Here is a 127,069-nt window from a genome sequence, read left to right as displayed (position 1 = left end):
ACCTGTTAGGGACATCTGAGATGAAAAGGGCACACAGTTTTGTTGTTGGTTAGCTTTCCCTAAACTGCCCAGATTCTGGGACCAGCTCCACAAATCTTTTAGGGAAATAACAAGTCAGTCAGCAACAACAGGCCTGAAGTTTCTGCTATTACGTTGGAGGCCAGAAGACAGCTGTACTAAGTGGAACTATTTCTTCTCTTCTAGGCTTCTCTTTTACCCTGTAGTGGCAGCCTTGTGCCAAAATTATGTATGAGCTTAGCTTAGACTCTGAGCTCTGGCCCCTCCTCATTCAATCCTGCTGAACCAGGGGACAGGATTGCAGGAATTTATGTAAGGGGTTCACTCGAGAGCTTTGCTTCCTTTGTACCACTGTGGAGGGGAAGTTTGGGAGAACAACCAGTGGAAACACAATTTCATGGATCCACTGAGCTCGTGGCTTCCAAAATCTAGGTGGTAAGATTCCTTCTTCACCCCCACAGCCCCTCTGTACCTCACCACACCACACACACTGAATTGCCACATAAGGTGAGGCTCTTGCAAATCCCAACCTGGTGCAGTGCAGGATGTGAAGCACTACACCCAACTAATCAGAAGCATATTGTTGCACAGAAACAGCTAAGTTCCTCTTATGAGCGGAGGTGGCAGGGCACCTAGAAAGCCTGTAGTAGGAAACTGAAAAATAAGGAAAGGGAGAGGTTGCTAGAAACTCCATCCAATTCCTCCACATACCACCCTGTAAAAAGCATTCCCACTTTCTTCTTTGAGCGATTGCACATGTCCATTCCACTTTACGTGCGTGTGCCCCCCCAGTTCACCCAAGCTGGATAGTTTTTCCTCATGGGGGTAGCCATTTCAGCGCCCATGAGTTCCCCACTTGCTTAGGCTTCTAGCTGAATGCATAAAGGGGAGGGGCCTCCCTGACCTTCTCTCAGTTCCTTCTCACGACCTGGGGTAGGTAGTCGGAGTGTGGGTGCCCGCTCACACAAATTCCTGGGTGAGGTGTCCTCAAGTGATATTTGCAAGGCTGCAACCTGTTCATCGGCACATACTTGCACGAGTCATTATGCTATTTCCCAAGCAACAAGCGTCAAGGGCTGATGCTAGATTTGGACAAACTGTGTTGCAGTTCCTGTTCAGCCTCCAAAACCCTTGTCCTTACCATACTGCTTGTGACTTGCCTGAAGTGGAATGGACGTGTGCAATCACGCGAAGTCTAGCAAACTTTCTTTCTGTGGAGTCTCCTCCTCCCTGTGGGGTTAGCCTCTGGATGGTTCTTTGTCTCTCCATTCAGTTATGATCTCTATAGGCTCTCTGGGTGTTGTCTGCTGGCTTGTAAGTGTCTCCTGTTCTTTTGGGTCACTTATCCCTCTTGTGTAGTCCCCTTGTATGACCTGGGTGCCACTGCACCCCTCATGACTCCTGTCCACTCCTGGTGTCTCTAATAGCTGGAGCCTTATAGGAGTGCCTGTGTCCAGGGCCAGTAGCTCCTTGGCTGAACTTTCATCTATCTAGGAACTCTATGTGAAGCCCCCGCATAGTCCTGGATTTTTCAGACACACACCTAGCCTAGCAATGTACCTGGTGGAAGGAGGAGTTAGAGGTGTATGCAGACCTAGCCCTTCAGGAACATGACAACATGGGAAAGTAAAACTGCTATTTTACTTTATTGGGGAAGAAGCCAGAGATGTCTGCACCACTCTGAAGCTCACCACTGCCTCAAGTATCACCGCAATTCTAGGAGCCCTTGGGACTTATAGCTCCCCAAAGCAGAATGAAACTGGCATGACACAGATTTTTCACTGGATACCAGTCTGAAGTGGAGGGGATAAACCCCTATGTAACTGCCTTATGCACATTGGTAGGTACATGCAATATTTGAGGACTTGACAGACTCCCTAATTTGAGACAGGAGTGTTTGCAGAACTTGGGCTCACCACACACAAGTGGCTGCTCCAGGAAGGCACTCTCACATTAGACAGATGTTTAGACATGGGGCATGCAGTGGAAGCCTCAAGAGAGAAGGCCTAGGAGGCACAACTCCTGTACGTGCAGTGAAGCAACAGCAAAGGTGAACAAATGGCCAGGTTTCCATAAATTCATAGATTCCAAGGCCAGAAAGGGACCGTTTTGATCATCTAGTCTGACCCCCCCCATGGCCTGTGCTATACAACGTCTCAAAAATAATGGCTAGACTTCATCTTCCAGGAAAACATCCAATCTTGAGTTAAAAATTGTCAGAGATAGAGACTCCAACATGAACCTTGGTAAATTGTTTCAATGGTTAATTACTCTCACTCTTAAAAAATTAGGCCTTATTTCCAGTCTGAACGTGCTTTGCTTCAACTTCCAGCCATTGGATCATGTTATACCTTTCCCTGCTAGACTGAAGAGTCCATTATTAAATATTTGTTCCCCGTGTAGATACATCTAGACTGTAATCAAGTCACCTCTTGACCTTCTCTTTATTAAGCTAAACAGATTGAGCACTTTGCGTCTCTCACTTTAAGGATGTTTTTTAATCCTATAATCATTCTCGTGGTTCTTCTCTGTATCGTCTCCAATTTATCAATGTCCTTCTCGAATTGTTGGCATCAAAACTGAACATAGTATTAGCTACATGCTAATGTGGGTTAGGTCTGGTCACTATTTGGATGGGGGACCTCCAGGGAAAACTGAACATAGTATTCTCAAAACTGAGAACATAATGGGTAGCACATGTTCAGCTGATTATCCATCACACCCTGCATTTCAGAGTCATTGCTTCCCAGACTAGGCCTCCAGCCTGTAAGTATGGCATGCTTTCTTTGTTCCTAGATGTACATTTAGCTGTATTAAAAGCAATATTGTTTGCTTGTGGCCAGTTTACCAACCAATCCAAATTACTTTGAATCAGTGACCTGTCCTCTTCATTGCATACCACTCCCCCACTTTTTGTATCATCTGCAAATTTTATCTGTGATGATTTTTATGTTTTCTTCCAGGACACTGATTAAAAATGTTAAATAGCATAGGGCCAAGAACCAATCCCTGCGGGACCCCACTGAAAACACACTAGCTCAGTGACTATTCCCCATTTACAGTTACATTTTGAGACCTATCCGTTAGCCAGTTTTAATGCATTTAATGTGTGCCATGTTAATTTTATATCATTCTAGTTTTTTAATCAAAATGTCATGCAGTCCAAAAGTGAAATGCCTTATAGAAGTCTAAGTATATTATATCGACACTATTATCAACAAAACTTATAATCTCATAAAAAAATATCAAGGTAGTTTGACAGGATCTATCTTCCATAAACCCATGTTGATTAGCATTAGTTACATTACCTTTCTTTAGTTCATTATTGAGTCCCGTATCCGCCACTCCATTATCTTGCCCAGGATCAGTGTCAGGCTGACAGGCCTATAATTACTCTGGTCATTCTCTTTACCCTTTTTAAAAATTAGCATCACATTAGCTTTCTTCCAATCTTCTGGAACATCCCCAGTCCTCCAAGATTTACTGAAAATCAACATTAATGTCGAGTGTCGCTCCCAGCCAGCTCCATATCCATAGTGAGATGAATTTATTGTGGGACATAGCTTGAGCAGGTAAAGGCAATGTGCCCCGCATTAGGACAGCATTGCAAGGAATATGTCAAAGTTGAACCATTTTAGCCATGTGTGTAAGAGCAGTGGAAGATCTCAGAAAGATTCAGTCAGACTTGCACAAGAGGGGGATTCCACGTCAGACAGTAGTGATGACATCATGGCTCCCCTTGAGTTCAAGAGCATATCATGTTAAAACCGGACAGGAAAATAACAAGGGATAATACCAACCTCCGTGCATGCAACAATGTTAATAGGGGGAACACCCTGTGCAATTTCAGCAGGATAGCAATCTAATAATGTACAAAGAGAGCTTAATGCAGCCCATAAGAAAATGTGACCTCATGGTAACTAACCCAAAAAAATAACAGTCCCCCCAGGGAACGTGGGCCTCTAACTAATTCCACAGGTCAAGATATAATGTCCATTCCACTGTGCCCCAGGTGAGATGACAACCGATTGAAAGACAGGAATAATTTTAAGCCTGTGGGGTTTTTGTCTTGATGCTATTAGCTACATGCTAATGTGGATTAGGCCTTGTCACTATTTGGATGGGGGACCTCCAGGGAAAACCCAGTAGCTGCTGAAAATGGACTTGGTGATTCAGCACATGGCCTTGTTCCTTGTCAACTGGTACTGGAACAGCCTGGTGTTGGGGGCGCTGCTATCCTTTGGCTCATATGTCAGTTGTGGTCAAAGAGAGCAAGTCATGGCAATTACAGATCCCACAGAACTGTTCTTTACATCCGGGGATGTTAATCCCAATGTCCTTGCTACAGTCCACATTCCACCTCCCTAAAATGGCAAATTACCACTGGGGCCTGCTGACCTAAACTCTCTCAGAGTCCAGGAGGCATTGTGCCTGCTGGATGCTTCTCCCCACCCTTGCATACCACAGGGAGGGTTGAGCCCTCACTGTATAAAGTCAAGTTTGGGACAAAGTCTGCCCTGAGGGCTGGGAACAGGTTGAACAACTCTGGGTATATTGTTCCGTTCCTTCCCTGTGTGATGGGGACTTAATGGAAACTTGCCACTCCCTTTACGTAGACAGGTCTCAGGAAGACAGCAAAGAAAAATCCAGTGTTACATCAGCACAGGAGCTGATCAGGCACTTAGTGCCTATAGTCCATGCAACAAGTATGACAAGCTGGCTTATATTTATACTGGTCAATTACGTGGCATTAGGTAAGTCTTGGACTTAAACCTTCATTTGAAATTGAGCACAAAGCCTTAGAAATTGGAATGAGTAAAGGCCAGTCTCATTTCATGCTCCTGTTATCATACATTTATAAAAACAATCAGAGGGAAAGGCATCAATTTTGACATAGACAGGGGCAGCTCTTCTCCAGAAGGGGATTATGTCAGCAGTGTCAGCCCAGTTCAAAACAGGTCTGGGATAATTTTTCTTGGATCTGTTTGCATGTGTTTCTTCCTGCTGCGTTTGCTTAAATGGTTCGTTAAAATGAAACTTAGCTTGAAGTTGACACATTTTGTTATGTTCTCTGTGTGAAATTGTTTTGTTCGGATCAATGTCAGAAGTTGAATAGCGGCCATTGTGGAAAGTGTTTTTTATGGATTGATGTTCGGTAGGGAGCCTTGACTTCCATCCTGTGACTGTTTCTACTGAACATGGCTCAAACTCAAAATACAGCTACAAAGGACAGCCCCAAAAAGCTTGTGGATATCCAAACAGAGCAAAGCATTTGCATCCAGTTTCAAATAATGGATGAAAATTTCACATTAACCACTGTTGATTCATGAATGCAGATAAAACACAACCCTAGGTTCATTAGGAGGGAGATCAAGGGTTAGATTGTTCCGTTATTTACAATATTATTTTCTGTGAAGTTCTGATTTCAGCCTGTGATGGAGGGCAGTCACTTCCATGAGCGCCACCTGTCAACTGAATGCAAATCTGCACTGTTCTCCACTCCCAGTGCCCCCTGTTGGCTGTTGCCCTGGCTGGATGGGACTTCAGTGGCTCAGCCCTCCAGCTAAGGCACCTGGTTAATAGCTGAATGGGTGAACCTCTTCTGGGGTAACAAAGTTCAATATATCGTTGGCCCTCAACAGGGTCTTTGGCCCCCAATTCTAGGCGTGTTTAAACTCCAGCCCCTTTCTCTGGCTTTCAGTATGTCCCCTTCTGGGACGTAGGTCACTTTCTCCGTGGCCAGTGGGGGAACTCAGCCCACCCACCACTCCAGGGCCCAACCCAGGGACCCTAGAATAGCAGCCTTGTACTGCTTCCCTTAATAGTTGCTGCTGCTATTATCCCTGGGCTGCTTCCCACTCAGTCCCTTCACTTTCACCAGTTACCTTAGTGTTACAGTCCTTGGGTTCTCTCTGTCTAATCCCTGGTTGATCAGGGTCTGTCCCAGGTCTCCTTGCCTGGAGAGTTTCTCTGTTTTCCAGCCCTTCCTCACCGTTCGGGTTCCAGCCAGCAACTCATGTGCTCAAGTTCTGCAGCTCCTTTTAACTGAGCCTGCTGTGCTCTGAGGGGCCCTGTCCCTGCAGCCTTTCTCAGCAGGCCGGGAGGACCCACCTTCAATCCTCCTTTCTTGGGGTGGGGTGCCATAGGACCACAAGGCCTCCAGCAGGGGCCCTCAAAGGACCTGCTACACCCCATCACACAGGCTAAATAATGACTAGCATGCTTCAGGAAATATAGTTGCTATGTTTTTCTTTTTTGATCCATTGTAGCCCCATATATAAGAAATATTAACTTAATACGTGTGTACATAAATAAATACGTAAAGCAGGGAGATATCTTACCTTCGGAGAGTAAGGCTAGGATGAAGATTTTGCAGGGTTAGGAATGATTGAAATGTTGTAAATAATTATAATTATGCTTCTTTCACAGAGGGTATTTTGCAAGTGCATCCATTTGATTGCCCATTTTGCTGGTAATACAGAATGCTCTAATGCTGGGTTATTACCAGCTGAAGGCTGTTGGGTGCCTTATACGAAACTAGATGCATGCAGTCCATTTGAGAGCTCCAGGATGAGAGCCCAGCCATCCTTACCAGGAGCACTGAAAGGCCCTTCTCTGTTTCTCTGGGAACAGGTCTGACCACCAGCCAGGAGACCTGCAGTTACTGGGATGTGATGAATAACCTGAGTATTGCAGTTGCTAATCCTCGCCTGATGAGCGTGCGCCCAGTGACTAACTGGAGAGAGCCCTCCATCGTCAGAATTGATGTCACCTTACATGCCACCCTGGACTTGGTGAGGGACTCTGCCAGTGCATGGGTGAAAATTCCTGCATCTCCTTGTCTCAACTCAGGGACCACTGACACTGCACCAGTGCTATTCCCAAGAGCAGAAGCGGCCTTAATTTCTCTATGCAACAGATCCTTCTTGCTTCTTTTCACCAGCCTGTAATACAATGTGAACACTCATAACTTCTTCTCTAACATCACTCAGCCACTCCCATTTGCTGCTAGTATCTCAACTTCCTTCCAGGTCTCACTAACCTGTATCTAGCAGTCATTACCCATGCAGGAAATGTTCTGCATCTTTATTAGAGACACAATAGATATGAACTCAGTTCTTTCTCTTCCTCTAGGATGAGAAGTTACAAATCCTTACATCACTAGTGAGATTCCAAATGGTGAGGATCATGTTCTTAATTTATCATGTCACTTTATCACACTCACTAAATGTGAATCTTCCCCTAACAATCCATTTCTTTTTTCAGAGCTGGAAAAATCAGTTCCTCACTTGGAATCCCCAAAGCTTCTGTGGAATCTCTAAGATCTCTATCCCTGTGGACTCTGTATGGAAGCCTGATCTCTTTGTCTCTGAAATGTAAATTCTCAATATTAAGTTGAGGAGTGGGGTCGAAATTGTGGGATGAGGTTGTGAATGGCTGGCGAATAACATGTGTGAGTAACATGCAGTAATTTATTGGGACTTTCGTCAGCGTTTGTATGAATGAAACTACACAAAAATAAACTGCATGGCGTTGCTCTTCTCAACCAGCATTACACACTGCAACTTACCGCAGGGTATTACCTAACAGAACACAACAAATTCATCCTTTTCCCTCTTCCTTCAGTTGCTAGTTGCTATCATTTTAGGCAGAAACATCGATTATTTGATATGAGTCACAGCAGTGTGTCTAAACACCCATCATTATTACATATGCCTAGCCCACGGGCAGTGCTGTGTTAATAGTCTAGAGGCCCAATGATCTATTCCCTCCCACCTCTCTGTCTTATTGGCAAAGACCGCTGCGTTCTTCAAAGATCCAGTGTTGATATTTCCAATGCATTTTTTCCTTCTTTAGGACTGAAGATCCTCAATCCCCCACAGTTCCTTTCATGTCCCTCTCTAGTGATGGCACCATCGACCAATGGAAATCAATCAGGATAGTTAGCACCTGCAGCTTGGATATCTACAAATTTCCATTTGACACCCAGAAGTGCAATCTGACCTTTGGTCCCTATGTGCATAGAGGTACGTGGGTTGGTGCAGGATGCTGGGGGCTCCATTTAGCATCAATAATATGGGAAGGGCTGGTGAACAAAGTTTTCACCCTTGGAGACTATTTAGCAGAAATCTGACTGTCTAGAGGTCACTTATAGATCGCTCCCTGGAGATGGTGTAGACAATTCCTAAAAGGGGTGTGGACTTTGTTCAATCCCCTCCCAACCAACCCAGAGGATACCCTTCCTGGAGACACAAAAGTGCTTTGCCCAAACTGGGAATTAATGATGGGCTGATTCAATAGGTGTGGGGCTTCCACTGAGATACACGTGCAGCCTGATAAAATGTTCTGCATGAGTCAGCTTTCAGTCTCACTCAGCTCCTTATTTCCCACCTTACCATTCTACTGCTAATGGTTTAGGGACAGATGGTGTCCAATCCTTGCACGAATGTGCGTGGGGAAAAGGTGCAATGGCGCCTGTGTGAGTGCCAGGCACAACTGCATGCCACGCTGAAGAAAACATAGGGACTGCTCCTTCCTGGCACCTGCAAGGGGTGAAGGGCCCTCAAAGATGGAAGGAAGGAGCCATTCCCCTCCCCACCAACAGGCAGACACTGGGACCATTGTATTGTACTGTTCTCCTTCATGCTGGGGAACTCTGGGGTCCTAACTGGAGCCCCCCCTGGCAGTGCTGCTTCTCACTACCCAGCACAGCCCTGTCACTCTATCTGCCCTTTAATCTCACAATGCCATGCTGACTGTAAGTGAGCAGGATGGTGCCAATGCTCTTAGACTGTTTGAAGAGTGAATGCTGGGTGATCAAACCCTCCACTAATTGACTGAATGTGCCACCTTGGGCAGCTGCCCATCACGATCCCTGTGGAATATCCCTGCAGGAACGTGCAATGAGATTTTAACTCACACACCTAGGTGATCGCTGAGCACATGACTGTAATGGTTTTTCTCATTGGAAGAAGCCCTTCCAAATGCATCAAAGCAGAAATGGGTCATATTCCCTGGGAATGGATTGACCCGTATCATTCTCCTTTCTAATTTAAAACAGTTCAGGATATAGCTGTGGTGCCCAAGTCCAACTCCTCTACAGTTACACAATCTTCCCAGGAGAATTATGCAAAAAGTGAATGGATCCTCGAGAAAGTGGATGTTCTGAGCAATAACATATCTGCTGAGGAGAAAGAATGGAGTCAAGTCACATATCAGGTAGGACTGGAAACAGTACACACTGCACATGTAGCCTATAGCTAGGGAATCTGATCCCAAATTATGATATGTATTTAATAATCCAGTTAGCACAACTGTTGTCTATCCAGCATTAGCCTACTTAAAATCCATCCTGCTCCTAATCTAGCCTTTCCACTTGACTTTCTTCTTAGGGAGGGAACTCAGGGAAATCTGTGTATCACAATCACTTTGGAACACAAAGCTGTGTAAAGGAAACTACAGATTTCCTTATGTCATGTTATATTTCCTTTCTTGGCTGGCCGATGTTAGAAAACATCTTATTGCAATAGATTTTTTATAACTTGTTGGCTTGATGCAAGAATAGGACTGTTTGGCCTTAAAGCCCCACCACGGTGATACTTTATTTATAAAATTGGGTGTTTTTTCAGACTTGTCACCCAAGAAATATTTTTGCCAAATCCCTTGTCCAGCCTTGATCATCCTTCATCTTGACTGTTCCAGGTACCTAATCCCTGGCCTTCCATCTCTTGCCTCACCATCTCCAATCTCTGCCTGAAGTTTCTAGTCTCTTTCACTTCTCCAGTCACAGCAATGATCATTGGTTCCCTTCAGTTGACTGCCTGTCTTTCACTGCATCAAGTTTGAGCCACTAACTCTTTCCTTCAAGGCCTCATATTACTGTCTGACTCTGCTTTAACCTACATCTCTGCTTTCACTGCTGTGTATTCTTCCTCCATTTTTTGCTTACTTCATCACCCGTTTCTGTGCTCGGTTTTGTGCCTGCTGTGTTACTGCCCCTCACTCTGGGAATAACATTGCATCTCCTTTCTTCCCCCTTTCTCTTCTCCTTCAAACACTCCTTTATACTCATTTTGCCAAGGAATCCTTCCTAAACCAATGTCCTCCCACGATTATCTCCACAGCTTCTTGTGCTGAAATGTTCCTTTGTGGTTTGTTTTTGTCTATTAGATAGTACATTCTCCAGGGCAGGAATCCTGCTTTCTTATTTGTCTTCTAAAGCACAAGGTAAAAAAGGTACATTTCTGGGGCTATATAAACAAACAACAACAACAGAGACCCAAGCAAAGTCCCATTCCGGTAGAATGTGTCCATCTTTCTGTTAGATTAGTGAGGCGGACCATTTTAGTGCACTGCTCACAAGTGTTGCTCTTTAACAGATAACCATACGGAGGGTACCAATCCTATATGTCATCAATCTCATAGTCCCTGCCGGTTTCCTGGTGCTTGTGGATGTTGCCAGCATGTTCATACCGATGGAAGGAGGCGAGCGGCTGGGGTTTAAAATAACAGTTGTTCTGGGATTCTCTGTGCTCTTGCTGATTTTGAACGATTTGCTTCCCAATTCAGAAGTCACACCAATCTTGGGTGAGAGCTGCACCGTCTGCTATTACTATTGTGGTTATTTATACTGAAATGGCACCTAAAGCCTCCAACGGAGCTCAGGCCCCTATTAGACTATGCAACTGTACAAACACATTGTAAGAAACAGCCCCTGACCCCAGAAGTTTACAATCTCAAGGCAAAGAGGGTGGGGGGGACACAGAGGCACAGAGTGGAGACATGATTTGCCCAAGGTCACACAGTAGCTTGGTGCCAAAGACGGGATTTGAATTCAGGTTTCTGGAATCCCAGTCCAGTGTCCTATCAGCTGGCCCGCACAAAAGACTTCATGAAGTACCCTAGGGATTTTGCAGTGCAGCTCTAGGTTACCATTCAGTACTTTTGATGGCAACTATACAAAACGCTAAGATACACAGCTACATGGGGTGGGATCCAGGAAGGGAGGCTGCAACAAGCAGGTGCCTAGAAAAATCAGCAGGACAGTCCACACAGCTGAGGCTCCCTATGCAGTGAATGGGGAGGGAGCAGCACCGAAGAATGCAATTCTCAAAAGCCAGCACACTAGATGTGGAGCGACCTAAGCCAGCCAATGGGAGATGGTGATGACAGGAGTGTGTGCTAAGCGCCGCCCCCACTCAGAAATCAGCACCTTCCTGCAGCCCAGGTTTAGGTGCCTAGCTCTGCTTCACCATCCGCGCTCAGGAAGCAGCCGCCTGGAGGCAGGCAGCTTAGGTGCCGAAGGAGTTTCTTGCAGGGATGAGTTAGGCACCTGCCTTGTGCCACACAAAGCGGTCAGAGACGGAGGAGATGCTGCTGCTGCTGCTGGACATTACAACTTTTAGCCTAGTGGTTAGTGCACTCACCTGGGATGTGGGAGACCCAGGTTCAATCCCTCCCCTCCCTCTTTGCCAGAGGCGGAGAGAGGATTTGAACAGGGGTCTCAACTCTCAGGAGTATGCTCTAACCACTGACCTATGGGATATTCTCATGTGGGCTGCCCACCAGCTCTCTGCTGCAGCTGTTCCAGTGTGGCTAACTAATGGAGACATGACTGGAGCAGGGACCTGGTCCTGGGCGCTCCCATCTCCCAAGTGGATGCCCTTACCCTGGACTACAGAGTCATTCCCCCACACACATTCTCTCTCTCTGGCCCAATGACTGTTCCACTGTGCATACATACTTAAACAGTCACTGGGCTAGAAAGACAGAGAGAGTAAGTGACTCCATAACTCAGTGATTAGAGCACCCTAAAAGGTGAAACCCCACTGTTCAGATCCTTTCTCCTCCTTAAAAGGGTGCGGGATTGAACCTGGGTCTTCCACATCCCAGGTGAGTGCTATAACCACTAGGATAAAATTTATAAGGTCGGCTGCTCCTCTTCCCCCCGCTTCCCTTGGATTTTAAATTGGACCTGATCTGGTATGCACTCTCTGAACACACCTACTGGATCAGGCCCCACATGCATGTTAGGCAGAGGAGCACCCGTCCTTAACTGGTTCATGGATTGCTCTGGGCTTCGGTGGGAGATAGGCATCCGGATGCCTAGAGAGAGGCAGCTGTGCACAAGCTCAGAGGCAGAACCATAGGTGCTTAGGGAACTTTTATCCTGAAAACATAAGTGCCAAGCGAGTTTGGCACCTACAGGCTTTGGTGGGAGTTTTATGAATCACAACAGAGCCAATGCTGGGACTTTGGCACTTACGTGCCTTTGTGGATCTGAGCCATTGTGGGTAGGTGACATTCATGATCAAGGAGATGAGCTTATTCTATTGCAATCATTTCCAGGTGTTTTCTGTGCTGTGTGCCTGGTGATCATGATAATCAGCATTGTCGATTCCATCTTTATCTCCTACATGCTGCATCTCTCAGCAGTACGACCGGATGTGCCCCAGTGGCTGAAGATCTGGGTACTGAAGCATTTGGCTTTCATACTTCGCATCGACACAGCAGAAGTTACTGAAAGCAATGCTGCGGGAGTCAGGAACATGAACAAAGGTACCTGTTGGTGTTAATCCAACAGCAAGGCCATACTGGGCACCTAACTCCCTTAGGCTCCTTTGTGCATCTCACTGACCAGGACCCTCCCCGTCCCAGGATGACTCTGGACTGCAGCTAGTTGTAGATAATGTTTCATGGATGAGGGAAATGTGTGTTTCCTGCCCAGCGGGGCTACTCATTACTTCCCCTCGTTACTAGGAACAGTTCTCCCAACCCCTAGATGGTAGCAGAGTCCAGCACATTAAACAACCAACATTGGTTTTAGCAACAGTATGTTATTTTCACAAAGAACATGCCCAGAGATCGGATCTGGTGAGCTCTTGCTCATTTTGTATAGAAAAGGAACAGTGAGATCCAGGTAAGAAGTGACTCGCATGAAGTGAGTGAACTCACTTCAGTAGGCAGACTCTGAAATGGGAGGCAGATTTTATTCAACAGTCACCCATCGCATATATGCAGGTTATTAATTGATTAGTTGATTTTGTTCATCAGTAACAACTAGTTGCTGTGCAGACGAATGGTTAGAGCACAGGCGTAGGGGGGTTCCATTCCTTACTCTGCCCCTGTCCTCCTGGGGGCAAGTTACTGAACCACTCTCTTCTTTGGAAGAGAATCAGCATTTCCCAAACCTTGTCTAATATATTGGAAATAATTGTCCCCCCACCAACACCTTTACATACAATTATTTTTCTGGTTGTGATTGTAGCTACTTCTGTGGTGGGAAAAGCAGACGACATACAAAACAGGAGGTGTTTACAAAAAGAACATGACAGTGCGGAAATTAAACTGCTGAAGAAGGTGCTCCTGGAGCTCTTAATGATCCGTCGTCACATGATCATGAGTAAGAGAGAAGAGGAGGCCAAATCAGAGTGGCATATGGTGGCCTTTATCCTTGACAGATTCATCCTGATTTGCTATCTTCTAACAGTGTCCATTATTTTGATAACAGTTCTGATAGTTTGGGCTTTCTGAGCTGTTTAATAGGCCATACTTGTAATTTGGGAAAGGCGCTACTTTTTCTGTGACGTGTATATAAATCCGAAGTCAATAAGTAAATCTTAGATGAACTTGTAAACAGCAGGGTGATAGCTCAATAGCTCTGATTACTGCCCAGAGCTACCTGCGGGTCTCAAAGGTTTCCTTTCCGGTTTCTGGAGGGTCTTACTATAACAGGCCCCAACAACCCGCTCTTGTCTGTTGTGCACCTGGGAAAACACAGCTCCTGTTCCAGTCTAGCTTGAATTACTACCCAACACAAAATAAGTAACCTGGCAGAGGATATCCCAACACTGGCCCACAGTGATCAAAGCCAACTTCAGGTCTCGGAATGCCTACCTCAGCCTGGCTCTCCACATGAATGGTGACCTTTTCGCTGCTAGTCTATGCAATGGGGCAGCTATCCCAGCAAAGCTCCAGGAAACCTCTGGTAATAAGGGACAAGGCCCAGGAACCCTTGAAGCCGGTGGATATGCTGGGGTTCTGGCCACTGCAGGCACTTTTTCCTGGATCAGTGGAGATCCATTCCTCACTAACAACATGTCCCAGAAAGAGTTTCTCTTTAGAGCAACTTGCACATTGCAGGGCTGAGCTTTAGGTTTGCTCCTGGAAGCTGCTCTAGTACATTACTTGCCCATTCCAGTGCTGTAGAAGAGTTCCTGTTCAGATCAGCATGTTGTCCAAGTACACTGACCCCTGAAAAGTGGTGGCTTGCCCAGGGCCTGCTTCATTAACAGCTCAAATGTAGCTGGTGCATTATGTCATCCAAACAGCATGACACTGAACTCCCACAAGCCCTGTCCCTAGGTAAAGGTGGTCTTCACAGGGGCTGACTTCCCCCCCACACACATCTTGCCAGCACCACTCTGTTGGTCCAGTGAAGAGAACCATTTGGATTCTGTTCATGTCTCCAGCATATTGTCAATGTGGGGCATTAGATCTGAGTCCTTGTGGGTCACCTCATTCAAATGTGGGTAATTGACACAGATCTGTGTTGTGCTGTCTTTCTTGCCCACCAGTGCCAGGGGGTATAGATAATCAAGGACTTCTGGATAGTTCAGTAATTCCTGAAGTCGCCATCTCATGAATCTTCCATTCAGTTTCCTCTTGGTGGACCAGAGGCAAGTGATGTGGGTCTTCCTTAATAGGCCAGGCATTACCTGTGTTGATCTCATGCTTAACTAGGCTGGTTTGACCCAAATCGTATGGCCCCTTGGAGAATACCCCCTATAATTTCACACCAACTGCCATAAAATCACCCTCTGACTTTGTGGCAGTCGGGCTCCTGCACACTGATGCATCTCCTCTGACACACCTGTCAGAACCCCCAGGGCCTCTGTTCCTGGATAGCACATACCCTCCTTCCCAACTGTATTAAACCCACCTGAAATAGCTGACCCTCAGTTCCAACAGTCAGATACCCAACAAGACCTGCAAAGAGACTGTTAAAGTTTCAGACAGTCCAAACCCGGACTCCAAACTCCGGCTACCCAGCTTTCCTGGGCCACCTTCATCTCTACAATTCTAGTTTTCAGCAAGGCCTGACCAAATACTGGGGCCACCTCCCCCATTTCATTCTTCCATTGCCAACTGGATGGACCCAAACTCTTTCTTCAGGAAGTATCCCCATTTGTCCAGAACTGCAGGCCACACTATAGTCACAGATGACCCCGTATCAATTAACCCACTACACTAGTATACCCTGCTTCTATTGGCCTGCATAGGGGGTCATTTCATCACCATCCATCCCCACATGAATGGAGCAACACAGGGTCCCAAATAAATGAAGCAAGATCATATAATCAAAAATCCAACAAACATTTTAATGCAGGCAGCGCCCCCTCGAGACACTTGGAAGCTCTACCCCCACAAGAATGCTTTGTTACCCTTTGCATTCCGCAGCCTCTCTCAAACCACACTCATCTATACGCCCAACCAGTGGGGGAGGTGAAGCCCTGTACAATACCTTTTGAGTTTTATGTTCCATTGACATCTCTGCTCCAATTTCCATGAAAACAATGACATCTTTAAAAAGAGAGGGAGTGTGACTCCATGGAGAGAGAGAGGGAGGAGGGGCCTGAAGCTAGATCCCATGGGTTCTATTCTTTATGGTGTCTTTGTCTGAATTGTTGTATGTTGTTGGGCAAAGCACCTAGGATAAAATTTTCAAGTGTGGCTAAGTGATTTTAGAGCTTAAGGGTTTCAGACACTTCTAAATTTATCTGTCTTTGCCCATCTGTAGCAAAGGCACTAAATGATACTTATCTAATTAAAGATTTTTAATATGCATGATGCTCATTGGAAGCCATGTAAATTGTAAATGCAAAGTAGTGATGTGGCCGTGAAGGGGAACACTCACGGCTAGTGCCGCGCAGTGGTCAGGTAGGGGGTGGCAGGTTGTCTTCCTCCCAAACGTTCCCCTCTCTTACTACAATTCTGCCTTGCAATGATCTGTCCTTTCAGTGACTCAGCCTTCTGGCCAGGTCACACTTTCAAGTTCACCCTTTTTGGGGTACATATAAAGAGTCTGATAATAGGGAATGCTTCAGTGGGGGTTCAGGGCTTCCTTCTTGGGCTGGGGTCTTGTGGTCCATAACCCTTGTACTTTCAGGGTCTTCTCCGAGTTAGGTTCCCTATTGAGGGATAGACTTATGTCATTGTCCATCTTTGGGTCTGGGAGGGGAGCCCGAGCTCATCCTCTCCATCGAGCTCCAATCCAATGATAGATAGCTAAGTCCTGCACCTTGGGGTCCTCTACGGCTACCTCCCTGATCACTTCTACCTCTCAGGTCCCTTTTTTGCAGGCTAGGTCAGATCACTATAGCTTGGCCACGGGCAGCATGAGCCCCTTGTGGTGCTCCTTCTCAGTAGCTCATAGTGCAGGTCAGTTTACCTTCACTGTCTGCCATCCTCCTGAGCTGGACTGCTCTTCTTTTGAGCTCCTCTTCCAAACCATGCATGCTTTGAAGGTATGCAGGGTGGGGCTGCTTGGGCCCAGAGCAGCTACTGAACCCCTTCCTTATTGGTGTAGGGTTTGTATAACCAGTCACAGTGGCATTTTCACAAAAGAAATTTGGGGTTAAATAGTTTCCCACTCTATTTCGCTATAAAATTAATTCTTGGTCAGAAGAACCAAACAATATAGGCCTCAAATAAAGCAAATCCTTTAAGTCCATTTGTATTCAGTAAAGCATTGAAATAATTACTTAACTTAAAGACAGAAGTCTATGGACTTGTTTAAGCACATGTTTGAAGTGTACTTAAGACCCATGGATTTAAGTATGTGCTTAAGTACTTTGCTTCTCTCTCTCTTACCAACAGAAATTGGTCTAATTAAAGATATTACCTCAGCCACTTTATCTTGCTAAACAGGAATGGACTTAAGCATGTGATTGAAATTAAGTATGAGCATAAGTGTTTTGCTAATTCAGGGCAATACTTATTACAGTAGCTCACGCTGTAGCACAAGGATAAGGCATTCCTTCAGAATATGAAATTGGCGAAGATGTAACCCTGAAACTAAATGTGAAACACTGGCCAACCTGGACTTTTAAGCCATAAACAAATACTGAGCATGCTCAGTACATTTCTTGTTCCCTAAGCTGTCAGTTATTTATGATCACTCCCACACTTTCCTTAGTTTTCTGCAGTTTATGCACCTCCCATCAAAATAAACAGCAATTGTCTGAACTCTGAGGGACTTCTGGCCAAAGTAACAGAACCAAAACCAAGCTATTGAGAAACATATCGAGGACTCACTATGTACTATAATTGTCAGAGTAGAGATCTATATTGTAACATGACTTTGGGCTGAAAAGAGGCTGCTGGAAAGGAGAGCTGCATATGATCAGCATATAATCTAGGTATGGCTTCAAAATAAAACAAATACTTTGATTTGATTTTCAGTAAGGATGATAATATGGAACAAGGGCGTGAAGGCAGGATGGCTGATGGAAATGAATGTATAGTAATGGAAATTATCACGTGAGGTGGAATTAAACTCAAAGAGCTTAATGTGTTCAAGTCGGGGAGAATGGATAATTTCCATCTCAGAATACTGAAAGAACTGGTACATGAGATTGCTAGTCCAGTAGCAAGGATTTTTAATATATCGATGTATTTGGGGTGTAGTACCATATGACCGGAGAATGGCTAACATCATATCTATATTTAAGGGGGAAAAAAGTGATCTCGGCAATTACAGACCTGTTAGTCTAACTTCAGTAGTAGGCAAGACTTTGGAACACATTATGAAGAAAAGAATAATTAAATTCATGGAGGTAAACTGAAAAGGGGATGTAATGCAACATGGGTTTATCAAAGGTAGATTGTGCCAGACTAACCTGATTTCCTTCTTTGAGAAAATAACTGATTGTTTTTAGAGAAGGGACATGTGGTAGATCTGGTATACTTGGACTTCAGTAAAGCATTTGACACAGTACCATATGGGAAATTATTAGTTAAACTAGATAAGATAGGGCTTAGTACAAGAATTGTAAGGTGAATGAGGAACTGCAAAAGGGGAGATGGAAACAGGTTGTGCTGAAAGGTGAATTATCTGACTGGAGGGAGATTACTAGAGGAGTTCCTAAAGAATTGGTCCTAGGACCAATCTTATTCAATAGTTTTATTAATATCATTGGCACAGAAAGTAGGAGCGCGCTAATGAAATTTACTGGTGATACAAAGTTGAGAGGCATTGTCAATACAGAGTTGGATCTGAATAATCTTACAAAATGTAAGGATTTTGGGGATCTAATAATAAGAATTTCTGCTACAAGCTGGGGGCTCATCAGTTGTAAGTGACAGAGGAGGAGAAAGAAGTAGGTATGTTGGTCAATTGCAGGATGATAAGGAGGCATGAACCACCAGTGTGATGTGGCTGCAAAAAAAACCACAAATGCAATCATAGGATGTATCAGGCAAGGCATTTCCACTAGAAAGAGAGGAAGTATTAATCCCATTGTATAGGACACTGGTAAGACCTCATCTGGAATACTGTGTACAATTCCGATCACCTGTGTTTAAGAAACATGAATTCAAACTGGACTAGGTGCAGAGAAGAGTTACTAGGATGATTAGGAGACTAGAGTGCCTATCTTATGGCAAGAGACTAGAAGAGCTTGACTTGTTAAGTCTAGCAAAAAGAAGGCTGAGAAAGGATATGATTGCTTTCCATAAAGAAATTGGGGGAGAGGAGAGAGGGAGTAAACACCAGGGAGGATTAAGGAGGTTGGTCTAATTTTGGATGTTGTTTTTAGGGTGTGAATGTTGGGTGGTCTTGGTGGCCTGTTATACATGACAGGTCAGACTGGATGATCTGGTGGTCCCTTCTGGCCTTAAACTCTATGATGAAGCAAAGTAACAGCCCAAAATAGTGTGCCATTTATTGGTCAAGCCTCACAATTACAATATTTTAATGTTCCAAACAGGCAGTAGGCCTTTTTTCAAGTGGGATATCCCTTTGCTAATAATTATTATTTCCCATCTTCCCTCCACATCACCACAGTAAAAGGCATTTGACTGTGAATATCAAATAGAAGAGATAATGGGAAGATGAGAAAAATTTAGTCTAAAAAATCCTACTGGTTAAAAACTAGAAAAGTTATTCATGTGAATTTCAGCAAAATTCATCATGTTTTATAACAGTCCAATTTTTTTGAATTTTCCATAAAATTGTTTATTTAGAAATTATTTTTGAAATTAGAATTTTTAGAAAAAAATTTCTGCACAAAAAAATCCCACCATCTGACTAAACTGACTAATCAAAATTATCACAGCAAAAAACAACCCCCCAAAACAACAAAAATCTAGTGATGATAAATGAACCAAAAAACAACACCCGCCTCCTGAAATGACCAAGAGGCAACATGATTCCCTAAAAGTTTTTGTCAAAAATTTTTGAAAAGTGGAGAATTTTGAAGCAACTGGAATGTTTCCACAAAAAAAGTGTTTAACTGTTTAAAGAACAACAAACAGCCAAATTTCAGTAACTAACCAGATTTAGACACTGATTTTCACTTTAATGGACCTATTCACAGTGCATGAAGTTAAGCACATGTATAAGTCTTCGCAAGATTAGGGTCTTAATTTGAAAAATGCATCCAGATTTACTAGCTTTGTGTTAGTATTCTTTTCTCATTTATTTATTATTTAAAGATTTGTGGAGCCAACTGTCCGTTTGGAAAAAAAACAATTAGATTTCAGTGCAGTTGGTCCTATCCCACATGCAAGCCCCTTGAAATAAGAAGTCATTACCACTTATAAATGAAGAGGGAACAGGGAATGGAGAGATGCCAAAGCAGGACTAAATGAGAAAAAGGAAATGTATTTAATTAGTGTTCTCTGTAAAACTTTACAAATGTACAGCATAGTGCAAAAATGCAGTCTTAATGCATCAACTTCAAGTAAAGTTAACAAAAAGTGTAAAAAGCCAGGAAATACAGTCACACTTCCTTGCAGGGGAGATTCCAGAAAAATATTGCTAGGGGTTCCTTTCTACCATGAATTTCCAATCTAATGCCTATAATAGAGCAAAAGGTCTAAAGAAAAAGAGAGACTCTTCCCAGAGTAGCAGCTGGCAGTGGTCACAGTATGATGTTTGGCAGTATGGAGGCTGGAATCTAACTGTTTATATAAGGGCTTGTTTGGAATTGCTCATTCTTTTGGACTGTGTTTAGTCTATTCCTATTTGCAAGTAGCTATCCTACTATGGTTCATTTTCCTACCAAAAATGGATTCCGATTCAGAAAGGTACTTAAGCACATGCCTAACTTTAAGCATGTGATAGTCCCATCAACTTCATTGGGATTACTCAAGTGGCTTAAATCAAGCATTTGCTTAATTACCTCACTGAATAAGGGCTTTAGACTGCCACACAAAGACCAATTGCAACGGAAGTTGTGTGTAAAGATCCAGGTGATTAAATAGTCCTTGAATAAGGAAACCATAAGTTTGTCAGGTGGAACAAGCCTCCAGCCAATTTTAAGTTTTCTAATAAAAGAAAATAAGTAAACGGAATAAAAATCAACTCAATAAATTTCAGCTCAGTTCATTGCTGAAAATTACACACAGATAATCAAAGAAACATCTTTACTTCCCAGTATAGATGAATCATATAGGGATACCTGGTCCAACTAGGTATATTTTCTAAATAGGAAGCCAGTGGGGACTGCCATGGGCTTCCCTTAGTCACAACCACAGAAATACTGGATGGAATTTATAGAAATGCTGCTGCATCATAATTCCTTAAAGGACTGTACCTTGTGGGATCGGGACAGAGGTACTCAGTGAAAATCACAAGGGTAGCATCCACAGTATTAAGTCAGATGGACAAAATTTGTTAACCAGCACAATGCTTCTCAACTCTTGCAGCTCTTTATTTATTGATAAATCAATGGAGGAAATGGCTCTGAGGGGAAGTCCATTTAAAATTTGGGGTGTTTTTTCCATTAAGGAGAATTTGACTGCAGTTATACTTTATCTCAATACATATTTTGGGATGGATGCTACTTGACCATTCAAATTGCTCAGAAACATGGTTCAGTACCATGAATCGTCATGGCAGTAAAAGGAGGCAGGGTGCTTCTTTCATTTGACATTGGCATGGCTTATGCCTTTCCTTTCTGTTTCAGCTTGAAGGCCTAAGTTAGGTCTGAATTGCTAGGTATTTGGGTCAGTAATTTCTCTAGGGAAATGCAACTTATTTAGAAAATACTGAAACAACTGATACACAGTAAATCTCTGATTCTCCATACGAAATCCCTTGGGTAACACTAGAACTACATTATAAAAAACAAAGCTCTGCTTTGCTGAGAAATGTAGTCTTCAGAAACTACATGAAAGAGAAGGTTGATTCAAGGTTTGGACGCTGGTTTAGGTTGGACAAAGAATACAAGAAAAGCTAGTGGGCAGAGTATACTGTACCTCTCAGCGCGCCCACCCCCAGCAGGTATTTGCACTGAAAGTCTCACTCAATCAGGATCCCATTAAAGAAATCTGGGTTCTCTCATTTGTGTATATGAATAAAGCAACAGGCTAGCAAAATCTTATTCAGGGGACTCAGAATAACCTCCAAGTCAATGCGAACACACAGTAGATTAGACTGGATATGCATGCAAAGTATTGAAATGCCACTGAAAACCAAAATTATATCCAGCCCTTTGTCCTATTTTATCTACTATTCGAAATAGGTTATTATACTGCTCTCATCACAGTAGTATCTGAGCGCCTTCCAGAATTGCACTAAGTGATGTGTCTAACATGTGTCACATGTGGTTCGTTCCTTCTCATCCCCTTCCCGGGGGGGAATTCTGTGTGCAGTGGAGCGTTGTGGTTTGGTAGGTTTTTCTAAAATAATTAAATGTCCATGCTGCTCAGTGTTGATGTTGAAGAAGGCAGGTCAAATAAGTGTATCTTACACTGGGAATGGAAGGTGGTATGATTTATGATGGTCCTTAGTTTCTATGGGAGTTTCTTTCACAGTCTAGGATGGGTCTTCAGAAAAAGTTCCATCTCCTGCACAGACCGATGTCAACTGAGGGATGTGCAAATTCAGGTTGTTCTGCTTAAACTGTGAAGATAAGGGAGAGATATGAGTATCTCTCATCATATCAAAAGAAGGAAATGGGTAAAAAAGAAAACACTTTTAGGGGTGGACCAGTTGCACAGCTGATTGCCTGTAACTGGGCACTCACAAGTTTGTTTCTTGGAAGAAGACTGCCTATTGTAAAATTTGTCTTGGGTAAGCATGGGAAAACAAGTGCAGCTTGGGCGGTGCAAACAGGTATGGTGGCTGAGTTTTCCATCAATTCAAAAAGAGCAACAACCACTCTTTCGTGTGTTTCTAAGTCACTGTTGTTCCTTTACATTCAAAACTGTAGATGTTTTGTAAGGGAGTAAAAGGCACAACTGTCTTGTAAAGCTAAATAGATCACTAGTTACTTTCAGTGGGAGAGCTCAGGTTTAATGGGATATCTCCTTGGAGACCCACAGAGGAAAGATAGGAAGCCATATTTTCTGATGGAATATAAAGAGCTGAATTTTCAGGCAGGTTTACAATGTTGCTCCTGAAGTCTGCTTCACGATCAATGAGAAACTGCTGGGTGCTTTCAAGAATGACATCTTTCCCTAGGAATGCAGACAGAAAATGGAAAACGTGGTTACCGACAGGCAAACTACTGGTCTTTATTAACTAAGTGCTGGATCCTAGGAAGTGCTGAACTCCAATAGGAATTAAGGGAGTTCAGGACTTTGCCAGAAGGGATTGGAACTGGGACAGTCCAAAAGCCCATTAAAGTCAGTGGGCGTCTTTCCTTTGCTTCAGCTGATTTTGAATCATACTTCAATAGCTGAGATGTATGGGAATAAGGGAATGGAAAAAGAAGCAAATGGCCTGAAGCCTTTGAGGACTGGGTAAGAGCAGCTGCTCTCCCCCACTTATACATATGCTTTCAGCTTTTTTTCACCTCCGCCACTGGAGGCACCCACCAGTTCCAATGTCTCCCTTATTTCACCCCTACTATCCTCACGCTGCTATGTGTACAATAGGGACCTTGCAAAGAAGAGACTAGACTCACCAGGCCTTACCAGTACAGACATGCATGTTTCATGCAACATCACCTACAGTGCCAAGGAATTCTGTCTTCAATACATCTGTTTTTTAATGAATCTGTTGCCCATGGAAGCTCCTGGGCTGAGACTAAAGTCATTGATGTAACAAAGCGGTTATGTATACATGGTGGGAGAACACTACCAGAAAACCAGAAGGCTCTGTTTAGAGCAGCGAAACAGACTGTTTTAAAACATGCTAGCTAACATATTTCATGCACCATTGGGCACCAAGCATGGGGTCATGGCTGACCACCGAATACGTTTTTAAAACCCTGTCTACACTAGGTTGTAAGTGGTGTTTTAAACACATTTTAAAAACCTCTTTCTACTCTAGACAGAGCGTAAGGACTTGTTTACATGGGGAAGATTTTTCCATATAACATAAGCTGTGACTTTAAACCAATATGGTTACACTAGTTGCTCTATGCGGACACTGATTCTGTTCAAAGATTGTCTTTATTGTGGTTTAACTTATGATATTAGGAAGGAATTTAAACTAAATTGAAAAAAAGCCACTAATTCCAGAATATGAGTGTCCACATGAGATGTTTATACTGGTATAATTATAACAATATACTTTCCCAGGCAGACAAGTCCTATGATAGAAAGAAATGGTACAGCACAGACAGCAGTAATGCAAGCATCGTGACACTGCTGAACCAATGTGATTCAATCGTAGTCTGGAAAGACCAGCTCCGGGGTAAAACAGAACTTAATTTCCATACCCATTCAGATGTTGGCCTCTCTGCTGAGACTGCTAACACGGGTTTAAATGAGTGGTATTTATTTTAAAAATAGGGGCATGTCTCTACTAGATCAAGAAGACAAGGTAGATTGAGACTATCAACATTTCACCTAGGTCACCACATAGCAATTGGATGGCAATGAACAATCAAAAGGAGACTGGCTACATTCTGACAGACACCACAGATGTTTGCATTGTTGTTGTAGCCATGTTGGTTCCAGGATAATAGAGAGACAAGATGGGTAATATCTTTTATTGGACCAAATTCTGTTGGTGAGAGAGACAAGCTTAAACAGAACTCTTCTTCAGTTGGTCCAACAAAAGACATTACTTCACCCATCTCGTCTCACCATAGATGTTAGCAGGAATAGATAGAGGTTGGTCATATTTAAATATTGGCACATCTCCAATCTTAAACTGTTATCTTAAAACATCATTGAGGAATAATCACTAAACTGAAACACAAAAGTTGCACTACTATCATAAGCCTCTGGTCTGCTAAAGGATCAATACCGGACATTTCATCTAGCCATTAAAAATGCTTAACCATTAGTTTCATTAGTGAATTCCCATTCCTGTGTTTGCCTGGACAGCTATTGCTGGTACCTGGGCAGGTGGTGTTAAAGTGAGGATTTAACACTTTGGGAAACAGTTCATTTACATTCTTCTCCAGATCCACTCTGAGTTGCTGCATCTTGATGCAAAAATACAAACTACAATGTACAATTATACAAAGACAGGGAGATGGTTAGAACTAGGCTGTTTGTGAAGATCAGTGCTTTATTCATACAGCAAATGATAGCACACAGAATTTATTATCGCTGGCCTCTGTTCTAATAAGCAAAATTATGTACACAAGAGGAATTGCTAGCAAATTGCCATGTTCGTGTCAACGTAAGGTTTACGTTATCTCAGATTTGGCTTCCGCACCTGGCAGAGCTACCCAGCACCAAGTATGAGATGTCCTTGAGGAAGCTTTAAATAAAAAATTACCTGTGGTTGCTTTCTCTATCCTCTGCCTCTCTATTCCACGTGGAACATAGGGCCAACCTGTGATTGCTACTTACAGCCAATTGGGGTGGGAAGGTGGGATTACCCTGCGGAATCCCACTCTTTTCAGGCTAATTTTGGAAGGTGAAAAATGGTACCTCCAAAGATCGGACCTGATTTTATTTTAAGAGAATCCTAATGAGGGGTTAAAATTCCTGTGCAACCAAGCATCACTAGCTAGGTTCATAGAGCCAGCGGCTACGATAACAGGAATCTTTCTCTTAATCACATTGTACCATCTAACAAAGGGTCCTTATCTAAAGCCAAATACAACATGCCATCAAACAGAGGTTTTTCTAATGTCTAACTTTTTTTTTTTTTAAACAATTCCAAGAGTCCTCTCACATTTTCTAAGTTGCAAGGCTGGAAGTTGCCAGGAGATGAGTTAAAGTTGTTGGAGGCCTAACTTTGAATTTCTTCTCTTTTGGAGCCATCCTGTGAGGTGAATAATGCCCTCTCAACTCCTACTGACTTCTACTGGTCTGTGGGCTACTGAGCAGTGATCGGGGGGGGCGGGGGGTTTGATGTATCCCGGGACCCCTTCTGTGTGCTTGAAGGTGCTTTGACTAGATTTTGTACTTGCTTGCACTATCGCTTTGGCAATACAGCTGGTCATATGACTATATGCTCTTTTGTATGCTCAGGGCGTCACCTGAGGAGGCTGCCTGAGGTACTGGAAAATCCTGTTGAGCTGAAGGATTGAATTACTAAGTATACAGCCTTCTTCTGCGTTTGGCCGAATGGGGAAAGCAACCTGGGAGTATCTGTTGGCCTTTGCTCCATTTTGAAAGCAAGCTCCCACTCCTGTTGAGCCTTTGCATTACCAATTGGGCCTCCAGAGGCTCTATTGCCCTCCTGACAGCCAGGAGAAAAAAATTTACCTCAGAAAATGGCCAGTTATGACAGAAAAAACAAAAGCTAGCCAAGGACGTTGTTATGATGACAGAAAATTGCTGCCTTAGCAGCACTGACACAGAGGAGTGAAATTCTACCCTCTGAGGCGGCAAAACCACCTGACTTGCAACTCTGCAGATAAAACTTGTCTGGAGGGGGATACTGTAGCTCTGAAAGGCTGCCCCTGGTCTCAAGTAGGAGAAGAAACCCCTGTAGTGAAACCTAACATCCTGTGACGGTTGCATTTCCATCTGTGTGTAATATTACTTCAGTGATATTAGCCCCAGTGTCAAATTCCAGTCTCACCCTGCCTAATCACATTCCCCCACAGTTTCAACTGTATATATAGTCTTCATTTGCTTTCCTAAATTGTTGTGTTACATGGCTGTGTGCTTTTAAACAATGACATTATTACACCCCAGGGAGGGCTGCATTTCACACATATATATTTTGTAAAGCACTTTCACACACATGGCACTATATGCATTTGAGATATTATTTTTCTTCCTTTTAGAATTGTTGCAATTAAATCAGTTTTCCAAACTAAAAGTTAATTAACAGTGGTTGAATTTCACCCCTGTGCAGAGGGTCAACACAAAGACTGGTACTTGGGCAGCTGGTTTCAACTGAAGACCACATAAAAGGCAACTCAGATTCCAGCATGTTGCATTTTCATTATCCCAACCAGTCCTCCAAATAAGCTCAGATTTCTTCTGAGTGGAAAATAGAGGTTCAAGTCTAGTTTGGGTCACATGTGAAGAGTATTGGTGTTCTCAGTTTCATCCCTGGTGAATGCTTACCCACTGTAAAATTCTCCTCCTCCTTCCCATAAAACAATTATTCATTCTCCACTAATGTACTAACTCTGTTAACAAGAAGTGCTGTTTCATATCTATAGTATGGTTTTCACACAGACACAAATATGCATCCCTTACCGGTGAAAAATTGGCTTCCATGTCAGTCAGATTCCACTCACTCACTGAAAGATTTGGATTAAAGACCTGTTGGAAATGAGACATTTACTCTCTACCAGGAAAATAAAAGGATTCTACAGTGACTTTACAATTCATATTCTTTTTGGAAGGACTGTCCGAAGATTTTGTAGCCGAGGGCAAGATTTTCAGAAGAGGCCAGCATCCAGCTGCTCCCAATGTGACACTCAATTTAGGATGCTAAGCTCTTTTGAAAATCAGGCCATTGATACCATGTTCTGATTCACTCAGAGAGAGAAGAAAGAAGTTGTATTATTAGCAGAAAAACTCCTACCAAGGAACAAGAAGAGCAAACAAACAAACAATGATCACTGAATCTTTCCATTAAAGTCAAAGGAAGTCACAGGTTCTAGCACCTCTCAAGATTCCACCCTGAGAGAATAAAGGTGTCCTATTTTGATCAGGTGTCAGAGTCTCTAAGGTGCCACAAGTACTCCTTTTCTTTTTGCGAATACAGACTAACAATCACTTTAGATAAGCTATTACCAACAGGAGAGTGGGTTTGTGGGGGGGTGGGGGTGGGGAGAAAACCTGGATTTGTGCTGGAAATTGCCCAATTTGATCATCATACACATTGTAAGGAGAGTGATCACTTTAGATAAGCTATTACCAGCAGGAGAGTGGGGTGGGGGGAGAGAAAACCTTTTGTAGTGGTAAACACCCATTTTTTCATGGTTTGTGTGTATAAAAAGATCTTCTGTACTTTCCACAGTATGCATCTGATGAAGTGAGCTGTAGCTCACGAAAGCTCATGCTCAAATAAATTGGTTAGTCTCTAAGGTGCCACAAGTACTCCTTTTCTTTTTGCTATTTTGATCACCCATTCTTAATTATCCACATGTTTATTATAAGGATAAATATGAACCATCTATCAAAGAGATCAACTCTCTTCTGACAAATATATTCTTTCCCTATATATGGAGCTATTTGACCACTGGAAAAAAACATAAAACCCCATTGCCAATTTGCAATTAAAAACATCCCAGGAATCTCAGACAGGTGAAGACCTCAGTAGGGATAATGTGGCCTCAGCAGCCCTTCCAAGAACTGGAGGAAATGGCAAAGGTGTAATAGGTCCAGACATAATCTAATTGGATGAGGTGGGACCATACAGGATGCAGGATACTATGAAAAATATTAACCGGACTACTAAAGAATAGTATTAAAACTATTTTTATGTAAGAGTGAGAATGTTAATACAATTCTAGATCTTATGACCTTGTCTTAGCCAAATGGATTCTGTTGTGTGATCTTAGGGTATAAGACCTAAGTATATTTCCCTTCACGAGAAATGAAAATGCATGACAAAATCTTAAGCTGCTCAAACTCGCTGCTACGAGAGTACTCTACAGAGGCGATGTCTGTATATATGTTAATAGATAAGGCGCCAGTAGATGGTGCACAAGAATATGCTACATTGTTCACAGTTTTTCTAGGAACAATCAAAGTGACTGTCACATTCAAAAGTGTGCTCTTAACACTCACATCCAAAACGCTGGCTGGTTCCAGATTATACTGCTGGCTCCTCAGCAGCACCTGCAGGCCCTCTAAACTCAAATCAGTACCATCCATGGGGTCAGAAATTTCTGTTCTGAGGAAAGAGAAAAGGAAAATGTGTCATCAATATGAAATATACACGTTTATATTGAAAATACAATTTATTAACTTCCCAAGGTAAAGCATATGCCCAAATTTTACCTGGCAACCCTACGGGCCATGCTCAGCCCTAGGTTACACCAGCTTTTATGGACTAACCCCAGGAGCACAACCCACCAGAATGGGGATAAGGCTACTGTGACACTAAGCAGCGGAGCCTGCTGTACGCCTTCTAAAGGGCCCATGTATCTGGGAATATATTTGGTCACATCCTCTCCTTGGCTCCCAAAGACTGGGCTCCTATGGTGTCTCTGGCAGAATTAAAGCTACCCTCCCTGGAGGAAATTCCGAGGGAGAAGCAGGTGGTTATACCTCTCTCCCTCCCGCCCCCTAAATGGATCCCCTCTAGATCTGAAGTCGGTACAGTACACACATTTCTATACCAGGCTCAGTTAATCTGATCCAAGAAGTTTGAACTCCTGTGACTAAATGGCATTAAGGGAAAGAGCCCATTGTAGAAAGAGTTGTACAAGCCAACAGAGAGTGACACCCAGCTAGAGAGGGAATCGTAAACAGCAGCCAAAATCAGGGACTGCTTCACTCCACACCTGCCCTCCTATCTTCTCCTTCCCTGCTCCATCCTCCCTTCTCTTTCTCTTTAGCTGATCCCCCTCCTAATTATCCCCTCCCTCCAAAAAACTCATGGCATTTACATGACTTTTGCTACCATCACATTGTTCACTCTGCTGGTGTCTTCTTCTCCTTCCCCCACCGTGTGTGTCTGTCTTGTCTGTTTAGATAGTAAGCTCTTCAGGGCAGACACCATCTGTGTTTGAACAGTACCTACCATAATGGAGCCCCATTCTCGGTCAGCTCTCAGGCACCAATAAACAGGATTTGTAAGAATAATAATATAGCTGATGAATTATTATTAACCCTTATGCAAAAGTTCTGTAGAATACAATAGGGTTTAAAATCAACAGGGTTCTAGAGAAACCACAAACCTACAAACACATAAAAGAAAATGAGTTCTTATTATAGACATTTTTAATTATCCTGTAGAATTCTATAGCGGGGATTTGATTTTCTATTAAATTCTATAAAATTGTGCTCCTTCCCCCGCATTTTCTGTTAAATTCTACTGGACTTTTCCATAAGAGACCATACAGAAAGGTCCAGGGTTGCAGCCATTCCTGCTCTGTCAGCAGGTGCCATAAACGAGATTTCCATGGGTGCCACCATAAACAAATGCCCGAACCCTTATATGGTCACCTTTGAAAAAAGAGCCCGAATTATTAGTTTGTGTTAGTGTGCCGTGCGTATACCATACAAAAGGGAAGACAAATAAGCTGCAATATATTCTAATTAGAGGGAAAATGAACCAAACAGATTCCAAGAGGAAACAAAATTCCAGTAGAGAGTTGAAATAAGGGGACATTCTACATGACAAGAAAGCACATAGGCCAAATGGCATAATTAGCTTAGGTACACACTTTGTGGCAGTCAAAAAAATAGAGAGAAATGATAGGATAGTTCTGTCTCTAAAATGTCTCCATTGTACATTGTGTCTACATTGTAGAGTAGACTCATGAATCATTAGGGTCTGATGAGTGGAGTTATACTACAATCTTTACGGATATTTAAGAGGGTAAACATCTTCACTGAAGACATTCTGAGCCAAATTCTAACCTTGAATTTATATTGGTGGCTAATGTAATCTCAAATGGAAGCCTTATCGGAGGGCAGAATCTGGGACTATACATTAAGAGGAGCTACAGAGTTGACAGGATGTATTAAAATGTGTTCAATACAAGGAAAGGGTGAGTGTCCTCAGAGGTATCAGATTTTATGTAGACCCTTGTTTGCAACAGTGGGTCAGATTCCCCTCTCTGAGGCTCCACTGAAGTCAGCGAGTTACAACCGGGATTCACTTAACCTTCTCTCTTCCCCTTTCCCATGAGAATTTTCATTCAGCCCAACATGTGGTAAGAACTTTCTTCACTGGGGTTGCCCAAGTCTTCTCAGATTCACTCAAAACCCCTGCTCCTTTCTGTTAATTTCTTTCTGTTCTGTCTACTTTGTGGTGGTCAGATGTGACAGCCAGGGCAGTTCTCCTTCTGCTGGTTGAACATGCTGTGTGTTTACTGCCATATCATCCTTGCAGCTGAGATTCAAGCCAGAGACCCTTATGGACCATATACAGCAGCTCTCTGAAGGGAGCTACGCAGGATGTCCCCTCTGGCTGAGCCAGGAAGAGTTGTGCTAATGCCCTTTCAGCAGGGCGCCAGTCACTGTATATCTTACGGGTCCTAGTATATTTATCTGCAATGACTCCAAGATTCTCAATGATCCTTCAGAGTTCAGGAACAGAACTGCATTCCTCTATACCTGGACCTCTTGGGTTCATTAACACACAGCTCTTTCTTCTCCATCCCCATTAACAATTTGGCTTGTCACTTAATTGTTTCAAAATGTGTTTCAAAACCCAGTTATTTATAATGTAAAAACTACTTTTGAGTAACAGTGCCTCGATTTTAATAATCTCTTCCTAATAAAGGATAAAAGACCAATGAATAAATCTTTGGTCCCTTGCATGAGGCTTGAGCTTTAGTCAAAGATGGGAAGGAATTAAAACACTCAGTCTGCCTTGTGGCTACCCACAAACACACTCTGAGGCAAGAGTCAGTGGATGAAGTTATCTTCCCAAAAACACATGGGCTGAGTGCACGGTATCCAAAAGAATAACCTCAATAATGACTGAGGATTGGATCAATTATTGACTTGTGAGCATTGACTTTTTTCCCTGAGCATGGAGAGATGTGCCCAGCCATCAGGAAGGTGACAGATGAGGCGATGAAAGGAATGCAAACTGAAGGAGGAAGAACCCACATGAGTTCACAGAGCTGGAGAAGGGAGGAAAAAGGAGGACGACGTAACTGGCAGCTCTTTGCTAATGAAACATTCTTCCTGTGATCTAAACCTGTGTCTGATGGAGGTTTCTTGTCATCTCTTACCAGATCTATTCCCTCGTATGACACAAGAGGATACAAGGGGCTCAGCATGCTGTGTGCAGCCAGTGTCATGTTCCACCGGTTTCAGCAATATATGCTGGCCCTTAGGCCCTTTCCAGCATGGAACTTGCATCACTACAGATGTTATTAGCCACAAGCCATTCTGTGTCATTGGGTTGCCACCTCCGAGCTACAAAAAAACAGGACACCTGGGATAATCCTGAGCCTGGACAGCCGGCAGTGTGTACTGAGCTGCCTTACAGTTCTCCCAGGACAATCCTGGGAAAACCTGGACAGGTGGCAACCCTCATGTGCAATGCAGTTGGATGTGCATAGCTGCTGTCCTCCCCTCACCTGTCTAGAGGTGCCCTTCTGCCTCTTCTTTCGGGTTGCTGTGAACTTGCAGACTGTGGCGCCCCGCAGCTCCCTTTGCCTTCTAAAACAGACTGAACCATTGCAACTGGTAACACAGGGGGTTCAGCACACGCACTACAGCCAGGCAGAGAGACATCTGGCTCAGCTGTGGCTTTCACTCCAGGGCTAACTGGTTCTTCCTTGATCAGCATGTGGCATTTTTTCCTGAACCAAAGAAAAGTTTCAGCACCACACTCACACATATGTGCACCAAGGACTTTGCTATTTGCATGAATGGGAAGGGCAGTACTGGCAAAGGGGCTGTTTCTGCTTTTGATCCAACTGCCATGCAGTGTTTATTCCCCATTGTGGACACATGAACTCTGTTTACACCCAAGTTTAATATTTTAATTTTGAGCCCAGTGAAAGTCAGCGGAAAGACTCCCATTGACTTTAGTGGGCTTCGGCATAAGGACCGGCTTTTCTCAGAGATTTTTCCTTCTTGTGCATGCACATGGCTCTTCTTATTTCCTCTGCCAGGAGCAAATGGGGTGGCCTCTTTTAATCAGCAAGAGCTGTCAAAGGCACAACCACATGCGACACGTGCTGTGCCAGAAGGAAAACACCAACTGGGGAGTCTTAGATTTCAACTGTCAGATCAAGGGAAGGGCATTGACATTTCATTTAACCTCATACACATGTGGGAAATACTACAGGGCATCCACCCTGGTGGTCCTGACCAGTGCTGCCACCCTGGCTATGCGGCTCTTTCTGTGAGACTGTGTGTTTTACATTTCAGTTCTGTCTCAGACACTGAGACCACACCACTAAATGGATTAAAGGAATACTGGATTATGCTGGAGCCTGCTGCGTTATTGATACTGTGTTAACCTCCCATCTGGAATGCTGCTGACATTGCATGTTACCTACAAGCAAGCGTGATCAAGGTGCACCACATTTCCTGTAGATGTAGGACCAGCTAGAAAGAATTCTTGGTTCAAGGTGCACGAGAGGGTCATTAACACCAGCGGGTCATTAATATCCAGGGAGTGTCCCGCATTAAGGTTGTTATTAATAATAATTATTGGGCCAAATGTTTTGCTGGCATAACTCCATTCACTTCAACAGAGTTACGCCAGAGGTGAATATGTCCCATCAGGTATCTTACATATGTGGAGAAGGTGGCATCCATATGGTACATCTATTTATCAAGCTGTTTGGACCACCTCACCTGCACTCTGCCCACTAATCCATATCCTCAGCACTCAGTCTAACATTCCAACCCCCTGTGAAGCTTCAAACAGTAGCCCTGTTTTAATATTTCCCTCTTTTCTTTCCTACTGTGTAACTTCCTCCAGTCTAACCCCGTCTGAGGCCCAGGATGTGGGCAAGATTCGGACACAGCCCAGAGACAGATGTTCTATCAGTAAAAGTGGCTCTGTTCATTATCTTGTGGCCCTGCAGGATTAGAAACGGAGGTGTAGGTTTTCAAAACTGACTACAGGATTGAGACATCCATTCTCATTAAAATTCCCACTAGGTCATCCAAATCCCATAGCTGCCTTGAAAGTCTCAGGCAGAAGCATTATCCCATAGGGAATGGAAGATTTCCCCTTTTCCAATGGGACCAGCCTTCAATTCTAGCCCTTAAAGGATATAAGCCATTAGACTTCCAAATAGTGAAATTTTTATGAGTAAAAAACTGCTATGTGCCATTTTTAGAAGTTTTTTATAAGCCCTGCACAGCTGGACTCAGAAAGTAACTAAGGCAACTAGCTCTACAGGCAGAGGGATACAAAACTGAACAATGATAAAAAGTGATCAGACTCCACAAGCTGCTGCTGTAACACATCTGGCATGGACAACACATGTGATGGGGTGGGATGTTACAAAGGAGTCATCAGCACAAATTTGGGATCGTCTGCAGAACTCATGAATGGTGAGCACCCACCAGAAGCTCCTGCTGATAAAATAGTTATCATGCGCCACACCATCATGTATTCATTATATCTCTGTCTTATTATGAGACTTCTCTACAAAAGCTGTCTCTATATATGTAGATAGTTTATTAATAGATAAAGTGCCAGTAGATGGCACTCAAGAATAAGCAGCATTGTTATATACCAAAAACTGATTTTAGGGAGCAGATCCTACCTGGAGCACTTAATATGCTTCTAACTAATTTTAGGGATAGCACAGTTTCAATCAGCATCTTTTCTAGAGAGTCTTGTCTATTAGCTAGGGAGATTGATTACATTGATTACATCATTCCATTCAGTTTGCATGGATGTAACTATAGCATATTTCGTCACGGTAACTCTAAAGCCTCTGAATATCTAAAATGGACAATAGGAAGAGATAGCCATATAGCCTAACTCGGAAATATCTCTGTGTATTTGAATGTTGTAACTTTCTGGAATCTTTGCAAATTGACCTAAAAGTTCAAGAGCACTTATGGCAGTCTTCTCTATTTTCTGATATTAAGGATGATGTTCAATTTAGTTCTTCCTCATTTAAGTTCTTCCTCATCAAAACCAAATAGAAGCTCTTGCTTTCTTTTTCACTCTGTCTCAAAATAGAACCAACAAATCCAGATATCTTACTCTCTGATTAAGACTGAGACTTCCATTTTCTTGAGGAGAAAGTATCAGTAAAATGTTCTGGATAACTTTTCAAGGAAGTGTTTGGTAGCTCCCAGCACAAAACCTATGACTGATTATTGCAATTTGTGTGCATTCAGGGTCACAACCTGTTTTTTAAAATTTCCCACATATGGCATGTTGCAAACCAGATAAAATACACAGCCACTTTTTAAATATGTGAGGCATGTAGTATAGACTGAGATGAAGACACCATAGTAGAATTAATCCTAGACAATATTCCGATGTAGTTATTTGCATCCTTGCACAGATCTCTAAGGGTGTCTCTATATTTTGAGCTAGGTATGTAATGCTCAGCTCAAGGAGACATACCCACTCTAGCTTTCATGGAGCTGGTGCGCTAAAAAGAGAGTGCAGCTGCAGTAGTGAGAGTGGTGAGAGGGGCTAGCCACCCGAGTATGTGTCTAGTGTCTTGGATGGGTATGTAGTTGAGGCAGCTACCCCATCCTACCACTCGTGCTGCCATGGCTAGACTATTTTTAGCACACTAGCTAGTGTGGGTATGTTTCCCTGAGCTAGGAATTACACCCAGAGCCCAAAGTACAGACGCACCCTTAGTTTACGATCACAATAACGTTCTTTACCTGTTACCCTCTGGAGGAGATTGAAGCGACATGACATTCGGTGATGATGCTTCAGTAACATCCGATATGACTGGCCCTCCAGCAATAGCAGGACTGGTTAAGCATGAGGCAGGTTCTGTAGATGGCTGCAAAAGAAAATACAAAGGATCAGTTTGTGATACACCAAGAAGAATTAAAGAAGTTCGTTATGTCAGTTATACTTTGGCTCAGCAAGCTTGTAACAGAGATTCTGGATCATCTCCACCAAACTCCTTGCATTGCCACACATTGCCTAGTTGAACCCAGCAGCTTGGGACAGAATGGGGCATTCGATCTCCTGGACCATCCCCTGAGGTGGTGCAGCTACACCACTCCTACAGGGGGCGGTAGCTAATTGGCAAAATATAGTCCCTCCTACTGGGCATAGTCCCATTGAATTCAATGGAACTACATCTTTGGTAGTAAGAGTTTACAGGATTGGGCCCTGTGGGCAAATCCCTGCTTCTGTCACTCATGGGAGCAATTCTCTTGCAGTCAATGAGGTAGATGGTGGAACTACTCACACAAGGAAAGTGCACACAGCATCATAATCACCTCAAACCCATCCCCCACCCAGAGGCCTACTACAATATACCTATAAAATAACTATGCCAATTGTAATGGCAGCTCCAGAGGGATTTTAATGTAGGCAGAATGGGATTAGCCACATTTAAATTTTCCAAGACCCCTTAACTTCCCCTTGGTTGAAGGATCCACGAGACCTTTAAATCACCGCAAGCAACCAGGACCTTATCTTTATGTCCCAACAACTCAGCATAACACTTTCCCTCTCCAGTTACGTATAGTCTTTGCTTACAGCACCCAGTGCCTGGGAATTCACCTTGTTTAAACAAATGGCATCTGTTCTGCGGTGGGCAGGGTAACCAAAGCAATCACAGGAGTTATGAGGCTATGGATTATGCAGGGCTGTTGTTCTCTCATCTGGCCAAGAGGCCTCTGTTTCTAGCTGCTCTCTGAACTTCTCCTGGCTTGGAGAGCTAGGAAGAGGGTACGGGCTGCATGTCTATATGCAGGGCCGTTTTAGGTGGGATCTTCATACTCAGAGTCCAGAGGTGGCATTTTGGGACTTGTGCTCCTTAGTCATTTAGGTGGCACCCCAGGTTATTACGGAAAGATTCCAGCTGGGAGGACTCTTACCATAGATGTAGCCCAGAACATAGTCCCCCCAGGCTACCCATGGCCAAAGACCTGGCTAGAATGACACCGGGTTGTGCTCCAGCTGTCTCTCCCTCCCTGATCACATGAGCCTGTGAGTAGTAACCAGGAAATAGCATCCAGAATCTCTCTCCCCTACTCCAGCCAGAGCCTCTTCACACTTTCATCCAGTCAGGCAACAGCAGGAAAGGGCAGCCAGAGAGCAGGATGGGCCCTCTTTCACTGCGGCATAGTGAATATTCAGATAAATAAAATGTAACTTTGCAAATCTCTCTCTCCGCAATGCATTTTTGCCACATTGGGTCACTTTTAAACATTTACTCTCATTTAAAAAAGTTACCTGGGCTAATATTCATGCACAGAAATGTCACCTTTCTCACAACGACACCATGGCAAAAAGAAGGAATGAAGCCAGTGTCCGTGTTTGAAAGCGAACCTACCGACTGAATGAAATAGGAATCATGAAGAGGGTCCACAGACAAATTTCGGCTGAACTTGGACACTTGTGGCACTGAGCTTCCATCATCTAGCATCAGAGGTCTGTAGGGAAGAAGGAGAAAAGATATTTTATCTCAGCCTTGTCTTAACTGTCTGCCACCTAAGTATGAGTGCAAGAAACATCTGAATCAGTGGTTGGCGTCAGCATGAAGCTTCTCAATGTGCGTGTCTTATTTTCTTCTGCTGTCAGGTGGTTTCCTGTCTTGTATCATGGACGGTAAAGTGAAAAGATACAGTGTAATAGCAGCTTTGGATAGATCACCAAGCACACAGGACCTTTCATGTCCATGCAGAGGACACAGGACCTTGGTTTTCCAGGTCTTAACTGAAAGATCCACACAGGGTAAATGACTCATGACTCAGAACTCTATTTATAGCCCACAGAAGACAGAAAATCTGAAACACCCCTACCAAGATTAGAAGTTGCAGTTCCACAGAGGTCTAAGTACAGTACTTCAAACCTGGGGCTTGAACCACCAAACCATCCATCCCATTGATTTTCCTTTGCACAGGCTGCAATATTTATGCTTTTAATAATTCAAATTAAGCGCTGGGAGGGGTTATATGACTAATACTAGAGAAAACCTATTACCTCAGCCATACTATTAAAGGGAAGTTCATTCTTAGTGAAAGCCCTGTCAAGCTACCAGGTTCCAGTGAGACCCAATCATCCAGTGGAGACCTTCCCAATAGCAGCTTTCACCTTCTCACCAGAAGTTTGAAAAGAAAATCTCTTTTCTCCATTTCAACTTTGTGTGAATTTCTGCAATTTGCCTATTTGATCCAGTTGTCTCTTCTACATTCTGTGCTCCGTTTTGCAGTTTCATCCCCATTCTGCCCAGACATGCAACATAACTCAATGCCCAAGTATTTCAATAAACCAAATTTCAGCTCAGTTAGACTGGAGTCTAAATTTTACTGTGTATTACATACACATTTCACCAGAAAGGTGGAAGGCTGATCAGAAATAAGGTATTTATTAATGAGTGGAATAGAGAAAATGAATAGAATACACAGGAATGCAACTTTCCAGATAAACCGCAAGCTTAATTTTGGAGGACTGGGGGTTAATGCCAATTGCTGTTCCCCCATCCTCAGTTAAGCTTCCATTCTATATGATGTACAGTACCTAGGCCCCTGAGTCCTGATGACACTCAGGAATTATTTAAAAAGTGACAAGTGATTATGGATATCTCAATTTTGCAAGGAGTGGGGGAAATGAAATACCTTAACAGGGCTTGATTAGTACAAAGTGCTGAGCCCCCATCATCTGAAAATCAGGTCCCTTTAAGGGGTCTCAAGCTGGGACCTTGAAAACTGAGGCAACTAAAACCACTAGACGCTTTTGAAAAGTTTGGCCATAATTGATCTCTCTTGGGTACTAAGATATAGCCTTCATCACCATAGTACTTGAGCACCTCACACTGATTTAGCCTTACATTACCACTGTGAAATAGGGAAGTATTACCCACATTTTGCAGATGGGGAACTGAGCCACAGAGAAATTAAGTAACTTACTTAAGGCCACACAGGATGTTTGTGGCAGAGCTAGGAACCAAGTCCCTATCGACTACCCTAACAACAAGGCCATCCATCCTTCCTCCCCTAACAGCCTCTGTGCCTTTCTTTAGATTGCAACTGCCATGGGACAGGGAATGTCTTTGTTCTGTCTTATATGGTGTTGACCACATTGTCAGTGCTTAATAATAGTAACAAATAATAAATGAGAAAAAGGCCAATGGGCAGCTGGAAGTCCAAGTGGAGAGATTTCTTAGGTGGAGTCCAGTTGTTTTACTCTGGAAAGAACAATGGGGAATGTTTTGAATTGGCGTACAGGAAACTGACTATTTCAGGAACCCTTAGCATGTTATTTTTTAAAAAGCAGCCAAGCATATTAATCTCCTTGAAAACCAGAACCTGATGCTGAATGGCAGACAGCTGAGCTTGCAAGGGGTTACAAATCCTCCTAACAATGAACTGACCTATAGGTCTAACTTTATAGGTTAGCCCATTCTTTCTGCATCCTCTTTTCATTGAGTTTCCTCCTCATTGCTAACATTTAAAACAAAACAAACAAACAAACAAACAGTAAAACCCAACACTTGCCTGGCTTCTTCCTCTCATTTTCTTGTTTTAAAGAGAAATTGGCTCTAGTTCTCCTAGATCAGCTGCTTGATTAGTCAACTAGAGCTCGGAAACACAGGAGGCCTATAGGGTTATACCCATTACATCTAGCAAAAACAAGTGTGTCTTTATCTTTGTGTATTTCCATGCACCATCTAAACTTCGTAAGTTTTGTAAGTAAAATTATGTTCAAACCAGAGAGGACTACCATCTTCTAGAGGTTATGGTCAGTGCCTGACTTCAATAACACTGCAGCCTCTGTGCTTTGCCTAGGCTTGGTGTAGAATACCAATTAGCTTCCCAGTCCCGAAGAAGAGCTCTGTGCAAGTTCGAAAGCGTCTCTCTCACCAATAGAAGTCGGTCCAATAAAAGACATTACCTCACCCATCTTGTCCCTCTAATATCCTGGAACCAACATGCCTAACACAACTCTGCATACAACATGGAAGCAGGCAGAGAGTGCTTACCTCAGGGCTCAATATGTTAGTACTTCTTAGACAGACTTCATGACCGTACCACTAGCTAACTGCAGCTCGAACCCTTAATCGGCCAGATCCCCCGAGTGGCTGAGCTGCATTGCCAGGACTGTTCTTAAGCCCAGCGGTAGCACTCGGGCAGCGGCTGTCCAAGGCTTATGCCTACATCTGCAATCATTCCTGTGCCTGCCTTGTGCCCAGCTTGCTCGCTCCACCACTGTTCCTGCTTTGTTCTGAGTCCTATGGCTGCCTTGCCCCTGCTCTGCTCCCCACCTTGGTTCTGGACTCTTGGGTCCTGATCCTTGGCTCTGGCTCCTGGATCTTGACTCTGGCTCTGACTACCAGGCTGGTCCATGACACATTCAAAGACAATGTCCTTTTTAACAAGATGCTTTCATTTAAGAACCACAGCAAGCTGCAAAGCAGAGAGCAGAGTCCCTTGCCATGTGCTTGGTATTCTCGTTGCCAGGAGCCAGAAAATATCATTTCCTAGTAACTTCAATTCATCCTAATTCACAGAAGTGCTTCCTCTCGTGTCTGAATGCTGTACTGCAGCTACCATAGATCATAAATAGAGATGAGTTCAAACTGGAAGACAAGATCCACCTACCCATGAACTTGGAGAAGTTTGTGTTTGGGTCTGGATGCAAACTTGACAACTCAGGCCCATCTTACACAGACTTTACATAGAGCCAGAGGGCACAGACCTGCAAGTTACAGAAGCTCTCAACAAGGGGTGAGTTCTCAACTAACACTCATAGCCAAGAATTGATACACCAGCTTCTCCTCTCACTCACTCCCCCGATACAGTGGTGTACCTTAACTGCCTTCGGTGGAGTTATTCCAGATTTATACTGGTTTAAGTTAGAGTGAAATCAGGCCAAGTCTCTTTTCAGCCCATCACTGTGGTATCCAAGCACTTTGAATGAAATTCACCTCTATGCCGAGGGCCAGCACGCGGCCCATTTAAGACCTCAAGATAAAGCCTGAATTTGACCCTTTGCGCAGGGCTGAATTTTACCCTAACAACATATGCTTATTCCCAAGGATCTACTGCAATAATAAAGAGCAAGTCCCACGAGATGTACATGCCATCAGTGACTTCCACACAGCAGTAATTTACCCTTAAGATTATAGTTGTAGAAGCAGCATCGGTAACCTAGGTGCAACCTGAAATATTTTATATGCATCCAAGTTCAGCAACCCTATTTTAATTAACTGATTATTTTAATTAGCTAGGGCCCAATCCTGCTCCCATTGATTTTAATGGGAAAATGTCCATTGGCTTCAAAGGGAGCCAGATCAAGCCGTCAGTTAGTTAGGTTGTCCCTCTTTCAGCTCACTCTGTATTACGAAAAGAAAGGTCAGAGCAAGCTGACGTGGTGGTTCTCTAAAGGCCACTGAATGAGGACTGTCAGCAGGTCTGACTCAGCAGTTCTGCCCCATTCATTTGTTATCGCCATGGTGCCTGAGTCAGGTGACCTCCCACCCCACTCTGAGCTGAGCTGGTGTTTTTAATGAAGTGTGAGCATTATCCGTCCGTGTGCATGTGTGCACGCCACACAAGGGTACGTACAGTTTTCTCTTTATCCCAGCGCCGCTGGGGTTTGATTGGAGCTGGCCGAACAGAAACTGAATCAGCTGTTGGGGAGATCAAAGTCAGGTGTTAATCAGCAGTGGCCCAGCATTCCACACTCCAGAGCACCTTTCTTATCATGTACATTCCCCCATTTCACCGAAACCCCAAAGAAATGGGATCTGCCATGCAGAATATAGAATCATAGAAATGGTGGGCTGGAAGGCTCCCGTGCTGAGGTAGGACCAAGCAGACCATCCCTGACAGGTGTTTGTCAAACCTGTTCTCTAAAAGCTCCAATGACCAGGATTCCCCAGCCTCCCTTGGAAGCCTATCCCAGAACTGAAACTACCCTTAGAGTTAGAAAGTTTTTCCTAGTATGGGGTGGAATATCCGAATCAGAATGTATGAAATGACCGAGCCTGAAAAGGTTTAGGAGCAATCTGCATACTTAAAACTCGTGGGCCTGATTTCCAGGTAGCGTTTCTGTGCGTGGAATTATGCACCTTCTTTGCATGCACGCTGCCAGATGCGCATGAAAAGGACTAGCTCGCTCGCCATGTGCATACACAGTCCCCAACTATCCCCATCATATCTGGTAGTATGCGTGCAAATAAGCACATAATTGCGTGTGCATCAATGCACACAGATCTGCTTGACCAGAATCAATCTCTATATAAGGTAATGGGCTATTTACAGATTAAAAGGCAATACCCTACAGGTGGTCATCCTGGATTGGGGGTCTCAGCCATTTCTGCTGGATTTTTAACCCTATTGAGCTCAGAATCGACATTTCAGGACACTAACCATAATGCAAGAATGCTTTCGTAGTGAGAAATCCTTCATCAGAAGACAGCTGACTCAAGCCTAATGTAACACTTTTACCGTGGGCCAAGTACAAACGGTGTATTAGCATCATGTCTTGCATCCATCGCTTGCTTGTTTCTTGCAGTACAAGAAAGAGAGCAGCGAAAACGCAACTACAGTGTGTGTGGAGCTTCTACCACGCCATCGTGTTAGAATCAGAGTGCGACTCCTCTTTGGTGCAGAGGGAATCACTGTGGGCTTCGCTGTGCCATTTACATGCAGCCCCATGGTGGGGGCTTTGTGGAGCCTCCCCTCCCCTGGGGAAGCTCCAGGAGGAATTCATAGATTTTAAGGCCACTGTGATCATCCAGTCTGACCTCCTCAATAATGCCAACCCTAGAATTTCACCCAATAATTCCCTCAGCCAGACAGATAACTCTGGAAGCAGAACTCATCATGGAGCTGCCAGGCAGACTGGTGAGCAGTCACCTGTACACTCCCTTGTGCAACAGGCCAGTTCTGATGTCCAGCGTGGAGGAGGAATAGCTGGTCGGTGCACCTCAGAAGTCACACTGAGAGACCAGAGACTTCGGCTGTCTCTGCATGTACAAGGGATGGGGAGGCTCTTTGCCTCCTTTCACAGCCTTCTCACTGATGCCGCTGCAAGAGGGCTCAACGTGGGCTTGGAGTCTTTGACATCTATGGAAAAACGTGACCTTCCCATCTCCTGGACTGTGCATAAAACGTAATGTGAACCCCTCGACAGAAAAGCTGATGCCGTTTTTAATGGAGAAGTTCGAGAAGGACAAGCACAGTGCCTCAGTGCAGCGACTGCCGTTAGAAACCATACAGTTCTGCCTATCCATGGAGATAACATTGCTGTAGTAGCTGTGATATTCCTGTTCTTCGCATTGACTTCAGCAGGGGCAGGCTCAAGGATCTTATGCTTAGGACTAGGCAGTGCAACCTTTTCTCCCCTTGGTGAGTCCCGCCTCACTCACTGACCGCAGTGGTGCTACTTGTGTGTGTAAGCACTCACCGATGGGAGGGAGGGTTGCACAATCTAGGGCATGTACAGGCTTTGTGATGATTTTACTGTGACTTGCACAAAGAGCTAGGGAGAAATCTGGGCAAGCCCAAAAGTCTGTAGTTGACACCCATAGTCCAAGGTATTAATGATGAGGACTATCTCCATACAAAATGGAAATATAAATGATCCATCTTCCTCCCATTAAGAAAAGGAGTACTTGTGGCACCTTAGAGACTAACCAATTTATTTGAGCATGAGCTTTCGTGAGCCACAGCTCACTTCATCAGATGTGTACCGTGGAAACTGCAGCAGACTTTATATACACACAGAGAATATGAAACAATACCTCCTCCCACCCCACTGTCCTGCTGGTAATAGCTTATCTAAAGTGATCAACAGGTGGGCCATTTCCAGCACAAATCCAGGTTTTCTCACCCTCCACCCCCCCACACAAATTCACTCTCCTGCTGGTGCTAGCCCATCCAAAGTGACAACTCTTTACATAATCAAGTCGGGCTATTTCCTGCATAGATCCAGGTTTTCTCACTTCCCCCCCACCCCCATACACACACAAACTCACTCTCCTGCTGGTAATCTAAACTGACCACTCTCCAAGTTTAAATCCAAGTTAAACCAGAATATCGGGGGGGGGGGGGGGGTAGGAAAAAACAAGAGGAAACAGGCTACCTTGCATAATGACTTAGCCACTCCCAGGCTCTATTTAAGCCTAAATTAATGGTATCCAATTTGCAAATGAATTCCAATTCAGCAGTTTCTCGCTGGAGTCTGGATTTGAAGTTTTTTTGTTTTAAGATAGCGACCTTCATGTCTGTGATTGCGTGACCAGAGAGATTGAAGTGTTCTCCGACTGGTTTATGAATGTTAGAATTCTTGACATCTGATTTGTGTCCATTTATTCTTTTACGTAGAGACACTAAACTTTCTAAACTACTACATGCTACAAGGGGCCACAGCAATGGTTCCCTCACCCCACCTAGCAATATTGTTAACCTATCCAACTATACTCTCAGCCCAGCAGAAGCAGCTGTTCTATCTCGGGGCCTCTCCTTCTGCCCCTCCACCCCCACGAACATGATACAGTTCTGTGGTGACCTAGAATCCTATTTTCGACGTCTCCGTCTCAAGGAATATTTCCAAAATACCTCTGAACAACATACTAATCCACAGAGGTCTCCCTGCCAACACTACAGAAAGAGGGATTCTAGATGGACTCCTCCTGAAGGTCGAAACAGCAGACTGGACTTCTACATAGAGTGCTTCCGCCGACGTGCACGGGCTGAAATTGTGGAAAAGCAGCATCACTTGCCCCATAACCTCAGCCATGCGGAACGCAATGCCATCCACAGCCTCAGAAACAACTCTGACATCATAATCAAAAAGGCTGACAAAGGAGGTGCTGTTGTCATCATGAATAGGTCGGAATATGAACAAGAGGCTGCTCGGCAGCTCTCCAACACGAGTTTCTACAAGCCATTACCCTATGATCCCACTGAGAGTTACCAAAAGCAACTACAGCATTTGCTCAAGAAACTTCCTGAAAAAGCACAAGATCAAATCCGCACAGACACACCCCTGGAACCCCGACCTGGGATCTTCTATCTACTACCCAAGATCCATAAACCTGGAAATCCTGGGCGCCCCATCATCTCAGGCATTGGCACCCTGACAGCAGGATTGTCTGGCTATGTAGACTCCCTCCTCAGGCCCTACGCTACCAGCACTCCCAGCTACCTTCGAGACACCACTGACTTCCTGAGGAAACTTCAATCCATCGGTGATCTTCCTGATAACACCATCCTGGCCACTATGGATGTAGAAGCCCTCTACACCAACATTCCACACAAAGATGGACTACAGGCCGTCAGGAACACTATCCCCGATAATGTCACGGCTAACCTGGTGGCTGAACTTTGTGACTTTGTCCTTACCCATAACTATTTCACATTTGGGGACAATGTATACCTTCAGATCAGCGGCACTGCTATGGGTACCCGCATGGCCCCACAGTATGCCAACATTTTTATGGCTGATTTAGAACAACGCTTCCTCAGCTCTCGTCCCCTAAAGCCCCTACTCTACTTGCGCTATATTGATGACATCTTCATCATCTGGACCCATGGAAAAGAAGCCCTTGAGGAATTCCACCATGATTTCAACAATTTCCATCCCACCACCAACCTCAGCCTGGTCCAGTCCACACAAGAGATCCACTTCCTGGACACTACAGTGCTAATAAACAATGGCCACATAAACACCACCCTATACCGGAAACCTACTGACCGCTATTCCTACCTGCATGCCTCCAGCTTTCACCCTGACCACACCACACGATCCATCGTCTACAGCCAAGCTCTGCGATACAACCGCATTTGCTCTAACCCCTCAGACAGAGACAAACACCTACAAGATCTCTGTCAAGCTTTCTTACAACTACAATACCCACCTGCAGAAGTAAAGAAACAGATTGATAGAGCCAGAAGAGTTCCCAGAAGTTACCTACTACAGGACAGGCCTAACAAAGAAAATAACAGAACGCCACTAGCGGTCACCTTCAGCCCCCAAATAAAACCCCTCCAACGCATTATTAAGGATCTACAACCTATCCTAAAGGATGACCCAACACTCTCACAAGTCTTGGGAGACAGGCCAGTCCTTGCCTACAGACAGCCCCGCAACCTGAAGCAAATACTCACCAACAACCACATACCACACAACAGAACCACTAACCCAGGAACTTATCCTTGCAACAAAGCCCGTTGCCAATTGTGCCCACATATCTATTCAGGGGACACCATCACAGGGCCTAATAACATCAGCCACACTATCAGAGGCTCGTTCACCTGCACATCCACCAATGTGATATATGCCATCATGTGCCAGCAATGCCCCTCTGCCATGTACATTGGTCAAACTGGACAGTCTCTACGTAAAAGAATAAATGGACACAAATCAGATGTCAAGAATTCTAACATTCATAAACCAGTCGGAGAACACTTCAATCTCTCTGGTCACGCAATCACAGACATGAAGGTCGCTATCTTAAAACAAAAAAACTTCAAATCCAGACTCCAGCGAGAAACTGCTGAATTGGAATTCATTTGCAAATTGGATACCATTAATTTAGGCTTAAATAGAGCCTGGGAGTGGCTAAGTCATTATGCAAGGTAGCCTGTTTCCTCTTGTTTTTTCCTACCCCCCCCCCCCCCCCCCCAGATATTCTGGTTTAACTTGGATTTAAACTTGGAGAGTGGTCAGTTTAGATTACCAGCAGGAGAGTGAGTTTGTGTGTGTATGGGGGTGGGGGGGGAAGTGAGAAAACCTGGATCTATGCAGGAAATAGCCCGACTTGATTATGTAAAGAGTTGTCACTTTGGATGGGCTAGCACCAGCAGGAGAGTGAATTTGTGTGGGGGGGTGGAGGGTGAGAAAACCTGGATTTGTGCTGGAAATGGCCCACCTGTTGATCACTTTAGATAAGCTATTACCAGCAGGACAGTGCGGTGGGAGGAGGTATTGTTTCATATTCTCTGTGTGTATATAAAGTCTGCTGCAGTTTCCACGGTACACATCTGATGAAGTGAGCTGTGGCTCATGAAAGCTCATGCTCAAATAAATTGGTTAGTCTCTAAGGTGCCACAAGTACTCCTTTTCTTTTTGCGAATACAGACTAACACGGCTGTTCCTCTGAAACCTTCCTCCCATTGAAACCAGTGAGCGCTTTGCCCCTGATTTCAGTGTAAGCAGGATCCGGCTCAAAGTGCCCGTGACTCCCCTACATATATTGCGTCCTAAAGTCACTGTGATCACTAAGGAGCAATACAAATTCATCTGCTTAAGGATTTTACTCTTCTTTGTACATGGGCACAGAACTAGATGCTGAGTCTGAGCTTCCCCAATGCCATCCCGGGGCTGCACGGCTGTAAAACCAGATATAGCCAAAGGTGATACAATTCTTTGCCTCTCAGGCAGAGCTCCTATTAGCACTCAGGGGAGCCATGTGCAATGCAATTAGGAAAGAGGGAAAATACATACACGACAATGATAGAGGCTGAACAAAATATAACGTAGGCTCTGGACAGGAATAGGGAGACTTAACTACATCTATCTGATAGTCTGCATAACACAGTTCAATACAACTTTACAGTTATCTGAGCCGAGCTAGTCTGATCACTACCTTGTTGATCACTTTCTGTTGCTGAGAATGATTCTGCCTGAGAGATACAACTTCCCGCCACAGGACTTCATTCTGTCTGAAAGGAAAACAGAAACATCCCCTGAACACACAGACATCCCCACACACAGGCGTTGCGTTTGCTGCCGTGGCCGACTGCGTGTGACTTTTATCTTTTCTTAAAACCCCAGATGCTGGAGACATGATTATCTGAGCGTCTCAACCTTCATATTATATATATTTAAAACAAGTAGTTGGCCTTCATGGTTGCAGAGAAACCTTGAAAATACAACCCCCAAAAGGTTCAACAAACGTAAGGCAAATAAAAAGAATATAAAATCTTTGTGATTTCTGACTGGTTTGGGTTGGCAATACTATACTTCTTTCCACTTCAACTGAAATGGCACTTCTGTAAATTCAATCCCTCCCAACCCCAATGAGATATTATTATTAAAGGGTCATATTTCAAAGGAGCCTCTAAAATTGTGTCTGCAAATCAAATTGTCCACATACACACATAGCTTGTATGCAAACACAGGTTTTATGTGAGCCGTTTTATAGGCTCTCTCAAAAATTTGGCCTCAAAGGTCTTCTTTTTAACACTAAGAACTATGTGAATACAGCACGGAGGCTCCATCCTCAGCTGATGTTTCTGTACCTTCATTGTGCAGCGGTCTCAGAACAGCCATCGTTCTCAGTGCCTTAGAACTTGGCACAAGATAAATTATAGACAGAGCTGGTTGAGTAATTCATTGGGAAAAAATACCCAGTGAATACAGCTCTATTATTTGCCCACCACTCATTTGTGACTGTATCCTGATACCATTATTTATAGGCATTTGTGGAACAGTTTGGATGTACAATTTTTCAGCCTGTGGGCTGTGTGCAATCCATTCATGTTGACTGTTCACTTCTCATTATTTGTGGTATGTGATTTTAATTCATTTAATGCAATTTTTAAATTCCTTTTATAAATTCAAAATGGAAAGGAAGACCAAAACCCAATACTTCATTGGACATAAAACAAATGTTTATAGCACAGAAGGGATTCATTTTAAAGATCACTTCATTGGATATACAGAATGGAACATATAGTAAGAAGATATATATATATATATACATACAGAGAAGGTGGAAGTTGCCATACAAACTGTAAGAGGCTAATTAATTAAGATGAGCTATTATCAGCAGGAGAAAACCTACTGACTGCTATACTTACCTACATGCCTCCAGCTTCCATCCAGGACACACCACACAATCCATTGTCTACAGCCAAGCTCTAAGATACAACCGCATTTGCTCCAATCCCTCAGACAGAGACAAACACCTACAAGATCTCTATCAAGCATAAAACTACAATACCCACCTGCTGAAGTGAAAAAACAGATTGACAGAGCCAGAAGAGTACCCAGAAGTCACGTACAGGACAGGCCCAACAAAGAAAACAACGGAATGCCACTAGCTGTCACCTTCAGCTCCCAACTAAAACCTCTCCAGCGCATCATCAAAGATTTACAACCTATCCTGAAAAATGATCCCTCACTCTCACAGATCTTGGGAGACAGACCAGTCCTCACTTACAGACAACCCCCCAACCTGAAGCAAATACTCTCCAGCAACCACATACCACACAACAAAAACACTAACCCAAGAACCTATCCTTGCAACAAAGCCCGATGCCAACTCTGTCCACATATTTATTCAAGTGACACCATCATAGGACCTAATCACATTAGCCATGCCATCAGGGGTTCATTCACTTGCACATCTACCAATGTGATATATGCCATCGTGTGCCAGCAATGCCCCTCTGCCATGTACATTGGCCAAACTGGACAGTCTCTACGCAAAAGAATAAATGGACACAAATCTGACATCAGGAATCATAACATTCAAAAACTGGTAGGAGAACACTTCAACCTCTCTGGCCATTCAGTAAAAGATTTAAGGGTGGCAATTTTGCAACAGAAAAGCTTCAAAAACAGACTCCAACGAGAAACTGCTGCGCTTGATACAAACTAGATACCATTAACTTGGGTTTGAATAGAGACTGGGAGTGGCTGGCTCATTACACATATTGAATCTATTTCCCTAAGTATCCTCACACCTTCTTGTCAACTGTTTAAATGGGCCATCTTGATTATCACTACAAAAGTTTTTTTTCTCCTGCTGATAATAGCTCATCTTAACTAATTAGCCTCTTACAGTTTGTATGGCAACTTCCACGTTCTCTGTACGTATGTGTATATATATATATATCTCTTCTTACTATATGTTCCATTCTATGCATCCAATGAAGCGGGCTGTAGCCCACGAAAGCTTATGCTCTAATAAATTTGTTAGTCTCTAAGGTGGCACAAGTACTCCTGTTCTTTTTGTGGATACAGACTAACACGGCTGCTACTCTGAAACCAGTCATTTTAAAGATCGTATTGGATGTGCAGGATATAATTCCCAGAGATCCATAGGTCTTACAAATACTCCCCAGGGTTTGCAACTATGTCATGAAGCAGACACGTAGGAGCAATGTGCATGTGATCAACTCACTGCTTCATGTCCTGCATTTGACACTCCATGTTCTCCTGCTGACTTCTCAGAATCTGGACTTCGTAGAGCAACCTGCTGAGATCCTCCTGGCGCATCTTCGTTTCCTCACTTTTCACAACAGATACCTGAGAAGAGCACATCGGGCACAATTTACTACTGCAAGATGTTATGCACAGGGATAAGAGTTTTGCAATGGTTTCTAAGCAGGAGTATCAGCTACAGCCTGGGCTATTAAGTGATGACATATTGGAACAGGAGACACAGTTTTAAGAGTCTGGGGTGGCCTCAAAGAGACATAGCTAGGGGCATTGGAAAGTAAATAGAGGCTGAAGAGCATGAAAAATACTTTAATAGTGAGGTCTATGAGGCTGGGGACTAGCATCCTAGTAGCTGTGGTAGAAGACCCATCACTGGAGTTATTTAATACTGAACTGGACAAAAAAGTACTTTTTTTAATACTGAACTGGACAAAAAAGTACAAAAAAGGATCAATACAGCACTAGCACAAAGGAGCTGAACTAGATGATCTACCCCGGCCTTCTACACCCCTAACGTCAGCAATTCTAGGAAGTGAGGTTAGCTAATGGTGCAAGCTTTCTAGCAGCCTTCCATCACCCTGCCCATTCCTCTAATGGCACCATTAGACCCCACGCACATCAGCGCCCCAGGAGAGGAGGTGCAGCTGTCACTCAATTCCCACCTTCCTTTTGATGTGTTCCAAGAGGTGTTCGTGGCCTTGTAGGAAATAAAGATGCTGGAACTCAGTATCATCACGTTCAGGCTTGACAAGGCCACCCTGCTCTATATTTACGACTTTCCTGAAGCCATCTAAATGTAAACAGAACTGGTGAGAACCATGTAGAGCATATAGATTGGGAAGAACAAAGAATCCCAATGTTTGAATTAGACTTTCCCACACTTACCCACTGATTTTCAAGTGTAGTTTCCTTTTCCCTGCTCCCAATTTCTGCCTGAGTGTTGTCCTAGATATTGTAAATATGCTGCAAGGAGCAAACCCTTCACTGGTTAGCTCACATGGTCCTTAACATGCCAGTCACAGAGATGGGCCTGAAACACTAATTTGTTTGGACAAATATGCCTCAAACCCCAAAGAGGAGGCACCTGATGCTGAGATGGTAGTACAGCCTCTACAATCAATTCAACCCGGCACCTCTCTGCTGAATGGGGCTGCTAATTAGTGCCAGTTGTAATGATGGTGGCCCTTGTTTGTTACCAACTTGCCCATTAGCACTCATTCCACATGGACTACTGAATGGATCTTGGATAGAAACAATTTTTTAACCTAGGCTGAGTTTAAACTGCTGGCCTGCAGTCGAAAGGGCCATTTCTAATCCTCATGCGAACTTCCGCAGCCCACCTTCACTTTGAAAAGCTTGTGTGAAAAATAAAAATGTAATTAAGGCTGGAGTTCATCACCAGACAGAGGGCCAGCACAAGGGCAAAGCACCTCTTACATTCTATTTAAGACCTCAAAATAGGACATACAAGTGCATAGGTGTTGTGCTGGCCTCTGCACTGGGGGGAATTTCACCACCTAAATCCAGCACCTACTAGTGGGATATTTTGTTACCCAAAAAACACTCACGACACAGATCACGTGTTCTGTAGTTGCTTGAGGATTTTTAGGAATGGGACAGGTGAAATGCTGTGGAACTTCAACCGGTGCTTTAAAATATTAATACCTTTCCGATGCATTAAAAACAAAGACAGCAAGACAGATAGTGTTGCCCCTAGCAGCTAGATTCATAGACACTAAGGTCAGAAGGGACCATTCTGATCATCTAGTCCGACCTCCTCCACAACGCAGGCCACAGAATCTCACCCACCCACTCCTGCAAAAAACCTCACGCCTATATCTGTGCTATTGAAGTAGTTTAAAGACTTCAAGGAGCAGAGAATCCTCCAGCCAGTGACCCGTGCCCCATGCTACAGAGGAAGGCGAAAAACCTCCAGGGCCTCTTCCAATCTGCCCTGGAGGAAAATTCCTTCCCGACCCCAAATATGGCGATCAGCTAAACCCTGAGCATATGGGCAAGATTCATCAGCCAGATAGCTAGTCACTGCTTGGGGCCCTGTGGGTGTTCCAGCTGGAAGATGAAATTGGAGGTAAGCAGGTATTTCTTTGGTGCAGTTTTGTTTATTACACAGAATTTGCAAAGCCCCGTGTCTCTGAATGCAGCAGGAATCAAATGGCAGGAAACAACTTCTTTTACTCACAGTACCAAGAGCACCCTTTTCAGTCTGCACCCCAGACCTATAAACCTCTCTCAAGGTTTCTTTCAGGGTCAGCTCTCAGCTGGTCCTTCTGGACCTCTCTCTCTCTCTCTCTCTCTCTCTCTCAATCTCTGTCTTTTTTGTTGGTTCTCAGTTTCTTTGTTTTCTGCCTTCCCTCACTTCCCCCTCCCCCTGCCATATACCCAGAGGTGAAAGTAAGCTGGTACGCCTCAGTACAGCATACTGGCAAGAGCCAGTGTGCCGTACCAGGGTGGATCGACTTCCCAAGTCGCAATTTAAAGGGCCTGCGGCTCCCAGCCGCGGCTGGAGCCCCCGGCCCTTTAAATTACTGCCAGAGCCCTGCTGCCGGAGCCCTGGGGTAGTGGCGGCGGGGCTCTGGGGATGATTTAAAGGGCCCAGGGCTCCGGCCGCCGCTACCACCCAGGGCCCTTTAAACCGCTGCCAGAGCCCCCGGCTGCCGCTGTTACCCCGGAGAGGGGAAAGGAGGCACTTGCCGGTACACGGTGGGCCGGGGCTGGCTCTGACCTCCCCCAGCCCCGCTGAGCCCTGGCACCTCTACGCCTGGCAGTTCATAGCCCTGGCGCCTCTGGGCTTGCTGCATCAGTTATGCAAGTAAAAAAGTTGCCTGAGCCCTGGCACCTAATTGCCTGAGCCCCAGTACCTCTTTCATTGCAAATTAAGCACTGCACTTACCCTTCCCCAAAATGATATTCAGCAAAGCTCCTGGACAGTTGATGCACTCCTTTTGACTTAGGTCGGGCTTATGCTTACAATTGTGTTAACTATAGGGTGAGTTCACACTAGAGTGTCTCAATCCCATGACAAGGTGTCACCCAGCTGATAACAATAGTTTACCTGCCATAGTGAAAAATACCCAATAAATTTTCAAATCTGTTTTCCTTTTTCCCCCATGAAGCTGTTCTTCATAGTTTTGGCAGGCCTGGAAGTAACAAAATACTAGGAAGGGCTAGACCAGTTCTTACAAAATCTCCACTCTGATTTTTTGACCACAGAGATTTAGTAGGAGATTTTCAAAGGTAAAAATCAGGTAGGTGCCATTGACTTTCAGCAAGAGTTTGGCACCTCGCTGCCCTTTGTGCCTCTGAAAATCTTTCCCTTGGATGCTTGTGTTCACTTATCTAAACCACTTATCTAAACCATACCTGGGACTCTTTGATATTGGCCTGAACTATAAGCTGTGCCATAATATACTATATAACATAGGGAAAAGTGTATTAAGTGACCAGTCAAGGGGCAAATAAAAACTGGTTTTCTAACAAAAATGACCTCCTACTAATGACGGAGGAGAATTGTCCTCAGTACAACCAAACCCTGGGCACGGGTGAAGATCATGCTTTTAAGATTCTGCTACAGGGCAAGAACGTCCAATAGGGTTTCCGAAAATTCTAATGTAACATGTTATATAAAGCAAATGACAAATGATGTGTCATCAGACTGAATATAAGCCGAAAACTTAGGAACGGAAACTTCGTTAATTTACAACATATAATTTAAAGTAACCTGTGTACTCTAATATAAATACACCACAAGGAAATCTCACCCCTGCGTTCTGATAACAAGCCTTTCTCATGACCTATGAATTCATCAGAAGCCTTTAATCAATCTGCAGCCTTCTATAACAATTCTTTATCTATGGGGCACAGCCTTCTGTCTTTACAAGGGAAGGCCTTCATTTAGACACATAATTCAGGCCACACACAGTTGGCACTCTCTCATTTATATTATTGTACATTAGTTGTTTCAGAAATGCTAAAACTTAATATGAAGGGTAAGGCAAAATTATTTAAGAAAAAGAATTTAATCCATTTCAGTTTTCTTGTGTCCTTCACTTTGAGCCTGTGTGGAAAACGGAGTCATACCTGGGTCTTGGCTCTTATACTTAAATGTATCTATTATTCTTATGCTTATTTTATTCCCTTCTTTCCCAGATGATGTCTCCATTACAGTGCACTCAGGCATTGGAGTTTTACTTACACATGTTCAGCTGCCGGACGAAGCTGGCCATGTTGTTGTGTTTGAAATATTTAGGCAGCACCTCCTTGGCAAACTGACCTTGATCAAAAACGTGGAAGCTGGTGCCATTCTGCAGAGAAGATACGAAGAAAAGAAAAAATTCACACGGTAATTCTGGAATCCCCAGAGGCATGTGCGAGCCAATGAAATGGGAGGTGGCCAGATGGAGTTAATTAGTTAGAGACATGACTGTCAAGGTGTAATAAGGTGATAAGATACAATGGGGTTGAGATGCAATGGTGGCGAGTATGGGGTAGTAGTGTGATCCAGTGGATAGGATACCGAACTCAGGAAACCTGGGCTCTATTCTGGGCTCTGCCACTGGCTTGCAGGGTGACCTCGGGCAAGTCACTTCCCTGTTCTATATCTCAGTTTCCCCAACTGCAAAATGGAGATATGATATGGACTTCCTTTCTAAGGTGCCTTGAGATGGACTGAGGAAAACTTATATATTATTATTGCATGGTAGTTATACCTAGACAGATTGCTTCCATAGGACTTCGACTTCAAGGCTTCCTTTCTGTGCAGACATGAGTATGGCAAAGCCATGCATGCTGGGACACAAAGCTGAGTGTATGTGCCAACCAACAAGAAGGTGGAGGAAGTAACCAGGGTGACAGCCATTTTAGACTTCATTCTGATTCACAGAGGAACTGGTTGCAAATCAGAAGGTTGAAGACAGCTTGGGGGGGTGAAAGTGATCATGAAATGACAAATGTCATGATTTTTAGGAAAGGAACAGCAGAATAGGAACAGTAGATTTCCAAAAGGCAGATTTAAACAAAGTCAGAGAACTGGTAGGTAAGGTCCCCTGGGAAAAAAATCTAATGGAAAAAAGGAATTCAGGAGAGCTGGGAGTTTTTCAAAGAGACAATATTAAAGGTGCAACAGCAAACTATCCCATGCAAAGGAAAGATAGGAAGAATAGTAAGAGGCCAACATGGCTTCATCATTAAAGAATATTTAGGTAAATTGGATATATGCAAGTCAGCAGGGCCTGATGAAATTCATCCTAGGGCATTGAAGGGACTAGCTGAACAGATCTCAGAACCATTAGAGATTATCTTCAAGAACTCATGGAGGATTGGTGAGGTGTAAGAGGACTGGAGAAAGACAAACATACTGCCTATCTTTAAAAAGGAAAACAAAGAGGACCCAGGGAATTATAGACCAGTCAGCCTAACTTCAATACCTGGAAGGACACTGGAGCAAAAGATTAATCAATCAATTGGTAAGCACCTAGAGGATAATAAAGAATGGACAGCATGGATTTGTCAAGAAAAAATCATGCAAAACCAACCTAATTTCCTTTTTTGACAGGGTTACTGGCCTAATGGATGCAGGGAAGCCGTAGACAGGATATATATTGATTTCAGTAAGGCATTTGACACAGTTGCACGTGACATTCTCATATGCAAACTAGGGAAATATGGTCGAGATGAAATTACAATAAGGTGGGTACATAACTGGTTGAAACACCATACTCAAAGTATAGTTATCAATGCTTTGCTACCAAAATAGGGGGACGTATCTAATTGGGTCCTACAGGGGTCTTTCCTAGGTCCGGTAATATTCAATAATGACTTGGACAATGGAGTGGAGAGTATGCTTCTAAAATTTGTGGGGGAGGGGTTGCAAGCACTTTGGAAGACAGGAATTCAATTAGAATTCAAACTGACCTTTAGAATTGGTCTGAAATCAACAAGATTAAAGACAAATGCAAAGTAAAGTAGTAAAGAAAAATCAAATGCACAGCTAGAAAATGGGGACTAACTGGCTGGGCAGTAGTAGTGCTGGAAAGGATCTGTGGGTTACAGTGGATCACACATCAAAGATGAATCTGCAATGTGATGCAGCTGAAAAAAAGGCAAATATCATTCTGGGGTGTATTATCAGGAATGTCACATGTAAGACAGAGGAGATAATTGTCCCACTCTACTCAGCACTGGTAAGGCCTCAGCTGGCGTACTGTGTCCAATTCTGGGTGCCACACTTTAGGAAAGATGTGGACAAATTGCAGAGTCTAGAGGACAGCAACAAAAATGATAAAAGATTTAGAAAACCTGACCTACGAGGAAAGATTAAAAAAACTGGGTATGTTTAGTCTTGAGAAGACTTGTGGTGGGAGGGGAGGAATTTGATAACAGTCTTTAACTATGTTAATGGCTGTCATAAAGAAGATGGGGATCAATTGCTCACCATGTCCACTGAAGGTAGGACAAAAAGCAATGGGCTTAATTTGCAGCAAAGGAGATTTAGGTTAGATATTTAGAAAAACTTTCTATCTGGGTAGTTAAGCTCTGGAATAGGCTTCGAAGGGAGGTTGTCATAGAATCATAGAGTATTAGGGTTTGAAGGGACCTCATCTAGTCCAGCCCCCTGCTCAAAGCAGGACCAATCCCCAATTTTTTTGCCCCACATGCCTAAATGGCCCCCTCAAGGATTGAACTCACAATCCTGGTTTAGCAGGCCAATGCTCAAACCACTCAGCTATCCCTCACTTTCTGTTTAGAGATAGAAATGCAACTTACATCCCATCCCAGGCAGTCTGAATGAAAACTGTGCTGAACAATGTTCCAGTAGCTAAAAACATGACAAAGAAGCTGGCATCAAAATAATTTTTTTAAAGTCTGCTTTAATTATAGTTCCTTTTGTGGAAAGTGAATTTATAAACACATCATCTTGGATAATTCTCTGCTGAAAAATAAATCATGTCTACTTGTAACAACTGTTAATAAAGTCAAGTGCACAATAGGATTTCAAAATGCTATAGAGTCAAACAATGTTAGTCCTTTAATTGCACTTAGCGTTTAAAAGCCACAAATGATAAACAGTAAGAAACATCACACAAATAAAAACAAACCTCTTAAAAATAAAAATAGACAAACTGCCAGTAGACATGCATGTCACCTTGTCCACCATACATACTAGTTCAAGTGCTTAGTAAAAATGACAAGTGATTTGGGGGCCCAACTTGAGATGCCTTAAAGGAGCTTGATTTTGAGAGGGTTGGTACTTATTTTCAGAAAATCAGGCCCATTTAAGGTGTCAAGCTGGACACCCAATAATCAAGGACACCCCCCCCCCCCCAAGTCATTAGTCACTTGGAAAATCTTGGCCTCTCTAACACAAATGTGTATCTATAAAAGTCTCTCTAAAGAACATTCAGTCTTTTTTAGTTAACCAGCTAATGCTGGCAAGGTACTTTGAAAATGTAAAGTGCTAGATAAATGCTACATAATATCATCTTTTAGATACTTTGGACTTGTTTTTGTCCTGCTGACATGTGCGGTTTAAGTGACCTCCGGTATTAGCTGTACTTACGGTGCTCCAGCAAATTAGATGGTTTGTTTCAGGATCTTCCACCAGCGTCCACAGTTTAGTCAGGAATGCTGGCACATTACTGGAGTATCCATCCATTGCCAGGGAACTGGGTGACTCTTGCATAGCTTTTCAATGTTTTAGTTACACTAACTCCATCTCTTTCAATATGCCTGTCTCACCGTGCGTGTGGGTCACAGGGAGACTGAACCATTTAGTTTCATCCAGGTCCAGCTGAGAGTAGGCCCCCACTGAGTCACATCAGCAGTGCTGTTCGCACTCTTAAAAACTCAGCACAATGCAACGGCATCACCAGCCCCAGAGAACAATGCACAGAATTAAAATGCACTGCAGCCGATCGCACAATGCTGTGAATAAACATGCAGTGTCATGCAAAGAGAACACACGCTGTACACCTTAGGCTGGGAGGCTAGCAAATCACTGGAATGAATTAAGAAAACACCTGGCTGGCATGTTTGCAGGATGTCAGGAAGCAGTGACACTGGATTGTGAAGGTACTGAGTTTAAACATTAGTTAGGAGACTCCTTGTTCTGAATGTTGGCACCCAGAGATAGGCAAAATCAAGGCCGGTTTTAAGTGTGCCAAACCTTATTCAGGCTGGGCAAAACCAAAGCTGAGTCCCACATTACCTGAATCCCAGAGTGCAGCGAGCTTTGGATAAACAGCTCTGGATTGGGTGAAAATAGAGGACGAAAATAGATAGGCCCCAGATGCCACAATCTGCTTTATTATTATTCCAGGTGTTTCACCCACTGCTAGTTATGAGCAGCTGGATTCATTTGGCCCAGACTCTGAAGCCCTTATTCATGTTGATGAGCACTTACTCACGCGAGTACTCTCATTGGCTTCCATGGGACATGACTTGTTGCTCACCGCGGGTAAGTAAAAGCACCACAGTCTCACCCTTTATTTGTTGTGTTAACACAGTCCACTACATGTTGTTTCCTGGGCACCTGATGACAATGTCATCAGAGCCCAGGATCATTTCAAACCAAATCAAGCTTTAGAAATCTCTCTCTACTATGCACCAGGGATCTCTGACACATTTGACTGATAAACACACACACACACCAGCTCACATAGAAGTGGATTGTGGGACGTTTTGTTGAAGTGAGAAGTAACTATCACTCCCTAAAGGGTGAAAGCTCCCTTGTGAAGAGAGTGAGGAGAACATGAGTGTCATTAGCATTAGTGCTTTTCCAAAGGGATGCCAGCAGGGTAATGAAGGCACAGTTAGCTCAGGAATGGTTTCATTTGAGGTCTTTGCATGAGATTCTCAAACCATCATCTGGAAATTGTATTAAAAAAGAAAAGAGAGAGAGTATTGGTTATAAGTTCCATATACATACAAACATGAGTACAGTTCTTGAGATTAGATTCATCAAAGAGATGGTGAGCTTTGTAGTTGCAAAGAGTTCTTTCAGAAATAGTCCATAGTTTATAGTTCAATGTTCATAGTCAGGGTGATTCCAGATAGGACTAGAGATCTCAATCTTGGGTTTAAGTTTCCCCTGCATGAAGCATCAAGCAGATCTGAGATAAAAAGGATCAGGACCCTAGACGTTCTTACACAGTTTCAGGTCTTCTTTGACAGCTCGAAGTCCTCAGGCGAATAATAGGCAATTATGGAGATTCTGAAGTAGACCTATTTCCTAAGCATCACTGGTAATTAGCTGCACAGATTAATATACGGAAATTTATCCATTAGGCAGTCTATCACAAACTTTAAAGAGACTTATAGACAATGACATTATTTCACCCAAGATTCATCTAAATGATAATATTCCTTTTTGATCTCTGAATCTGTCTGTTTACAGGATATAAGTAAACACATAAAATTGGTATCACCTCTAATACAAGTTTGCATTTCAAAGTTCTAGCCTATCAAGCATGGAATGGCCCTAACTACCATTTATATACTTTTATAACATGTTTTTAAAGATTGAATCTGGGTCATTTATCCTGCAGGATGCTTAACCCTTTCTGGCCATGCATCACACTTTGTATAAGATTGGTTGCAACTATATAACAGTGGTAGTAGCAACAGTGATTTGCATGGTCATATTTTAATTAGATAATATCACATCCACCCAAAGAAATAGAGCAAGTCTGCTTTTTTGTTAAATTAATTTTTTTTTTGACAAACCACTTTTTAGTGAACAATGTCATTAAACATAGGTGTGCGCTTTTTTCAATATTTTCCCCAAAACAGCATTACTAAATCTTCAATTGACCAAAAACCAAGTTTTGAGCAAATGAAAAATGTCGATAACCACTTTAATACAAAATTTAGGGGAGGATTTAAAAAAAAAAAACTCATGAAAAATTAAAACAAAATTAAGGGGTCAGCGTCAAACCTTTTGAAACGAAAACAACTTCAAAAGCTGGAATTTCTTTCCCCCAAATAGGCTTGCATTTCTCACAATCCTGGTAATTTTTTGTGGCTCTTCAAAGAGGACATGATTGGGCCCAAGACCAGGACTAGGGGATGCGCTTTTCTACAGCTACCTTGTGTGACTTGTATGTTATATTTTTATGAAGAACATAAATGATTATACCTTGGTGCACAGTTCTGCATTCACTGTGAGGCATGGAAAGCCATTTCACGTCAGAGCAAAGAGATCTCCTGAAACGGACAACCCTAAACTCACTTGATTGGTTCACCGAGTCATCTGATGAGAGCAGACAATTCCTTCTTTAGCACTCAGTTACAGCCTTCTGCTGCTAACCCAGGCACACAGGACTGGCAAGTGCTCTGGCCAATAACATTGATTCCTAAACCTGAAGGGGAGGTACAACTCCAGCACACAGGGAAATGTACTTTCTCAGACATAAGTTTGATCTGAGCCTCAGTGATTTACCATCATGCCAGATTTTACCCTTTCTGTCTTTAACTCCTTGCTCCTGGTATTAGGATTACAGCAGTGCTAAACTGGGGGGGCTGGTTTCTCGCCTTCAGCTGCCTCTCAGTAAAGCCACATGACCAGGAGGAATTTTTAGTGACTCTTTCCCTGCTGCTCTGAACAGAGGCAGAAGTGAAGGGCATCTGAAAGCGTGAGAAGGGGTGTCTGGACAAGGTAAATTACTATGAGTTCTGGGAGGGTGGTTTTTTGGTGGGCGTGACATTTAATGTGGTTTTGCTGTGATCAATCAGCTGTGCTTGCTGCAAAGAAAAATCGGCTGCCAAGAAAGTTCTGGCTTCAGAGAGCTTTGCCCCAAATTCCATCAGCGTGAAACTTGCCACATGAGACCCAAACCAAATGAGGAATTTGTTTTTACAAACTGTTTTAATTTAAAGTTAGCTCGATTTTCCCCCTATGAAATCATAAATCAAGAAATAAAACCAAAAACCAGAATAGGCCTTATCAGCCATCAGCAGATCCACAGATAATTTGAAATAGACAATCCATGAAAAGACAATCATCCTCGACTTTGAGGGATTCCTGATGATGATCATGACGACGACGACATAGCATGGGATGTGGTTTTTGAGGCATTACCCTAAAATTTCAAACTCCATTCACTTGGAATCTTTGTATCCACGTTTTTTCCAAACTAGCTACTAGTCAAACAGGTACATCACTGAACTACTGTCGGTTTCCAGGGGTGATGTTCTTTGGTAATCTTTAGAGTGTATCGTTTCAGACTGGGGCAGTGTACGAGGAAGGTATCTATCACCTCCTGACTAACCACACAGTAACAATGAATCTCTGTTAGATTGACACACTTCCTCGCCAGGTCTATTAGCGAGGAGTTCAAATCATCCGAGGGGGTCGTGTGGAGCACCAGCCTCTTTAAGGTCCTGCTGTAACTGCTGGTGACAAACCTAACCTGGTTCACCATGTACGTAAAAGTATTCAGTTGTAAAGTACCCACGGGTATATTGGGCTTTAGGATTCGTGGTATCTTACAGGCAGGGACTGTGTGGTCAAACTCCAGGTCTACGCAGAGTTGAGGATGCTTCTGGATCACGGCAGCCCAAAGCTCTTCAGAGATGACTGGAATATATTTGTCCAAGCGCTCACAAAAAATATCTAAGCGTGTGAAAGCCCCTCTCTCTGGCTTGATCAGTTCCGCAAACACATCGTTAGACAGGCTGGCATAGTAGACTCCCAAGGTAGACAACTTAGGACATACAGTCAGAACCTCTTGAATGGTTTCTGGCTTCACGTTGCAAACCAGAGTGCGATTGTTGATGAACAAGCTATGCAGGTTTGGGCTGCTGGCGGCTAGGAGTCCAACAAGCCCATCATCCAGGGTGAACGGCATTCTCCGGAAATCAATATGCTGAAGGTCTATTTGGTTTTCTCTCTGGCATATATTTCGTATGCTCTGCAGGATGTCCTGGCCGGAGTAGAAATAAGGGTTCTCACCTTTGCACATGATGCATAGCTTCTGCAGCTTGTAGTTCTGCCTGGCCAACATGTCTAGAATGTGGGTGACGTTCTTCCGATTTATTTCCTTGGACTGATCAAACACAATCCTCAGGTGTTTGATCTGGCTCAGGAACTGGTGTAAACTCTGCAGCATGCCCTCCTCGTTCTCCGAATCACAACTGGAAGAGCATTATAAACACAAGTTAGCTGTTTTGCTGGAGCTGCAACAAGTGAGCACAATGTCTATACTTTGGATCACTGTCCTTTATTATTATTTACTTATTATTTATCTTCTCCACTGCCTTAGAGATTTGTTCTCACTTGGTTTAGAGGATCAGGCACTAGGCTGGGAGTCAGGAGAGCTGGGTTTTACTCCCAAGCCAGCCACTGACTTGCTGTGTGATCCTGGACAAGTGACTTCCATGCTCTATGCCTCTGTTTCTCCTCTCAACCTTTATCGGTCTTGTCTATTTAGATAATAAGATATTCAGGATGGACTCTCTCTCACTATGTGATTACACGGTGTATGGCACCACAGAGCCCCAATCTCGGGCTGGTCCACTAGGTGCTATTGTAATACAAATAATAGAGAACAACAACAATACAGTTAGTTACGGGACTCGGTCACTATGTACAGACTGAGGTGAGTCCCGGTCCCAAACTCCCTTTTCACTCCATCTCATACACTAGAGCTCAGATCACCAGCTTCAGCAGCACCATGATAATCATTCCAGTGACCTTGCCTGAAGCTTTCTCTTTGCACCTGAATGTGGCCTAGTGTTACGAGCACAGGAGTGGAATTCAGGAGACCTGGGGGTTATTCCCAGCTCTTCCTGCTGTGTGGCCCAGGGCAAGAATCTTCCCCTTTCTGGGCTTGTGTTTCCCACTCTTTAAAGTGGGGATAACGACACTGGCCACCTTTGCAAACGCCATGAGATCCACGGACAAAAAGTGCTACATCAAAGCTAGGTGATGAGTAGGATGATGGTATCTCCTTGACACTTTTCAAAGCACATCTAATGTCCTGACTTATCCCTTTCCTTGATTTATGATTCTTAATGCTTTCTTTAAAAAACAACAATCTAACCCTATTTTCTCTACCACATACACAGCCGATACATGTAGGAGGTACTGTTACTTGCATAGTTTCATATTATAAAGCCAGAAAGGACCATTGTGATCATCTAACCTAGTGGCTCTCAAACTTTCCAGAGTACTGTGTCCGTTTCAGGAGTCCGATTTCTCTTGCATACCCCCAAGTTACACCTCACTTCAAAACTACTTGCTTACAAAGTCAGACATAAAAATACAAGTGTCACAGGCACACTTACTGAAAAACTGCTGACTGTCTCATTTTTACCATATAATTATAAAATAAATCAATTGGAATATAAATATTGTACTTACATTTCAACGTGCAGTATATAGAGCAGTATAAACAAGCAGGGGGGCTGGAACAATTTGTACAGCAGGGATGCTGAGAGCCATTAAACCAAACTGTAAACCCAGTATACAACGGAAACTACTTCAAGTGAGGGAGTACGACAGCACCCCCAGTACCACTAGTTCCAGTAACAAGTCATTGTCTGTATGAAATTTTAGTTTGTACTGACTTTGCTAATGCTTTTTATGTAGCCTGTTGTAAAACTAGGCAAATATCTAGATGAGTTGATGCACCCCTTGGAAGACCTTTGCTTGCCACATGTACCCCAGGTTGAGAACCACTGATCTAGTCTGACCTGTATAACAGGCCATCAGACTTCCCTGTATTAATTCCGAATTCAACTAGAGCAGATCTTTTAGAAAAACATCCAATCTTGAGTTTAAAATTGCTAGCGCTGGAGAATCCACCACCACCCTTGGTAAGTTGTTCCAATGGTTGATAAATACTCACACCTCTAGGCTGTTATCAGCAATGCGATTTTTGAATGAAGAACACTACTTTAAGATAAATAGGTTGTACTATGAGATGCTGCATGCGTGACTGCACAGACACCTACAAACAGTAGAAAATACCTCCTCTCACCTGATCTCTGTGAAATGCCACACGGAGCTAGTGGAAACAGCTGCGGCCCAATGTTTGCACACTTGGAAGGCTGTGTATCTATCTCGGAGAGACAGGTAGTAAAATATATGGACGAGGATTTCTTCTGGGACGTAGTTCCAAAATTCTGATGTTGGAGCAGGCATCTTTCTGACCCAACGGGCTGCTGCACCGAGACCCACCTTCCAGACTTCAAATAATTCCCTAGACTCCCTATTGCAGAAAAAGGAAACAGATCAACCCAACCCTAGTTTGATATAATACTATTACAGCAGGTCAGAATTTTTTCTTACATTTTGAAAATTTCACCATAATTTTGACATTTGTAAAACAAAACAAAAACAAACAGTGAGGTGGCAAAGTTTGCAGAGGATACAAAATTACTCAAGATAGTTAAGTCCAAAGTAGACTGTGAAGAGTTACAAAGGGATCTCACGAAACTGGGTGACTGGGAACAAAATGGCAGATGAAATTCAGTGCTGATAAATGGAAAGCAATGCACGTTGGAAAACATAATGACAACTATACATACAAAATGATGGATTCTAAATTAGCTGTTACCACTCAAGAAAGAGATTTTGGGAGACATTGTGGATAGTTCTCTGAAAACTTATACTCAATGTGCAGCAGCAGTCAAAAAATCTAACAGAATGTTAAGAACCATTAGGAAAGAGATAGATAAGACAGAAAATATCATAATGCCACTATATAAATCCAGGGTACTCCCACACCTTGAACACTGCTTGCAGTTCTGGTCATCCCATCTCAAAAAAGATATACTGGAATTGGAGAAGGTACAGAGAAAGGCAACAAAAATGATGAGGGGGATGGAATGGCTTCCAGATGAGGAGTGATTAAAGAGACCTGGGGCTGTTCAGCTTGGAAAAGAGACGACTAAAGGGGGACATGAGAGAGGTCTAAAAATCAGGAACGGTGCAGAGAAATAGTTTTATGTACCTCTTCGCATAACAGAGGACCTAGGGGTCACCCAATTAATAGGCAGCAGGTTTAAAAGAAACAAAAGGAAGTACTTCTTCACACAACACACAGCTTGGGGATGCTGTAAAGGCCAAAAGTATATCTGGGTTCCAAAAACAATTAGATACTTTCATGGAGGATTGGTCCATCAATGGCTATTAGCTAAGATAGTCAGGGATGCAAACCCATGATCTGGGTGAAGCCTCTGACTTCCAGAAGCTGGGACTGGATGACAGAAGAGGGATCACTGGATGAATTGCCCTGTTCTGTTCATTCCCTATGAAGCATCTGGCACTGGCCACTATTGGAAGACAGGATACTTGGCTAGCTGGGCCATTGGTCTGACCCAATATGGCCGGTCTTACGTTCTTAAACACAAAAAAGGAAGTTTAGACAAACTTTGGCCAATTTCCTTTCCCACCCACTCCATTTTTTGACCCAACATAGAAGCTGGTTGAAATTTTTTGTGAATTCCAAATTTCAAAATTCTGGAAAAAAAGTAAAACCATTTAAAAAAATGTGATTCTTTTCCTCATTACCAGCTCTAAACACGATAAACTTTATATAATGCATTATTTTAAAATAACAATTTTCCATACTGATATTCAAACAGATGGAGGGATTTACCTCAAACTTGGGGGGGGGGGAGAGGGAAACCCTCGTTTTGGGGACAGAAGCCAAGCATGAAAAATCTAACCCAAAAGTTGAATTATCCAGTGTATGGCAAAACAAGGAGTTATAATGGAAACTAATTTGTTATTTTAACCACAGCAATTAGCTGCAGTTGTTAATATAAGAGACGGCAGATTGGTATAAGGATTTTATTGTGATGATCACACGAACCATACATTCATGTACGTGTGTTGCATACTGACGCAGGAACTTTTCATTTAATTATCCTTCCATGTAAATTAGGATGCAAGAGAATGAATACATGGGAAGTGTACTGAAACGTAAAGCACAAAACCACTCGTACATCTCTGCAAAATTACTTCTCAGTTCTGCTTGGAGTATGCTCTGTATCCAGTCACTGTACTGTTACACAAATAAAATCACCAGCTGCAAGTTTTTATTTGATTCTTTTGCCTCTCACCCCATTACTGACTGCCCAGCAATGCGCTCCTGCTTCCTGCCTGGGAGATGCCTTTTTGCTGTCCCTTTTTCCTGCATATTTCTTCTTTATTACCCCTGACAGTGCCTGCTATAGCTCACCCACAGCTCTCCTACTTTTATCTCAGATTTCATAAATGTTCTCATCATTTCAGCACTTGCCTAAGTACTAAACTACTCACCATCACTCCTCCCCTATACACAACCGTTGTGATTTTATCATGACTGGTGGTTTTCTTAAAGCCCCAGTTCCTGGAGTCATGTGAACATCCCAGTTTTCATTTAAAAAAAAAAAGTCTAGCCCCCTTGATGGCACAGAAAAGCTTGAAAGCCCAATCTAGGTGCCCCCTAGAGACTCAGAAACCAGAAGGCAAAGAGGAAAAAAAACCCACCTCAAATATATTATTTTTATAAAAAGGAGGACTTGTGGCACCTTAGAGACAAACAAATTTACCAGAGCATAAGCTTTCGTGAGCTGGGGGGGGGGTCAATGCATCTTCCCATAGGCGCCTTGAGTTGCTAAACTCCCCCCGCTGCAAAGGGGCATCCCGGCTGGCGTCCCTCCGCTGGGCAGGGAGGGGAAGGAGCCCGCCTTCCCGTCCGAGTGCAGCGGGGTCCGATACATCCGATGAAGTGGGCTGTGGCTCAGGAAAGCTCACGCTCAAATAAATCTGCTAGTCTCTAAGGTGCCAGGAGTCCTCCTGTTCTTTTTGCGGATACAGACTAACGCGGCTGCTACCCTGAGACCCGTCACTGTTTCCCCGTAATCTCATTGTTTCGGGGAGGGGGCCCAGGCAGGGCTTCTGAACTCCTGGGACTGGCAATCCCGCCCGCTTGTTCCCTGTCCTGCAGACTCTCTCGGGTTAAGGGGCTGCTCGCGGGAAGGCTCAGCCGGGGTGACGTGCCTTGGCTCCGGAGAGCCGCTCGCCCGCCCGCCCCGTGCGGGTCAGCATCCACGGCTGCCGCTGCGGGGCTCCCCCCCGCCGCCGCCCGGCTCGCACCACAGCGTGGGCGTAAGAGAAGCAAAGGCGCCTGGCCCGGCCCAGGGGCCGCTCTCTGCAGCCCAGCCGGCCCGGGAAAAGCAGCGGCTGAGCGGGCAGAACCGGCGGCAGCCCGCAGCGCGGGGGGGGGCTCGCTCAGCCGGTCCAGCCGCTGCCTGCAGGGAGGGAGGACGGCAGCGTCCCCCCACAGCTGCACGTAGCCCAATGCGGGGGGGGGGGCCCAATGCATCTTCCCCCAGGGGCGTTGCGTCGCGTCCCGGCTGGGGTCCCTCCGCCGCGCAGGGAGGGGGGAAGGAGGCGCCCCGCCTACCCGTCCGAGGGCCGCTGCGCTTCCCCGCCGCCCGGGCCGCGGCCCGCTCCGATCTGCCGCCGGCGCTGCCCCCGCGGGCTCCGGGGCGGAGGGCGGAGCGAGGGCTGCCCACATCGGAAGGGGCGCTCCCGTCTGGCCTCCGCCGGGCCCTTCCCCGCCCCGGGCTCGCCCCCCGGCCAGAGGAGCGGCCGTGTGAGTCCCTAGCCGCGGGAAGGGAAAGGGAAAGGCAGGCCTCGGAGAGGAAGTCCCTGGGAAAGTCCTCCTCTCCTCCCGGCCGCAGAAGCTGGGCCCGCCGACGCTGGTGTCTCGCGCGTCACCTGGAACATGTGACGCCGTCGCTGCGTGCCTCAGTTTCCCCCTCTGAAAAACAGCAGTCCTTCGCTAAGTCAGTCCTCTGCTACCTCGGCCCCCTTTCTCAAGGAGCTGCCTGGTCCTCTTAACCCCTGACTCGCTGAACTCACACCGCCGTGCACAAGCGGTTTTTAGACCTGGGGTGAAGCTGCAGTGCTGCCATGTAAAGAATGAGTGTCTGGTAAGCCCTTTGAGATCATCAGACGGAAGGTACTAGAAAAAGACAAATCTTAACGAGTTCTGAAAAGGAAGTGGCAAGCTATGGATCAACTAATTAAAGACTCAGACATTAACTATTGTCTTCTTTTTTCTCTCCTTTTTTCTTGTCTTTAAACACAGAATTGTACCTGCTCATCAACCTTCTCTTCCGAGAGATCTGCTGTTTGACATGTGTTGCCAATACTCCTGTTGAAAATTCACCTGTAGTTATCAGGTGGAAATCATAGGCTAGTCGAGTCTACACTCATTCATGAGCCCAACTGTCTTAGCAAAAACAATAAGGAGGCCTTGTGGCACCTTGGAGACTAACAAATTTATTTGGGCGTAAGCTTTCATGGGCTAAGAGCGACTTCATCAGATGCATGGAGTGGGTCTTAGCCCACGAAAGCTTATGCCCAGATAAATTTGTTAGTCTCTAAGGTGCCACAAGCCCTCCTCCTTGTTTTTGCTGATATAGACTAACACAGCTACCACTCTGAAACCTGTCACCAACTATCTTAGTTTCTTATGCATAAAGCACAGAACTCCTGGGTTCTCTATCCAGCTGTGACACACACTCAGTCACTGTTTGACTATTGTTAAATCATTTAGACCCATATTTTCAGAAGTGCCCTATAAGTTTGGGTGTCCAGCTTCAATGCCTAGGGACCTGATCTTCAGAAATGCTAAGCACCCACAATTCCAGTCGGTGGATAGGATGCTCAGCATTTGAAAAATCAGGTCCAAGATTTCTAAAACTGGGGCATCCAAACTTGAGGCTCCCAGAAACGGTGGCCACTTTTGAAAGTTGGGGCCTTACCAAGGCTGTGCCTTAGTGCCCCCATCTGTGAAATAAGGATGATAATACTTACCCACCCCTCACATGAAGCTCAGTGCTCATGTGTAGCTTGCAGGATCAGGGCTTTACATTGTAAAGTGCTTTGAGCAACTCAGCTGGCTGCTGCTGTAGAACTGCAAGGATCTATTATTCAGTGTCTCCAAATTCCCTCTGTGTGTGCCAAGAGGGAGTGTGCTTCCTGGGATGGGGTTACTCTATGGAAGGCGGGTCTCAAGAAATCCAGTCAAGGAGTACAGGTGTACTAGGAATCCCCTCACCTTATATTAGCACAATGTCCCACAACATGGGCTTAACCCTTTCAGAAACCTGGTGATTATGGTTAGTCTTAATCTCCAAACCAAGGCTGCTGCTGCTGCCAGGCCAACCTACCATATGGGCAGAAAGTTCTGAGACAAGAACTTGCACCATCTTTCTATGATCGGAGGCTAAATAATGTAGTTGCCACCTATCCTTCAAGTACAGTTAGGTTTTAAAAAGATAGACGTGTTAACAAAAGATCAGACCGGACTGCTACATCATATCAGACAGCAGCAGAGGAGCCAGCTATGAGCCAGAGAAGGTCAGAGTGTACCTGGGCTCACTTTTACAAGGTTCCCTCTTGGGCTTAATTGGGGTAGATTAATAGGAGGGCTTAGTTCACCTGTGGGGTGTTTGGACTCTGCTTGCAGGAGCTCAGGAAGTTTTCCCTTGCAGAATTTTTGCCTGGCAGGCTATTCCCTACAGGCTCCTTTTCCTTAGCAGAGAAATCTGTTAGTTCTTTTGTTGTTTATTTGAAGATTTGTTTCATTAGGGATGCTTTGTGACAGGTTATATGAAAGAACTTCACTGCAGCACAGACTGGTGGCAATCTTGGCACTAACGAGTTCAACAGATAATGTTGCTCTGTGTTTGTACCGCTTTGTACCCAAGATCGGGATCTTATTTCACTGCCTGTCAATAGCTATTATGAGTAGGGCACTCCAGGCTTGGAAGCCAAAAGATTCCTCCAAATTCTACGTGAATTCTCTGCATTTTACTTCCAACGGTGCATTTTAAGAGATCTTCTCCTCCTCCATTTCTGGCCACTTCATCTTAAGCAATGCTGACGTTCGTCTCTTCCCAAGAAGTTTAACGAATACCTAAAGTAGGGCTGGTCAAAATTTCTCCATCAAAACTGTTTTTATTGATGGAAAATTGGGATTTTGATTAAAATAGATTTTTGGTGAAAGTGCTTTCTGGAGGAAATTGATTTTTTTCTCAAGACCATGAACAAAAACGTTTCAATTTTTGAGTGAAATATTTCAGGGTTTGTTTTTTTTTTACTTTTTTTGCCAAAAAGTCAAGATTTTCAGTGGAACCTGCCCCCCATTTTCTGACCAGCTCTGCATACAAGCAAACATGACTTCTACAGTTCAACCATTCAGCCATCACTTCAGCAATATGAATAAATGCTGGGAGGCCAGCTGAATGTTGTATGTTCCAGGGCAACTCAGATCAGTATAGCAACAGTACCAAATGTCTCCTACAACGGTAACTTGAAAAACATGCTTATGATCAACATACGGTTAAACCCTTTTCCTAGGCACTTAGCCTCAAGACAGCTCGTAAGTAATTTGCGCACTGCTTTTAAAATAAATGCTGCACATTTCTATAGGAGAAATACAAACATATTAATATATCATGCACCTGGCAAAGCACTCCAGTTAGGAAGAGGTTAGATTATTCTGTGATTAAGGTGCTACAATCACACTTTAAATTGAAGCGTAGATGTACCATGAGTGATTCGGGAGGTCTGTGGCAGAGCAAGGAACACTGGAGACCCAGGTTTGGTTCCTGGCTTTGCCACGAACCTCCTAGGTGACATTAAGTGAATCCCTTGGGTATGTCTACACTTCAATTTCAGGTGTGATTGTAGCACATACTCCCATTAGCTTTAATCTAGCGAATGAGGGGGAAAATAGCAGAGAAGATATGGCCCCAGGGGGTTCAGCGCAAGCTACCTGCGCTGAAGACTGGGGTTCCTGGCCCGTGTCAGGATCTGTGCTGCCATTTCTTCACTGCCGTTATTATCTACACTCACTAGACTAAAGTACGCCCCCCTGTGCTACAGTTACATCTTAACCTGCAGTGCAGCCATATCCTTGGGGTAGGCCTAGACGGCAGTCGCTGAGCATATTGGAGCTAGACACTATGCTATGAGCTTTAACCTAGCTAGGTCAGGCACCAGACGCGGCAGCGGGGCTGGCCCCATGGGTATCGCGGAGGGATCCGAGTGAGTTTGAACAGCTTGAGCTGAAGCTCACACTAGTGAGATTAAAGCGAGCTTCGGTACGTCAGCTCGAGCTGCATTCACACGCTGTGACCGCAGGCTGGATGTACACGCAAGTCTCTATGTGTCTCAGTTCCCCATCTGTACAATGGGGATAACAGTACTTCTCAACCTCACGGGGTGTTGTGAGGCGCTCAGTAAAGGGGCGGGGGGGGGGGGGGATAAATACCTGAGATAAAAGCCATAGTAAACAGGCATGAGCTTTTCTCCTTGTCAGTTACACAGACAAATTTAAACAGCTGCTAGCTTATCCATCCTTTATCCTTCAAAAGGAGCCCAAGCAGTGCATTCTTACCAGCTCCTCAGGCTTTGCACTACAGGGCTTTCCAGTCACTTGGGATGGTCCAAAATGTTCCCTGGTCCTTTGCTCCCCTCCACTGGCAACTGGTTTTATATGTGGATTGCCGAGTCTCACAGCTCTTTTTCTGTGGCTGTGTCTCTGGGCTGACTCTTTCACTGCGCTCCTGGTCTGCACAGATCTGCCAAGCCGCCCGCTTCTTTCAGAAAGAAAAGATGAGATCCCTGACCGCCACCAGATTAATTTTTCTGACTTCCTGAGTTAAGGGAAGTCTATCTTCATCTCTGTTAGCAGATATTTCACAGATACTGAATCCTTGCTAGACATCTGATGTCTTGGGCAGTCATCATTTAAATGATATCTAGGTCAAGGGAAAGTATTCAAATGGAACTTCCTGCTTCAGTCACTGTGTGATCAGTATCTTGCCTGCCAAGTTCCCTTATATCTTTTCAGTCTGTACTGACAGTCTTATTCCTACAGGAGCGAGTTCTCTGCAAAAGCCAACCCACTGGCCAGAAACTGCTGCCCGAAGGCTGGACTAGTCAGGGGTCGGGTCTTGCAAGGTACTGAACCCGTTCTGCTCCCATTCAGGCCACCAGGCAATAGGAGGCACTTTGCAAGAGGCGCTCCATGCCTTACAGGATTCGGAGCCTAGTAAGGCAAAAAGAATTTAGCCCCTCCTTAGCAAACTACCCTCTCGTATCCTCTCCTTGTCTCAGGCTGGAGTTCTCATCTAGGCTCATAGACTTAAGGCCAGAAGGGATCATCATGATCATCTAGTCTGACCTCCTGCACGTTGTCGGCCACAGAACCTCACCCACCCCCTCCTGTCATAGACCCCAACCTCTTTCGTTCTAAATCAAGCACTGCCAACTCACAATTTTATCCTGTGTCTTGAGGTATTTGGTGCTGCTCTGAAAGCAAAGACCTAGCTGCTGAGGTTATATGACGACGTCAGAATCTCAGCTTCCATGCCAAAAGAAGGGGAAGCTACTTGCCCTCATGATTTTAGGGAAAAGCCCAACAACCAGCAAGCAAATAACTCAACATGTATTTTTTTTAAAAATCTCATGATATTTAAGCCACTCCCAATCTTTTGGGGCCGGACTCTCGATTTTTGAATCATGGTGTGGCAGTACATCAACCCTACAGCCTTACCTTCTAATGAAGAGGCTAATGAAGCTCCTCTATCATGACATTGAGAACGATCCATCAGGTGCTCAACACCCATCTTCTGCTGCCTCGTTCCTTAGTGCTCCAATGTGTGTGCGTGGGGGGAGAAGAAAGAGGGGACTACTTAAAACAACTGTATGCAGACAGAGAGATTACAGGATTCTCTCCTGAATCCCATGTGCACTCCTATCCCACTGTGACCGGAGTCCCAGGGGAGCCAACTGAGGTCACTCAATTAGGGTGAACTGCAAAGAATGGGGAAGACAATCCCCAAAGCTGGTGGATATTCCAATTCTTCCATTTACCAAGCAAGCACAAACCAGCTTCTATAATACCTCACTGGTTACCCAGAAGCCAACAACACAGTTCCCTTAAAGTAACCCAGTTGTAAGGCCTCCATCCAGACACCCAAGTCAAATATGATGACAATTACTGAAAATCTTATTCATCATATAAAAAAGTTCTACCAATTCCAAAGGATCAGACCTCCCAGGTTAATTACCTCCATTACCTCCCAGGTTAATTACCTACATTACCTCCCAGGTTAATGAATACTCCAGATCTTACCCAAAGACACGCTTACAGCCAATTCTCATGAACTAAACTAAAATGTATTAAAAAAGAAAAGAGAGAGAGTATTGGTAAAAAGTTCCATATACATACAAACATGAGTACAGTTCTTGAGATTAGATTCATCAAAGAGATGGTGAGCTTTGTAGTTGCAAAGAGTTCTTTCAGAAATAGTCCATAGTTTATAGTTCAATGTTCATAGTCAGGGTGATTCCAGATTAGGACTAGAGATCTCAATCTTGGGTTTAAGTTTCCCCTGCATGAAGCATCAAGCAGATCTGAGATAAAAAGGATCAGGACCCTAGACGTTCTTACACAGTTTCAGGTCTTCTTTGACAGCTCGAAGTCCTCAGGCGAACAATAGGCAATCATGGAGATTTTGAAGTAGACCTATTTCCTAAGCATCACTGGTAATTAGCTGCACAGATTAACATATGGAAATTTATCCATTAGGCAGTCTATCACATACTTTAAAGAGACCTATAGACAATGACATTATTTCACCCAAGATTCATCTAAATGATAATATTCCTTTTTGATCTCTGAATCTGTCTGTTTACATGATATAAGTAAACACATAAAATTGGTATCACCTCTAATACAAGTGTGCATTTCAAAGTTCTAGCCTATCTAGCAGGGAATGGCCCTAACTACCATTTATGTACTTTTATAACATGTTTTAAAAGATTGAATCTGGGTCATTTATCCTGCAGGATGCTTAACCCTTTCTGGCCATGCATCACACTTTGTATAAGATTAGTTGCAACTATATAACAGTGGTGGTAGCAACGATGATTTGCATGGTCATATTTTAATTAGATAATGTCACATCCACCCAAAGAATTAGAGCAAGTCTGCTTTTTTGTTAAATTAATTTTTTTGTTGACAAACCACTTTTTAGTGAACAATGTCATTAAACAGAGGCGTGCGCTTTTTTCAATATTTCCCCCAAAACAGCATTACTAAATCTTCAATTGACCAAAAACCAAGTTTTGAGCAAATGAAAAATGTCGATAACCACTTTAATACAAAATTTAGGGGAGGATTTAAAAAAAAAAACTCATGAAAAATTAAAACAAAATTAAGGGGTCAGTGTCAAACCTTTTGAAACGAAAACAACTTCAAAAGCTGGAATTTCTTTCCCCCAAATAGGCTTGCATTTCTCACAATCCTGGTAATTTTTTGTGGCTCTTCAAAGAGGGCATGATTGGGCCCAAGACCAGGACTAGGGGATGCGCTTTTCTACAGCAACCTTGTGTGACTTGTGTGTTATATTTTTATGAAGAACATAAATGATTATACCTTGGTGCACAGTTCTGCATTCACTGTGAGGCATGGAAAGCCATTTCACGTCAGAGCAAAGAGATCTCCTGAAACAGACAATCCTAAACTCACTTGATTGGTTCACCGAGTCATCTGATGAGAGCAGACAATTCCTTCTTTAGCACTCAGTTACAGCCTTCTGCTGCTAACCCAGGCACATAGGACTGGCAAGTGCTCTGGCCAATAACATTGATTCCTAAACCTGAAGGGGAGGTACAACTCCAGCACACAGGGAAATGTACTTTCTCAGACATAAGTTTGATCTGAGCCTCAGTGATTTACCATCATGCCAGATTTTACCCTTTCTGTCTTTAACTCCTTGCTCCTGGTATTAGGATTACAGCAGTGCTAAACTGGGGGGGCTGGTTTCTCGCCTTCAGCTGCCTCTCAGTAAAGCCACATGACCAGGAGGAATTTTTAGTGACTCTTTCTTTGCTGCTCTGAACAGAGGCGGAAGTGAAGGGCATCTGAAAGCGTGAGAAGGGGTGTCTGGACAAGGTAAATTACTATGAGTTCTGGGAGGGTGGTTTTTTGGTGGGCGTGACATTTAATGTGGTTTTGCTGTGATCAATCAGCTGTGCTTGCTGCAAAGAAAAATCGGCTGCCAAGAAAGTTCTGGCTTCAGAGAGCTTTGCCCCAAATTCCATCAGCGTGAAATTTGCCACATGAGACCCAAACCAAATGGGGAATTTGTTTTTACAAACTGGTTTAATTTCAAATTAGCTCGATTTTCCCCTATGAAATCATAAATCAAGAAATAAAACCAAAACCAAATTGAAACAAGCAGATTTCCAGGGTCACCCACCCGTAGGCTAACTTTCTGGCCTTGGGGAAATAAGAGAGTTTCATCTTTTGGAACAAATATTTTGAGATCTATCGGTCTGACACCGGGGCTTGAGTCTTTCTGGTGCTGTGTCTATTGTTCATAAAATATAGGGCCAAATTAGCTGCTGGTGTAAGTGGGTGAAATGCTGTTGAAGTCAATTGAGTGGCACTCATTTACAGAGAATTTGGCCCAGAGATTTTAAAGCATGATAGGTAGTTATTGCACATGTGTGATATTGACCCAACGGACCTTTTCAGTCAAGGAAAAACAATGCTGGTGAAAATGGGCCAAATTAACAGCCCCAGATCTTGTCCATTCCACAGAACTGGCATTGAATGAGCAAATCCAGTGCAAACTTCTCCAAGCAGCCCCAGAACCTGTTTAACGTCTGTCCACCTGCTTTCAGAGGAACAGCCGTGTTAGTCTGTATTCGCAAAAAGAAAAGGAGTACTTGTGGCACCTTAGAGACTAACCAATTTATGTGAGCATGAGCTTTCGTGAGCTACAGCTCACTTCATCCACCAGCTGTATGTAGCAAGAGGTGGGGTTCAGTCTCCATGAATCAGTTCTTTGCTTCCTGCTGGCAGGCCAGCAATGCTAGCTGTGGGGTGGCTTTCTGAGAGGCATTTGTTTACTAGGAACTACGATGAGACTCCCAGAACTCATTTCACATGGGCCACTGAATTCAGAGAGATTTTTTTAAAGTCAACATGTGTTACTGAAGGAAGTCTCTGCCCTATTTTCACACTATATTTTTTCACATATTAGCAAACCAAATCCCACTGATTTTAATAAGCCATTCTGCGCTGTATTGCTGATCCTAATGGGTTTGCTAGAGTTGTTACTATGGCTACCTTTCCCTTCCTGAATCTGTGTATTAACAGGACAGGATTAAAAATATTTTGCTTGGACCAACTCCTAGAAAATGAAATACCACTCACTGTTCACACCTGCTGTTGGGATACTATGCCATTTGCTGGGATTATGGAAAGTTAGGATTATTACATTATGCAAAAGCTATTAACAGAGCATTCTGCTACAGGGAATATTATGTTGCATAGCAGGACTATTACTCCAAGTGAATGGCCTCTCTATAGGATCAAAGGGAGAACTATGATGATTCTGTTTGCATTTTAATCAGGGACCATCTTTTTGCTCTGTTTGTACAGCATGAAGCCCAGTGGGGTCCTGGTCCAGGACTAAGGCTCCTAGATGCTACAATAGTACAACCAATATGTAAAATAATAATAAAGACAAATAAGATAGTTTGATACCTAATTTACTATCCTGAAACACAGTGTGACAAAATTCAGGTCAAATTTCTTGTGTTACAATAACTGGAATGGGTCTCTACTGAAACTGACCAAGGCAAAGAACCGAGTCAGTGGTAGCATCATTTCAATTCAGTAACTAACTTGATATTTAAACTAAAAATGACAGCCTGTGTTAGTTTTTTCCTAAGTATGAACTGACAGGTTACAGATGCAAAAGGTAAGAGACGAGGCAGGAAAGATGATGAATTACATATTGTTCAGGTGTACTTGTGGCACCTTAGAGACTAACCAATTTATTTGAGCATGAGCTTTCGTGAGCTACAGCTCACTTCATCAGATGCATACTGTGGAAACTGCAGCAGACTTTATATATACACAGAGAATATGAAACAATACCTCCTCCCACCCCACTGTCCTGCTGGTAATAGCTTATCTAAAGTGATCATCAGGTTGGGCCATTTCCAGCACAAATCCAGGTTTTCTCACCCTCCACCCCCCCACACAAATTCACTCTCCTGCTGGTGATAGCCCATCCAAAGTGACAACTCTTTACACAATGTGCATGATAATCAAGTTGGCCCAACTTGATTATCATGCCCATATGGCCCAACTTGATTATCATTTGTGTGGGGGGGTGGAGGGTGAGAAAACCTGGATTTGTGCTGGAAATGGCCCAACCTGATGATCACTTTAGATAAGCTATTACCAGCAGGACAGTGGGGTGGGAGGAGGTATTGTTTCATATTCTCTGTGTATATATAAAGTCTGCTGCAGTTTCCACGGTATGCATCCGATGAAGTGAGCTGTAGCTCACGAAAGCTCATGCTCAAATAAATTGGTTAGTCTCTAAGGTGCCACAAGTACTCCTTTTCTTTTTGCGAATACAGACTAACACGGCTGTTACTCTGAAACCTGTCATATTGTTCAGGTGTACATACCGGGTGGGGGGGATTTTCAAAGTGCTCAGCTTTGGCTTGACTTCTATTTGAGCTCAGTGGCGGAAGTCTAAATGACTTTACTGAGCGCACAGGTAGGCCAACACGGAACGCTTCTGAGAATCCCACCCACTGTTGTTAGTAAGTCTTCTGGTCATGGAAGTGTGTTCCGTGAAAAAGATGCAAGGTCACTGGGATGACAAAGTGCTGCTTACCTTCAGAGTTGTTTTTGGCATCTACAGTGTAATTCCCAGGTGCCCCTGTGGAACTTGCATGTCAAACCAATCTTTTGTCCTAGGAGAAAGTTTAAAAATCCCACCAGCTGACTTGTGCTGAGAGCCAACATAAAGAAAACTGGGTACATGCTCTGTCAATGACAGCAGAGAGAGCCAGGATTAGAGCTGGGGGAATACTTTTGACTAACTGTAAAATTGCTGAAAAATGCTTTTTTCAGGGCACCAAAACTAATCGCAAATTCCGGCTGAATTCCCCAGAGAGCTTTGGCTGGAAAAAATATATGATTTAAAAAAAAAAAAAAATCAACAGATCTGGTTTCAACCATTTCAAATCAAATGTTTTGCCTTTTTGTTTTTAAACAGTATTTCATTGAAATGGTTTCATTTTTAAAAGCGAAACCAAAAAGTAAAAAACACCCAGAAAGAAACACCAAGCAGATTTTGTTTTGCGTTGAACTAAATCGGTAGACTCAAAATGATTTTTTTTTTTCAATTTGGAAACAAACCCCAAACAACTTCACTTTCAGTTTAAATTGAACCATTCACACTCCCCCCCCCCCCCCCCCAGTTCAGCCCCTGAACCAAAACATCTATTGCTTGTTCAACTCTAGGCAGGATACCACACTCCTTCTGCACCTTGTTTTTGTCTGGGGTTTTTTTTAGTTCTTTTTTGTGTGCGTGTGGAAGGTGACCTATTTCTCTGCAGTTTAAATCACACTCTTCTTTTCTCTTCCCTCCCATATACCTAGTTTTCTAGGAAACTCTCTCTCTTTTGCTCTCCCTCTCTTAGACACTAGGAGACAGACATGTACCTGAACCAGAATTGGGAGCATACAGAACCAGATCTGAACTTTGCAGCTTGGACTCATCTCCTGCTTTTGCTCCCCTCTGGGTGACAGTTTCACAAGCATTTACGTGACTTAGGAACACAAGTCCTTGGGATTTATACTCCTAAGTCACTCCAGCAGTTCTGAAATTTCCATCCAACATACACACAGATATATGCCTCTAGACAGATCAATAGATATTTCAGCACAAATCTCAGGACTGGTTGTTGTTATTTATATTTCAGCAGTGTCTGAAGGCCCCAGTTGGGGACCCCTTGTACAAACACATGCTAAGAGATGGTCCTTGCCCTTGCCTTTGCCTTGGAGAGCGTATATATCCCACTGATTAGCGTGTGGTACATGCCCCACCCACCCCTTGCACCCACGCCACAGAGGGTGAGACGCTGTTACAGCCCCCAGCTAGCAAGCCTGGCTCTTTAGTGTCTCCAGATTCATGGTCCCAGGTTCTATCTCTGGTGTGTTAGAAAAAGTTAAACTAGTGGCTACAGAAAACAAAAAGTTCAGTGTGCCTCAATCAGGTTATTATTAGATACACCCTCTCCTTTATGCATTGGCAGGGGCCGGACTAGATGATCTGATAGGAATTTTCCATCCCCAGCACCTATGATTTGGGGATTGTTTTGCCTGGAAGGTTTGTTGCACGTTTTTGTGTTTGGTATTAATGTTAGAATTAGCCAACCAAGCTATAGTAGGGATATGAATAAGGTGGGCGACTAAACAGTCTTATCATTTGAATATATACGAGACCTACCAGCCATCTCTGGGGAAGGCTGATAGAATACAATGCAAAAAGGAACTTTTCTAAGTATCCTGGTCATGCTGATCAAAACGCACCAGTGTGGAGACAGGATCCAAGTTGCAACTACATCCATTTATAAAACAGTCTGTGCAAAAGGAGGGAGCCTGTTGTGTCATTTGGAATTGATCCAGCCCCTCACTGATGTGGAGGGAGTATTTCCCCTGACCTCAGTTGGGGTTGGAGCAGGCCTCAACATGCCAATACTTGGAACATCCAGAACTGTCAGGTGTCATGCATCTCACGTGCGACTGACGTGATGAAGCTATAAACTGGCCACTTACCGACTCTTCAGACTGCCAAGTTTTCTTCATTTTAACAGAAACATGTTCACTTTGGAAACTGGGTCTGACAATGATGGAGAGATGTTATCAAATTTCCTCTCTGCATGGGGTTGATATTATCTGACTGGTGTTAATAAAAACATTGCTGATAGGTGAGCTTGTTCTTCAGTAGCTACGCCATGCAGTCTGCAACTGGTTCCTATCCTGGGCCATGCAATTGTTCATGGCTGAAATTGGTTTTGCTTTGGAGATGATTCCTTAGTATTTATATTTAAGGAGCACCTTCATAGAAACCCACCTTCTGAGGGCTTGGCTGACTACTGGGCCGCCCACCACACCTTGCTGCCATTGAATGGCTTTCCCAGCAAGGCACGCTGTAAAGCTAGGACTGTGGCAAGAAGCATACGCAGGGTTACAAAATGCAAACCTAGTGACAGTATCACAGGGAATTTCAGGATTATTTTAAGGGGATTTTTTGCATGACCTTTTATCAGACATTTCTCTAATTGAAACTGTCCGGGGGTAAATGTTTTAAAGATATAAGAATGTCACGACAGAGATTGGAAAATAGTAAATTCCCATCATCCTCCCATTCCAGTAATTCAGCCACGCTGAAAGAGAATTCAGTTCAGTTTCATCCCCTTGGCAAAGATGACTCGGGCTCTCCAAACTGGCTGACTTGGTGGGTTAGCCAAGCCTGGCAGCGTTTGCCTTCAGGACCCAGTGTGCTATATTCACTGAGCCAGGCTGCACCAGTGTGAGTTCAAGACACTGTATGATATAGATGAAGGTTTCTCATAGTGGAGATGAGAATACGAAGAACCAGATCTAGCCTCCTTTTTGCATTATCTAAAGCCTTGAAGTGAAATCCTGGTCCCAGTGAAATCAATGACCGTCCTGCCCAGTGCCTTCAATGGAGCCAGGATTTTACCTTTGGATATTTTTTTTTTGTGCAGAAGAAAGGAGCTGGGTTTAAGCACCTCTCATGCTCATTAGACCTGATCATTAGAGGCCTGATTGGTGAATTCTCAGCAGGTTCTCACCTTTGAACTCAGGGTGTCTCTGAACTAGAAATCTATCCATCGGGGGATTTCAGTGTAGGATACTGAACGACTCTTTCTTTGGTGCACAATGTTCTATCAATTTTTGCTTTAAGAGATAATGATTATAATTCCCTTAAAGGCTACACTTGCTTTGCCAATAACAATCTCATGACTGTTAGTGTTTTTTCTCTTATAGCACGTTTTCAGATAGAACAAAACCACCTCTGACTAACATCCTTGTTACAAACTTTGCTTTGCTTTGTGTGTGTCATGGCTGCCTCCAGAACAGACTGTGCTCACATACCTGGTATTTTAGGTGCTGAGGATGGCAGACAGCTCTGATCTCTGGATTGGCAGCGCTTATCTATTCCTCCAGTCGACATCTGAGAAGATTATCCTGCCCTCTCTTTATGAAAGCTCCCACCAGAAGTCTAGCGTGTTCAAGGCCCTCAAGTTGGCTTTAGCAGGTATGTGTCATTGCACTGAATACAAATGGAAACATCACAATGTCTTATTTCTTTACTTGCTACATTAATTTTCAAGGGATTTGGTGCTTGGAGAAAGGTGACAGATTCACAACACAGGGAATTTTTTAGGAATCTTAACTGCAATTTCATGGGTCATATCCCATCCTTTCCTATTAATTTCATTGAAGATTGTAGACTTCTCGGGGCTTTTACAGAGAAGTTCAAGCCATGATCTTCCAAGGCTTGAATTCAAGCACTGGGGCAATCAGAATCCTTGCACCTGCTGGACCACTTACTGTCCAATAATAAAGTTAATCCTTCTCTCTCCGTTTCATTGCAGCACTAGGTAAAACTGATGTCACACTGGTTAAATCAGAGCTCTGCACTGATAGCACCAGACATAGACATAGATAAGTGCACTCTGGATATATTATTAATAAATTATTTGTGCTACAATAACACCCAGAGGTCCCAAATGAGATTGGTTGCCATTGAGTTATGCTTTGTATAGACACATAGGAAGAGACTGTAAACTCTTCAGGGGAGGGACTGTTTAAATAGACAGGAAACAATGGGTGGGAGAAAGGAAGCATTAGTCCCATTTCACAGATGGGAAATTAGTGCACTGAGAGATTAGGATTCCAATAGGGCTACTCACATGCTTAAAATTAAGCAGCTGCTCAAGTGTTTTGCTGGAGAAGGATCAGAAAGCTGAGCACCTTGCAGGATTAAGCCCTAAGGGTTGTGGCTGAGTGGGGAATGGAACCCAGCTCCAATCCAGTGCCTAAGCCACAAAGCCATTCTTCCTCTCATATGATCACCCTTCCCAGTATTTCAGAGTAACAGCCGTGTTAGTCTGTCTTTTCAAAAAGAAAAGGAGTACTTGTGGCACCTTAGAGACTAACCAATTTATTTGAGCATAAGCTTTCGTGAGCTACAGCTCACTTCATCGGATCATCCCAGTATCTTAGCCGTTGATACACTAGAGGGAAGAGATCGCCACTATTCTCAGGTTCCAAATCGTTATCGTTTACACTTGGATCACAAAGTTAGCAGATTGCTTAGAGTCCAGATTTTTTTTTTTTTTGAACAATCATTGAAACCAAGACAGGACAATTTTAGCCCCTCCAATGTCAGTGGAGTTTCAACAGAAAGGAATTTGGTCCAGTCTAACTTTTCCTTGCAGCTGGCTACAACAGCTGACCCGACTTTTTACTCCTGGGTTCACAATTGCAGCCCAGTGATGAAACCTCACTTACCCTGCATTAGAAAACTAGACTTGTCAAGTGTGGGAAATTCTGGATATGGGAAAAATTACCAGTGAAAGAATACATGGGGCAAAGGACCGATAATTTGCTCTCGGCTTCCTTTTATCAAACATATTGAGCCAAATCCTTTACTGGTGTAAATGGGCTCAACTCCAACAAAGCCAATGCAATGGTGCCCATTTACACCAACACAGGATTTGAGCAACAGTAGAAGCATCTCAGCTGTGATCCTTTGCAGCATATTGACTCCCTGGATAACAATAATTTAAAACAGCTATCACATTTGTTTTCTCTCCCCATGATGAATATCTTAGCGTCAATCATTTACTGTACAACCAACTCTCCAGTGTGTCCTTTAGCCGGGTTTCTATAAGTACAACCTGCCTTTTCTCACCAATCTAATTATATCGGGCCAGATTCATTGGCACACTGCAAATGCTTTGTGCTCCTCCAGCGATACAAAGCAGCAGACAACCTGGCTTGATTGCCTGGTTAGGCCAGATTTATGGCTGCTTTGCATCACCAAAGTGGGGCAAAGCAGTCAGATTGTACTGGTGAATCTGGCCATATACGTGAACAAGAGCTCTGCCCATTTCTGTATTAATTGCACGACATTCTGCACTGTACTGCCAGACCTAAAGAAGGAATGAGACCTGGGTATTCAGAGCAGATAAGCACAAAGTCGTCTCCTATGCAACAGCCATAAAGATCATTTTACGCAATTCATTACAACTTTCCATGTTTGTACAGTACCTGTTCACCCAGATCAAACTCTTGTGCAAACTTCAGTTGAATCAGCCTCTTTGTACACCTGATAAATGGAATGAGAAGGCAGAGATACAGGGCAAAGGGCATTTATTTATCAGTAATAACAGCAAATTTGAATGCCTCTCCCCCCAAATGTCCCAGTCTTACAGCCGTTCCAAACTTCACCTTGTGATGCAACCAGTAATACATAAAGGATCTCAGTGGTACATCACGGCAGGGCAAAAGCCTTGTCATACACGTAAAACAAAGAGATCCTAGAGATGCCAGGGCTGAACTCGAGTGCTCTGGACTAATGAGGCACAAACAGATCCACTTTGACATAGGACATAGGCTGCTGAGCTGAGACACGGCACAGATATTTGTTACCTCAATATAGCTGATTGAAACCAACTGTGACAGGTTGGATCACAGAAACCACCTTGGGACTGCCAACTGATGTGCTCAGACTGTCCCTGAGCCTGTTTTCCCTGGCAGCTTAGGACTCCAGAACCTTGTCTTGTTTGAGACAGACACGCTAGCCTGCTACAAACACAGACCCAGGTCTGAACTACATCCCACAAACTGCAGGCTTAACTGAAAACAGCTTAAGAAGTGTTCCTGTTCTCAACACTCAGGTGCCCAGCTCCCAATGGGGTCCAAACCCCAAATAAATCCGTTTTCCCTGTATAAAGCTTATACAGGGTAAACTCATAAATTGTTCGCCCTCTATAACACTGACAGAGAGATATGTACAGCTGTTTGCCTCCCCCTCCCCCCCCCCCCAGGTATTAATGCATACTCTGGGTTAATTAATAAGTAAAAAATGATTTTATTAAATACAAAAAGTAGGATTTAAGTGGTTCCAAGTAATAACAGACAGAACAAAGTGAATTACCAGGCAAAATAAAATAAAACATGCAAGTCTAAACCTAATACAGTAAGAAAATGATTACAGATGAAATCTCACCCTCAGAGATATTCCAGTAAGCTTCTTTTTTTACAGACTAGCCTCCTTCTAGTCTGGGTCCAACAATCACTCACACCCCTGTAGTTACTGTCCTTTGTTCCAGTTTCTTTCAGGTATCCTTTGGGGAGGAGAGGCTATCTCTTGAGCCAGCTGAAGACCAAATGGAGGGGTCTCGCAGGGGCTTAAATAGACTGTCTCTTGTAGGTGGAGACCCCCTCCTCTCTCCTATGCAGAATACAGCTCCAAGATGGAGTTTTGGAGTCACATGGGCAAGTCACATGTCCATGCATGACTCAGTTCCTTACAAGTTGGAGCCATTGCCTACATGCTACCTTGAACATCCCCTTATGTGGACTGGAGTCTTCCAAGGTTCCATTGTCCGTTAAGTGTTTCTTGATTGGGCACTTAACTTGCAAATTCCTTTCTTAAGAAGCTGACTAAATGTGTTACTAAGGCTACTTAAAATCAAACAAGTACACAGCCAATATTCATAACTTTGAATATAAAAATGATACATGCATATGAATAGGATGAATACATTCAGTAGATCATAACCTTTGCAGAGATAGGTTACATGGCATATGTAGTATAAAACATATTCCAGTTATGTCATATATACATTCATAAGCATATTTCCATAAAGCATTATGGGGTGCAACATCACACCAACCCTACATTGAGAGGTGGGTGAGGGTGGGGGTTGACTTTGGCTAACTACACTGAGGTAAAAAATATCCTTGCCTTGTCTCCATTAGGATTTTACATCGAGTTAACTATCTCTGTGTAACAGATACATCTGTGTGCAGTAAAGACAAAGTCTCAGACAGAGAGGTTTTGGATATAGGGTTTATTTACACTGGCTGAGATTTTCAGAACGGCCTCAGGGATCTGGACACAGTTCCAAAATCTCAGCCACTATCTGGACACAGTTCCAAAATCTCAGCCACAGTTCCAAACACAAGGGAGGGAACAAGGGAATAAAAGGATAATTTCATTGAAGGTGCATGACTGAAACCTTACTAAGTGTTGGTCTACACTAGAAACTTTTGCCAGTACAGCAGTGTCGCTTTGGTGTAGCTAGCTGGGGGCTGTAACAGCGTCTCAACTCCTTTTAAATTCTAAATCAGTTTAAATCGGTGGGTGATTTAATGACATTTCTATTCCGGCAATAGCCCTAGAGTAGAAAGGTTATTCTGACAAAGTATTTTTGCTGGTATAGCTTATTTTGTTCAGGGAACTGGTATACCCTAGACTGGTGAAGCCAGTCTTGTAGAATAGCAATACTGGCAAACTCTTTCTAGCGTAGACAAAGCTGAAGAAGGACTGGGGTTGCAAGCAGGAAGCGCACAGGTAAAATGTTTTGTGGAATCTCACCTGTAGCTTTACCTCGACAGCAGTCTGGCCATGTGGGAGAGGAACACTCCCTCTTTAATCTCCTCTGAGGTAAAGTCTGCCTGCCCCGTAGTTAGATCTTAAAGTTAATTAATCAGTTTAGCATAGTTAGTTTCTCCCGTTGGGCTTGTGACACCAGCAGAATTACCTGTTGCTGACACCCGGTGCAGCTGCATATGGGTGGTTTAACTGCAGTTTGAGCACATAGCATTGTTACACTTGATTTCCCCGCTGATTTCAGCTCCTCTCTTTTCAGCAGATTTATTTCTTCCACTGCTGACCCCTGCTGTTACTACTGGGTAATCGTGCTGGTGCAGACAAAGCACCAGAGTGCACCCTGCGTTCTACGTTAGATATAATGTGAATGGTCTCTCCCTGTTGCAGGGAGTCAGATAATGCCCCCGTCTGTGAACTGCAATATTAATGGATCTCTAACAGATTCAGCTGTGGGGTAATTTGGACTGAATGCTTCAGTTCAAATGGGTTCCATGCATAGCACATAGTCAGTTAAAGCTTACTTCTTTCCTCCCACTTTCAAATACAAGCTCCCCAACCCAGAATAATTTATAATACAGGAAAAAATAAAAATAAATAAAAACAAACACACACAGAGAAAGGCTATCCAGGCACAGGTCTGTCACCAAAAGTTCGAGGAGACAGAGCGAGTCACCACCCAGGCAGAGCTCACGTGGACAATCTGTTTCATGGCAAGAAACTGACTCTGCCTGTTCTTCTGTGCCAGATTCCACCGGCGGCCTGCATGGCGTCGACATGCTCAAGGTGCACTGCAGTGAGCCGCACCTGATTATCCAGCTTAAATTCTGCATTCGAGAGAACTGCCGCAAATTCCTTCGGAGCTACCGGGCCGGGTTGTTCCAGGAGTCTCTGCAGAAACACCTCCAAGTCACCCTGTCAATGACAGCTGTACCTGTTCAAGTGGAGCTGAAGGCTGGCAGCGAGCAGCTGGACCACATGCTGAACGAGGAGGAGCGCTGTTTGGAATGTATCTACAACGAAAAGGTACATTAGAAGGAAGCATGGTCCAGTGATTAGGGCCCTAAGCTGGGACATAGAAAACCTGCGTTCAAGTCCCTGTTTTGCCATGTATTTCCTGTGTGATCCCAGCCAAGTCACCTACGGCCAAATATATAAAGATACTTTAGGACCTAAAGATGCAGGTAGATTCCTAGTGGGATTTTCAGCAGTGTCTAGGTGCATAACTCCCATTGAAACCAGTGGGAGTTTAGTGACATTTTCAAAAGTAAGGTGCTTTTGAAAATGCCACAAGACACTTAAATACCTTTAAAAATCTAGCTGTTAGCCTCTCTTGTGCCTCAGTTTCCCATCTGGACAATGGGGATAATAGCACTTTCCAACCATACAGGGGTGCCATGAGGGAAATACATCAAAGGATGTGAGGAGCTCAGACATTACGGCAATGAGGGCCAGGTAAGTACTGAGGATAAATAAATGACAGCCAGAATATTAAATATTTTGCCTGTAATACTTGGCACGTCTCTAGATCCTGGGGTCTCAAAGTGCTGAACAAGCATCTATTAAAGCTCAGCACTGCTGTAAGGCAGGAAATTCTATTATACCTGTGTATGGAGGGTAAACTGAGGCACAAACAAGTCTGAATTGCCAGATAAGTGAATCAGTAAGAAAACCCAGCAGTGCCACGTTACACTCATGAGACCATCTATTCCAATGTTGCTTTTGCCTCCCCTACATCTCCTTTGAAAGTAGCATTTGGAACAGTTCCTAAAAACTGGGGCAAGTACAACCACTATTCATCACAGGTTGTCAGCATGGTTTGAACTGGGACCTTCAGCACCAGGACGTAGACCTCTAAAACCTGAGCTGGCAGCAGTAGGAGGCTGCTATCCTTGATGTGGACCCACTCCAGTTGAGAGAGATGCAAGTTTTACATGTGTCATACCAGCAACTGGCTTTAATAGTCTGGCAAATGATTGCTAAGCATTCCTGAATAGTTTCCAAACCTTGCTAATGATATTAGAGGCTGCTGTTTTGGGATCCGCTTAGCTCACTAGAGTATAGGGCCTCTGAAATAGATTAAATAATTGAATTCTGTCTCCTGTTCCTTGCCTCTGTGCTGTCTTTAGATGCTTGTTTCACCTGGAATTTAATTTGCACTAGCTCAAAATGGTAACTATTAAACATCTTCAGTGTCCCCAAAACCAGATATCTGTTGTACCTGCTGGGGGTGAGTGCATCTCTGGATTGATTTTTTTGCCAGGAAATGAAAGGCAAACACGTCATTATGGGAGATAACAAAAGGCTATATTATGCATCCCGTCAGTTTTTGCCTGCTGCTCCTTTCCTAGTCTTTTTGCTGAATTAGCAGACAAGCCAAGAAAAGATGGATTCTTTCTCTGCTCCCAAAACTGACTCAATTGGTGTAAATCTGAAAAACCCAGCAACAGAGCATGCTCTCCCCTGTGTGTTTGTCCCCTACGCGGTACTAAGGACCATTAGCTAAAGGGAAAGACTCGTGCAGTGACTAATCTTCACTCTAATGTGTAACCTGGTGGTTAAAGTAGGGCACCAGGAGTCCGAACTCCTGGTTAACTCTGGTCAGGAATTTTTGGCCCGAGCGTCACACTGTTTCATTATAACAGAAAACAGGAAACACTTTGGTTTAGAACAGACAATATGATGTTTCAGTCAGTACTAAGTAGCTGCTGCTCTTAATGATTTTTAAAATAAAATAGAATATTTCAGCTATTAAATTACATCATATTCTGACACGAGACAAGGTGGTTGAGGTCCTGAAGAAAACAAAAGAGAACTGAAGAAGAGCTCTGTGGAGTACAAAAGCTTGTTTCTCCCACCAACAGAAGTTGGTCCAATAAAAGATATGATCTCACCTTCCTTGTCTGTCTCATACCCTGGGGCCAACATGGCTACTATGATACTGCGAACAACATATCATGACATGTCAGTAGCAGTAGTGACTTCTGACACGGAATGGAAAAATGACCAATAATAATATACAAATGAAAAAATAAATTAAAATAAATTTGGAAATGAAATTTTGCCATTTTGAAACAAAAGTTTTCCCCAATCACAATTATTTGGAAATTCTGTTTCACAAGAAATTTCAAAAAATGTTTGGTTTTTGTTCTGATTCAGAACAAAAATTAAATTGCGAAGTGTTGATATTACCCATGAAACAAATTCTGAGATGCAGCCTGCTCTATTCCTGGCCTTTTTTCCCAGGTCTGCCACTTACTCTTTGAGCCAGATCCTCAGCTGGTGCAAGTCAACATAGCTTCATTGACTTCAGTGGAGACTGGAGTTCTGGGTGCTCCTAGAATACAAGTATCTATCAGTAATGAGCTTCCCTCCACTTTATGATTTATTTATTGCGCCCTTGTGTGGGGAAAAATAGTATAGGGGAAAGTTTGGGGGAAAAGAGCCTTTTAAAAAATGAGGATTATTTAGTGCAAATTCATAGACTGTAAACCTATAAGGGACTATTAGCTCATCTAGTCTGTCCTTCAGTATATCAGGCCATAGATTTCATCCAGTTACAACTGTATTGAGCCCCGTAACTTGTGTTAGGCAAAGCATATCTTTCAGAAAGGCATCTGGTGTTGATTTGACAACTTCATGAGAAGGAGAATGCACCAGCAATGACTGGCACTGTTTGCCTTACAGCCCGACCGCCTGAGGGACGAGGAAATTGCAGAGCTGGAGGAATCTTTCAGGAGCCTGACTTGTCGACAGGAGAGCAACAACTCGACCCCTTCAAACAACTGCAACTCTTTGAACTCCTCATCTCTGCCTTATTGTTCTGGGGGGAGCTCTCTGCCCCCTGGAGCCACCTTCACCTTTCAGGAACAACAATTTGGTGAGTGGTTAGAACTGAGCTGTTAGAATCTTAAAGCCCTGGGTCTTCCACTCTTCAAACCATAAAGGAGAAAGTTTAGGGAAGTAAGGACTGTTTCTGGATGAGTCAAGAATAGAATTTCCCAGATTATGATCATGGGAGCTGCCATACTGGGTCAGACCAAGGCAGTCCAGTTTCTGACTGTAGCCAGCACCAGGCACTGTAGGGTATGTCTAGATTGTAGTGAGGAGGTGTGATTGCAGCAGGTATAGCCATACCCAGCTGGCTTTGACGGAGCTAGCCTGTTAAAAACAGCCACATGGGCTAGCCACCCGAGGACAGTCCAACCCAGGACATATTGCGCAGCTAGCTTATGCCATCGCATCTACACTACTCTTGTTATTTCAGCTAACTCATGCTGCAATCACTCCTCCTGACTGCTGCGTAGACATTCCCTCAGAGGAAGGTACAAGAAACCCCACAGTAGGCAGCTGTGGGATAGAATTTACCCTGAGGGAAAGGTTCTTCCCAATCCCATTAATGAGAGGCTGGTTTACAGTCACAGAGTTAAAGGCCAGAAGAGACCACTATGTCATCTAACCTGTCCTACCACGTACCACATGCCAGCACCCGCACACTAAATCCAATAACTGCTCTGAGACCAAAGTATCACAGCCCACAGGAGACTGAACTTTTACATGCTACAGGCAGAGAATAGGAGAGACCCAGGTGCACCAGTGCCCAAGGCCCCCACAATAGGAGGGAAATGATTCAGTGAGAGGTATCCAGATAATCCTGGCAAATGACCTGCACATCCACACTGAAGAGGAAAATCCACCAGTCACTGCCCGTCTGATTTGGGGGGAAATTCCTTCCCAATCCTCCAGATAATGATCAGTTGGTCTCTGAGCAAATGCACAGAAATCAGCCCGCCAAGCACCTGAGAGAGAGAGAGAGAGAAAGAAAATGCCTGGTGCCACCTTGGAGCCCTGGCCTGTGCCAGCCAGTGTCCCATCTCCAGCCATAGCCTTACCTGATGCTTGTGCCCTGACGCAGGAGGGTTTATATCCCTCTGCAACACACAAGTGAGGTCAGTCAGTGGCCTGGCTCAGCTCTGGGAACGGGAATAAATCACCTCCCAGGAGCGACGTTAAGTTACCCGGACATAAGCGCCAGTGTGGACAGCTTCTCCTGCCAACATAGCTACTGCCACTCGCGGGGGCTGGAGTAGTTTAGCCAATGGGAGAAGCTCTCTCCCCTCGGCTTCGGGCAGCTACATTAGAGAGCTTACAGGTGCGCAGCTGTATCGGGGCCGCTGTAAACACTCCAGTGTAACCGTGCTCTGAATGGACAAGTAAGAGGAAGAAGTTTCCATTTTCCGAGACAAATCCTTGCATGAAGGTAGGGCCCCTGAAAATGAAGGACGAATGGTACTGACTGGGGAGATAGCCATCCAGGGTTCCCCTCACAGCTCTGCCAGTGTACCCCAGCTGTGAGCTGCCGCATCCCCACTGTTCCAGTCTTGGCTCTTTCCTGATCAGAGATATTTGTGAATGGTCTCAAACTGCAATATGGGTTTGTGGGCAGAGCCCACCTGGGTCACTGTTGAGTATGATTTAGCCCCATATAAGGATTTTACAGGTAAAAAGCAGGGTGGGATCTGCCCTCCCTGATTCACTATTTCAGGAGTCAACAGATATAGAAGGAAGCTGAGAGTGTTTAGAAAAGGAACAGAGAAAAAGATCAGAAAGACGAGCCTGAGGGTTTTAAAAGGGCAAGGACTGATAGCATAAGGTAAAGGGGAACATCCAAGAGAAAAGTAAACCCCATGAAACAAACGTATAGTTCCGCCCTGGTGTGAGACAGCTTAACAATATGTGCAGCCAGGACTGGCCTCACGGGGGCACTCTAAACACATGGCTGCCTTGGACATCAAGCTGGAAAGGTTATTAAGTACAGACTCTCTCCCTTACACAGGTCGCTATCCTCTAGTCCTAAAAGTGGGTGCTAGATGCCCAAATCCAGAAGATGGCACATTTTAACAGTCACAAATAAGTTTCTACTAATTGCCACTTAGTGAAGATAGCACTGTCCTTTGGAATGACTGGACACGGAATGTTCATTAGTATAAATTGTGGACTTCAAACCCTTCCCTGCTCAGCAGTCTTTGTAAAACATGCACCCTGCTCTCTTCACATAGTCACTGCCTGTAGATCTAAGTTACCTAGGACGTGACCTCTCATATTCCCAGACAGGGCAAGGGGAGAAACGATTCTCAACAGTAATGACTCTTCTGCTGATAGCAAAACACTGATACTTCATTTAAAATCAACATTCAGGATGAATCATAAACACATACAAATTATATCAGGTCTGCTAATAATACCACAAACAGCAGCATCCCTTTATAGTTTCTATTACAACCAAAGGTACAAATGAAAAGCAACTAAGAAACGCTAAGAGCAATTACAGACTGTGCTTACAGAGATCCCCACAATCAGATATTGTATGGTGGATTAGCACTAATGTAAGAATCCGATAAGAACAAATTTCTATTGCACTGATTTCAAAATCTGAAATTTGTAACTGAAATCAGCTGGCTTTTTACCCTGGAGGATGTGGGGAAGTTGGTCACAGTATCAGCATTGCTGAATGATTAATGCAGGTCAGTTCAGTTGTCATGGCTTCCCTTTCCCGTATACGCTGATTTGGGTGTGTTTTCAGTGAGCACAGATCTCTGTGCATAACTCCCTCTTCATGCAGAATTTACTCCTTTAAATTCAATACTGTCACTGTGTGGCACAAGACGCACAATGCTTCTTCCGGGAGTGAGTTAGTGAAAACTCCAGCTAACAAAGGGTGGGTACAACTCCATGACAGAGTTTAATACATTACACACACACTAAGTTTTATCCTTTACCATACTGAGGTCTCTGCTCCACAAAATATTATGTAGACCTTAACATGGCCTTGCATTGTGTCAGTGCAGTGATGAACTGGGACCCCAACGTGTTAAGCACTTCGTGTTCCCTTTAAGCCAACAGAACACTCACGCCAGATGACCATCAAAAATTTGCCAAGCTCGTGTCGAAGAAATGGAAGCAGGTGGGTAGGTCTTTGCAGAAGAACTGTCGTGCCCTTCGGGATCCTGTCATCGACAACTTGGCCCACGAATATGACCGAGAGGGATTGTACGAGCAAGCGTACCAGCTCCTTCTCAAGTTTATCCAGTCAGAGGGCAAGAGAGCCACGTTACAGAGGCTGATTGCAGCCCTGGAGGAAAACAGTCTCATAACCTTAGCAGAGGAACTCCTGGGCCTCCACCCTAGTGAAAACGACATGTCATAGACCGGGGATGGAGAAGCCAGCAGAACTTGGATCTTGCCCGTTTCAGACAGTTTCCAAGACTCTTGCCAGCATCCCAGGAATGCAAAGCTCAGTTAACCACCATGGTATCCTACTAGCAGAGAATGCCCAAGAAAAAGCCGCTGTGCATTTACAAAGTCAGCCTGGGTACTGAATTACCACATTCATTGCACATCATTGCCAGGAGACAGTGCTGCTTACGGGCTGGGGAGAATGGCTTCCAACTGGCTCCCGGTCACTACCCCCTGGGGCGACATGTTGCAATGCACCTAACAATGCTACAGCCCAGGCCTACGGGATTATGCCAACATGGTGAATGTTAAAGAGCAACTGTGGTCTCAGGAAAGTCCTTTGGGAAACATTCTACAGGTGCTTAGAAATAATTCTGCTCATTGAATATAGTACACACTTGGAGGGATATTCCCGCCCCCTTCATTCTTCACAAATAAGGACATTTCATGTAAACAGTAACTCCTCCACTAAAAAGCTTGTCTGCTCTTTCCTTTCTCTCCCCACCTGAAGGCATCCTCGTTACTCTAAGAAAGTTTCAATTCTCCATGCTGCAAACAGCTGCAATGGAACAAACTGCAGGTGGTAAATAAGCAGGAAGAGCAGGTGAACTCTTCTTAAAGGTGTACTGCAATGTCAAAACCAACTCAAGCCCCTACCCACGTGCTGAATGACGCCTCTAAGCGGGATGCAAGGTCCATTCGTCACATCACCGGCTCTCTTTAAAAACTGTCCTTGGCATTGCTAGAGATGCCCCAGAATGCAGCACTCTGGGACATCACATACCAGGAGAGTCAGGACCCACACGACATCTTTCTTTGGCATGCTGAGATTCTGAGACAGCCAGGAATCAGCTGGGCCTGGGGTACCAGGTTCACATATTCTGGATTTCAAGTGTAAAGTTTGGAAAAGTACAAAAAAAGAGCTAGGGTCAACTTCTGCTCTCTGTTAGATCATGACAACCCCACTGGCTTCAGTAGGTGTGCCCAGGCTGTAACAAGAGCAGAATTTGTGCCTGAGCCCATAAGGAAATACACAGCAACATATAAGGGAGCATAAGCAGTCACGTATCACGTAAACGTGATCATCCAGCTTGCTTTTCTGCGACATGTTTCTTGTGGCATCCTGGCTGGTTTTTACTTATCTTTAGGCCTTTCATTGACTCCATTTAGCCTCCCCCTCCTTCCCTGATCATGGAATAGCAGATAGTCCATGGGGGTCATTTCAGATTTGGGGGGAGGGTGGATCTGCCAGTGTGTGTACTCATGTAAAGTTGCTTGCTCTACCTCTCAAGGGCAGTGGTTCGCCAATGGGCAAGAGCGGATGTCCTTTTAAACCAAATAATGTTTTATCCTATTCCTATAAGCACTTCTGTAACCTTTGGCTGAGACAAAGAAATTCCCTGATAAGGAAGAGCTCAGGCCTGGGATCCAGATGTAGGTTCAAATCAGAGTTCACAGGAATACCGCTCCCCACCCGCTAGAATGATACTATGTTTGTCCCGGTGGTATCCGAGTGCCTAGAAGAAACTGAGCCTGACCATTCAATTGGAACCTGAGACAGTTTGCCTTTGGATCTGATTCCAAATCACCAAGGTCATGTGTGTTCACGTGCAGGATTTGTTAATCCCAAAGAGGATATATGACATATAAAATTTGAATATGGGATTTTAGGGTACGATGCTGCTCCCATTATTTTGCAATTGGCTTCAAAGAGAGCAGGATTGGAACCTCATTTTGGGCCCGTCTCCACTAAGTCACTCAACATTCCTGCTGGTCCCCCTTTTTTTTTTAAATATCTATTTTTCAATTGCATTTTACAGTAATGGTTCTTAGAATACGAGATGATATGCATGCTGTCCTGTCACTTTTTAATCCAACATTCCTACGCTATTAGTCTGTAGTCTAACTTAACTGCATGCCCAGTCTTCCACTCAGATCAGTGCTAGCCACCCTGGGGAGAAAAACCTGCCAACACTCTGCAGTCAAAAATCGACCATTCTATTCCTCAGAGTCTGCCTTAAAGTCTTAAATTGCTGTTGCCATTTTACATCCATGGATGGAGCACGCATGAATTTACCAGCCCTGTGCTTTTTATTCCTCTACCAGTGCTAGTCATGTGTGTTCCCTCTTACTCACAGATTTCCTCTCAAAAGTGCATTAAGTGTTCGAGTTCTTGGCAGCGCATATAGGATAACATCATTTTCAATAGCATTCACAGGTGTCCTCTTTCAGAGAGGTGAAGTAAGAGGGTTTTCCAATGGCATGACATAATGGTGCTGTCAGGAGTATGCACAGTGGGTTAGGATCACTGGGAATGGCTGTATGTCCTAGCATCTTTTCATCAATCATTCCTTCTAGAATCAGCTGCCATGCCCTAGATATGGTGAATTCTGGCCTCAAACCAACACCTGCTTAACCTCCTATCCCACAGCTGTTCTGACCATGTGACTTTTAGTACCATCTAGCACTTTGAGCCAAATTCAGACCTAGTGTCAGCTGGTGTAACTCTCATGGAAGTCTCTGGGACAAATTCAGCATGTGATGTAATAGTACAGAGTAAGCTGCATTAATTTGGCATTGAGTAGCGGTCCAGTTCTGCTCTCACCTCTGTTCTATACCCGTGTGACTTCTCTGAAGTCTGTGGAATTACTCCTGATTTACACGGATGTGCCAAAAGAGTGTAACTGACACAATGAAGGGGAAGAAGAGGAGGTGGCAGAAGGAAAAGAAATTAACAAAAATGTGTAGAATACAAGAGTGGGGCTGCTTTACCTCACTCTACACTATGATGAGTGGAACTGGAGGAAGAGGGTCAGGTTTCAGGAGGGAGGTAGTTTGGTGAGACTCCAGGGGATCAGCCATATAAGCTGGGACCAGGCTCCTATACACACACAGTAGATTCTCTGCATGCAAGGCTGGCCTGTCAGCAAAGGTAGTAAAGTTCTGTTTCCTGTAACTCTGCCTGTCTGCCATGTCACTTATTGCTAATGAGGCACACATCTTCCTGCAAGTTGTTTTTCCTGGTTAACTTCCTTCTTCTTCTTTGGTGTGGTAGGTACACACATTTTTTTGCACATACTTAAATACCAAATAGGCACAAGTGGGATGCTTCTTTACCACTTACACCAGTCATCTAATGCCCACTTGTGCGGTGTACACCATGGTTTGCATCACTACTGAATTTTTCCCTGCACCTTGACACTGGTCCTATATCAAAGGGAATCTGTGAAGACATACCTGTGGTTTCCTTCAAGGTCAAACGTGCTATTATTTTGAATGCCACAGAATGTTAAACAAATAAATCAGCCTCACAAAAACAAAATAAATGGGCAAAATATTAAGCAAACAACAGAGATGAGGTCAAAGTAAATTCACAGGGGAAACTCCAATAGGGCTTTTTTTTGTGATACAGATTGTTTTTGTAGTGTTTGCAATGTCTCAGATTTGAAACAGGCTCTTTTCAGTCTGGCAGAGGGAAGAAGAGATTGATCCAAACAGGGCTTTAAATGCCTTGTTTTGGCATAGCTGAGCGAAAGGGTTGACATGGCTGTTAAAAGAGGAGGATGAAGTTTTAAATGGCCACCATGTCCACTTTGGCATAAAAACGTAACTAGATTTATATGCAGCGTTGTTGTAGCCATGTGGGTCTCAGGATATTAAACAAGGAGGGTGAGATAATATCTTTCATTGATATTACCTCACCCCCTTGTCTAAACTAGATTTATGACTTAAGTAAAACCAACTTTGTTTAAAGGTGTAATGAAAGAGGATATCAATTGGAGAGACAAGGTGGATGAGGTAATATCTTTTACTGGACCTGCTCCTGGTGAAAGAGACAAGCTTTCAAGCTTACAGAGATCTGAAGAAGAGCTTAATGTAAGCTCAAAAGATTGTCTCTCTAATGTTCTGGGACCTACACAGCTACAGCACCACTGCAAATATCAAATTGGTCATCAGAGGTGTGATTTTCAGAAATCAGTGAGAGTTTGGCATTCAATAGTGCTGAAAAAATCACACCCTAGATTAATTCTTCCACTTGAAGGAGAACAGACACTACGGTGGATGCTTTAGAAACCATGGTAGATGACAGAAAGATACCCCATTCCAGCTTCAGTCCAAACCCATGCCACATACTCATGATGGACTGATTTATAATCCAAGAGCTGCGAACAATTCCAAGAATAATGAAAAGTTTTCAGTATTGCCAGTCACAAGTGTTCAGAAATCATGAGATTTAAAAAATAATACATTTGGAGTTCTTTTTATTTGCTATCTGGTATGTGCATTTTTAGGGTTTTACATTTTCAACCATATCTCTGCAGTCATGAGGGCTAGAAACTTAAGGTTTGGAAGGTTTGGGTTTTTTTAATGTATGCTGAAATTCTGGTATAGTCACATGATTCCGGGGGCTGGGGCTTTAAGAAAAACACCAATATGAGATTTGTGATAAAAATGAGAGAGTTGGCAACACTGGGTTTTACAGCCAGGGAGTCTCAGAACCATGTCAAAATAACCCAGAAGTCAGAGGAAAACATGGCTGAGAACAAGATATATCTTGCACCGTTACTGAGAGGTAGGGTTAGAGTTGTGGGCTTATTCAAACAATAAAAATCAAAATGCTCAGATTTTGAACTACCAAGAGCTGAGGCTCTGTTAGAAAGAGGTGAGCGGATGATCTCTTAGACATTACCTGCGCCTCTTGCCTCAGCATTTAGGTGATAGAAATTGGAAGGGTCACCTTGAGATGCGGTGGGCCTCCTTGCTAGGATGGACAAGTCTTTCTCCAGCTTCAAAGGGGAGCCCAGAATATTTGAGCCTCAATCCCCACCCCATCCACACCCTCACACACATTCCACTTAAAATTTGAATAAAAAACATAGATACCATGCACGTGGCAATGAAAAGCATTTGAATGCTCTCAAACCGCTTGTTTACTTGGATTAGAAACTCTCTTATAAAAAGAAAAGGAGGACTTGGGGCACCTTAGAGACTAACAAATTTATTTGAGCATAAGCTTTCGTGAGCTACATCCGATGAAGTGAGCTGTAGCTCACGAAAGCTTATGCTCAAATAAATTGGTTAGTCTCTAAGGTGCCACAAGTACTCCTTTCTTTTTGCAAATACAGACTAACACGGCTGCTACTCTGAAACCTCTCATAAAAATGTGTCTTTGAAAGGATCATAATGTTTTGTGCCTCAAGCCACTGAGACATTAGAAAGACACAGGAAAGGGAAAGAACAGGGTTTCTTCACCACGAGCCAGGCCCTCAGAGGTTATGACTTCAATGGAGCTACTGCTTTAGGATCTGGCCCTGTGTCTTTTGTTTAAAAATGGGCCCAAATTTTGGGCAAGTTCAGGTCTGGATCCAAGCTTTGTAGGTTTTCCCTGTCTCTACTAAGGGCTAAACCATGGTTGAGGTTTCCAAGCCAACTAGGGGAATGAGCCACGCAACAGTTAGTCATTTCAATAAGAGCTGTGTGGCTCAATCCCCTAGTCAGGTTTGAAAATCTCAAGCTGAAAACTCCACCTATGGATTCCCTGGAAGTTCAGCTCCAGTTCGAGATTAACAGTTTGCAGCTCCAGTGCTGAGGGATTTCAGCGCTGGAGCATGTGCACCCAATTTACAGCAATTAACCTCAATAGTATTTGTCTTTTGTATCGGAAAGCATTTTGTTCTATTTTTTCTGACTTCTTCTATAAAGAAACATGTATTTTTGGTGAATATTGATATATCAGATCATATTTTTACAATGTCTTTAGAAAGCGAAATAAATTAGTTTGGCTTTCTTTGCCTCAGCTTTTATTTCTTACTCAATAAAACTTATTAAAAAGAGGAATATAATCAAGTATGGGATGCTGCAACGGTAAAAAGAAATGAGTGCATCATGGGGAAGCTCTGAGCGTATAACTGTCTTCACCGGCTCTGACAACGTATCTACCTGAAAGATCCTGGAGATACTTAGATTGTCAGCTCTTTAGGGCAGGGACTTTCTGTTCTGTGTTTGTACAGCAGCTAACACAATGGGGTTCTGGTCTGTGACTAGGGCTCCTAGGCACTGTGATAATACAAATAATAATATTAAGGAGAATCCTGCTGTCCAGAAACAGGGACGTGCAAAGCCCATGTGGTTTGGATTCTGGTGACAGCTGTGCAAACTTCAATGGTTTTTGGTTTGCAGGGTTGCTTCCTCACCCTCCCCCCCCAGTTAAATGCTCTGGTTTCACATCACAACCAAGTTCCGTGGAGGTTCCAGCTATAACTCTGATGGGCCTGTCAGCAAATATGACCAGAAATTGAGGTTTGTTACAAAACTTGAAGACAGGCAAGGTTCCCTTCATTTCAGTGCCATGATGTAAGTTGTGAGCTATCTGTCCACTTACATGGCCCTCATTGACCACAGTATCTGAGCATTTTACAAACGTTGGTGAACTTGTCCTGATAACATCCCTGAGAGGTAGGGAATGATCATCTCGGTTTTACAAATGAGAAACTGAGCCATGAGGAGATTAAGTGGCTTTCCCAAGGTCACACAGGAGGTCTTGGCAGAACCAAGAACTGAACCCAGGGGTGAAATCCTGTTCCCACTCAAGTCAGTGGGAGTTTTACCATTGACTTAAGTGGAGTCAGGATTTTACCCAGTCCTCCACAGTCCAATGCCTCAGCCACAGGACCATCCTTCTTCCACGTATCACGCTGTTCTAATACTAACCCCATGGATCAATGTATCGGGGTAGGAGCTCAGAGTGCAGGGCTCTCTGCCCGAGTGATGGATGAGAGTGATGTTTGATGCATCAGCCAGATCTGATCAGGAGCAGTTCCGGTTCTCTTTCAGTGGGGTAGGACTTTGCTCATTTAAAAGCTTCACATGCCAGACTGAGCCTTCTGCCCAACCTTGTCCAGTGACCCTTGAGGGACAAGATGCCATGCAGTGGGTTGGAGAACCAGTGCCAGCCCAAAGAATACCCTGTACAGCCCAGCACATATGACGGGAAACAGTAAATCTGCAAACAGCTCATAAAATCAAATTCTTCTTATTCGTTCCAGGGAGGCCTTTAAACAAGCCCAGCAGTGTGTCAATGTTAGCACGCTCTCCATGTGCTGAGTAACGGAGCTTCGCAAAATTCCTTTGTCTATCAAAAGCTCTGGGTGGATCTATTGCCCCTTTGGCCAACAGGCGGTGCTCCTCTGGGTCTTCCATCTGCAGAACACCTTGGAAAAGCCATGTACTATTAATTATCTGTACCGCAGTAGCACCGAGATCCCCTAGCTGAGATTGAGGCCCCCATGGTGCTAGAAGCTATATGCTCACATTACAAAAATATGACAGTCTCGGCCTCAGAGCACACGACACGAGACAGCTGGAGAAAAAAAATGATTAGGGGTCTAGAACACATGACTTATGAGGAGAGGCTGAGGGAGCTGGGATTGTTTAGTCTGCGGAAGAGAAGAATGAGGGGGGATTTGATAGCTGCTTTCAACTACCTGAAAGGGGGTTCCAAAGAGGATGGCTCTAGACTGTTCTCAGTGGTAGCAGATGACAGAACGAGGAGTAATGGTCTCAAGTTGCAGTGGGGGAGGTTTAGATTGGATATTAGGAAAAACTTTTTCACTAAGAGGGTGGTGAAACACTGGAATGCGTTACCTAGGGAGGTGGTAGAATCTCCTTCCTTAGAGGTTTTTAAGGTCAGGCTTGACAAAGCCCTGGCTGGGATGATTTAACTGGGAATTGGTCCTGCTTCGAGCAGGGGGTTGGACTAGATGACCTTCTGGGGTCCCTTCCAACCCTGATATTCTATGATTCTATGAAAACAGACACATGGGAGCGGGGAACAAGGTACAAGGGAAACAATGAATAGGTAACAGTGTCAGGAGACAGGGGTCCACCCATGGCAACTGTTCCTCTCCTTACCTTCCAGGCCCCACTGCATGGGTCTCGAAACAGCAGCAGCAGCTACCCACAGAGGAGAGTTAATACTTAGGAGGCTCCCTGTTTATCTTCATCCTGTGGAAGGAAGCAAAGGGACAGGGAGGCCCCAAAACTCACAGGAGGGGAGGAGCAGCGAGTCTATGGCATGCTTCCGTGTCCACTCTGGGTGGCTGGGGCCCAGAGGGAGCATTGTAAAAGTAGGGGCAGAGCTAGGGAGCTGCTGCTCTGTGTGGTAGGTCTTGCCTTCTTCCACAAGTGGCTGGCTTCAGGCTGGAAATGCAATGCAGTATCCAGCCAGGTATCAGACCCCAGGGCAGACTCCCAGCATGGCTGTCTATATCCCCTGGGGCAAAATGAAAATTAGGCACAGCCCTTTCTCTGACTCACAGCTCAGTTCTGCTCCCGCTGGGATCAGTGGGAAGTTTGCCATTCCACAGGGAAAGAATAAGGCCAGGAATGCTAAAGGCTGGGGGAGGGTTGCCTTGATCACATTACTTCTTAATAAGCTGTTCTGTTTCAACGGACTAACTAGTAGCTGAAGTTGACCAGTTGTACCTGTCCCCATTAGAAAGCTTTACGGGATATCACCTTTACATCTGTGTGGTCGGTATTGCTGGTGAAAATGCTTTGGTGGAAATTATTGTTCCTTTTTTTTTTTAAACCAAAAAATTGGGGGTTTTGGACCATATGAACGTTTTTTAAAAAACGGTATCCTTCCAAATTTTCTGTTTTGTCAAAAATGAAAAAGTACTGCTACTAATAAATACTTCTCATGCTCCCTACCTCTTCTGTAGCACTTTTCATCAGTAAATCTCAAAGCGCTCCACACGGGAAGTCAGTATTCTGATCCCCATTTTACAGATGGGGAAACTGAGGCACAAGGAGACCACATAACTCGCCCACGGTCATTCAGCAGGCCGGTGTGAGTACATGAATTTAGATGCCATTCTGAAGTAATGGTTTTGGTTTAATTCCATTTGATTCAAATCAAAAGGGAAAATGGATTTTCATGGGTTTTGGTCCCTCATTCCATGGAGTCCCCTGCATTTTTTTTTCCCCTACTGGAGAAACCAAAACCAAAACGTCAATTTTTTTTTCTCTTTTTCATTTGAATCCAACTGAATCTAAATGAAAATTGTAAGTTAGAAATTCTGTACAAAAATACTTGGGCAAAAAAAAGAAAAGTCTGTGGGAAAATGTTGAACGACCTGAACAAGGCTTTGTTGCTTTCAAAAGTCTCATGGGAAATAACGGCTGTTTTTTAACCAGACCCAGTGTTCAGTGAAGTGCTTCACTTCGCTTGAGCACAGAGGGAAGAATTAAGTGGTCATAAGAAAACACCACTCTGGTACCATGTTTTAGTCCCCAGCAATTTACATTCTCTGCCCCTTTTATACGAGGAGTTAGCTCTATTGTTCGAAGAAACATACGTGGAATGCCTTCCAGATCTGACACAGGCCGTGTGATCCATCACTGTACGTACAGTCAAGCAGCCAACCCCTGTTCGGTGCGAGCCAACATCTGCACTCAGAGCTCTCTCCAACTTCCCACAGCCTGTGTGCGGAGACATCTGCCTAAATCACATGACAAGCACTAGGAAAACTGAGCTCCTTTCACCACTACGGTTAGAAAGTGTTTGGAAAGAAGAGATGTAGAGTGTTGTCACAAGCCACATTAGCACACACACGCACGGAGGAACTTTGGTGGCTTCCGTAACAAAAATGCCCCCAAATGCAGGAGACTCAGCATTGCTTTGCTCAGCAAGGATTTCCTCGGTTTCAGTTAGAGGCTAAGGAATGTCTCCACTAACTGTCTCCAGATGTGCCTACTTGGCAACCCACTGACGAAACGTTACTGAGGGGACACAGGATCTACACTATCAAATTGGATGTAAGTATCTAGCATTTATGTTTGATCAGGGGGACATGTTATACTAAAGGCAACGCGAACTGGAGACTCTTATAGTCAAGCTTTTATTTTAGTCAATCCTACAGTTTTTTGTTCCCACAGTGGTTTATACAAGAAGCTATGCAGCTCATTTTACCGTGATTTAATATGCAGCAGAGCCAGTTAAAATGAACTGTCTCTGGCCAACTTTGCATAGGCTTGTGCTTTACTTCACAATAGAATCTTCTTTGCATGTTGTTAGATGTTGTTTTTTGTGCAAGACATTAGGGCTTCTTTATGGGGTGTCTTAGAGCTGCAAGAAGGGCTGTTACAGTCCAAATGTAATCATGTAAAAATATGGGCATGTTATGCTTACAAGACCTTCTTTTTTGGGTTACACTCACAATTTTTATGCAGTCCTCTTTACCAGAGTTTCAGTGGTGTAATCTTCGGAGCTCAGTCCATATATACATAATTTTGCAAACTGTGTATCATTGTAAATATATATATATTTCGTTAGAATTTAACAGAACGTCACATATGACCATGTAAACAGATTTCTGTCAGACTGTGACACTCTTACTCACATTATATCTTACTTCAGGAGTATCCCATTCAAATTGATAGGGCATACTCCGAGGGTAAAGGTACTATTATATATATATATGTATTTAGGGACATTGCAATATTTGCATCACAAACTGTAATAGCATTGTAGATCGTTATGGAAGATGCTAATGCGAGAACTTTAAATGAATTTTAGTTGCTGTTCGTCAATGGCAGATCATCAGAAGAAACCAGATTTATCATTTCATGGGGGATCGGGGAAAGAGGGAGAAGGAAAGAAAGCAAGTGACGCAGATTGTTGGGGGAGAAACAGAGGTTTTGCAGATGGTATCTCTTATTTTGAGTATCAAGAAAATCCTACACTGGCATGCTAACTAGTTTTGCAACCCCCGAGCGGTCAGCGACCAACTTCTTAGAGGGATAAGTGGCATTCAGCCACCCGAGATTGAGCAAGAACAGGTCTGCGATATCCGGGGCTGCATGCGTGCTCCACTGACTGTTCACTATACTAGGAAGGCTGTAGCATTATTCTGGAGTTTAGGGGACATGTGGGTCAAAGTTTTCAAAAACAGGAAGCTAAAGGCAGGCTCCTAATTCCATATTAGGCTGTGTGGCAAGGCACCTCCTTCGTTTCACCAGACTTAGCACTTCCGCCCCTGGCGATGGTGGGCCTGGGGTAATCAGCCCCACTCAGGGTTCGCCTTCCCCCTTCTGTGCCCCGTGGTCGTATTTTCAGAGCAGGCCTGAAGGTCGGCCTGTGGGGTGACCCTCCACCAAACAGTCTCAAACACAAAAACCCAGGGGGTACCTTTCGCTGCCTCCTCGCTGGTGCAGGGTGTCGTCCTGTTGGTTGCCCTGGGGTGTCAGTCCTTCCCCTAGCAGGCACTCAGGTTTGGCTGTTTCCCCTATGGGAAGGAGCACGGCCTCTCACCCTGGAGTAGCTTATTTCCCTGCTGCCTCTAGCCTGGTAGCTGCTTGTCTCTGTCTCCCTCTTTTCTCTGCCCAGAGGAGGGCTTTTTAAAGGCCTCAGGCAGCCCTTAATTGGAATCAGGTGTCCCTAACTGACCTGAGGTAACCCCTTCTCAACTTGTAGGAAAAGGGGCCTTTAATTTTCTAGGGGTAACATCTCGGCCTTCCAAGACCCTCTTGCATTTCCTCACCCTCATGTCCCACCTCAACACTAAATGGTGGGACCTAATGTCATCTGTTGAGGGTGAGGAACCCCGGTGGGCCAACCTATACTCCACCTTGGGGATATCGGTTGGCGGCTCCTTCATGGAGCCGTAAGCACAGGCATGTACCTGGCACGGTTTGCCTCTGTTCCCGATACCTGGCCCCTTTTGCGGCACGAGGGAGACCCTGGTGTATGCCTATCTTCAGCGTGCCAGGCTGCAGCCCCTATTCTGGCTCCTAGACCTCCGTTGATGTTTTTAGCTGCACTTCTCCCCCCATCTTCTTATATATGCACACCCTGTCTGTGGCCTCACAGAGTCGTGGGACCTTCTCGTCAACTTCCTCTTAACGATGGCCAAAGTGGCCATCTATAACATCAGGGAGAGGAGGTTGGCTGAGGGGGTTCTCTGCTACTCTGGGACCTATTTCTGATACTCCCTCGGCTCATGTATCTGGGCAGAGTTCCTCTGGGCAGCGTCCACTGGCTCCCTTGACACCTTTGAGGACCAGTGGGCGCTGTCCGGGGTTCTCTGCTCGGTGTCCCCTACTTTTGACCCACACACCTGTCCTTGTTATTTTTTTCAGTTGCCCCACATAATTATTTGAGTCTCAGGCTCAGTGGATCCTCCCCATGGCTGGGGGAGGGTCCTTGCGCCCGCCCACCTCTCAGAACCCAATATGAAGACCTCCTTGCAGCCCTCCAGCCTGACTGTATCACAGCTGCTATAACACGAGGCCCAGTTTTCCAAAGTGCTGAGCACCTCTGGGCATCAGCGGGAGCTGCTGGGCGCTAAACAGGTCTGACAGTCAGGCCATTGTTCCTACTTAGGAGCCCAAGTACAGATTTACACACCCACCTCTAACACTGACATTTTTAAAGATCTTGGCCATATGCTGCAAACCACCTGGACTTCTCTTACATTTCAGGTTAGCAAAACAAACAAACAAAACCAGCCCACCTCTGATGAAAGGAACGGCCACTGTGAATAATAGATGGATCTGGAGTTTATTCTAATATTACACACCAAGGGCTGGATTGCGAAGGCTCCTTAAGGGGTGATTCACAGCACAAGGGACTTTCCCTTTCTCTCCCACTCCCCATTCTTCAGTAGCCTGCATACGCGCCTGTCATAATTTCAGAATTGTAGTCCTCTGTTAGCATGCCCCCTGCCCCAGGGCACATTATGCCCCCAAAAGGGTAGTGGGGGACAGGGTCATAGCCTCCCAATCTCCACCAGCCCATGCACTGGACTGTGACTGGCTGCCCAGAGCCTGACCTCTCGCTCTGCCACCAGGGGCACCGGGTGCCCCGAAGGTTGTGGAGGCAGGTGAGGAGGAGAGTCAATTGCCCCTCACCCAGTCTGGCACTAATCCACAGGGTGGGCCAGCCAGACTATGGGTAGAAAATGCAGTCCCCGACCACTTGGGGGAGAAGGTGGTTGTGGTCCCAGAGGCACAATCTCTCTTCAAGCTTCCCATGCGGTGGCCCAGGGCAGCGCGGCAGCACCTGCTGCTCAGGGCGTGGTGAAACACTGTAACAGCCCCTACAGACCAAGGCCGGTGAATGGCACATGTCAGAGACACAGAAATAGCACCTGATCCTGTAACCCTGTAACAAAGCCTATCTGTGTGAGCCCAATCCCTCGTGAGCACCCTGAATTGTGGGCACTTTAGTGGGAGTCATGGGCACTCAGCAAATGCAGATCTGGGACTCCAGGGTTGGGCCGAACAGCTGCAACTTGGCTCTTTTTCCCCATTTAATTTTTGGGTGGTTTTACAATATTTTGCAATCAGAAAACTGCACTGGAAGCAAGAACTGCTTTCCAGCTTTTGCACTTGATAAGTTGGTTGAGTACAGCATTTGGAAACTACAAACAGATCGCCAGATAGCTCTGCCTCCGAAATGTACACAGCTAGCCCTGCCTCCGAAACCGTTTTAGAGCTTTTCTCAAAGGCTAATTTGTGTATCAGTGGCCTTGAAAAGGAGTGGCGAATAGAACTGATAGGTGAAATGAGAGGCTCTGTGATGAAATCTGACCCACCAGAAAAAGAAACTGGCTTGAAAACTAATGGGATTAATTGCACTTTGAAAGATTATTGCCAATGGACAAATTAACGAGAATTGTAGCAATAATCCCGCAATAATCCCGATCATGTCCATTAATGTGTGTTAGCATGAGAGGCAGCTCACGCAAGGGTTTTGTAAGGTCTTGGGGGCAGGCACTCTCTCTTTGTTCTGTGTTTCTACAACCCCTAGCCCAACGTGTCACCACAATACCAGTAGTAAATATCAGCAACAACAGCTGTACATTTTAAAGCTCCAGAGCTCTGCAGAAGGGTCATCCTGGACAAAGCACAATCTCCTCTCATGGCTGGAGGCTTAAAACTTCTGGCCTGTTCATGCGTGGGGTTTAATAGTAACAGCACAATTCCAATACTACCTGCCATAGTGGTGCCCACCGTTAGGACTATAGTCGTAAACATTATTTGTACTGTGGTAGCACCTAGGAGCTCTAGTCATGGACCAGGACCCCCGTCGTGTTAGGAGCTGATCGCCCACTGAAGTAAATGGGAGACTTTCCTCTGAGTTCCCAGGGCTTTGGATCAGGCCCCAGGCTTACTGGGAAAACTGGTTGAAGATGTTCAGCTAAACAAAGCACATTTTCAAAGTTTGGTTATGGATTTATAAACTTCTAAGGACCTTCATAAATTAGTTTACTGGTTGTTTTTGTGACTTCCTTTGCCAGGGCTTTATACTACATTTGCCTGGCTTCCCACCAGGCTACATTACAAAGCATCTCGTTCCTAACTCAGCCGAGACCAAACCACAATGCTTTGCTTTGGAACGGTATAACTTCACATTAGACCTCCTCTCGCAGTACCCTTTCATGCAAGTAGAGAAGCCCTCATGGCACCACAGCCATTTGTATTACAAACTTTGAAGAGGTTTGTGACTTTGCATGAAGAAACCCAGTCAACACTGGGACTTGGCATGGGAGAGTCAAGGCCAGGAATGGAACGGGTTTTCTTTTCCAGAAGCGCACTGGCATTTTTGCCAAACACTCCAGGCACTTTACAGTGATTTTAATTTGGGAGCAGCGGTTCAGTTTGCAGAAAAGACCGTTTTGCCATTTAATACATACATACGTAGTTAAAGTTTGCTCCTGCTAAAGAAGTTTGAGCTACCCATGTCAGAATTAACACTGTGCTGAGACCTGAGGTGAAATACCTCAGAGCTTCTCTGAAGGGGCCAAACATGGATGTCATCTGAAATAGAGGTGACAAAACTTGTCCAGGTGACAAAACTGCACTAATGGGACTAACATGTGATTTGAAACCAATGTGAATCAGGCTATTTACAGACTCGTATCTCAGTATAAACCAGGCTTATTGTGGTTTAGCTTAAATCAATTAGGAATACAGTAAGAATCTGTTTAACCTAAACCAAACCTGCTCCCTAACAGTGTGTCCACACATGCGTCTCTACTGGGTGACAACTAATTTAAGTTAAACCAGTGTGACTGTCTGTGTAGACGAGGCCTTCTAAGTCTAATCAGAGAGTGGGCTCAAGGTACAGGACGTAGTTATACTGATCTGCTCTCCAGAAGGTGACTGATACATAGTTGAGGAAGGAGTGTTTGAGGGAATGGTTTCTCTCTTTCTCTGTTCTGAACCCACTCGCTGTCAACCCCACCAGTGTTGTTTCCCCCACTCTTTTCTCCTCAGGTTGCTCCTGCAACCAAGCCATGGTGCTTTCCTCAGACTGGAAAGGCAAGGGGAGGGGAAAGGATGGCTATGTTCATCCATGGCGTGAAAAGTCTGTCTACTAGGTTACAAGGGAATACCCTCCTGGCTTCTTATCTGTCCTAACTGGACTAAGGAGCCCAAAGCTTTTCTCTGAGGGGATGTTTGGGTGTGGATGGGAGGAGGTATAAAGACTTCTGAAGTGGGCTGTGCAGAACAGCACCACCTGTGGGGCATTGCTGGTAAGAATTTAAGCAATGGTTGATGGGGAAACCGAGGCTGGGTGGGAACTATAAAGGCTTGTGACAGGGCTGATGAAGTGGTCTGACAGTGTGGGAGGGGAATCTGGCTAACTGATAGGTGTCAACAGGCAAAACAGGGAATCATCATTGAGCGGGTGGGTTTCCAGTGAGGTCCCACAGGGATCAGTCTTGGCCCTACGCTTTTTAACACCTGTATCAATGACCCGAAAGGAAACAAAATCATTACTGATTAAGTTTGCAGATTACACAAAAATTGGGGGGGGGGGGGGGGCAGGGGGAGGAAAATGGTAAATAACGAAGAGGAAATGTCACTGATTCAGAGCGGTCTAGATCGCTTGGTAAACTGGGCGCAAGCAAATATGCATCTTAACATGGCTAAATGTAAACACACACCTGGAAACAGAATGGGGGACTCTGTCCTGGGAAGCAGTGACTCAGAAAAAGATTTGGGGGTCATGGCGGCTAATCAGCTGAACATGAGCTGCCAGGTGTGATGCTGTGGCCAAAAGAACTGGTATGATCCCAGGACGCATAAACAGGAGAATCTCAAGTAGGTGTAGAGAGTTTATTTTACTTCTAAATCTGGCACTGGTACAACCACTGCTGGAATACCGTGTCAGGTTCTGGGGTCCACCATTCAAGAAGGATATTTATAAACTGGAGAGGGTTCAGAGAAAACCCATGAGAATGATTAACAGATTAGAAAATGTGCTTTACAGTGAGACTCAAGGAGTTCAATCTATTTAGCTTAACAAATACAAGGTTAAGGGGTGATTTTTGATTACATCAATGAATACCTACATGAGGAACTAATAATTAAATAATGGGCTCTTCAATTGAGCTGATAAAGGTACGGCTTGATCCTCATGGCTGGAAGTTGAAGCTAGGAAAATTCAGACTGGAAATAAGGTGTACATTTTTAACGGTGAGAGTAATTAACCATTGGAGCAATTTACTCAGAGTCATGGTGGATTCTCCATCACTGACAATTTTGAAATCAGGCTTCAGGAAATCAGATTGGAGGTTTTCTAGGAATTCTTTTGGGGAAGTGCTATGGCCTATGTTATACAGGATGTCAGACTAAATCATCCCAACGGTCCCTTCTGCCCTTAAAATCTATGGCTCCAGAGCGAGGCTCCATCCTGCCTGTTCAGGGAAATGTTGCATAGTTCCACGGGTTGTTTTTATTTCTGGCCGGGCTTTTATCTATCTATTTAGTTATTTTGAGTGGAGGGAGAGGAGGGAAGGGAGGACGTGATGTTGGTGGGAGGAGAATCTAATAATCTGCTGTTTTAAAATCAACGAGACTGGCTCCTGCATGGAACTTTTCCCAACCCCCAAAATCTCATATACTCTGCAAATAAAGCATGACTTGAAACCTGTCCAAGAGTCACATCAGGCGAGATTGCTCACAGTCTGAGTAAACAGCTGTGCACTCAGGAAGGTATGGGGCTGAGCCACTGAATCCTGACCAGGTGGTGTAGAGCAAAGCAGAGGCCAATGTTACAGGGCTCATGAGGACATAGCAGTCACTGCTTTGACACATGCTTGTGCCAACACATTAGCACAAACACTCTCTCCTCTCTCCCTTCCAGCGGAGAATGCAGCACAACTGGAGATGAGCTTATCTTGCCTCTCTCAGATGCAGCATCCTGCCACCCTTCCCCTGGGTTACTTTGATTTGATGATTTGATTGGGGATTGGTCCTGCTTTGAGCAGGGGGTTGGACTAGATGACCTCCTGAGGTCCCTTCCAACCCTGAGATTCTATGATTCTACTTCACCCACTTGAAAAGAGCGAGAAGTTTTCTGAACCCTAGTCCTAGGATGCTGTATCTGATCACAGTCTGCTCACACACAGGTTAGCAGGACACAGAACCAGGATCTCTGACCCTTGGGCAGGCTAAAGAGACAGTATCTTCCTGGAAATAATAATAAAAAAAACCACCCTGATTCTTTGCTTTAAAAAAAGTCTCTGGCTTCCAGTTCACAATAAAAATCTACGTCGGTCTCTGCTGTTCCTTATTTGTAGGAAGATTTTGTTTGTTTTAAACAGATTTGGGCCCAACATATTATGAAGTGGTTGGTGCCCAGAGAGCTCACCATGGAGCCTTTTCCAGATCTTCACTTTGAGGGCTGGGCGGGTTGGTCCCAGTGTCGAATGGGCCAGGATCGTGCTCTGCAGTAGTGTTGTGAAAGGTGGCATTCATCTACCTTTGAAAGAAGCCTCGGGAGTGCCAGGGAACGGAACCGGAATTGCTAGAGTTACAGAACAGCGTTTTAACAGAAGTCCCAAAAGAGCTCACAGGTTCTGCACTGAGACGAGAGCAAGGTGCAATCCATTTCCAGCTGGAAGGTCCCTTTTAGAGCAAACACAAACCCGTGAACAAAACAATAATCAGCACTTAAATTCTCAACCTGCTTCAACAGGCAGATAATTCTCATTATCCCCATTTTACAGGCGGGGCAAAGGGAAACACAGAGAGGGCACACGACTTGCTCAGGGTCGCCCAGCAGGTCTGTGGGAGAGGCAGGACTAGAACCCAGGGTTCCTGAGTCCCGGTGCAGTGAAATGAATCGGCATTTCAAGGCAACGATTACACAATCCATTTAAAAGTGTAACTGTGCAGTGCAGCCTGGTGGGTGATTGACAGCTCCGAGGGTTCTTTTAATTTTTTCCATGGGAATCTGGCTGCATGCTGTGGGCCTTTCACTGAAATCCTTCCACACCCAGAATCGATAGGTGCTCTGTTCCTGTGGGTGCAGTATAGAACTCCACAGGGCCGCCAGTTCAGGCCACGCATCCAGTGCACAAAGTCACAGCAGTGTACAACTAAGCTCCAGAGCTGGATCTGGACAGGGCTGTTTATTAACTTGCTCGAAGTAATTCCTCCTATTGGTATTTCCGTTCTTTGAGAAGGAGGGTTGTTTTCTTCCACCCCTTTCTCCTGGAGGGACAAACTGTCATGGGTTCGGCTTTTTGCTTTGCTGCTTAAGGGGAATGAGACTAACCAGTGGATGCGTTTCTGACTGGTTTTAATGTAATGCTACAACAAACAATGCAGTCTGATTTCCTCACAGTTTAACATGCTGTAAAACAATGCATGTTTTGTTTAGAAATTTCAGAAGGAAATTAAGACTCACCGGGGCCTAGCACCCACCAAAACAGGAGTGTTCCCTTCCTAAAGCCAAGCTGCACATCACTGAGCTTAGCAGCATGCTTTCCGGTCTGCTGGAAGCCCAGGGTTAATCTGCCCCTGCACAGACATATACAATCTGCATCAGAGCAGCATATTCTTTTCCTTGCTGGAGGGCCTAGCAGTGAAAGGTGGGTGACAGCAGCCTCTGTGTAATTGGGAACACAGCTGAATCAACTAGGTAATTCATACAAATCACCTGCCAAGAGAAACCTCTACAAACAACTCTGACTTCCTAGGCAGCAGTTTCATAGCTCAAGCCGGTTACAGGCGCGGCACCAAGCGGGCCGGTATCGTTCTAACCCATGCCCACAGACTCTATGCGGTTGCCGTAAGTCTGGTGTGGCATTCCAGGTGCTTACTCTGGACCTGGGGTGCAAGTTCTAGCTCTCACCACAGAATTAGTGTCTTCGTGACTATGGGGTCCAGGCCTCAAGTGATTCCATTTGACTGGCAGCGCCTTCCTCTATCCCAAGTAGAGGGAGAAAGAAGCTGACAATCAGAGGCACTGCTGTGGGTCCAGGGAGATATTGGAGTACAGCACTCCCACCATGACCAGAGGCTCTGGAGACTCAGAGGAGATTAAGATGGGCTCAGTAGGGGATACATGAGGGTTAAAAGAGAAGCCACCTCTATAAGGAAAAGAACAGGTTAAGGAATATTTAGATAAGTTAGATGTATTCAAGTTGCAGGGCCAAGTGAAATTTACCTTAGGGTAATTAAGGAACAAGCTGAAGCCATCTCCAAATCATTCGTAATTATCTTCAAGAAATAACTGAGGATGGGTGAGGTCCCAGAGGGCAGGAGAAGGGCAAGCATAGCACCTATCTTTAAAACAGGGAACAAAGAGGACCCTGGGAATTATAGACCAGTCAACCTAACTTCAATACCTGGAAAGATACTGGAACAAATTATTAAACAATCAGTTTGTAAGCAGCTCGAGGATAATAGAGAGATAAGGAACAAATCATGCCAAGCCAACCTAATTTCCTTCTTAGACAGGGTTGCTGGCCTAGTGGGTAAGGAGGAAACAGTAGATGTGATATATCTTTATTTTAGTAAGTCTTTTGACATCTCATATGATGGTCTCATAAGCAAAGTAGGGAAATGTGGTCTAGATTAATTCACTATAAGGTGGGTGCACAACTGGTTGAAAGACCATACTCCAAAAGAGTGTATATCAATGGTTCGCTGTCCAATTGGAAGGGCGTATCTAGTGGGGTGTTGCAGGGGTAAGTCCTGGGTCTGGGACTATTCAATGTTTTCTTTAATGACTTGGGTAATGGAGTGGAGAGTTTGCTTATAAAATTTGCAGATAACACCAAACTGGTAGAGGTTGCAGACACTTTGGTGAACAGGATTAGAATTCAAAACAACCTTGATATATTGGAGAATTGGTCTGAATTAAACCAGATGAAAGTAAATAAAGATAAATGCAAAGTACTTCACTTAGGAAGGAAAATCAAATGCACCACTACAAAATAGGGAATAACTGGCCAGGTGGCAGTACTGCAGAAAAGGATTTGGAGTGACAGTGGGTACATATTGAATACGAGTTAACAATGTAATACACTTGCAAAACAGGCTAATATCATTCTGTGACTGGTTGGCTCACAGAAACCCCCTTGGGGCTGCCAACTGATGTGCCAAGACTACTTCTGCCCCAGCCTTCCCTGCCAGCTTGGGACTCCAGCACCCTGTCTGGCTGAGCCAGACACACCAGTCTGCTCCAACACAGACCCAGGGTCTGAACCATGTGTCCCAAAGCTGCAGACTTAACTGAAAGCAGCTTACAGAAGTGTTCCTGTCTTTAACACTCAGATGCCCAACTCCCAATGGGGTCCAAACCCCAAATAAATTGTTTTACCCGGTATAAAGCTTATACAGGATAAACTCATAAATTATTTGCCCTCTATAACACTGATAGAGAGATATATACAGCTGTTTCCCCCCCCCCAGGTATTAATACGTACTCTGGGTTAATTAATAAGTAAAAAGTGATTTTATTAAATACAGAAAGGAGGATTCAAGTGGTTCCAAGTAGTAACAGACAGAACAAAATGAATTACAAAGCAAAATAAAATAAAACACGGAAGTCTAAGTCTAGTACAGTAATACAACTGAATACAGATAAAATCTCACCCTCAGAGATGTTTCAATAAGTTTCTTTCGCAGACTGGATGCCTTCCTAATCTGGGCACAATTCTTTCCTCGGTACAGCCCTTGTTCCAGCTCAGGTGGTAGCTAGGGGATTTCTTATGATGGCCCTCCCCCTTTGTTCTGTTCCACCCACTTATATACCTTTTGCATAAGGCGGGAATCCTTTGTCCCTCTGGGTTCCCACCCCTCTTCTCAATGGAAAAGCACCAGGTTAAAGATGGATTTCAGTTCAGGTGACATGATCACATGTCACTGTAAGACTTCATTACCCACAGGTATACAGGAAGCTTACAAGTAAAACAGAGCCATCTACAGGTAATTGTCCTGGTTAATGGGAGCCATTAAGATTCCAAACCACCATTAATGGCCCACACTTTGCATAACTATAATAGGACCTCAGAGTTACATTTCATATTTCTAGTTTCAGATACAAGAGTGATATATTTATACAAATAGGATGACCACACTCAGTAGATTATAAGCTTTATAATGATACTGTACAACAGACCTTTTGCATGAAGCATATTCCAGTTACATTATATTCACACTCATTAGCATATTTTTATAAAATCATATGGAGTGCAACGTCACACATTCCAGGGTGCATTATTAGCAGTGTTGTACATAAGACTTGGGAGGTAATTGTCCTGCTGTATTCAGCACTGGTGAGGCCTCAGCTGGAGTTCTGTGTCCTTTCTGAGTGCCACACTTTGGAAAGGATGTGGACATTTTAGAGAGTCCAGTGGAGACTAGCAGAAATGATAAAAAGGTTTAGAAAACCTGATCTATGAGGAAAGGGTTAAAATGGGCATGTTTAGTCTTGAGAAAAGGATGACTGAGGGGGATAAGTCTTCAGATATGTTAAGAACTGTTATAAAGAGGACTCTGATCAATTGTTCTCCATGCCCACTGGAAGGAGGACAAGAAGTAATGGGCTTAATCTGCAGCAAGGGAGATTTAGGCTTGATATTAGGAAAAACTTTCCAACTCTAAGGGTAGTTAAACTCTGGAATAGGCTTCCAAGGGAGGTTGTGGAATCGCTGATCTTTTTAAGAACAGGTTGGACAAACAGGGATGGTCTATGTCAGTGGCTCTCCACCATTCCAGACTACTGTGTCCGTTTCAGGAGTCCGATTTCTCTTGCATACCCCCAAATTACACCTCACTTCAAAACTACTTGCTTACAAAATCAGACATAAAAATACAGAAGTGTCACAGCCACACTATTACTGAAAAATTGCTGGTCTCTCTCATTTTTATCATATAATTATAACATAAATCAATTGGGATATAAATATTGTACTTACATTTCGGTGTATAGTAGATAGAGCGGTATAAACAAGTCATCGTCTGTACGAAATTTTAGTTTGTACTGACTTTGCTAGTGGTTTTTATGTAGCCTGTTGTAAAACTAGACAAATATATAATTGAGTTGACATGCCCCTTGGAAGACCTCTGCGTACCACGGTTGAGAACCACTGATCTAGGTTTACTTGGTCCTGCCTCAGCACAGGGGCTGGACTTGGCTTCCCAAGGTCCCTTCCAGCCCCACATCTCTATGATTCTATTATTTCAATTTCTTCTGTCTTCATCATGCTCCATGCTCATCCCTCTCCATTCTCAGCTCTTTAAAATGCCCGATACAAACACTTAGATCGTTTTTCCTGTTCTCTCTTTGCACGGGGGTTCACTGTTGTGTTTTATAGTCATCTCCAACTACCCTAACCCTGTGTCCCTTTGCTAGCCTGATGTCCTAGAGACTGATTTCACTGCTATTCAAGCAGAGTCCATGTAACTCATCCAGCCCGCTTGTGTCTCAGGGGAAGCTCGATGCTCTGTCATCCCTCCCAGCTACTGGTTCACCCCTGCAATCCTGTGGCTTCTTGCATCATTTGACCGAAGGAATGGCAGAGCTTCTGAGCTCATCTGTACAGTCCTCTCCCTCAGCTCCAGATGCCCAGGTCTCCCCATTGCCATCTATGCCTTTTGCCAACAAGCTGCTGGCCTTGTTGCCGACTCTGGTGAGAAATGCAACTCTCCCCAGCAGTTGTCGTAAAACCATCCAACCTCACGGTCACACCTTGAGTTTGCGCTCCCAGGGTGAAATCTGGGCCCCACTGAAGTCAATGAGAGTTTTGTCATTGATTTTGGGAAAGGGCGGGGAGGGCTAAGATTTCACCCCTGATAGGCAACACACTTCCCTGGTTGCAGGAAATACAGCCAACCCCACATTTAAACAAATGCCCTCAAGGAATTCTACAAAAGATCCGCTGATTCCCTTCCAATGCCACCTGAGGAGCAGCAAGAGGGAAGGCTAGGAGGTATCCCTTGCCCTACCTTTTTCACAGCAGTAGCAGGGGTGCTGCAGGTCCAACAGCCTGTCTGGTGGGACCCCCGACCATCTATTTCAAGGTTTCACATTCACTGGGCGGGGAGGGGAAGGTTGCAAGAAATCTGACTGGGAAGAACTTGGCAATGGACCCTCAGACCTCTAGCTTTTCCAGTGAGCCATAGAGGGCTGGAGGGGTCTGGTTTTGTTGGCAGAGCAGCCTGAGTGATACAAAACCATCCCTACTGTCATGGCTTGAACCTACCAGCTTCAGCTAGTCCCAGGAGTGAGAAGCTGGACCCAGGTAGCAAAACCTGCTCTTCCCACATGGTAGCACATTGTACTATTCAGTGCATTACCCCACAGCCACGCTCTTGCTGCAGACCTGTGCAGCAAGGGGCAGGGCTTTTCTGCTTGCTTTAATATCACCCTAGTTTTTCCTGATGCTGGGTGGTGATGAATACTCAAGAAATAGAAAGGGATCTGCAGAACTCATCAGCATCTTGTTGGCCAAGTTCAGTAACAGAACCTCGAGAGCTTTTCCCACACTGACAAATTCAAACAGAGCTGACTCCTGGCTAATAGTCAAGGCCAGGATGAGTGCTGTAAAAATATCCAACATTAACACAAAGGTCCATATAATTTGATATAGGATCAAGGCTAGCAATTCCTTTTAAATTAGAAGTTTATATTCAGCAGTAATCTGTTTTATTTGAGCATTATATTGCTGTATTTCAGAGTCCTTTCCTTCAGTAAATGAAAACACAGAAGAGGGATTGGGCCATCAGCCCATGCATGTAACAATCCAGGATTTTTTTTGGCTCCTTCACAAGGATTCTATTGCCAGACTCCACAGATTTGGCAGGATAAATCTGTAAGTCATGGAAATTTCTAGCTTCATGACACACACATTTTATTCCAAGTCCTAGTTGATAAAATTAAATGCAATAAAGAGCCAGTTTTTTATCCAAGACCTTAATTAGCATCTGGAATCTGAGAGCTGATGTAAGATCAGACATTTACACAAAAGAAAAAAAATCCTTTCTCAAATAGGGAAGGAGACGGGATTTTATGAAAAACACTTCTGGCTTTTAACTTGATCTGAGATACGTAATCACTTGCCAACATATCTTGGATTTTCTCATAGAGGGACCAATCCTGGAAGGCACTGAACTAGCCTTAACTCATTCTAAAGTCATTAGTTTTGGAGCTTAAATCCTATTGGCAGTCAATAGGGTTTAGGCACTTTGGAGCCTAAATCCCTTTTTAAATGGGTAGCAATGGCTAAGCACCTTCAAAAATCTGGGCCTTCAAGGCTTATAAGTCAGCACCAGCAACTTAAACGGTCCCTGGAAACCCAGAGGCAGCCAGTGCAGACCTCAGAGCACTAGAGTAACACATTGACAGTGAGATCACCAGGGACAGGGTGATAAATGGGCTGCGGCTTTCTGCACCAGTTGCAGCTTCCAATTGTATTTCAGGTTTCGGCACACACAGAGCACATTGCAGATGTCTAGCTGCAGGATGGATGAGGGATGGATGAGGGATGGGAGGTCTACACACAACAGAAAAGGGCATAACTTCAAAACCAAACATGGATGAAAAAAACAAAACAAAAAACCCCAAATACTACCTGCTCTACGCACAGTAGCTGGAGATCTCGCCCAACCCAGGATTGTGTATTGATTGACCAAATGCAGGTGCACATCCTGTCAAGGGACAAATATAATCTCTCCCATACCTCCTACCCACCGTCATCACCACCACCTCAGATGTATTTGGTCTGAGCCTCCACCAGATCATTCTCATGCATGCTGTGGTCTCCAGACAAGTGGCTCCCACTGGGTCAGAGGAGATGTAGATGAAGACTTGGGGTGTCTTCAGCATACTGATGATCATGCCGTCTCACTGAAGGCTAATGGCCCCTCTATGAATGAGAGGGGTGATACGGTGGAACCAGTGGCACCCAAACATGAGAGCACCCTTGGGGAAGAAAAATAACTTCCTCCAAATTCCCCTGAGATCTCTCTGACAGGAAGGGAACAGAACCACTTAAGAACAGCCCCACCCAATCCTCGGAGGGCCTGTGAGTAAACTGGGGCTTGATGCAAGAATTACTGAGTGAAATTCAAACCGAGTGGCATATGCTAGAAGTCTCTTGTTGCCAGTACTAAAACATCCTTCGAATTTCTAAACATTATAGATGACTATTTCCTGAATGCTCTATATTGGACCACCTCATGACAGATAAAGAGAAACTGATCATAGAACTAGGTGCATGCGATCATGACTTGATTACATTTCTTATGTGCAAACAGAATAAAGTCCCAACCAGTAATATATATACACTTGGGGCTCCAAAAGGGCCAGTTTCACAAAGCTGAAAACATTTGAGTCCAATCAGCTGGCAGAAAAAAATTTAAACAGAAAAATATGAATGATAACTGGGAACAGCATCAGAACATTTTACTAAATTTCCAAAAAGCTCCAACCAAGAAGGAAGGCTGTACTTGTTTAAAAACAAACCAACAAACAGCCTGACTAGGAGGGAAAGTGAAATAAGCAATTTAAAAAACAATGTATGACAATAAAAACGGGGATGCTGATAGCAGTGACTATAAATAGAAGCTAGAATCCAGAGGAAATTGATAAGGGAAACAAAAGGACACAAGGCAACCTCTATGGCCAGCAAAGATATGGAGTTTTTAAGTATATCAGGAACAAAAGGAACCATAACAATAGTATTTGTCCATTACTAGATGGAAATGGTAGACTAATCAACCACAATACAGATAAGACAGACGTGGTCAATAAATATTTCTGGTCTGTATTTGGGAAAAAGTCAGAGGATGTATATATAGGATGATGGTGATCAAATAAGCTCTATTACAACCGTAACTAAGGAGGATTTTAAACACCAGTGCCTAAAGTGACATTTTTAAATCAGTAGGTCTGGATAACTTGCATCAAAAAGTTTTGAGAGAGCAGGCTGAGGAGCACTATGGACCATTAATGTTGATGTTTAATAACTCTGGAACGCTTGAGAAGTTCCAGAGGACTGGAAGAAAGCTAATTTTGTGCCAGTATTTAAAAAGAGTAGACAGGATGACTTGTCAGCATGACAACAATTCTGGGCAAAATAATGGAATGGCTGATCCAGGATTTGATTAGGAAAGAGTGAAAAGAGGGTAATATAATTAATGCCAATCAACATGGGTGTATGGAAAATAAATCTTGTCCAATGAAATTGATATTATTTTTGATCAGCCTTCAAGTTTGGTTGATAAAGATAAAAATGTTGATGTAATAGACTTCTGTAACGATGCTGGTTCTGGCGGGACCCCACTGAGAGTGCCAATTCAGGACAAATTGCTAAGAGCAGGGCAGTTACAGCCCAAGGCTGGGGTTTCTATGCACACCAAGGCAAACCAAACCAGCCAGACAGAGAAGACTTTGGTTTTACCCCACTGGCTAACCACAAGTCACACAAGCAATTCCCTTGGACACTCCAGTTTCCCAGTATCACCACCAGTGCCACTTGTTAAGGGGATTAATGGTTTTGGAAACCAATACCCCAGTAAAAAAAAAAAAGGTTCTCTCGATCCCAAAGGACCAAGCCTCAGACCCAGGTCAATATACAAATCAGATCTTACCCACAAATCCTGCTGTTGCCAATCCTTTAGAATAAAAAATCTAAAGGTTTATTCATAAAAGGAAAAAGATACAGATGAGAGCTAGAATTGGTTAAATGAAATCAATGACATACAGTGATGGCAAAGTTCTTGGTTCAGGCTTGCAGCAGTGATAGAATAAACCGCAGGTTCAAATCAAGTCTCTGGAGAACATCCACAGCTGGGATGGGTCAGTCAGTCCTTGCTTCAATGCTTCAGTGTAGCAAAGTCCCTCCAGAGGTAAGAAGCAGGATTGAAGACCAGATGGAGGAGCTGCAGCAGCTTTTTATATTCTCTTGCCATGTGGTCTCTTTCTTTCTTTGTTCCAAAGACACGCTGCCCATCACATGGCCTGGAAAAACCTCAGAGTTCTGTCCATAGGCAGGTCCCTGCACACCTTGCTGAGTCACAAGGCGTGTCTGCCTTCTCTCAATGGTCAATTGTATAGTTGATGGTCCTTAATGGGCCATCAAGCAGGCTAGGCAGAGCTGACATCAACTTGTCTGGGGTGTCACCCAGAAGCATAGCATAAATTTGGAATACAGACAGCATAGAGCCAATACTTACATCTTTAAATACAAAAATGATCCATGCAAACAGCATAATCCTAACCAGCAAACCATAACCTCATCTTAGACACCTTATTTGACCCCCTTTATGCAAGATTTGGTGCCACATCAGGACCTTGGTTGCAACAATGTTCTATACAGTCCCAGTTCAAGTCAATAACGTCACAACTTCTGTAAGACATTTGACTTGGTATGCACAACATTCTGATTAAAGAACTAGAATGAGACAAAATTAACATGGCACACACTAAATGGACTAAGAACTGGCTAACTGAGAGGTTTCAAAATATAAGGTTAAATGGGGAATCATCATTGAGCGTGTGTTTTTTTGGAGGGATCCCGCAGGTATCAATTCTTGGTTAAGCAGAAGGTCAGACTAGATGATCATTCACAATGGTACCTTCTGGCCTTAAAAATCTATGAATGTAAATTATGGCAGCTATAGGATTTGTAATCAGATATCATTTTAATATTGTGTGTGAGAGTGTGTGTATCAATCATAATGATCTTTTAAAAAATCCCACTGGTGTAGATAGCTCTCAGATTCTGATCACCACCTCCCCCTGGGTGTGTAAGGCTTAAATAAATAGATATACCCTTCTCTAGGGAGAAAGAGAACCAATTGCTTCTAAGGATAGTTGGAACAACTCTTGTCATCAGTTTGCTTCTGTTCCACATAGTTATTTAGCTACTGTGGGAAACAATGTGACTACGTGTACTGTGGTGAAAAAGGATCTGTATCCATTCCAGCTATAGACATGTGACCAATTCTTTCCCTGGATTATATTTAGATACTGCTTTCTGCATCCTTGTAACTCTTATTTTTCTTCTTGCAGTTTAGTTACTAATCTAACTGAATAGCACAGCAGTTCTCAAACTGTGGGTCGGGACGCCAGAGTGGGTCACGACTCTGTTTTAATGGGGTCACCAGGGATGGCATTAGACTTGCTGGGGTTTGGGGCTGAAGCCAAAATCTGAGCCCCATCACCCAGGGCTGAAGCCCTCAAGCTTTGGTGCCCCCCCAGGATGGCAGGGCTTAGGCTTTGGCTCCCCCAGCCTGTGGGGGTGGGGCTCAGGCTTTGGTGCTCCTTCCTGGGGTCATGTAATAATTTTTGTTCTCAGAGGGGTCACAGTACAATGAAGTTTGAGAACCCCTGGACTAGAAGATCTCTGGGAGAAGCATATGTGGGCAATCACATCTCCTTGTAGGAGAAAAGCTGTCCTTGCCTGTGAAATAAAACATTCTTCCCTAGCCCCCATCTTTGTACAGCACTGCATGATTAGCTATGGGCATAATAGAGGCTCTTTTCTGTACCTCCGATACATTGGATATTGGTCATTTGTCACAGGCAACGTGTCCCACTGGTCTGATCCATTTTGGCAGATCTCCCATCTCTAAAATGATGTTGTATCCATCTAATATTATATTGCCAGAAATAACTTTTAAAAACTTACATATGTTTAACAGTTTATAAACACCAATGGAAACAAAGGGCCAAATGTGTGTATTCAGAGGTGCACCTACTGTACCCCACTTAGATATGTAGTTACCACCGTGTGCATGCAGATGTCGGGGTCTGCATGCAGATGTATATATGCATGCACACAGTCCCACCCTGCAGTTGGATATTTCTGCTCTTGTTGGGCATGCTCAGAAATGCCGGCCTACTTTTGTGCATGGCTATTTGAAAATTTGGCCTTCAGCTGCCAGATTTGTCTCTTCGCTTTTGAATGACATAGAGGGGACTGAAGAACTAAAGAAGCCACTTAATATTATCAAGGGTTTTATTTATATGAGACAAAAAGAATGGTTTTGATCACAGTTTTGCTCTACGTTCTTCTAGGACACAACGGTGGGATCTTTTGTGGTTTTGGAGTGGGGGTGAATCAACCACTGTATCAGCGGAGAGGTTTTAAGAAAAAGTTGGGTTTCCTCATGGTAACTTGAACAGCAACATGGTCTAGAGGTCAGAGCAAGTGACTGGAAGCCAGGCCTTCCTGAATTCAACTCCTAGCTCAGTCACTGGTTTGCTGTCTAGCTCTTGGTAAAGCACTTAATGGGTCTCAGCATTGCCATTGGTAAAACAAGAATATTAATACCTCCCTCCCGGGTGTCTTGTGGTTATTAAATTAATTTTTACCAGAGTGCTTTGAAGATGTTAAGTGCTCTGCACTGATGTACAATGTGTTTATTTGCAGATGGACATGGGTTTTGAGCAACTCACCAAGCACAGCTTTTAACACTCCTTACAAGAAGTGTGGAGACAATGAGAGTTCGGCTGAAAGGGGATGCGATCTGCACCCTTTTCCTGGTGGTAGTGCTTTGCTCTTTACTCTATTCCCAGTTGGAGCGTACTTCCCGGACAACAGGAAACAGGGAAAAAACGCACAAGAAACCTTCACCAACGCAGAGAATCTTCCCAGGCCCTGAAGCCCGCAAGTGGCATCCTCAAGCGGAGGTGACATTTGGCCAACCCAGAATCATTTTTATTGCTAAAGATGCGGAGGTGGCAAGTAAAAAGGCCCAAACTACCACTTCACCACCGCTGACTCATTCTGCCTTCGACTTCAAGCGCTACCTTCTAAACAAGGACAATCGGAACTTTGATCTTCTCATTAACCAGCCCAAGAAATGCCTGAGAACACCCGGAGGTCCCTTCCTGCTTATAGCCATCAAATCGGTGGTTGAGGACTTTGATAGACGTGAGATAGTCCGTAAGACCTGGGGCAGGGAGGGTTTGGTGAACGGGGTGCAGGTTCAAAGAGTTTTCCTCCTAGGAATACCAAAGAATAAGACGGCACTTGCAACATGGGAGATTCTTGTCCATCAGGAGAGTCTGATGTACCAGGACATTTTACTCTGGGACTTTCTGGATACTTTCTTCAATCTGACCCTGAAAGAGATCCACTTCCTGAACTGGGCTGACGAGTTTTGTTCCAGTGTGAAGTTCATTTTTAAAGGGGATGCTGACGTTTTTGTCAATGTGGAGAACATCATTGACTTCCTCGAGAGACATGACCCTGCAGAAGACCTCTTTGTTGGGGATATCATCTACAATGCTCACCCAATCCGGGTGCAGAAGAGTAAATACTATATCCCAGAAACAATGTATGGGCTAGGCACATACCCACTCTATGCAGGCGGTGGGGGCTTCTTATTGTCCAGCAGCACCATGAAAAAGCTCTTCCAGGCTTGCAAAGAGGTGGAGCTCTTCCCCATTGATGATGTCTTTTTGGGCATGTGCTTGCAGAGAATCAATCTCAAACCTGTTTTGCATGAAGGATTCAAGACGTTTGGCATCATGAAACCCTCAGCTGCCCCGCACCTGCAGACATTTGACCCCTGCTTTTACAAAGATCTCATGGTAGTCCACAGTCTAAAAGTAGCCGAAATCTGGCTAATGTGGAATCTGCTTCACAACCCACAGCTTTCCTGCACCCAGAAGAAGCAGGTGAAGAAGCCTTTCCAATGGAAGAGAAAAAAAAACCAAAGCAATGATAGACAGCAGCCTTCTGATAAAGCAGGCTAAGCACGGCAGAAGTACGTGATGAACCAAGCTCAGAAGAACCTTGGGTGGTTGCAACCTAACACGCTGATTTAGCTCATCTCGTGTAAACTATTGGGAGACAAGGCCACCCTATTGCAGACATTTGCCAGAATTCCATGTTGGCACACACTATATGCCGTAGGATTTTTTCCCTTAACCTGATTCCAAGTAATTCACAAAACTAGATTTAATTTATTATTATTTATTAGCATCGCAGTAGAGCTTACAGACCCCCAGCTAGGACTATTGTGCTATACAAACACATAGTAAAATACAGCCCCAAAGAGCTTATAATCTAATTTGAGACTTAACATGATAAGCGAATGTGACATAAAAGGAGCAGGGTAGGGTGGGAGATGAGGGCAGGGGTCGTGAAGATAAAAAATCATTGGCTGGGATTACTGAGAGTCAGCAAGAACTACCAAATTGCGCAATAGCTAAAGTAGAGAAAATCAGCTCTCCCCAACTGATGCACAAACCAAACCACAATCGCATGGCTCCTTGGAGGTGTTACAGCGGAGGTGGGTCTTGAAGGAGAAGAGGGCCGTGGCGTTATGGATTAGTTCAGGGAGGGGGCTCCATGCAGAATGGGAGAAGGAGAGGAGACAAAATTGGAAGCAGAAGCTGGCTTTGCCGGCAGACCAGAGGATGGGTGAGGGGGGCACATGATCAGAGACCTGCAAGTAAGTAGGAAGGATCAGCGCTGTGAAGGGCCTTGAAGGTGAGGATAAGAAGTTTCACTGTTGCCCCTCCCTATGTATTGACGTCTCATTCATAGCAACATGTCAGTGAAACTCCTGCTAAACGGATGCTGAGTCAGGACACAAGTTGGGCGGGTTCATGGCAGCTTTCAACAATTTGTTGTAAATTGATTTACAGTCAATGGAAGCTGAAAATCCTCTGACAACAGCTGATCATCTTCTCACCTTGATGGTCCAGATCCTCCATTTCAGACCTCAGCGGGCGAGTAGAGCAATGGCCAACGCATACTTCTGCCCCATGTGTCTCTTACTGTGTTCTTTGATCTGGAAGAAATTACTGACATACAGGACTAGTTTATAGAGATTCAGGCCTTTCGTGTATTGAATGCAGTCAAATATGAGAAGCAGCTGGGCCTTTTCAGACACTGGGGGGGGGGGGGGGAAATACCCTTCAGACACAAAGGCTTTGAAATAAAAACTCTTCAGGACATTGCAGCAAAAATCAAGCAAACGAAACAAACAACTTTCTGCCATTAGGTGGCATTCAATTTATCATTCAAAGTTTTTGAATAAGCATTTAAACTTTTGGAGAGGATCACTGGATTGCTTGATTCAACACAGCCTGGACAGCATTTTAGCACTTAAAGCATTTTATTTTCTGATCACTGGTAACCTTAAAAATAAGTACTCACTGGCCAGCACAAGTAGGGAGTGAATCTCTTAAAGAGGATTAGGAAAGGCCTTTTGATCCAGGAAATTATAGGTCCGGATGCACAGCTGAAAAGCTGAAACTATGATTGCTAATTTAGGCACCTAACTCTCTTTGAAATCAATGGGAGCGAGGCCCCTAAATACCTTTCAGGATCTGAGCCTTAAGCATATACTTAGATCCATCCTTACTGAGGAGAGAACTTAAGAATGTGCTTAAGTCCCATCGACTTTAAGCCTGTGTATAAGTGCTGTCCTGCAGAGGGCTGTTTTTCCTGATTTGGGGCCTATCACATAGGTCCCTTTCATAGCTGCAGGATCGTACACAGTACCAGCTTTTCTTGTTTTTCCATTTGCTATACCAGGGTCTCAATTCTAACTTTCCCTATGCAGCACAGTTCATGGGGAGGGAGTCTGTTAACCTCTGTTGATGCACCGTAGTGCTTACTGATGAAGTGCAGTGATGTGTTATCTCTTGGTTAGAAAGGGACCTTATAATATTGTACTTTCAGGAGAATTGTCAACTGTGGATCATCCTATGATCCTTCTGTTTCTGTAATATGTTGGCAATTCTGGGAGTAAATACTTCATGTATAAAGTGTTCACACAGAAAACATGGATGAAATGTACGGAAGCTCTGCAGAGACTAGAAATCAGTCCCAGCCTTGGCGGGAAACCATCCCGCGAGGTTGGTAAACGTGCCATATGTATGCATTTATGAACTGTACAGAAAAGCTTTATGTGGTGATTAGTTTTCTAGTAGGGAAATTATTTCTATTGCAATTAAAAGACAGTATATGAACGTGCATGTCCACTTATCAAGATGAATATGGGGTGTGTGGTTTAGTAAAACTCACATATGCTTGTATTTCTGAGCAAAGAAAGAACCTGATGACATGTTGGATACCACAACGAATTTTTTCTAATCGCAGGTTTTCATGCTTACAAAGGAAATTTGTGCTTAGCTTACCTCATGATTTCTTACCACACAACTAGTCAGGGTCCAGCAGTCCTTACCTTCAAGCTGGGGTGCAGAAGTAGACTGGCTCCTTCCTCTCATACACTGTTTCCATAGCTGTAGCCCACTTGTAATGTAGGGACATGGTATCCATTGGATTCAATGTAAACCCCTCCCCCTAATACGATGGAGGCAGAATTATAAGGAGGGTTTTGCAGAGGAAGGAGCTAGGCCAGAGCCTTGACAGAACGGGTCTTGTATTGGCCCTTGCTGAAAAGGAGGGGGAAACGCAGCTAGAAGTCTGGCAGAGCTGCCGGGACAGAGAAAGGCTCACATTCAGCAGCGGCACACGTGCCCTGAGGGCTGGCAGGGGTAGAACTGGCATTCTCCTGGCCTCCATTTTCCCAGTCTTTGGAATGTCTCATTTCTTCACTTAAGAAACACTAGGGCTGTTACCTATAGCAGGGCCAGAAAGTCCTTTTTATTTGTCAAAGCTTTCTGGGTTGCCCATTCAGTCTGAGTTTAAAGCAGTGCATATGCTTGTAAAATGTCAGCATCAAGATACAAATTTATATCAAAATAAAAAATCGCCTTAACGGTGTAATTATCACAAATTCCCACATGAATAAAATAGATCCAGTCATCCAGTATCAAACACATCTATTAACCCCCACTAAGGCTGTAGCTCTCCTACTTTTATTAGGCTGCTGAGCCTTTAATAGCAGACAGATCCCAGACCCCCTGATTTGTCTCGGTAAATATTTTGCCCTGCAGGGTACCTGGAAGGGCTCTACCCCTCCACCCCCACCCCAAGGACCTCAGGTTGAGAATTGCTCCTAAGGAATTGGGGACCAGTTTTTCTGAAAGAGAGGCCCTAGGTCCATGTGTAAGAATAATGCACTGATGGAGACAGCTTTAGGAAAGGAGACCAATTTTTGGCTTGGAAGAACGTAGCTATGGTAAGTCAAGAGAATCTGTTAGTTTGAAGGTGCACACGTCAATAGTAGAGTGTACGACACTTTGCTAGGCAGCTGAGATTTGAAAGTTTAGCTTTTGTTTTAAGAGGGATGTGAGAGGGAGGAATGTACGAAACCAACTGAATTATATACATATATGCGCGCGCCCCAAAGTTTTTAAGCTAGTGAATCTACCTAAAATCCATATTTAGGTGCTTAAATTGGGCTCAGTTTCCAGATAGAGCATCCGCAACTCCCATGGAAACTAAGGTGAGTTCAGAGATGTTCAGCAACTTCCAAAAGAAAATGGCCTCCTTTAGGTGCCTAAATATAGATTTAAGGTGCTTA

The 127,069-nt window shown here is 44.0% G+C and overlaps 4 protein-coding genes across 5 annotated transcripts; 2 read left to right on the top strand and 2 right to left on the bottom strand.

The window, feature by feature from the left end:
• Positions 1 to 19,891: 19,891 nt before the first annotated feature.
• HSF4 (heat shock transcription factor 4) lies at positions 19,892 to 57,908 on the bottom strand. Its single transcript, XM_048870581.2, has 13 exons — positions 57,132 to 57,908; positions 53,769 to 53,877; positions 50,218 to 50,345; positions 49,518 to 49,642; positions 46,974 to 47,049; positions 40,942 to 41,006; positions 36,708 to 36,807; positions 35,074 to 35,198; positions 31,830 to 32,054; positions 28,354 to 28,459; positions 26,812 to 26,877; positions 24,539 to 24,626; positions 19,892 to 22,704 (listed from the first exon to the last, which is right to left on the bottom strand). The coding sequence occupies exons 1-13, from the start codon at positions 57,252 to 57,254 to the stop codon at positions 22,511 to 22,513; spliced, it is 1,530 nt and encodes a 509-aa protein (XP_048726538.1). The 5' UTR covers positions 57,255 to 57,908; the 3' UTR covers positions 19,892 to 22,510.
• A 566-nt stretch (positions 57,909 to 58,474) lies between these two features.
• On the bottom strand, positions 58,475 to 67,431 carry FBXL8 (F-box and leucine rich repeat protein 8). 2 transcript variants are annotated; one of them, XM_048870575.2, is made up of 3 exons: positions 66,970 to 67,431; positions 63,553 to 63,783; positions 58,475 to 61,705 (listed from the first exon to the last, which is right to left on the bottom strand). In XM_048870575.2, exons 2-3 carry the CDS (start codon positions 63,714 to 63,716, stop codon positions 60,730 to 60,732), a joined length of 1,140 nt encoding a protein of 379 aa, XP_048726532.1. In that variant the 5' UTR covers positions 63,717 to 63,783; positions 66,970 to 67,431; the 3' UTR covers positions 58,475 to 60,729. The 2 variants fall into 2 exon arrangements, with proteins under 2 accessions (XP_048726532.1, XP_074974438.1); XM_075118337.1 differs by having other exon boundaries at positions 67,287 to 67,431.
• A 6,719-nt stretch (positions 67,432 to 74,150) lies between these two features.
• TRADD (TNFRSF1A associated via death domain) lies at positions 74,151 to 98,159 on the top strand. Its single transcript, XM_048870579.2, has 5 exons — positions 74,151 to 74,547; positions 80,608 to 80,758; positions 85,875 to 86,152; positions 88,814 to 89,006; positions 92,023 to 98,159. The coding sequence occupies exons 2-5, from the start codon at positions 80,617 to 80,619 to the stop codon at positions 92,331 to 92,333; spliced, it is 924 nt and encodes a 307-aa protein (XP_048726536.1). The 5' UTR covers positions 74,151 to 74,547; positions 80,608 to 80,616; the 3' UTR covers positions 92,334 to 98,159.
• A 3,311-nt stretch (positions 98,160 to 101,470) lies between these two features.
• B3GNT9 (UDP-GlcNAc:betaGal beta-1,3-N-acetylglucosaminyltransferase 9) lies at positions 101,471 to 125,609 on the top strand. Its single transcript, XM_048816348.2, has 2 exons — positions 101,471 to 102,181; positions 122,050 to 125,609. The coding sequence occupies exon 2, from the start codon at positions 122,118 to 122,120 to the stop codon at positions 123,378 to 123,380; it is 1,263 nt and encodes a 420-aa protein (XP_048672305.1). The 5' UTR covers positions 101,471 to 102,181; positions 122,050 to 122,117; the 3' UTR covers positions 123,381 to 125,609.
• The last annotated feature ends 1,460 nt before the right edge of the window (positions 125,610 to 127,069 follow it).

The sequence above is a fragment of the Caretta caretta genome, chromosome 12 (genome assembly GCF_965140235.1).
Source record: "Caretta caretta isolate rCarCar2 chromosome 12, rCarCar1.hap1, whole genome shotgun sequence".
Taxonomy (NCBI): Eukaryota; Metazoa; Chordata; order Testudines; family Cheloniidae; genus Caretta; species Caretta caretta.
This window is presented reverse-complemented; position numbering and strand designations above follow the sequence as displayed.

What these genes read in the sequence shown, in the direction of transcription:
- HSF4 (XM_048870581.2), bottom strand. Translation starts at nt 57,254, where the DNA reads ATGCAAGAGTCACCCAGTTCCCTGGCAATGGATGGATACTCCAGTAAT. An exon ending in GCTGGGATAAAGAGAAAACT is followed by an intron (nt 36,808 to 40,941) that starts GTACGTACCCTT and finishes TCTTCCCTACAG; the next exon opens with ACCTCTGATGCTAGATGATG. An exon ending in ATTCCTATTTCATTCAGTCG is followed by an intron (nt 35,199 to 36,707) that starts GTAGGTTCGCTT and finishes TTTCTTTTGCAG; the next exon opens with CCATCTACAGAACCTGCCTC.
- FBXL8 (XM_048870575.2), bottom strand. Translation starts at nt 63,716, where the DNA reads ATGCCTGCTCCAACATCAGAATTTTGGAACTACGTCCCAGAAGAAATC. An exon ending in TGGCATTTCACAGAGATCAG is followed by an intron (nt 61,706 to 63,552) that starts GTGAGAGGAGGT and finishes ATGCTCTTCCAG; the next exon opens with TTGTGATTCGGAGAACGAGG.
- TRADD (XM_048870579.2), top strand. Translation starts at nt 80,617, where the DNA reads ATGGCAGACAGCTCTGATCTCTGGATTGGCAGCGCTTATCTATTCCTC. An exon ending in CCTCAAGTTGGCTTTAGCAG is followed by an intron (nt 80,759 to 85,874) that starts GTATGTGTCATT and finishes CTTCTGTGCCAG; the next exon opens with ATTCCACCGGCGGCCTGCAT. An exon ending in AATGTATCTACAACGAAAAG is followed by an intron (nt 86,153 to 88,813) that starts GTACATTAGAAG and finishes TTTGCCTTACAG; the next exon opens with CCCGACCGCCTGAGGGACGA.
- B3GNT9 (XM_048816348.2), top strand. Translation starts at nt 122,118, where the DNA reads ATGAGAGTTCGGCTGAAAGGGGATGCGATCTGCACCCTTTTCCTGGTG.